Source organism: Condylostylus longicornis, unplaced genomic scaffold (genome assembly GCF_029603195.1).
Source record: "Condylostylus longicornis isolate FDR11 unplaced genomic scaffold, ASM2960319v2 ptg000107l, whole genome shotgun sequence".
In the NCBI taxonomy this organism is placed as follows: domain Eukaryota; kingdom Metazoa; phylum Arthropoda; class Insecta; order Diptera; family Dolichopodidae; genus Condylostylus; species Condylostylus longicornis.
This window is the reverse complement of record NW_026578075.1, coordinates 779,408-923,586: the sequence shown is the minus strand read 5'-3', so window position 1 is coordinate 923,586 and position 144,179 is coordinate 779,408. Positions and strand designations below refer to the sequence as shown.

General features: G+C 23.2%; 8 protein-coding genes across 8 annotated transcripts; 3 read left to right on the top strand and 5 right to left on the bottom strand.

Moving 5' to 3' along the window:
* Positions 1-43,983: 43,983 nt before the first annotated feature.
* On the bottom strand, positions 43,984-94,066 carry LOC129614247 (serine/threonine-protein kinase haspin homolog). Its single transcript, XM_055528738.1, has 6 exons — positions 94,053-94,066; positions 68,456-68,551; positions 47,253-48,412; positions 46,968-47,171; positions 45,532-45,824; positions 43,984-45,342 (listed from the first exon to the last, which is right to left on the bottom strand). The coding sequence occupies exons 2-6, from the start codon at positions 68,475-68,477 to the stop codon at positions 45,144-45,146; spliced, it is 1,878 nt and encodes a 625-aa protein (XP_055384713.1). The 5' UTR covers positions 68,478-68,551; positions 94,053-94,066; the 3' UTR covers positions 43,984-45,143.
* On the bottom strand, positions 92,399-104,074 carry LOC129614405 (uncharacterized). Its single transcript, XM_055528992.1, has 3 exons — positions 103,790-104,074; positions 103,123-103,322; positions 92,399-92,455 (listed from the first exon to the last, which is right to left on the bottom strand). The coding sequence occupies exons 1-3, from the start codon at positions 103,923-103,925 to the stop codon at positions 92,399-92,401; spliced, it is 393 nt and encodes a 130-aa protein (XP_055384967.1). The 5' UTR covers positions 103,926-104,074.
* Positions 104,075-104,694: 620 nt separating this feature from the next.
* On the bottom strand, positions 104,695-111,142 carry LOC129614404 (putative uncharacterized protein DDB_G0282133). Its single transcript, XM_055528991.1, has 4 exons — positions 110,897-111,142; positions 110,133-110,830; positions 104,761-107,728; positions 104,695-104,704 (listed from the first exon to the last, which is right to left on the bottom strand). The coding sequence occupies exons 1-4, from the start codon at positions 111,127-111,129 to the stop codon at positions 104,695-104,697; spliced, it is 3,909 nt and encodes a 1,302-aa protein (XP_055384966.1). The 5' UTR covers positions 111,130-111,142.
* LOC129614249 (cytochrome c oxidase subunit 5B, mitochondrial-like) lies at positions 108,402-109,065 on the bottom strand. The gene has a single exon (XM_055528739.1). It carries the CDS (start codon positions 108,907-108,909, stop codon positions 108,547-108,549), a length of 363 nt encoding a protein of 120 aa, XP_055384714.1. The 5' UTR covers positions 108,910-109,065; the 3' UTR covers positions 108,402-108,546.
* A 3,537-nt stretch (positions 111,143-114,679) lies between the features above and the next one.
* On the top strand, positions 114,680-116,816 carry LOC129614388 (uncharacterized). The gene is made up of 5 exons (XM_055528962.1): positions 114,680-114,741; positions 115,111-115,141; positions 115,214-115,281; positions 115,337-115,541; positions 115,608-116,816. The coding sequence occupies exons 2-5, from the start codon at positions 115,115-115,117 to the stop codon at positions 116,649-116,651; spliced, it is 1,344 nt and encodes a 447-aa protein (XP_055384937.1). The 5' UTR covers positions 114,680-114,741; positions 115,111-115,114; the 3' UTR covers positions 116,652-116,816.
* A 915-nt stretch (positions 116,817-117,731) lies between these two features.
* LOC129614339 (conserved oligomeric Golgi complex subunit 7) lies at positions 117,732-120,612 on the top strand. Its single transcript, XM_055528898.1, has 8 exons — positions 117,732-117,871; positions 117,948-118,046; positions 118,133-118,819; positions 118,874-119,084; positions 119,141-119,412; positions 119,468-119,986; positions 120,047-120,281; positions 120,344-120,612. Exons 1-8 carry the CDS (start codon positions 117,869-117,871, stop codon positions 120,514-120,516), a joined length of 2,199 nt encoding a protein of 732 aa, XP_055384873.1. The 5' UTR covers positions 117,732-117,868; the 3' UTR covers positions 120,517-120,612.
* A 565-nt stretch (positions 120,613-121,177) lies between these two features.
* LOC129614273 (U4/U6 small nuclear ribonucleoprotein Prp4) lies at positions 121,178-123,151 on the top strand. Its single transcript, XM_055528802.1, has 5 exons — positions 121,178-121,492; positions 121,555-122,466; positions 122,533-122,680; positions 122,742-122,870; positions 122,928-123,151. The coding sequence occupies exons 1-5, from the start codon at positions 121,257-121,259 to the stop codon at positions 123,072-123,074; spliced, it is 1,572 nt and encodes a 523-aa protein (XP_055384777.1). The 5' UTR covers positions 121,178-121,256; the 3' UTR covers positions 123,075-123,151.
* LOC129614272 (titin homolog) lies at positions 123,152-125,698 on the bottom strand. The gene is made up of 3 exons (XM_055528801.1): positions 124,838-125,698; positions 124,615-124,779; positions 123,152-124,512 (listed from the first exon to the last, which is right to left on the bottom strand). The coding sequence occupies exons 1-3, from the start codon at positions 125,597-125,599 to the stop codon at positions 123,244-123,246; spliced, it is 2,196 nt and encodes a 731-aa protein (XP_055384776.1). The 5' UTR covers positions 125,600-125,698; the 3' UTR covers positions 123,152-123,243.
* Between the last annotated feature and the right edge of the window lie 18,481 nt (positions 125,699-144,179).

Here is a 144,179-nt window from a genome sequence, read left to right as displayed (position 1 = left end):
TCATGAGGAATGAATATAGATTATAAATTTAAATTTTCAGAAAACTGTTGCTACACATATATGCTTTCTGTCTGATTGTTAGGTTACCGAAACTTCCCGAAGGAAGCACTTGATTCGATTTAGCACACTGATTGAGTACAGTCTCTCAGCCTCTATTTAAAACAACCTGATTTTCAACGATCGCTTTCGTGTTCCAGTGATTTAAAAATATTAGCAAATTTATTTGAAATTCCTGGTTTTCCATAATACGCTTAAAAAACTAATTGGGACTTTAATTTTATATTAAAACACCACAAATGAACTTTTATATAAAGGTAATGTTAAAATGCATTGCAACATCATGTCCGTATATTCAAACAATAATCCTTAATAAAACCTTATAATCCCTTTTATTGTTTTTTGTTTTGTGTTGTTTTTCCTCCTTTTTATCTTTGGGTTTTTTTGACAGTGGATTATTGATTTAATAAGATTCAATGATTTAACATTGTTAGTTGCTCATATAAATAATATTATGATATTATAACAACACTCTATAATATACTAGATATTATAACACTATCTATTACAAGATTATTTAACAAGTGTTTCATATAAAATAGAGCATAAAAAAAAGGACATCTATTAAAATATCCACTATAACTGTTGAAGTGATTGAAATTTAAAAGGTATATATATATCGTATTTTTTGTTACATTTTTATGATAGCATGCGGTTTCATCCAAGTATATGGAGAACAATAAAATATATACACACACTTTTGATGAACATATACACAAATTTTAATTAAAATTTACTAATATAATATTGAATCATTTGATAAAGAATATGTAAGAATATCTAATTTACAAGGATAATAAACACATCATAAAATCTTTAATTCCTTTAAATCTTTAATACAATATAATTATAGAATTAAATTTCTTTATATTCAAAGTCTAAAAGTGTGTGGTCAATCGATTCTTAAAAGTTAATACTTAAGCACCTTAATAATACCAATTATTGATAAATTATATAACACATACTTATATTAATCATATGCCAATATTATTCTTGTATATATAAATGTAATCGTATAATATAATAATGGTTAAGAAATTAGTTATTTTAGCCTTTTGAGTCTTTAAGCTATATATTATTATATAGAGTCTGAATAGTTATAAAATATCATTATTATATTCGAATTTCATTAATAATATTTGAATAATTAGTTAATTATTATAATACATGAATATAGAATATAATATTATGTTTTGCATAATTATAAAAACAAAGAACGTGTCTAACATTAGTCAAAGTAATTTAGTCAAGTCAAAAAATCAATTTATTTACAAATATTAGAAAAAAAATATTTTTATATTTACATTGTAAAGCAAGGAAGAGGCTGGTATATAAATGGCGTATTATAGCACCATTAATTCACTAGCTTAAATAGCCATCTCTGAAATCATTAATGTTTGAGTTAAGAAATGCAGAATTTTAATTTACAAACGATACTTTGCAGTTGAGTTGGACATTAATACTAAATCTTAAATAAAAATTACTGAATTATATACTTTAAAATTATATTATATAGCTGCATGACGGAACTCAAAATTATTAATATTTTCAAATTAAATTAAATACCATATTCTAATTTGTATACACGGTTAAAATAAATTACATGTATGGTAAATATAATTCAAGACTTTAATATTCTTAATTATAAAATGAAATTAAAATAAATTATATTTTACAAGACTATTTAAATTTAGTATATAACACTTATACATTACAAGATTTTAATTCAAAATCCTTATATCGTAATTGCATATAACATGAATTTTAAATTAAAAAGAAATTATTTAAACACATCTGCATGATTTTCATATAAAATATAATTGGATAATTATTTTTAGATTTTAATTTTTTCATAATTTCAAATTTTAAAATTAAAAATTTTTACATAAAAATAATAGATTCATAGACTAACTATATTTATTGCTAATATCGTATATAATTAAAAATTATCATATTTTCCTTATAATTTCAATAATTACAAAATATACAAGTATTGTGCCAAATTATATTTGATATTTTGGCACGTATGGTATTATAATAATAATTATATAATAAGAAAATAAATTTTTCATAATCAATTAAGATTATGCATACATAGTACATAATATTACTATTTATTATTTTCCAATATTAAGAAATTTTATTTCATGATTCTCATTATTGAAACAATGATTTAACAATATAATTATATTTCAAATATTATTGTATATTCATAAAATATATAATAATAATGTAACAATTGTTCTTAATTATATGATGAAATTAATTTTTAAGATATTTATATATAATCAATTCCGAAAATAAGAAAAATTTTCTAATTTTTGAAAATATTTTTTAATATTTTAAAATATAGCTATAAATTTAATAGTTTTCATCATACGTTGGTATATCCAGCATATTTTTACGTGTTATAAGGATTTAGAAAAAAATTTTTATTAATAAATTACTATATATAATGGATTTACTATAGGATACCGATGTAAATAAGAATTCAAAAATTTTAGCATAAAAACAATTTGTGTTCAATCCCTAATAATTTTATATTATGACGATAATTGATAATGGCTTAACTCTGAATTAAACAAAAATTTCAAAAAAGAGGGTACTGTATTAGCATATTTCGATTGTATTGTGAATTTAAAAATTTTGTATCATCTAACTCTATCATAATTATTTGATAAGCCTTAACGAAATATTTGAAATATAATCAAATGTAAGATTTTGTAACCCATATATTATAAGTGGTTCTGTTAGAAATTATGTTGTTAGAAATTTGTTTAATTAAAATCAAATTGTTGAGTAACAGCCGAATACTTTTATTTATATAAATAATAAAGTAAATAAATTTTATATGACAGGAAACTGTTTTCACAATTACTGTGATGTTACATGTTAGAAGGATGTTAGATTTTACTCAATTTTGAGAGTTATAATATAAAGAATACTTATAAAGAGCTATATGCAAGATAATTTTTCTAATTATTGGCTTTTCCACATTTGATCATCTATTTCCTATTGTAATTTATATTTGTAATCAAAATGAAGTTTAATAATAACTTTTTATTTTGCTCATATTTACGATAGTACTATAGGAGACAAGAAACAAATCAATATTTTAATGTATAAATATCTTTAGTGTTAATATCCTTTTTATTTAATTTTAATAAATACGTAGATATTATTGTGATATTTTTGTATATATATAAAATATTTTTGTATAAATAAACAGATTTAATATGTAAATTAACTATATATATCATATATACAAAATTTTTTTTGTTATTCAATTCAATAATTGAAAAATTTATAATATCATAATAAGGTAGTATAAAAGAAAATTTATACTTCATTTTTTCAATTCAAATACTCTAGTATATATACATATATATCTAGACATATGAATATATCACATAATATAAAAAAATTTTTTTATTATTTGAAAATATTTATCACTTAAGTATATATATATACGAGTATGTATAAATACATCCTTTTATGTACATAATACGATAATATATGAACGAGTACTTTAGCACTTTAGTACTTAAATGTTTAGACAATAATTATTTAATAAAATTATATTAAGATTATTATTCCTTTTTATCCTTTCATCATTATTATAATATAATACAATTTCGTATTTTAAGATATTTCCAATAATTATGTGTCTGTATACAATATATATGATATATATTATGTTATATATATATGTGTTGGAAAAATATATGAGGAATTATTATAGCGTAAATTATATGATATAAAATGTAATTAGATTAAGTAAATATTATATAATAATTTTATGTTATATTATATAAAAATTATATTGTATATGGGACATAATTAATTAGAAAATATCTGCATTTTATATACATATTCACACATTTTGTATATATAAATTTTGTATTAGAAAATTTGGACTTTATAATTTTTACATTATACAATTTGTGTCATAAAATTTATATAAATTAAAATACTGTAATTATTTAAAATTTGCACTATAGTTTTCTGCACTATACACTTAGAATTCGGAAATTTGAGTTTCAAAAACGCAAACTACATTATTATTGTTTTGACATATAAGTTCATAAGTTTCTTCTCACAATTTATATTAAACTACATCCTAGCTTTCTTTTAATGAAGACAATAATATTTTATATATCATGCAATTAATTTTTATATCATGCAATAATATTTTGTTTATCATCTTTTGTAACCTATTTTGTAAACAAAATTTTATTATAATCGTATCAACCCGTCTAATGTTTGAAGGAGATGCCTGAATCTCCTACTTTGTTCCACCCTGTAAGTGAAATACATAATGTAAAGATTTGTATATATTTAGTATACTATACAAATGTGTTTATTGATCGATATATGTATGTGTATGAAAAATAATAATTATAATTGAGAGACATGATTGAGAATTTTTAATTTAAAATAATAATTTCACCAATTTTTTTTTCTCTTCATAAAAATGTGAAAGAAATTATTTTAAAAATAATTTTGATTTAAATTAAAATTTACAGTATAATATATATATATATATATATATATATATATATATATATATATATATATAATATATATATAAGATATATATATTATATAGAATAATTATGCATATATATATATATATATGCATACTTATTCTATATAGTTCATGTGATATACATACATCTATATATGTATATATATATTTCTATATATACTATATATTATATATAATTATATATATAATATATAACATATATATATAATATATATATATATATATATAATATATATATTATATAGAATAATTATGCATATATATATATATAAATATATATATATATATATATATATATGCATACTTATTCTATATAGTTCATGTGAGTAAGCAAGTCTATAGATTACTTATAAATGAGCCAATATCCAAGACTTAACAATATATTTTGAAAATTTCCCAAATAGGTGCCTGTATCTTCTTATATAATAAGGATTAATTAATATTATATGGAATCATATTATATATCTTTTGTCATTGTATGCATAGATAATACTGTAACAAACTAATAAAAACAATAATACTGTTATACATATATAATACAAATTTGAAATTATTGCAATTTTTGTAATAATGTCATTCAAAATTAAAATTTTTAATTTCTTTTCTATAAAAAATTATACAGACAGATTTTATTAATTTAAATAATAAAATATTTAATAATACAATTAATTTATTTTATCTTAAAATAAAATAATAAAATGATTTCATATTTTAATATTAATATAATAGGATAATATTATCGAATTATTATTATGGGCCAATGATCTAATATAAATTTTTACAATAATCTTTATGAACTTAAAAGATTGGAAGAAAATTAAGATGTTTCAATCCAAATATTCCGTTTTGAACGTTTTGTATTTCCGTTTTAGAGCTTCTATTTCACTCCTAATTTCACCAAACCACTCGACTGCTTTAAAAAACTTAATAAACTACTACACACCTAAATAAAAGAAAATTGGAGAAGATTAGTAATGCTTGCTTATCTCTTGCTTATACTAGTGAAAAATAAATTCTGAATTTTCAATGTTTACATTTATAAACTCGTTCATTAGAGTAATAACTCTTGTATAACAGAATTGCCACCAGATTTTCTTTATTAGTTTTTCTCTCTTTTGTTGTAAATTTTAATTAGCACAATAAAATCATTTTCTTTGATACAAAAGCCGAATAAGCAGTTTAGCGCCTGCTTTAAAATGCATCTTGCAATTTAGTTATATTAGAAAACTGTTATATTTATCAATTGCAAAATTAACACTCAAGCATGCAAACACAAAAACATTTACTATGCGTTTATAAATATCAAATACAAATATAATTTAAAGCTCAATCAAAACTCAATATTCATTATTATAGTTTTAATTCAATATTTTTTTGATAATCACAGACTTTTATACCAGTAGTCTTATTATGCCTTTTAAACCCTAAACAAGACCCTGTAAAAATATTAAATTTTATAGTTTCGATTCGAAATAATTAATTTACATCAAATCAAATCACAATACACAAGTTAATAAGGTCTACTAAAAATGTCGCATATTATCGTTTCCTTCAATTGACGCACCAAATATAAGTATAAATGAAAATAAATTCATTACTAGAGAATTAGTTCATAATCAATATCATTTAGCTGCTATTTTTTGTATAATAATTAAATGAATTCATTTATGTAAAATTTTTTTTGAGTAAAATGGAAAAATTAGATTTATTCTATACGCAATTCAATCAAAAAATAAAACTAAATTGAATATAGTTTAACCTTCGAATACCATTAACACTATAAAATTTTTTTCAAATTTAATAATAATTTTATTTAATTTTGTATAAAATTAAGGGGGCACTGTTTTTATTCACAAAAATTTAATAATATTTTCGTATAAACCTTTATTTATTATTTTCATAATTTTAACACACAAAATATGTTTTTTAAAATTTAGGCAGCTACTAGCTATACGAGTATACACAAAAAAAAAACATTTCAAGTGCTTTTAAAATTAATTTAAAAAGACCCTTAGCAATATACTGAAAACTTATTTATTAATTGAAATGATTTGTTCAAGTACAGTGAAAATTTTTATTTAAAACATTTAATTTTAAAATTTAGTAGTAATAATTTTTTATATTGAAATCAATGTATGTATACATATATTTTTTTAATTAATTAGTTAAAGTGGCTGGTATAACAGGTCTATCACTACTCCCAATGAACACAAATGTACCGTTTTGTTACTACTCTGATTTTTTTTTTACTTTCATAGAATACTTGATTTAGAATCACTTACCATGTTCCAAACATACATAATTCAAATTTTTACTCTCTTAGGATGAGAAGAAACTGACTGAGCATCATATACTCGTATAAATACTCGTATAACAAATAATAATGATTTTCTCTAAATCAGTGAATATATGAACTAACTAAACTATTATAAAATTTTTGTATAACACATTGAGAAATAATTTTATTATAGGAACATATACATAATTCCCATATAATAAAATTGGATTCAGAATTTTTAGCACTTTTCCAAAATATTTTTTGAAAAAAGTGCTTATTAGTTTCACTCTCTCCGTCCGTCCGTCCGTCCGTGGACACTTTTTTCGTTTACAAAACTTCTACACCCTTGAAGATAGAAAGCTGAAATTTAATACATACATAGATCTTCACTAGAAACTTATACCCCCCCCCCCCCCAAAACCCAAGAAATGGCCTTTTAACCTATTTGTTGCAATGAAACCATAAGCATTTTTGAAATATTTCAAACGCAGAAAGGCAGTGGCTTGCTTCCCCTAGCGTGGTATACTATAGTTAAACTTTAGAAAAACAAAATGGCCGTTCAAATTTACCGTTATCTAAAGTCCTTTCTTTTCAATTTTTTGATCTCTTTTTTCTTTTGGACCCCAGCCTTTAGAACTTTGAAATTTTAGGGGCTTTTACACATTAATAAATAGTTCATTTCGTTAGAAGAAAATTTTTTTCCATCTCTACCTCCTCTCAAGTTATCGCCTCTTGAAATTCGTAAAATTTGAATTTTTGACACCTTATATTTCCGAAACCGCAAGCTTTTTCAAATTTTTAAAAACGCAAAAAGCTAACGGTAAATTCCATGAAATTAAAAAATATAATTATTTTTCTTAACTCACACAATTAACCCTTAAAATTGAGCATTATGTTAACCTCTTTTTATATTAATTTTTGCTTTATTTCAAAGACTGCATATATGCGTCATCCTAAATATATGCAATCCTAGAAATAGTTTTGTATATGAATGAAAATAATTTTAATAGTGTGATAGGTACACATAGACTGTATTTAAGAGCAGAATTTTCACTTGTTGAAGGGAAAAGTGCTACAATACAAACCATTCGTGTGACCCAACTTTATTATTTTTTTTTCCGCATTTTCCAATAAAGACGAATTCTTTTACGATTTTAATTAAAATTTTCAAAATATTTTTTAATTATAATTCAGTCCGTTGAACTTTATTGAATTAAAATGAAATTAATCGAATTATAATTTTTTTTTTATATTATTCGCACAATTTAAATTTAAAATTTTCATTGACAATAATTTCCAAGTTCCTTTATACATATATGAATTTAAATTTTACAAAATTTATTAATATTTTATCACTTTCATTTTTTATTTTCATATTACATGACCATCTATTATAATCTTGTATACATACATATTAACTTACATTATTATATGTCAATTATGATAATTTAAATTCAACATTACATACATGACATATAAAATATATTAAATTCCCTTATGACGACAAAATTTCATAATAAGAACATTATTATCCTTACATATTCCTTTATCCAATTCAATGCATACTATTATACGAGTATTATATTATTATATATACACATGCATATATAATTAGAATAGAAATATAAAGCATTAAATAGGTGTAAATAATTTATTCATGAAGGTGTAAATTAAGTTATGCATAAATTTATTTAATTTTTTGTTTTTATTTTTTTGTATGTTTTATGTGAAATTTTGGAATAATATAATTTAGTATAGATAATAATAATATTAGTTCTATATAAGATATTTTTAGTTTTTAGCTGTATGTAAATATGTATATATGGTAATGGAAAACTATATACATTATTTCACATATTTAAATTGGACAATTTAAATAGTTTAAGTGTTAAAATTTGTATACGTGTTGTGAATTCTTAATTAATCTTCCTGTATATTATAATGCGAAAATACTGATATATTAAATAAGTATATAGTTAGTTTAGAAATCAATCGTTATCTAATTTTATTGCAAAAGTTATGGTATGAGAGTTGTTATGATTCACTATATTTGATAATACAATAAATACGAATTCAATTAACATAAAATCATTTCAAATATAATAGTAAAATGAAATTTTCAACAATCAAAGCTTAATTCAAAATCTCAATTATAAAAGTTAATACCTTCACGCCGAGAAGAAAGAGTTTAAATCATAATAATCTTAAATTTTTCAATAAATTTGTAATAAACTAATTTGAGCTTCGGTAATAATACCTGATAATCAATTATCATAACTATATCTTTCTGAAAAAATACCACCATTCAAGAGAATTTATGGTAATTTCTTAAATTTTTTTTTTTTGTAATTTCGACAATTTAGACTTCTTATAAATAGTGTGATAATTGAATCAATGTGATCGGAAACAAGTTATGATTTAGAATCATTATAATCGATTATCCACACGATGATCATATGAGCACCATGTGGATGTAAAGTAAATGCCAATCATATTTTCCAAGCATTTCCAAGTTTTACGCCATATTTGCAGTATTTTGCAGCTAATATCTAATATTTATTACATCTTATTTCGAGCTTAAAAGATTTCGAGTTTCAATTGGAAAATTAACAATTGGAAAATAAACAACAAATTTTCTGAACTATTTTCCCTATAGACTAGGATAATCATTTTACATTTGAATTATATTTTAAATTCTTATACACTATTCGTATTCAAAATCTATATGAATGCAAATAAGGGACATGACCTTCTTATAAAAACATAAAGAACACTAATACTCTTAATTTAATAACATAAAATACAATAATAATTTTTATTATACAAAATTTTTAAAGAAATTCACCATAGCTATTAAAAAATCAAATGCAAATCAAAAGAGAAATTTAAAATCAACTCTGTACACTCATAGAAAACTTGAATATTTTGGTGTTCTTTATTCTCAGTGTATGTATTAAACAAAAAAAATATTTTCTTAAGAAAATTAAACTTTGAATCTTATTATTATCCTTTCATTATTCTTAAAACTAATTAAAACAACATAAAAACGAAAATAGAAAAACAAATAAATACGAACAAAATACTTAAACAAATACATACAAATAAACATAAAATATATTTCACACATACATACATGGAGAATAATAATAATTTATTCACAAAGTTACCATAAATTCAGATTTATCATCTTGTATTTATGTCAAAGGATTAAGAAAAATATATAAGGAAAATAAAAAAGGAAAATACAAAAAAAAAAAAAAAATTGAAGATTATCGCTTTGTTTTTAAGGAAGAGAAAGAAAAAGATTAAATTCAAATGTAAGACGAAAATTTTAATCCTTTTTTTTTTGTTAGTGTTTTTTTAAGAAAATAGCATCGAGATCGTATAACAATATCCTTGATAGGATTTATTCTGTCTTCATAATATAAAGGAAATATTTTTTTATTATATTATTTTTTTTTTCAATTTTTTATTTTTTTTTTCAAATAAAATAATTTTTAATTATAAAAAATCAGAAAAAGAATTTTTAAATTGAAAACATTCAAATGACAAATTTACCAACTATATTTTACCTATCCTAATTATTTTGTGTAAACACGCACTGATCTGATTTATAATGAACAGAAAAGGATTAAAATTTTATAATTTCAATGTTAGCCTCGTAATTCATGGAATTATATTAACTTTGACTTATGAATTGTGCGTAAGTGACTTGACTTGACTTAATTCTTGACTTAACAGTAATACGGTGTTAATACTCAATACAGTTATTACTTATATAGTAGCTTAAGTAAGGTGAGTCAATCAATTCGTGAATTAATTAAATATAAAAAATTTGTAATTACTTGAATCTCGAGAATCGCTTTTACCAATTCAATTTTCAAACAACATAATTAAAAATATTCTAAATTGAATTCTTGTATATCAATGAACAATTCAATTTTGTAATAGAATATTCAAATTTAAACTAGATTCGACTGTAATCACGTATAGATTCTATTAAAAACACATCCGTATTTTTCATGAATAAATTAATGTGTGAATAAAAGAAATTCATTTGAATTTAATAAGAAAGGATTTCCTCGCAAAGAAATAAAAAAAAACAAAAACAAAATGACAGTAAATATTACTACAAGTCTTTAAAAATTCAAATAAATTTTACTCGCAATTAACTTTTAATTTGTAAAAATAATTAAAAAAATAAATTTCAATTTTATTATTTAATTCTACATACACTATACTTGTATATGAATGTATATGTGAAATCTCAAAGAACTTAATTGTTTTAATGTTAATATTTTATTGTTAAAATTCAAATAAAAAATAATTTGAACTTAAAAAACAATCTAGAGTAAGAGTATCGGGAAATAGGAAGTATATGGGAATGTTATACTCATAAAAACAATTTAGTAAGCAGAAATTTTCAGCATTAAAAATATTTTTTCCTTACTAATATTGAGAACATTCCACCTGACATCTTAACCCTGTTCTACTTTTTGCTATTTACGTGACTCGACCCTAATGGTAGAACTATTTTTGTTTAATTCTGACCATAAAGATTTTCACCAAGTGTTTGTGGGGCATTCGGGTCATCTTGAACCCTGTAAATTCTACTCCAAGCTGATTCTAGCGATATTATTGGCGGGTTTTCCTAGAGTGTGTTTGATCTATTTCCACTTTCTTCTTCTTATTTGTCTATATACTATGATAGGTTATTCGGCTATTATTATCCAAAGATCTTCGTTGCTTATTTATGTTTGAATAATCGAGACATTGTATTCTGAGGTATCTATTGATGAATATTTGCAATTTCTGGACGATGGATTTTGAAGTAAAAAAATAATTAAAGAAAAATGTCTTTACTGGAACGCAGTTATTTAATTTTTCAAACAACTACTATTAAATATTAATTCTCAACTACTTGCATATACTATATATTACAAAATATTTGCAAATTAGTTACCTAGAAAATTTTAAGAAATACTTTATTACCAACTTTACTAAATTTTCGTTTTTTTTTTTGTATTTTTTTACAGATGACAAGGAATTCAGTCTTCCAAAATAGAACAATGCTATTAATTCTCATATAATGATCGTCAATTGAACTGCCTTTGGATTTTACACTTTAAAAAAATTAAACATTGTACCTTAATTGTTTTCAAAAATAGATATAAATAAAATTAATAAAAAGAAAACTAAAAATCGAAAGTATTTATTTATTTTTACCCTTGTCGCCAATTAAGAAGCCTCTTGATTTAAAATTAACAATTTCTTGTATTCCATTTAATAGAAACTCGGCGAAAAGGTGGTCCGTACAACTGGTATCTAGTATCACATCTTTATTAATTAAATCTCTTTAAATTCTGAAAGCAATAGTGTGACAATAGTTTTGATATTTATGAGTACAAGTCGTGATCCTTGAATTGTCTACTGATATAATATTTCTAATGCAATAACAAATAAGGATTCGTAGCATTCTATAAAATATTTCTGTAATGGATTGTGGTAAATGGTCAGCTATATTATAAGGTAGTTTGAAATTTTTGAGAGTATTGTAAACAACTTTTCTAGAGAAACCTTTTCAACTGTTACCGGTCAATGCATATTTTTATATACCAATAATCATTTCAACTCCAAAACATTATGTCATTGTGTTTTCTCAAGTGCTCAGTTTCTTGTCGTATTTCTTGTACTAAATTCAAGTAAAACAATCAAATTGAACATAAAATTCATACACCTTACCTTTATTTATTTTTAAATCCATATTATTTAATGAACTTATCCAACAGGATTATGTACAAATTCGTTATAGCTTACAATTAAGTTTAATAACAATATGCATTTACACCTTATACGACACCAATACGACAAATTTTTTTTTTTCGAAAATAAAATAAAATTCGTACTTTTCTTTACGAACACCTTTATAACCCTAATAAAATTTTCTTATGTTCTCTTCATTATTTAGTGATATTGAAAAAAGAAAAGTAAGGATTTAAGAATACTCGAATATCAAATATTTTTTTCTTCTAATTTTTTTTATTTGTAACCTCAACAATTTCAAGATTAAGACAATATTGCGCAAAAAGAAAAAAAGAAAAACCAATCTATTATTATTGAAAAAAATGGAAAAATCGCATCAAAAGATCAAAAATCCAGCAAAATAACAGAGGGAGCAAAGTTGAAATTTTTATATGTTCCATGGATTAAGAGTCATACCAAAATATTTTCAATTGATATGTCATCAAAATGTTAAAAAAGATCATGAACTAAATGAAATCTTTGTAAATGTTCAACCAAAAGTCAAAACATCCAAATTTATTTCGCAAACAAGCAAACAAACAAACAAACATATTGAATGTGTACGTTTTTATCCTGTTATTCTCATTTCTTTTTCTTTTCTTTTTTATTACTAACCAACCTCTATAAAGATGTCCTTAATATGATAAGAAATAAAAGCGAGAAAAGAATCGGAAAAAAAAAAAATATTAATGTTTCTAACACAATGCGGTAACGCAATAAATGTGTCAAAATGTTTGGTGAGAGGCAACCTTCAAGGGCATCCTAAAACATACAAATTGGGAATAAATTAAAAATGCAACCGTATATAAGGGAGAAAAAAAATAAAATATAAATATCGCAGATAAAACCCGACCATTTGAATTATTATTGGTATTAACCAAATAAAAACTAAAGGTAAGAAGAAAAAGATTTGTTGATTATTTGCTTTGCAGGTGAAATCGAAAATCTATAAATTATATATTTTTTTTTTGGTTCTTTGTACACCAATTGAGATTTTCAGCGATAAATTTGTGCGTTCATTCGTTAATGATTTGGAAAGGTCTGAATATTAGTAGTTATTTATTAACACCAAGTGTGAAGTGGATGAAAAAATTTATTAAATAATTTAAGGTTTAATTGAATAAGAAACATAATTTGAATGGTTTTGAAGTTGTGTCACTGCTGTATATGTAGTATTTGTTAGAACACAAGAGTGAAAAATATTTTAATTGGTTGGATTGTCTTCGATTGCTCGTACAGATGAATAATGTAAGGTTTAATGCTGATTATGAAGGTTTAATCGATTGAAAAAAAAGCCAGTGACCGAATTTCCAGAAAAATTGGAGTAGCAAACAGCTTTAGATCGAAATTAAGAAAAACTGAGAATTTTCATAATTATTTTAATTACAATATTACAAAGCATAATTAACTACTATAATTAGCAACTTAATTATTCCAAAATTTATTAAAGAAAGACAAGCCTTTCGTAATAGATGAATATAACAAACAAACAAATCAGAATTTTTTAATAATTAATTTAAAATTTTGTGCTCCCATAATGAGCTCCAATTCACTGCTCTTACTGCACATCTTTTATGCTTTTATCAGATCAGATGCTCTGGTTCGAGAATTTAAAAACATTATATGATAGTCCTCTCCATATTGTTTATTGAGATATTATTAAAGGTTGATATCATTGATTGAAAACTTAAAGTGATTCACTTAGATGCCTTCTTGGATTCTATTTTTATAATTTGTAGTAAGATAAATGAATTCAATAAAAATTTTGGCAAAAATTCCAAAACTAAGGAAATAAAATTAGAAAAGTCAAAAAAGTACAAAAGGCACATTGCACAAATTAATATCCACTTGCAATATTTTATATCCAACTTTTGTATAATAAATCTTTTAGGACCTATTATACCATAATATAAGGGCATTAATTTTAAAAAACTTTTATTGACTTAAATTATATGAAGAAATGTTTTTTTTTTTTTTTTTTGGTTCCTATCACATTCAAATGTTGCATATTTTATTTAAATTTTAATTTACTATAATTATTTACAAAACGGATGAAATTTTTAATTTTTTTTTCCCCCATTTTTAATTCAATTTTCACCGAGAAAACAAAAAAAAAAAAACATAAAAAATTAATCCAAGTACTCCAAAATTTTATTAATTTTATCTTCATTGCACACAATACTCTCTTTTTACACAAACATCTAAAAAAAAAAAAAAATTCACTCAGTGTTTTTAATAAAAGAAAAAAAATAAATCTCATTTTCTTTTTTTTTTTTTTTTCCTTAATTAATGAGACCTAAATGAGTTTTTTGAACTGTACAGGAAATCGTTTCCCTCTCCCCTTAAAAAAAAAAAGCTCTCACACAACAAAAAAATTTCCTGTTTTTTTTTTTTTCACAAACGCTTTTTCATTATAAAAATTTACCGTCTATACGCAGAGTATATGAAAAAATAATAATAATGAAAATTAAAATAAAAAAAAAAAAAACAAACTCTTCACCCATAAAGCTAATTGACTATAATTTATGACCTTATGTCACCATATGTGTATACCATAAGTACATACATATGTACATATATGAAAATGATTCCACAATGAATTTAGTCTATGTAGGCATGTATGCAATATACATACATAGTTTCATTACTAAAAAAAAAAAAATTCCCTCACTGGCTCTATAATTTGAGGAGTCCAATAATGTGTTATATAAAAAGTCCACTTTCGTCCGCTGGTTGTTAATTAAATAATTTTTAGGTATTTTTTTTTTGTCCTTCTTTTATTATTTTGTATTTTCGTTTTGTGTAAATTAATTTCATTAAATATGTAATGCTTTTACACTAATGGAAGTTCCTAATTGGACCCTCTTTTTGGTCTATATATATACATTTTTTTTTATTTGAATTTTATGTGTATATGTGCTCATTTTGAATATTTTTATACTAAAAGCCTTTTAATGCATTCATTAAAATGTTAAAATACATACATACTATACTCGTATGTACATATGTGGAATTAATATGCAATCAAAAAAAAAAAAAATTTTTTTTTTTTGCCACATTTTCTTTTGTTTTATTAAGAAAATATTAAAGAAGAAAGCAAAGAAAAATTTAAAGTTAGAATGTCCTTTTTTAAGATAGTATATACTGAAGCTAGGAGCTTATAGGGAATTGTTGTAGAATATTTTCGTAGTCTCAAAAGAATATTTTGCCTTTGATATTTTCAATGTTAATTTAAGATATTTAATTTTACTTTCATAAAAGATGAGACACAACATCAACAGTGTGTAATCCTAGAAATTTTTGATTCTCGTATGGCAACCTGTAGGCTAGCTCCTGTTGAGCATTTGATTGATGTAATTTTTCATTTTTAATTATAAAAAGCTCTATTTTTATTAAAGTAGGCTAAAAATAAAAATACAACAACATCTAGGAGCGACTTCTAAAAAACCCTATATTAGAGCCGAAATATAGGTTATGTTCTAGGTTATGTTCTAATTTTTTTTCCAAAATATTGATTCAACTTTAAGAACTTAGTATTACATATGGCAGTTACGAGAATACAAAGAACTATGTTCAAAAATTTTAAACTGTTATAAACGAATCGATAAAATTACATCGTCCCTATAAGTAATTGTTTATGTTTAATACATAAGTACTTAGTCCATAATATGTGTAATGAGAAAAAGAAAATTCATATTTTTCCTCATTAAGAAACCGAAAAAAAAAAAAATTAAAGTTACACTATTAGCAGCATCTGCAATTTGAAACTTATAAGAAACAAAACAAAAAACCAAAAACTATTTTTTCTCTTTTAACATTAAAAATTTTTTATATACACACATATACATAGTGTATCCGTATACATATTATGTATACATTAACATTTTATTAATTATTATTTAAGACTACAATTTTAATGAAGAGAAACATTAACAAAAAGGAATTTAACATTTTAAGCATGTGAAACGTAAATAGCAAACAACGATATTGATTCAAAGTATGCTAATGAAAATAAAAAAAAACATTTTCTCTTTGCTCCTCTCCTCTTCTCTTAGAATTAAGAAGAATCATTAAAATATTTAATTTTAAGAGAAAGAGAAATCAATGATTTTTATTTTAATAACGATATGATCACATTTCAAAAATATTTTTTATCAAAACAAATATTTTTTTTCGGTTCATATTTAAATTTAGCCTTAGGTTGTTGTAGTCGAGCTAAAATTGATCTCAGTATGAAGTTAACAATATTGCAATACATATTTTATACTTTAATAACATCCTTAGTTGATGTTTTAAGAAATAAACAGTATGTTTTTATGCATATCGATGCATTAAAGGGGCCAGAGATCAATTTCATATTGTCCGTCCGCTTGTGTGGACTACTCACGTCTCCTACTAAGAGCAAAACATGGCATTCTGCTTGAGGCGGAATCGATTCGAGCTACAAAAAGATGCTATCATGCAAAAGTTATTTTTTCATCTTACTCAAGGAAGTTTTCTCTGAAGATGTTGAGGGTGAATCGAAATCGATTTGATGCTGTTAAGATGGATTTCCATTCAATGTCCGGACAAATTTAACTAATCAAAAGATTTTAATGTTATCAAACGCAATATAATGTTTTCTAATTGTGTGCAAATGCTCTTTTCCGTTCACTATGTTCTACACTAAATATCATTTACATAAACTGGGTTACTGACTACCGCTCATATATATTTTATATATGTCTTTTCTGCTATGGTGGGCAGGAGGCACAGAATGGTTTAGTGGGAATTTTCTTGGTATGAAAGAACTCACGCTTGTTTCCTTTTGGGATATCTCCCCATATTTTCTTTTGTGACCGGAATAATATAGGCAAGAAATAGGAAAACGTCAATAAGCAATGACAGATTAAGATGGTCGGTAATCCTTTGCACATATCTCTCTTCAGAAATCTAGTTCAATACAATCTAATTCATTCAAATAGAATGAGACCTTTCCCAAACAAGATCTCTATTATCTGTTTATATTTCGAAATCGTTTGTAATTGTTAAATGAAAGAGTTTCGAGTCTCTTCTATTAAAGTCGATTTCTTTTTATACTACTGCATTGTTTGTTCTAATAACTGGAAATTATATACAGTGAAGTGTTATTTAATAAATTTTTTTTGCAAATTTTACAAATTTTGCAAAATGGCTTTGTTGTGAGCCTCAACATAATTAAACATTAATATTACATTGTAAATAAACGTGTAATTAATATAGAAATTTTTGATTTAATAATTCTAATTTCACATATACGAGTAATATACCAGATTTCTTAGAAATTAGAATCAAAAACAAGAATATCAAATAGCGTCTATATATGAATGCAAGAAAACTCTATGTAAAATTAAAAATAAATACAAAGGTAAGTATATATTTTAAGATATTTAATATTTCAATAATTAATACTGAAAATAGACTAGGACACAATAATAAAATCTTCAAATTACTTCTAAACTACCCATAATATCTTATATAAATACGCAGTGGAATCTATACCATAAATGAATTTATTTATTTGCGGTTCACAAATTTATTATAAAGATTCATTTATAGAAATCTCATGAATTCATATTTTTGAGGGAAACGTACAAGTACTTGTCATAAGCATTAAATTATTTTTAGTATTAAATGCAATTTTTATTTTAAAATTTATTTAAAATTGCTTGTCTGCGACGAATTTTCAAGAAAAAGGGAGGGAATAAAACAAAATCAAGGTGATTCATTTTTTCCCCCAAATTAATTTAAATTTGCAACCAACTTATCTTACCCCCTTCTGGATAATAAGAATTAATCATATTTAAGAAAAAGTTTGGCAACACTTACGAGTCTAAGAGTATTTAGCTGCTTTTTTTTTACTGTTTTGTATTTTATATTCGAAAAAAAAAACAGCCAAATTATCCTTGAATGAATTCTTTAGCATTTTTCTTTTCGCTCTTTTCATTCTGGGATTTTTGCTCTTTTTACTTTATTTTAACCTTAAATGAAGCTAATGAGGATTCTCCTCTTAAAGAGAAGAAAACAAAAAAAAAATTTAAAATAATTTGTTATCATAATAAAAAGGCAAAACAAAAAAAAAAAACAACAAAAACTCATGCATCCTTAAGTTCCCAGAAAACAGCACTTTATTCTCTTATTAACGCTAAATAATGTTGTTGGAAAATATGAGCACTCATTTAACAAACTAATGACGAAAAATTTTTTCTTTTCTTTTTTCGAGGGTGGCTTTTTAAGACATTTAAGAGGTGAGTGAAGCAAGGATGAGGAAAAGAATCATTTCAAGTTATATATGATATGACACTCAAGATGAACATTTAAAATTAATTTAATATTTCTGCTTCAAAAACTATATAGTGCCAAGATTAAAGATTAAAAATGGTTTCTTGTATATAATGCAAGAAGAAGTATTGAATGTGAGATCTTTTAAATTAATCTAACATTATTCTTAAATTTAACTTAGCGATTAAAATAATTTTATGTTCATTTAATTCAGAATATTTCAGGAATATATTGGCTCGCTCTTTTGAAAAGTTTTTAAAATCACGTATTTAATTAATTGTTAATTTTAAATAACCAAGTCTTGGATATCGGAACCGAAAACTTTTCTTCTTATTTAATAATATTTTTTTAAGAATTTTGAACTAAAAATTTTGAATTATGTGATTTTTCCTAGTAATTTGATTCACAATATGAATCGCGTATAAAATAATTCTCTTACACCTTTTACGCCATAGTTCATGTATAAAAAATTGCAGTATTTATATAATTGATAGATAGTCGACAAAAACCGCGACATTTAATAAATTATTTAAATATTATTTTCAACAGTTTGTTTGTAACCAAACATTAAATTTATTTTAAATATCATTTTGGGGTTTAAATTTTTTTTTTTTCAAATTCAAATATTAAAATTTTAAATTCATAGTTGTAATTGGCAAAAAACAAAAAGATAATCTCTAATATTTTTCATAAAATAACTCTTAATTCTAATTAGAATTGTCAGAAAATATAATATGCATATAATAAAATAAATTTTTATTGAATTCATAAATAATTAATTACGATCTCTAACGATTTGATAACAAAAAACCAGAGGAAATAAAATTTATTATTATAGCATCTATAATTACTGAGGTCTACTTTAAAGTTTTTGCTCGGAAAATCCATTATTTATTGGTCAACATAGCCTAATTGTTAATTTTTAGGCTAATCTCATTGTTCTTCGACATCATTTTCTAAAAAGAAGAAATTCATGCAATTTATACCATTTTAGAATGAAGTAGAACTTGGGAATTTTGATTTCCATTATAACTGAAACCAGGTATATATTCTACACAATGCACATTACTTATAATGTATTACATTACTTTAAAGCTATTTGGAAGCATTACGAACGGATAACACAAAATACCCCCGTAGCCCAAAATTTTATGATGAGTATTTTTATTATAAATTAAATTTATTCATATTGTACACATTATTTCATTGTAACTAAATGCAAAATAATTTAATATAATTCAAATAAAAGCAAAAACAAATATTAATAAAATTTAATATTTTTATAAAAATTTCTAACCCATTAATTTATTATTTATAATTTATAATACATGAACGACCATCGGCAATAATTCAAGTTAAAATTTCTTAACACTAATTCTATTTGATAGAATATTTTATACATAATTAAATTATTTTAAAAATTTTATTGTACATACGTAATTTAAGCATAAGAACACCTTCTCTTATTCATATACTCTAAGAGATTTATGTTAATTAATTTGTATTTCATTATTATAATTATTGAAGTGTGCTAATTGTAACATTTAATTTAATTGTTAAAAATATTTTATTCTTATAATCATGTATAATTATTTTTAATAATGTGTTAAATTTATAATTAATTTAATACATTTAAATGTATTGTTAAAAAATAAAATTAAAAAAATTAAGTTCCTTAAAGACCTATAATTCAAATCGTACATTGTTAAGATTTAATTGACTTGCAATTTTTATAGAATCGAAATGCAATATCAAAAGTTCATGTTTTAAATAAATAATTTAATTTTAAATTATATTTTTGGTACAATATTAAATTTTAGCTGAACAGTATATTTAATTCACATCCATCTACCTTGGTACCAAAATTTCAGAGTAAGAGTTGAATTGTGCAGTAGTTGTTTTGTAGAACTTATACTAGTACAATTACACATTTTATTTAAACAACGTATATTTCAAAATCAATAGCAAAATATTAACTATTTGTCATTTTAATAAGTTTAATAAATATTATTAAAAAAACAATAAGTATTTTATATTCAACCGAAACCATATTTAAATTTATAAATAATCCTTAAAAATCCTGTAAGAATTATCATTTACTTACTTACTCTCTTTATTTATTTATATTCAATTTAATAAAAATAAAATAAAAACATTATTTGCATTTCAAATATTAAAAAAAAAAAAAGAATATTTTTGACTTCTATAAAAAAAATCCTTGTATTTAAGATTTGCAAGATTTTTATTTTTTCTTGCATTTGTTTTTATTTTTTTTTTAATATAATATTCAGAGATTTTATAAAATCTTTTCAACAAAATATTCAAAATTTGTATATATGTATTTTATTTATCTACTTACTCTAATTTTAATATTACCATGATCCTTTCCAATTGAATTTCTAATTTTGAGTGATTGTAACTTTTACAAAATTGCATTTTATTTGCTTTATAGTTATATTTATAATTTATAATTTATTATTTTGAACCTAACACCAAATAATAATAATTTAACATGAAAAGAATTATTGAAAGTAATTATTTGTATAAGACTCTACAAATTTATATGTATATATACATTCTTTAAGAATACAAGGGGATTGTAGTTTATATCTAAAATATAGGATTCTTTAATACAACATATAAAATTATCTCATTCTCATTTAAATGTAGAGTTGATATGTCGGAACAAACTGAACTTATTAAATGCCTCGAATCATATACAATCTTTTAATAAATTAATTTAAGCCTTAAACATTCCATTACTGGCTTCGATTCATTGCCATATTATTTGAAATTTCAATTATACTTATGGTTTCTAAAATTTTCCAATTTATTTTGAGTTTTGATTTTTAATTTTATAAAATGTGCAATTATTCAAACAAATATTTATCATAGTAATTTGAAAATAGTAGTCTTAATCAAGTAATTTAAAATTTAACAAGTTTTCGAAATTATTTTCGAACATATTCAAAATTAGATCATTACTAATTCAAATAACTTAACATACATAACGAAATATATGTGTAGTATGTGCAGTTAATATAATGTATATAGTTAATGGTTCGGAACATTGTATTATGTAGAAGTTTTTTAAAATTTTATTATAAAAAATCAATAATTTAATCTTCATTGTTTTTAATTCTTATATTTTTAAATATTATATAATATATAAATATAATAAATCAGATTATATATACTAATTTAATTCCTTTTAATACTTTTAAGACATAAATCAACCTTATAAACTTATAATTGAATCATAAATCAGTAAGTATACTTTGTAGAACAATACCAAAATTTACTTTGTATATATTAGATATATGTAAGTATATAGAAAAATCATAAAATATACTAGATATACTTATATTGCGTATTTACATTGTATATATATATATATCTACACTTTTAAAATATTAACAAAATAAAAATATTGCAATCTGTATATCAATTTTTCATAATACAACACCAGCCCAATGCTACCACACTCTCTTCCCCATCCACAAAATTTCCTAAAATTCGCGGAAGCTTTTTAAATTTTTCAACAATTTTATGAACATTTTCCATACTACATATATAAACGTATATATAATATGTATGCATACCAATGTATACTATGTATATACTTGTATTATTTATGAGTGCATTGTAAATTTTATGCATAAATATTTATATAACATTAACAAAATTAAATTTTGGAAAAGAAAAAAGAGGAAAAACAGCGAAAGAAAAAATTTAAAGTTTATTTAGCTATTCAAGTATTTTGTCCTTTATTTTAGATTTTCTTTTTTTTTTTTTAAACAGCAGAAAAACAAATATAATATGAAAATTATTTTTGAATCCTTCAGTCAAGATCTCTGTTTTTAAAAAACAAAAGTTTCAAGGACTTGTATGTATATAAATATAGTGTTATTATTATTAAATATATATAAAACGTTACACACAATATAATAGTTATGCATTTGTGAGTATAACACATTATATAATATAATATATATTATGTATATGCGTTTGTATATATAATACTAATATATTCATAATTTAAAATTCTCTTTATTATAAAAAGATTTGATTTCACTTTGAAATTTATGAATAACTTTCTGGACATTTATAATTAATTTTTCAGAACAAAAAAAAAAAAATATATAAAATTTTTAATTCTAATTTAAAATTTAAAGTATATAAAGAAGAAAAACGGAAAAAATCCCTTTTTATGTTTTCTTCTTTTCCTACTTTGTTTTTCGTTTTTTTGTTTTTTGGTATAGACGTGAAATTTGCATTATGCAGAAACTAATTATGAAAAAGTATTATAAATTTAATATTTGGTTTACAATAGTATAGCGGAAATATAATAAGTATAAAAAATATAAATTCTCAAATTAAATATTGATTATTATGTAATTTTGTTTAAAATTTAATAAATTTTGAAATTATTAAATTTTTCTCAAACTGACACTCATTAAACTGATATAAAATGAAAACTAATGTGAGTAAGTACGTAAATTTTAGTTAAAATGTGTTCGCACTCTTCAATTCAACTCCACAAAATTCCTGGTCTCCACAAATTCTTCAAATTATTTATTGAAAAAAAATCATCAGGAGAAATTTTATAAATTATCCAGGTATTATTATTTTCAGTACTTCGATTTCAGTGTTAATTCAAAAATTTGGAATGAAGGCATAAATTTTTGTCTTTAAAGCACTTCAGGAAAATCACTATATTTGGCAAGAATCAGATGAGAGTTCTCATCGGTATTTTTACGGGGCATTGTAAGCTCAGGTGTTACCTTAGGAGGCTGGACCTAGAAAGTGAAGATGTTAGCTAATTTTTCGGGCAGGACGAAGAGCCGAAAATTCATTTACACTTTCTCAGCTAATTTTGCAAATTGCCTTGTTTTTAAGTATGCGCATCCTTCCAAAGCGATTTACTTGAAATTGTTAAAATATTAATCAAAAATATTTTGATTAATAAAAAAAACAATCTTATATTTTTATATTTAATAAAAAATTTAGCTTAAATATACACTTGAACAGCAAAAACTTGCAACGTAACTCATGCAATCCCGCATTCATTATAACACATGACATTTCCTAAACAAACATAAAATTTATATATATGGTCGCAAAACTATTAAATATGTTTAAATAAATGAAGGCTATTTCATTATTTAAAAATATTCATAATCACAATGAAAATTCAGCTATGTGATTTTAATAAATCTTGTTAATAAATGAATTATTTTGGAAAAAATCTTTATTTATATCCTAAAATTGTTCAACTCAACTGTATATACTCACTATATAACATTTTTATATATACTTCTTTTATTTTTATATGAATTTATATAAAATTGTTTTGTTGATGAAAATGCAAAAATTTTACAAAATTTAAAATTTATGACATTATAAAGAAGATAGCATTCAACTGAATTATGAATGATTTATGCACAGTTCATATAACACACATTATATATATGTATAACAAAAATGAAAAACTTTTTAGATTATAATAATACAACCATAATATTACAAGCTATACTTACATAATAATATTATATAATCATAATAATATATAAATAATGCATAAATTTTAAAATATCAGCTAATAATATTTTATAAATGGAAAATTATAAATGTATGTACACAACCCGGATATTTGATAACAAATCTTGAAGAATTACTACTATTATATACAATAGTATAATAAATATATATATATATATATATAGATATTATACTCGTATCTGACAATGTTTATATGAAATAGAAAATTTTATGCAATTCAAATTCTATAAAGCCTTATAAGCATTGTAATCTAAAAAATCATGTATTATATAATAATTTTGAATATATGTATACTAGGTATACTACTTTTTTTTTGTGGTATTCAAAATTTTAAATTTGAAATTTAAGCTATTTTAATATCAAAAATTGAATGTTGTGGTTTAGAAAAATTTTAAAGATAAAGCAAATAAATTATTTTGGATTTATTTATTCATTTTTTTTTTTTAATGTTTCGATTTTGGAATTTCATCTATATGTATGTAGTTTCGGTATTATATATTTATTTAAATAATTTTTTGCAAATTTTTGAAACACTAATTTTAAAATTAAAGAATGTTGTATTAAGTGTGGAGTGAAAAATTTGCTAGAAATCAATTCCAAACCGAAATCAAAGGTATTAAAAAAATTTTCTTAATTTCTCTAGAATTTTTATTGAATTTTTAAAGAAATGAAAGCGAACATTTTTTAACAGATTGCATTTGCATTATAATAAGCTACTCATTACATAATCCTGTACAGAAAAATTCTAGAGAATTTTAAAAATTTCAATTACTCTTAATATTTTTAAAAAATAAATTAAATTTTGCGATCTTAGAGTCTTTGAAATCTCCAATAAATTAATGAAAGTCAAATTATTAAAATTTATTTTTTTTTTTAGTTTAAAATTATTAAGTTAGAATTTGAAAATGAGAATTTGATTAAAAAATTGTCAAAACTTAATACAAAATTTGTTTAATTAAAAAAGTGGGAAGCAATTACTAAATTATAAGCAAATTGGGAATATTTTTGATTTGAAAATTTTTTTTTTTGTAAAATTGAGGATAAACTTCTTCTTCAAATTTCATTTGTGTATGGCTATTCCTTCTAATTCCATTAGCTCTTCCTTCAAATTTCACGTTTATAAAATTATACGATAACTGAAAATCTTTAAATATAAAAATTGTTTTTTTTTTAATCTTCCAATTCTAATCTTCCAATTATACGAACAAACGACAGAAATTTCAAAATTTTGTACTAAAAAATAAACGAATTTTGTACTAAAAATTTTTTTTTTTATACGTTAAAATTTTTAACAATTTTTTATTTAAAGAATTTCTTATAAAAATCAAATTAAATTAAAAAAAACAAAAAAAAACTTGTATAACATTATTTTTGTTAAAAAATTTTTCCATTACCATTTTTTCACACTTTTTCACTTAACAAACTCAATATGAGAATTTTATTCAATTTTATAAGTGTGTATTATTTATAAAACAAAAATATAAAAGAAAAATATTTACTAAAAATAGAAAAATTATTTTTTTCCCCCTCTTTAACAAAAAAAAAATGCTTTAAACTTACTACAGGATTCTTACATATTTTATTTTTTTTATTTTTTGTATAACACTATTTGTGTACTTACAACTAATATATAATAAAATTTACAAATTCACTTCACTTATTACATTATTCCCTCTTTGTATACAAATACACATTCATATAACAATATTTATTGTATAACACTATGCAACTATTGTATAACATTATGTAAAAATATTCGCTAATAATTTCATAATAGTTATACATACATATAAAACAGAATTTAAATTGAAAATATTATTGAAATAGAAAATCCTTAACATCATCTGAAGGATTAGTAATAATTTTAAAATACTACACTAGTATACAATACTATACGATGTGTGTATTTTACGAGTATGTATAGAAATACCTAAAAACAATTAAAACAAAAACAAATCATATATACATATATATATACCTACTTGAGTAACACACTCTTCAATGTTCAAAATGTTCGAAAATATTTAAAAAGTGTGAAAAGTTCATTTATAAAATAAAGTTATTGTATAATAATTATTTCAAATACAGTTTGCATTGAATCGATTAATATGATGAATTAAGTGTAAAATATGTTACTACAATGTATATGTATAATGTATTCATGAATGTATGTAAATTTATGTAAATTGTAAAAGGTATATGTATTTTATTTGGATATTGTGAATATGAATTGTTGATAATACGGTTGTATGTATATTATTTTGTATGTATAACAGTGAAAATATTATTATTATTAAGTTATTGATATTTAATTGTAAAATCATGTTATACATAATGTTCGCTAAAATTTATATATTATGCGGTACTTATATCCGAGTTACTATTCACACACATATGCATATGTATGTAGTTTTGAAAATTCTTCATACAAATAATATTAATCATTTGATATTTGAAGGATTTTCAATTAAAAATCAAAAATATTATGAGTGTATATAAGTAAATTTGAATAATAATGGAAAAAATTAACTTTTTAAAGAATAATATTAATTCATATACAATGATAAATCTGACTGACATCAACTCTAACTAATATTGAAAATGTTGAATTTCCGGAAATTTTACTCGAAATAATGTGAAAACTTTATTTCACACAAAATGCCTTTAACAGAAGTTTAACAGAATTTTAACGATTCCTTATAATTAATTCAGAAAATATTGAAATTTAATTTTCATAAATATTGAAACAAAATTTATATATATACGGTATTCATACAAAAGTACACGTCAAACTTTAGAATTTTTGGGAAATATTTTTTAGCATGAAAAATGGTCTAGTCATATTTTACGGTAAGTAAATATTTTATTAAATATTTTAACTTACTTAAAGCAAGATAACATTTTCATTAACATTTTTAACTCTTTTATGAATATACGATCGCATTAGTAATAATAAAAAAAAAAACACTAATATGAGCCACAGGCCATGTTGGAATAATAGGTAACATTCATGTAGATAATATAGTCAGGTCGACTATTAAGACCACTTTTTACACATTTATCCCAAGCAATAAGAAATTATTTGAAGAAATGACTTCAAAAAAATTTACAAACGGTCTAAAAAATAAAAAATCAGTGAATAAGTTACAGTCACATATAGGACATAAGCTCATAGGATAAGGGAGGCGCTGGGGGTCTTTTCTTGAATTCATCAGGAGGCTTGGGCTCTTGTGTTGTAGGACATGCCCCACACACATGGTGGACAAAAAATAAATACTTCGTTAGACTACGACTAGGTCATATTTGAATGACTCATTCATTATTTATAGAACAAAAAGGGCTCAACGTCTGTGAAAATTTTTCATATATTCACCCATATCAATCGATAAAATTCTTACAGGATGCCAGTTATCCTTTTTCTCTTTTATTCAATCCAATTTTTTAGTTTTAATTTTTGTCAATTGCTTTCATTCCCATATAATTTAAGAAAAAAAAAACTTACTTTACTTTATCTCAATTTACTTTATTCAATCTGGGATCAAAAATTACCCCACAAATGGTCAGTTCATGTGAATTGAAAAATACAATACCAGTTAAGGGTTAATAAAATCTGTTGAATGTTCACTTAACCACAGCCAATCAGTTTACAAGTTTTATAATTTATTTCCTTAACCCTTTACAAATTATTTTAAAATAAACGGTAAAGTTTATATTTTTTTATATAAAAAAAACACACACACAAACATTATTTTAATATTTTTTGTTTAACAAATTTTTGACTTTAAAATATTTGAATAGATTTCTCTTAACAAAAGCCTTTGTAAACAGAAATAAAAATACAAGGAAAAATTGAAATGAAAAAAAAATCCACCAAAACAAAAAAAAGGGAAATGATTAAAACTTCAACTTAACTGATTTCCTCTAATATCCTTTCAAAAAATATATTTTCACTTGTTAAACTACATATACACACATACATCTATAACATAGTTTTTTTTTTATTCATATCCAATATTATGATGATGATGATGATGATAATGATGACGATGTTACTTTTAGGTCCAAAATAAAATCATATAAATTTCATAAGTTGGCCAAAGCTATAAAAGAGTTTTTTTTTTTATGCTGTTATTATGATCATAAAGAGATTAATTTCTGACATCATTTTCTTATACACACACATAGACATAATATTATGCGAATATAGAAGTAAGTAATTCACTGTACCATATTATAAATAAGAGTTAAAAAGAAAATTTACAAAACGAAAAAAACAATATATATATATATATATATATATATATATATATATATGGGGATCGAAATAGCCTCAAGGATATTTTTACTGCATGATATGGAGGAAGTTAAAAACAAAAAATGATTAATGAACCAAAAAATCATAATATTTTCCTTTTTTTTTCTCTCTCTGTGTTTTTAGTGGCAATCACATATGTATACTTACTTGTAGTAGTATATATAACCTAAAAAGTACTTAAGTAAAATATTTTATACAGCAACAGTGGCAATAATATAAGTTATACGGCTCATGTTGCTCTTCATATCATGTGTGTACTTTAAGCGTATACATATAAAAAGTAAACATTGGACACCATATGTGAAAATTTTATATAGTTTGTTCATAGATATTATAGGATTAATATGCATGATGGTTTAATGTAGTCTTTTAAATTTTAAGTTTGGAATATCCAAATCTCAGTATTTAATAGTATATATATATATTTGTAAAATATTACCATGATAAATTATTAAGAATAAAGAGAAAAAAAAATATATTTGATTATCTTTAATCTTTCATGCGAATTATGTAATGTCAGCTGAAAATATAGTGATCATAATCTATGTATATAGATCATAAACTATGGTATTTTATTTTCATGTTATTTTTTTTTTTAAAATACATTCAGATTATTATGATATATACGAATATGCCTATGCAGATTAACAAAATTATACTGTTTCAGTGCAATAGTTTCAACAAACAGTGTTTAAGAAATCACCATAACAGCCCGTTTGTTAGCTGTTAACAGATAATTATACCATTTGGAAATAAAATACAAGTTTTGTAGTACATAAGTCTGACCCCATCAGTTTTAAATATATATGTAAATAAAGTTTAAGTTCTTTCATTTTTTATAATTTAGATAATCGGCAGCTGATATCTGAGGTATTTAGTTTCAAACCTGTTAAATCACCCATTTAAATCCTGTTTATATTATTATATTAATTTTTAATAAATTCATTAGATGTATTAAGAACGTATTATCAAAAATATTTTATTATAATAAATAATACACATCTGCACATACTGAAAAATGCAACGAGCAGTGTTGTAAAATAACTATTGTAGAGAAATACGACCATTTTTTTAAAAGTTCATTTTGCATTTTAAAGCAAAAAATTAAAATAATTAAAATTAAAAAACAAAATGAGTAAGTTGCCTATTATAAAAACTTTCAAAACCACAACCAAATTTTATGAGTTTTGTAAGTGAGTGGGCTTTTTATTACTTGAATGTTATATTTGAATATTGTAGGCTTTATATAGCTATCAGGTTTAATCAAATTATTCTTAAAGTTGCATGGCAGCCATTGTAAGACAGCCTTATACAATCACAACCACATTTTGTTGTTAAAATTTTATTTAATTGTCGACTTTCTTATTTAAAAAATTTAATAATTTTTAATATCAACAAAGAAGAGAAATAACTTTAATAATAAGCACTTTTTTTCAAAAAATTTTTGGAAAAATGCTAAAAAGCAGAGAAAGCTGATTATGAGAACAAATTTCAGTGTAGCGACATCTGGTAACAGAAAACAACAGCTCGCTTTTCAAAGTTAAATATTTACAATATATAAAACGGTAAGAAATAATTTGCCGTATAAAATTAGATGAACTTATTTGAATTTTAAAGAGAATTTCAATTTTAAAGAGAATATGGTATATGATGATTCATACTTGTAAATTTTTCAATTTAGAAACACTGTTATATAATATTAAATAAAATTTACAGTATTAATTGGTGAAAATTGCAACTATATATACATATAACAGCTTTAAAGTTTATAAATCAAAAATGTAAAAAGTTTTCTTTACATATATCATGAATAAATTATGGATGTAAGCATGTTTAAATGCCAATTGATCCAGAGAACCTCCAGAGAAAATTTTTCTTTTCATTTCTGATTCCGTTTTTTTTTTTGCTTTTTCGAATTTATGAATGGTTTATTTTTCAATTTTAAAGAGTACTCCACTAAGAGCATTTATTTATTCAGAAGTTAAGATGAATGATACTACAAAATTGGTCAAGTTTAATCATTGTAGAATTGTTTAGAGAAGGACGTTTAAAAATAAAAACAAAAAAAAAAACTGAATGGTATATATGAAATTTCTCTTTAAATATTCTTCAACAAAATTTTTGTTTTTCAGATTATGTAAATAGTGTTTACCATATTATTTTTCTCTGGTTTTTAAGTTTCCTTCAATATATATAAATTTTAAATAAAATATAGTATGGCAATATAGTGTAGTTTAATAAATTAAATTTTTAAAATATTTTTAAAATATTTTTTGATAATGTATAAAATTGATTTGGTTCTTGTAACAAAACTGATATGTTTTTAGTATTAAGGTATAATTATGATAGTTTAGATTATATATACGGGGAAGTTTTATTATAGTTTTTTGATAAATTTATTGTTGCGCCACAATGATTATAAACAATTTAATATCAAATGAAGAAGATGCGTCTGTGGCTCCTTTTACGTAACTCTTTATCAACTTTGAATTTTACAAACAATGTATCTTCAAACAATTTATCTTCAGACTTCAAATTTGATACTTAAATTATTAGGTACTTATTTTGTATTAAATTGCAATAAAGTGTACACTACATCTAAATATTCAAGTAGATTTAATTATTAAATTAATATTTACCTTTTATATATTTAAGATTGTTTAAGAGCAGTGGTTATGGCACCGGCCCTTTAACCGAAGGGTCTCGGGTTCAAACCTCGGTGGTCACTATAAAAATTATATTCAATATTATATAACTTAATATGCAATACTTATAAATATTATACAAGTAATTATACCTGAATATACCTGAATATAGGAATATTTTCTTAAATTTTATTGAAAATGTGCACAGAAATTTATCATACTCGATCTAATTGGAGAAGAAATCTTCTTGTACAATAATCTATAAAAGAAATGTCTAGATTAAATTAAATGTTATTGTGATATTGGCATAATATTAAATAAATAACTGAACTAAATCATTTTTCGTCCTGCCATAATACCTTAAAGAAATTCTTTATAATATAAGAAGGGAACAAATTCAGAATAATTTTTCATTGATCTTAATGAAGTTTTTTGCTTTTAATGTGATTTTTAATATTTGTCTTTGTCACTCACTGCTGGAAGAGTACTCCTCTCAAATTTTTCAAAAATTAAATTTTTAAAAAAATTTTATTAGAATTTTTAATATTCTTTTGTACAGTACCTATACCTTAATTTCTTTTTCTTAAAATGTTAAAAATCAAAAACGTGAATAACATTCTATGAATTTGAATAATGCAACACAAAAAATCAAATATTAAATTTAATACGAATTGTAAAATTTACGAGTATTTCAAGGAAGATATGAAAAATCTGGAAAAAGCAAAAAATATGAGAAAATTTTTCAATATTGTATAGAAAGGATCTTTGTTATGGATAATACTACAAAATTTTAAATAATTGCTTGTTTATTACAAAAGAGAATGTTATAAGTACTCAACATGGATACAATATATAAACTATCAATTTTACATCCTCTGGAACTACATGAACAGTCTAATCTATACTAACTATTAATTTTCAATTTATCTATAATATTTATTGTAATTAAATAATATAAGAGCTTTAGACATTTTACTAATATTAAAATTTATTACATTCATTTGAAAAAATTTATATAATATTTTTTTTTTTTTGTGTACAAGTAAAGGGTGGGATATAATATCAAAGCTATTTACAATATTATACGTACTTTAATCGTGGATGTATGTATGTACATGTACGGTACAAGTAACTGCTAGAATAAATTAAAATTATCTATATATTATACATTAAACTGACAATCAAATAATAATTTATTGGTAAAAAGAATAATTTCCCATTTTTTTTTTCTTTACTGTTAAATATTTAACACACACAATATAATCATCATTGAATTTCCTATAAATATGCAAAAACAAAAAAAAACTTTTATATATGTATTATATAATGTTTTGTAAGATAAGAGATCAATAATATAAATAACATAAAAAAATCTTTAATTTCTTAATAACATAAAAAAAAAAAACTGATTTTAAGCCTTTTTCATGTACATACTTATATTACCCAAAAGCTTTATATTGGAAAAATAAAATTCTTTAATAACTCCCTATGCCTATATAGTCAACAACAGAAAATATTTTTTTTTGATAAATTGCCGACATATTTTGATTTTCGTTTTATAATGTTGACTAGATTGTTAATTTATAAATCATAAAGTCGATTTATATATCATTTAATTTAAAATAAATTCAATAATAAAAAAATATAAATTTTTCAAATATTGAATTCGATTACAGATAGATGGGAGGCAGAGCTGTTAGTCAAATCATTGTTTCATAATAATAGCCCATAATACTAGAGGAAAATTATGGTCAAACCTACCTATAACTAAAACACCAAATTTTATAAGAACGTTTGAATTGTTAGCTCATTTAATTTAAATATTATAACAAATTCGGACCACTTACCGAAACACATATTTCGTTAAGCAGCAGCAAATGATGAAACACATATTTTGTTATATATACTGGCGATCTGATAATATCCTTAAAATACTCTATATCTCGACTCGACTACATAATATAATATAAATAAATCCCAAAGTTATTTAAAAAATCAAAAATTATCAATCCATTCTAATATATTTGATTTTCTATTCTACTGCTCACTATTTTTTTTCTTTTCTTTTTTTTGACTCCTTAAAATTTTCAGGTCATATAAAATATTGCTAGAACCCTAATAATCCTTCTTTTCTTATTCTGATTTTTTTTTTCACATTTCTGATTTTTTTTTTAATTTGGTTTTTTTTTTTATTATTATTTTTGTATACGTTTTATATATAGAAAATAAATTGGTTTCCATATTTCTATTCAAACACAATACAATAATGAAATTCTGGTATATTTTCTTTTCAAATTTTTCATATACATATGTATAACAGAAATTCAATATTATATATAGGTTGATACTAGTTGAAAATAAAAAAAAAAGAAATTAATAAAAAAAAAAATCAAGAGAAAAACTAGAATAAAAATTAAAACAAAAAAAAATATCCTTTCATTTTTTTTTTTTTTTTGCTACTGTTTATTTTTTCTTTTTTCACATATTATGAATTTTTGTTTTGTTTTTTTTTTCATTTTACTTGTTATACAAAAATACATTGTCCTGTTTATGCACACATAATAAATCTGTGACCTCATATTTTAGTTATAAACAATGAATATACACCGGAAACAATGCAGTTCAGGATTATACAAAAATAACAAAAAAAAAAAACAAAAACAAAATGATAAAAATAAAATCAGAAAAAAAAATAAATTTTTGGGCAACAAAGGAAGAAAGATTCCTCTTCTTTTTTTTTTTAATTCTACGAAACTTGCATATATTTGTATATACATCCATATAAATATATATGTAAATAGTGAGTATTAATAAATCGATCGCTATATATATACATAAGTCGTATATACCCTCTTTGTTACGATTTTCTCTAATTCAGTATAAGGATTGAAAAATTTTCGACCTGATTTTTCTACATTGTTAAAAATATCATACACACTTGAATATACATTTGTATATTTATATATTGTATATAATTTTTTTTTTTGTATAAAGCTGCATTACTGTAACAATTTTTGTTCTCTACAATCTATATACCTTCTAGGTACATTTATATTCTTAGTATATATATATATATAAACTATAATATTGTAGTCTATACAAAACCAATAACTTAGTCTTATATAAAATTTGATATATACGCTTATTTATACATATATACTAAAAATTTAGAAGAAGAACAAAAATTTATAAACTTTAACAGAAAACAATATATAGTAACAACAAAAGCAATATAGTCGGAAATTCATATATGAAACTACAAAACAAGACTATTTTGAATTTTGAATTTCAAACTACACTAAAAAAAAAATTAAAAATTTAAGTAAGAAGGGTTGTAATTATAATTTTGTATATATAGATATGAGAGTATGAGGAAGTTACAGCATAGCAAAAAAATAAAAACTAAGTAGTTATCAATACATAAGCTTTTCATATAGTGTAACTAAAAATCTAACAAGAAAAATAACAGAAAAGCAAAAACGAAAAAAAAATTTGAAACGAGATTTTCATTTACAATTTACATTGCATAATATCATTTTTACAATAACATGTACATAAGTGTGTAGCATAAAAGAAAATTGTTTTTTTTTTGCCCCCTCTACACTAAATTTATATGAAAAGAATTTCGCTTACTTAGTTACATATAAAAATTTATACGTGTATAATTACAAAAACAAGGTTTTCTAAAGGTTGCAAAATAAACTTATAACTCTATTTAATGCTCGCATACTCTATAAACTATTATATACTTATAATATTTTACAAAATATACATATACATGTACGCATAAATAAAATATTAACACAATGTAATAGTAGAGATGATCTTTGAAACTCATATTTGTAATATTCAAATAGATTTTGAAATGGGTTTGGTAAAAAAATTGGTCTAATTTTCAGTGAAAAATAGTGTATTTAATTGAAACCATGGAAATTATACAGGAAAAAAGCAGGGAAATAACAGGATAATCGCATGAAATGAGTTGAACTTGAGTTAAAACTTTAATTTTGAATAGCAGTTTATAAGTTGCAGAAAAAAAACTGTAGCATTTTCAAGAATTTTAAAGAGAATTGAGAAAGTTATGTATTTAGGGGGATTAAGTATAATGAGTTATGCTTCTTAAACATGAGATCTTCAATAAAGCTATGTTAGAATCTGTAAATTCAATTAAGTTACTCTAAAAAATATTAAAGTTTTTAATTGAGGCAAGAAAATAAATTAGAATAGAAATTAAATTCTAATATTAGGTAGGTATGTGTTCGAATTCTTGACATGTGTTAATGCTTGAAATTCAGGTGTTCAAATTAATTTTAATAATTAATTTTAACTTATGCACAAATACGACTATTTATGAAAACTAGCTAAATCTAATTTATTCTTAAATATTTTACTTGTAACACAATACAATTAAATAGCAAATTATTTATTGTCGCCTAAACGTAGGCAATTTTTTTTTTTTTTTAAATTTTCAAAAAACAAACCCTACAGTTGCATACGCTCTTAATATGTAATTTCTATAGGTAAATAAATTTTTTATTATGAAAGTGAATAACATGGTGTTGTTCTATAAATTTATATATTATTTGTGTATATGTAAGAGGATGATATGGAAAATAGTGCGTCTAAAATTAAACAAAAAAATGTCATTTCATTCTTCTTTTTTTTTCTCTCTTTTATTTTTTTTTGTCCTTTCATTATTCATTTTGTTTCTGTTTCCTTTCTATCCTGCTATTTATCTCTTGTTTATATGAAGACGATATACTGATGATAATTTCCCATACACTTTCATTTTATTCAGTGTACATAGATATTATATGTAATATATGTGCGTACATACATATAGAATTTATGAAGACAATTTTATTTGAATATACAAAAATATCCGGAAATTTTCTAATTCACATAGTGATTTTTATCTAACTTGACAACATGAGTTTATTATTGCAAATTTCCCGTCTTTTGTTCTTTTAGTTCTACTACTACTTACTACATATATATACATATATTATGAGTGTTTTATATTTTTGTATTTACAATTTTTTTTGTTTTTTTTTGCATTTGTGTATTGTTTATTTGTTTGATGTTTGTTAGTTTCATGTTTCGGTTTAATATATATATTTATAGTTATAAAAGTACATTCATATATATTTTGTAGAGAAGATAAAAGTGTTGTAATAGATGTATATGTAGAGTATTTTATACATTTGTTGCTTTTTATTTCACTCATAAATATATTAGGTAACATTTTTAATTGGTTTTCCACTTGGAATGTTATAACAAAATAAAGGACGAATTCGCTCCAAGGTTTTTCACGAAGAACCACACTATTACAAATTTTTATATTGTATATACATAGATGATGTGAACTTGCAGCCGTGTACAATACCGTAAATTTTAAATTTATTTCAGATAATCAATATTCAAAGCCTTTATTCCAATCCTTTAATAGTCTTACGATAGTCAAATTTTTAATAAATTTAAAATTTTTATAATTTCCATAAGAATTAAATTCTAAAAAAATTTTTATAATTCATTTTCAATATCCTTTAAATTGGCTTATGTAACTTGAAAAATTTCTTGTTTTCTTTAATCATATTTTTGTAATATTTTACAAATTTCTGTAATAAACACAATATATAGAAACAAAGTTAGTGCCAATGTCTAGAAGACGAATTAAAATTTTCATTTTCATGTATCGCATGTAAAATTTTTTCTCTTTCATTTATTTTTATGTTTTTTATTTTTTTCTTTTTTGAATATTCTTTTGGAATAGCATTAAAAATGAAATTTTTATGTTATTTTAAAATTTACATTTTCTAATAGGAAATGATCTTGCTCTCATTTCATTGTTTTTTCATATAAGAATGCATATATATACTTATATATATATATATATATATATATAAGAACTGAAAACATATAAAATGTTGAGGTAAAATTCTGTTTTTATTGATAAAAGAACATTGAATAAAAATGTATTGAATATCATAATTAAAAAATGAATGTCTAGAATGATTTGGTTATAAAAATGTGAAAAATTAAAACAAAAAAAATAATATTCGTAAAATTTTAAATACATTCTTTATTGTAAAACTAATATCATTTTCAAATTGAAATGCAAATTAAATTATTTTCACTCATCAGACGAATCAGACGAATTGGTTCGGACAAGCATCCTGCAGATTAATATTGTACGATAGAGCCAAACCAATCATCATTTAGACACGCAAAATGCAACTATCAAATTACGTAGCAAAATCGTTATCATTTATTGAGGAAGCAGGAAAAGGAAATTATGGAAAGCTGGTATAAGAATTAGGGTTTATTAGTATGAGAGGCACGGAAAAAAAAAATGAAGAACAAAAAAAAAAATTGCAAATTAAAAACCCGGTTTTGAGTTGCAATACTACTGATATCTAACCCATAATTAAATATAATTTAAATTACTAGAAAATATAGACATAAACCAAACAATGCGAAACGAAGAAAACTCCTTTGAATAAACTCGATCTTAGAAATATCAATAGAACGGTAAGGCGGCAAAATCTGATACTGACAAAAAAATCAAAAGTTTCTACAGAAAATAACTTCAAAATTTAATGCTATAATTTTTTTTTATTTAATTGTTCTCTATATTAAATTTATTGTTCTCTATATTGTTCTCTTGTTTATCTATATTAAAATACTTTGATTAATAATTCAATTATCTTACCTTGAAATTTAATAATAGTCAAGGCAATATAATTCGTACATCATTTCATGTTTTTCAAAAAATCAAAGCTTAATGCTTTGGGATGCATAACACTCTAGCATACAATATATCCACCTAATATCCCTAATTCAGGAATTTATTATTTAAAACATAAGTTGCAAATAATTCACAAAATATTCTAAATTTTAAAAATTAAATTTTTCATTTTAATTAATTTATATAAAAGTTGTTTCTTTTGAACAAAAATTCACATTTCTTACAAACGAAAAAAACAAAAGAATTCCACTTGAATACCGTAATATTTCGATTTTAAATTCCATCTTCTTATTCAAAACAATATAATTATAACCATTATACTCATATAATATAGTTAGACATACACAATATATATTATATACGATTTTATATCGATTTAAATTCAACTAAAGTATTGAAATTTGTTTCTATAATGAAATTTCAACAAATAAATCACTTCTAAAATAAACCAATAATTTTATTGCACACAATACAAGTTACACATACATACATATATAAAAAGTTTTAAATTTTTTTCAATAAATTTTCTAAACAAATTATTTTTCTTTATTGTTTCGAAAAAAAACAAAAACACGTGCTTTACATATTATACAAATAATATATGTGAAACGTTCGAAACAAGTGTGAGATAAAAAAAAAAATAAAGAAAATTGTAAAAACTTTTACAAATTCTTTGATCCTTGAAAATAAAAACAAATTGAAATTCATTAATAAGTTGTGTAAAATTTATTTACGTCCACGTGATAGCCAATAATTTAGAGTAGAAAATTTGTTATTAAACACAATTGGAATTTATATATTGAAAAATCGAAGTTCGATCTGCGATTAAGCAAATAAATTGATGATGTAATTATAAACATATAGACATATGGAAGTATACACGATTGCTTTATACAAGCATTTGGTTGTATAACAAAATAAACATCACTTAGCCAACAAACGTGGCTAACAAGTAGCTATAATTTAAAATCGCCATCATTTATAGATAGAAAGAGAAGGGAAAACAGAAGGAAATTATAATATTCCTTGTATTTATTTAATATTAATAGATAAATTAAAAATTAAACAGCCAAAACCAAACGTATATACAACTATTGTACGGTGAGTTATTAGAAAATGTCACATAAATTTAAAATAAATTTAACAAAATCAATGCTATTGTCTGGCCTTAAACACACCTTCTTACTTATATTCGCACAAAAAACAGGTGAATACAATCCACGCAAAATATACGCCACCAGCTCATGTATCCTATACTTCATACTATGACGCGGAACATTTGTAAGAATTTTGTCTCAATAAAACCGGGGCAACCATATTACCTACCACAAGTTGATGAATGAAAATTGTTTCGGAAACATGATAATTTTTTTCTGATTTCCGATTCCGGCAAACTCTCATGATAATTTTTACTTTCACACTTAGAATAAGTGTTACAATTCAAATCCATTTAAAATCAAACTCAATTAATTATCTTGATCTCAACTGAGTTGCTGTTAATCGTTTCTCGTTCACTTCAACATTAAATTATTTTTAATTACAATGCATAATAATATAAATAACAATTGAGATGCTAATGTTTGTTGCGTGTATGTTTATACGGTTAGACGGTTTATTTAAGAAAAACTAAAACAAACCCTCAATCGTTTTTAATAAAAATAGCAAAACAAAATTTGTCTGAAAAATCTTGTGTTCATTTTTATTGTTTTTTTTATTTTTTTGGTTTCCCTACAGCTTTTCTTTTCTTTTTAATACGTTAAACGTGAGAATTTGTTTTATTTTCGAAAACAAAAACAAAATCCCGTGTATTGAACTTATCCTGCGATTTACCTTAAAATTAATTAATATGATTGTGTTTTCAAGGATATTTTCTTTGTTTTATGTTGTTCTATTTTAGGTTGTATTTTATCAAATTTTTTCTAGTTGCTATAGATGCTTATTTTAGAAGTGATTAACATATCTGATTTAAACATTTATTGGTACTTAGAGAAAACTTTCTACATTAATCAAAAAATGCAAGAAATATTTTTAGAATATGTGTAAATGTAATATTTTTACTATCACAATCCATTTTTAAAAGCAGTACAAACGCAAGTATAAATAAAGTTTGGTCAAACCAATGGTTTGTATTATAGCACTTTTCCCTTCAACAAGGGAAAATTCTGCTTTTAAATACAGTCTATGTATACCTATCATACTATTAAAATTATTTTCATTCATATACAAAACTATTGCTAGGATTGCATATATTTAGGATGACGCATATATGCAGTCTTTGAAATAAAGCAAAAATTAATATAAAAAGGGGTTAACATAATGCTCGATTTTAAAGGTTAATTGTGTGAGATAAGAAAAATAATTATTTTTTTTAATTTCACGGAATTTACCGTTAGCTTTTTGTGTTTATAGAAATTTGAAAAAGCTTGCGGTTTCGGAAATATAAGGTGTCAAAAATTCAAATTTTACAAATTTCAGGAGGCGATAACTTGTGAGGGGGTGGAGATGGAAAAAAATCTTCTTCTAATGAAATGAACTATTTATTAATTTCTAAAAGCCCCTAAAATTTAAAGCTTCTACAAGCTGGGGTCTAGAAGAAAAACGACATCAAAAATTTGGAAAAAAAAGACCTTAGATAACGGTAAATTTGAACGGCCATTTTGTTTTTCTAAAATTTAACCATAGTATACCGCGCTAGGGGAAGCAAGCCGCTGCCTTTATGCGTTTGCAAAATTTTAAAAATGCTTATGGTTTCATTGCAACAAATAGTTAAAAAAGGCCATTTTTAGGGTTTTGGGGGGGTATAACTTCTAGAGGGGGGGAGATAGGTAAAAATTTTGTTCTACGGAAATAAGTTTCTAGTAAAGATCTATGTACGTACAATTCAGCTTTCTATCTTCAAGGGTGTAAAAGTTTTGTAAACAGACACACGGACAGACGGACGGACGGACGGACGGACGGTCGGACGGACGGACGGACGGAGAGAGTGAAACTAATAAGCACTTTTTTTCAAAAAATTTTTGGAAAAGTGATAAAAAAATTAAATTTGAATCGAGACTCTTTTTTTGATATCGCGTTTTTTTTTTTTTTTTGATTTTCTTGGCATTACCCGTGTTTATACGACGATTTTTGCCTTAATGGTTGATTTCAATTTTCAGATTGACTTTCTTATGTTCTATAAAATACCTTTTCGATTGCCTTAAGTAACTCAGCAATGCATTTTTAATTAAATGATTGTTTTTCTGATTTATTACCCATTATATGAATTTAAAAAAAATTCATATTAAAATAGTATTAAATTTTTTATAAAATAGCTGCATTCAATAACTAAAGAATTCTTAATGTATTTCGGCAATATCATTTAAAAATTATTAATAAAAATCCTCTAATATTCAATGAAAACACTTTTAATTGAATAGAATTTAGCAATTAATGCAATAATTTATAACATCGTTAAAATTGCATACATACATGCACAAAATATTGCGGAGGATATGCCCATTATAGATTAACGCAAAAGAATAATAAAAGTGTACAAATGTACGTACTCAATAGTATCCACGATTACAAACTTATTTGTAAGTATATACCTACATATGTATATACACATTCAAATGCATAAGTACATTTAAACCAATTATACAACAACAAAAAAAAACAAAGGAAAATTCCAAAAACTAATTTTATAAAATTTTATGATTTTTAGTAGAAAATGGGATGGTTTAAATAATATTAGCTATATCATTAACTTTTTAATCTCCTCATTACCAAATTAATTCCCTTGTACACTCAGCAGTATTAGAATTAAAATTCATTATTTTATTTTGTGCAACAATATTGCTCCTAACCGTGTGTGCAAACACATATACAGCAACAGTCATAGTAGCCCATAGTAGAATATGTATTTTAAATATAAACGTATTTTGTAATTTTAAATAGCGTAATATGACCTTTAAATATTATTAATTTTTTAGAAAGTTAATTTAAGTAAAATTTAATATAAAATACAGAAACAGTTCATTTGATGTTAAAAAAAATATATTACGTATGCTACTCTTATATGTACATATGTATGTATAAATGTACCTGGCTAAAATAAATTTGCTCTTCTGTTTGCTTTTTTAACGGTGAGAAATGAAACTACAATTCGGGTTAAGCTTAGAAATAAATCTAAAACCACTGTTTTACAGGCAGCCAAGTTTTGCCAATTTCGGAAAAATTGCTTCGGACAATATGTTAAAAATTGCCCGAATTGAAATAACATATTTTCTGAATGTGCTGCTTCTGATTCTACAAATAAGGTTATGAAAATCCTTGTATGTTTTTTTATTCAACCAAAATACGAAAATATACACATAGTATGAAATTATGCATGTGGTGGCAAAATTTTGAAACTCGTTCTTTGAAATTTTATAAAATATTGCAATAGATGGCTTTTATACTCATTTTAGACACTCACGAACTAAAAAAATGCTCATATTACCAAATATGTATACCCGTAACACAATACAATTTTAACTCAAATATAAGTAAAAAAACAGAAATAAGGATATTCAGTCAGGATTGTCGTTTAAGAAAGTTTTGAAGACATAAAATGATTTTTTGAATAAAATACTTGTTTCAAATCGATTTTCATATTAAAAATAAAACAAAAATTTAATAGAGCATACGAAAAAGATTAACGTAAATATAGGAAAATACGTAGTTAATAAAAATAGTTCTAGGTTTCTAAAAAGGACCAAATGCAAGCGGATACCAAGAACGAGTTATGTAAGCAACTTTATAGTTACAAAGTGAGCATAGCTTGGCTTCTTTTGGTCAACATTTTATTTAAAGCAATTTATATACTTTTCAGAGTTAACTTCCCAAACAAAACTAAATGAAACCGAAAGATTTATAAGTCTACATTGTAAAATCACTAATTACATCACATTGATCTTAATAAAAACATCTTCGTTTAGGTTTAGTGTGTCATAATTTTAGTAATTTAATTACTACTTATTAGATTCCCGTTTTATCTAATTCTATTTGTTGTCTTTTTCATCTAGAACAAAATGACTAAATAGTGACTGAATTTTTTATATTTTTGGAATACAAAAAAAAATAAATTTCAATTTTATTATACGAATAAATACATTTTATATGCATAATTATTTTACTTTCTTTTTATTCGATGAAGAAAAAGAGCCCTTTCAACCAGTGAATTACTCTAAATTTCTTTGTTATTCCATTTATTACTAAAGTATCTACTAGGGTTTTCAAAATTTTTATAACTTTTTTTTATATTTTAATTTTTTTGAAAGTTAGATCAGTTATAAAGTAAAGTTTATGAAAAACTTTGGATCTTTCTCTGAATATAAAGAAATTATTAATAATAATCACAAATAAAAAACTAATTTATTGTTTTCTTGAATTTAATATTGTATTTTTTAATAATCTTATCCAATAATAATTTTTCTTGTTTACATTTCTTTTTAAACCATTTACTATTAAAGAATTTTTTAATTCTTAATTCTTTAACAAGTTTTTGCATCAAATTTGAATAAAAATAAAAGAATGATGAAAATTTAAATTTGATTTCAATTTTTACATAATTATTTGAAATTTTATTTAATTCTAAATTTTTATCAATAAAATCAACATAAAACAAATTATTATTTAACAAAATATTTTTCTTATTTTTAAGATTATTATTATTATTTTTATTATTTTTTGTATAATAATTATAAAAAGTATCAATATTCTTTTTATAGATTTTTTTTATGCAAAAATTTTTTGTCAATACTTCTTTATATAATTTACGGATATTGTAATAATTCAAGCAATCATTTATATATTTATTATATCTTTTACCATTATAATTAAATTTCAATTCTTTAGCATTAATTTTAATTGAACTTAGTCTATTCAATTGACACAAATAACAAACATCATATTCCCTTTCATTTCCATTATTATTTTTACTACGGTTATCATTTTTGTGATTAGAAATGTTATTATAATTTTTAAGGTAATTTTTTCTATTTTTTATATATTTTAGAAAAATTCTATACTGAATTTCATCCATAATTAAAGGTTGTTTGAAAAAGAAATGCAATTAAATTGAATAGATTAATATTTTTATTGTGGAAGTTATAAGAAATAAATGAAAGCATTACAAAAAATTTACTGGTAAAAGTTTATAACTTTTATAAATTGTATTGAAAGGAATAATATTTAATAGAAAATATATTTTTCAAAATAAAGTTGGTTTTTTTTTTATTTCACAAAAATTATATTGTTTTAATACGCTTAAATAAAATATATATATATATATGCACACAAATTAATAATATTTTTCAATTTAAATTATTTTTAATTTGTTTTTAATATGATTTTTTAAAATCATATAGAAAATATTGCAAAGTAATTAAAAAAGATATTTTTTTTTTGTATTAAACAGAAAACAAAAGTTATACGCTATAAAAATAAATAATATTGAAAATCTTAGAAAATTATTATAAAATTGAAAGAAAATTTTAAAATATTAATAATATCAAAATTAGACACAAAATAAATAAAGAGTTATTAGAATTTGTTATTTATAATAATTGTTAATTTCTCTTTATAAATTTTTTTTGCTTTCGCTTCAATTTTTGTATTAGAGAGAAAAATTAATCAAAAATATGATTTAAATATGTATATATATATATGTATGTTTGTTTTTATGTATATATGTATTAAATAAATTCTAAAATGTTATTTTAAATGTAGGACATTAATTATTAGATATAATATAGGAAATCAATTATTTTTTTTTTTTTAATTTTTAGTTACATAAGTTCTTTTCAAATCGTTATATAATGTCATAATAATAATATATGGTTTGTATATGCTTTAATTAATAAATTTTAATCGTCGAATGATTCAACGTAATCTGAGGCACTATTATAGTTCAAAAGCTCATCACGCAATTTCATCATTGTTTGTATAGCTGAACGATGTTTTTTAGTTTTACTATAACGGTATCTAGCACCACTTATCATTTTATCAATTGTATAATGCAACCATAGTATATTTGTATAGGGTTCATAATTTTCCCACTGGTTACTAAAAAGAAAAAGAAAGAAATTAATGAAAATTTTTATTAATATTATTATTGTGTATAAATATTTGCATTATAACAATTTAAAATAAAAATTAGTTCATATACTATTTAAGACATAAAGGGGATTAAGCTCAACATATTTTAAAGTAATAAGAAAAATATAACTTTAATATTTTTTAAAAAGTACTTACTCTAAACGTTTTTGCATCAAACGATATATTTCGAATTGATAATCACCATGTGCTGAAAACAAATCACCAGCTGTTAAATCGTTATAAAGGCAACAGCCTTCAAATATCATGCGCGATAACGTATAATCGATTATTGTTGCTTTAACACCATGTGTTGGTATTTTATAATCTTTGCCGTCTAGTTTAAAATGGATTTCCTTTTGGTCAGTAGACTGTAGTAAGATATTACCCCAATGTAAATCACGGTGTTCAAATTTAAATTTTTCTTCAGCAACTGCTAAACTTAAAGCAACCTAAATTATTATAGCAAAAATATGTATTAATATAAAAATATTGATAATAAATTATTTTTTATAATTTTCAATTTCTGTTGTAACAATACATTAAATTTATAACTTAAAAAATACTTAATTAAAAACGAAAATAAATTAAGAAAATTAATATAATCCGAAAATTTAAAAAAACAAAAAGAACAAAAATACTATACAAACCAAAGTATGGGCCAAACTGATGAATTTAATTTAATTAATAGATGAGTGAAAATCTAGTCATGAGAACAAATTTTTGTTCAAGCAAAAAACAACCATGCACCAGAAATTTCACCGCACCTATCAATTTAAATTATAAAAAATAAAACAGCAAAATTAAAACTGATAAAATAGATTTTCATCTAGCACGTCCTACTTACGGTACTATTAACTGTTTTTTTTTTCTTAGTATGTATTAATTCCCGAATGGTATTATTCTGATCTTCTTAATTCTGTGATTTTATAAAAAAAAAACAAATCAGTTGAAACTTTTTAAATTCTATTTTGTCTTAGATGTTTAATCTTATGTCCGTGGAACAATAAATTTTACATTGTAAAATCAAAAATCATAATGTATGGGAACATAACAAATTGTAAAAGCGATATTTTAAATTCATTAAGAAGGATTTAAAATATTTTTTTTCGCTTTTGTTCCCAATTTTTTTTAAAGAGTTTGTCACAATATCATAACATACAATATGGTAAGAATAAGATATTACTGAAATAAATTTTGATTTCAAAAACGAAATGGCAAACGATTTCAATCTAATTTCAAGCGGATTTCCTTGAGTTACAAAAAAATATATTATAAAAATAACTAAAATGAATATAAACTTTAATTAAAAATATTGAAATTAATTAAAATATATAAAAACTAAAATAATTAAGCAACAAAAACAAACAAAAAGAAACTTTCTCATTGGATGAGTGTAAATCTAGTCATAGTTTATTTAAAAAATATATGCACTAGAGATGCACCCACCCAATGAATTAAGTTTAAACGAAAAACCTTAAAAATAAAATATAATTTGAAAATAATATATATATATAATTAAACAAAAAATAACTTAAATCTAAACTATACTAAAAAAATAAAAAAAAAAGAAGTTTCTTCATAAATAATTTTACCTGTAAAAATGCAGAATAAGATTGCAAAGCGTTTTGAAATTTAAATGCTTCTAAATCTTCTCCAGCATTAGCTAATTCTAATACAATATACAATTGATCGTCTGGAAATACTTCTGGATGATCGTTTTCTGTACCATGATTATCCCGATATAATTCCCACAATTCAATTAAATGATCTGGATAACATCCCTGGACACAATGAACCTAAAAAGGGAAAATAAAACATTATTTAATTAAAAATATTCTATTAAATGAATTTTAACATTAATGTTATGTTAAACATACATTTTTTACTTCAACGAAACCACTTGTCATAGATAATTTATCATTTCTAAGTCGGCTTAATTCTTCAGCGATAATTATTTCAGGTAATATTTGCTCAAAATTCTTTTGTACTTCACCATTAATTTCAATTTGTCCTTCAATTGGTATTATTTTCAATACAATAACTTCACCATTTTCATTTTTATTCATAAAAACTTCACCATAAACACCTTCACCAATTTTACGACAATGACGTAATGAAGATTCAGAATAAAGTGTTGAAAAATCAAATGGATCAGTTTGTTGACAACGTCTTAATACGATATCACGTGGACTTAATTGAGCACGGAGACTAACATCAAGTGTGGGACAGTAGATAATTTGGTTTTCATCATTATTAAATGATTTAGCGAATCCAGAATATTTATCATGAAATGATTTATTTTTTCTATCAGTGTTACCGTTAAAATGATCAACTGCTGTTGCACCAGATAATTTAGTTGCTTCCTTAATAAAATTATCGACAAGAAATCTTTGTTCTTGTTGATAATTAAAATCAACTTCAATAAAACTTGAACGTCTTCGACGATTTGACGGATGGCCAAGTATTGAAATAGATTGTCGATTACCTGATATTGGTAATGACAATTGATGTTGATATCTTGATAATCTTTGTTGTTGTTGATAATTTGTTTCTGGTCCTGTTGTTGTACGGCTTTGTACATAAAATGATTTTTGAATCTCATCAGATTTTTGTTTGTAGCTCTTACTATTGTTGTTATTTTTGGCTTTATTTGTTGTTTTTCGATCATTGAAGTATTCAACGTCTCCGTCTGATGGATTATATTCAGAATCGTCGTCAATATGAAGTTCGTCTTCTTCTTCCTCTCCTTCAGTTTCTTCAACAATTTCTGGATATTGTATTGAAGATTGTGGCGGCTTTTGTTTTTGCCGTTGCAATGACTTTTCAGTGAAATTTTGTTGCAATTGAGGATTCGTTTGCAAATTTTGTTTTGATAATTGCTGCAGTAATTGCTTTTCTTGAATACATGGAGCTGCTGTTTCTGCTCTTCCGATTGATGATGGAGATGATGATTTTGATTGTTTTTCAAAAGTGTTGAATAACGAACACGATGTATGTATAATAGGCGCTTCGTCATCGGTTGGCTCCAACAACAATGCTTAAATTTAAAAAAAAAGCAGAAAAAAAAATATAATTAATTAAAAAATTAATATTAAATTATTTATAGAAAAACTACCGTAAATAAATTTACTAAATGAGAATAAAAAATTTGATGAGAAAACCGCAAAACGTATCTTATATAAAATAAATTCAAAATTATAACAAAATTATTTACATTTGAAATTTTATTTTGCTTTAATTCATTAAAAAAAAAAAAAGTGTATGCTTTGCATATTAAACCGGGATAAAAAAGAATATTCAGCAAAATTGTTATGCATACATAACATATGCAAATATGAGCACATTTATGCATATAATTATGTACATACATATGTACATATGTATATTACAGCTCTTCACACAATCGCATTATTATTTAACAATTAAGTAGCGGTTACGGTCGAGGTAATCGGAACTACAAACAAAAAAATGTTCACAAAAACTTTTACATACGTTTGTAAAAAAAGAAAAAAAAAAATTTGATTTGTTGAGCTAAAAGTGCGAATGCTTCTCTGAATATTTATGTATAGATTAAAAAAAAATTTGTAAAAATTTTGAAATTTTACATGAAATTTATGAATTGTCTGTTTTAACTGTACAAATTTTTAGGTATAAGAAAATCGGACTTATGATTCTACATAACAAAGTAGATTAATGCTCTAAAAATTTTCAATCAAGTTTTATTTCAACTAAATCAGTTCTTCGAACTAAAGAAAGTAGATTTGATGTTTAGAAACACATGGTTATCTTACTGTGGGTACTAATACTAATCAACTTTGCCGTTAATCCAGTATAGATTTAATCTTCTTAGTAAAGTGGTACTGAAAAATAATAAAAGATTTTGTAATACGAACATGTTACGGTTTCGATAGTATATAATATAGTAACTGGTCTATAATTCTGTAATGTTTATCTAGTTAGAAACAAAATATTAATTTACTGATGCATAAACATTAAATTAATTTTTCGTTACATTACCCAACCCTACAATAACATTAACATAAAATAATTTGTACTTTTTTTTTTTATAATAACGTTAGTACAATAATATAACAATAGTTATTAGAAGAAAACGTGAACTCAAGGTAAAAGGTAGGTAAACTTTTAAACACCTTTTTCTCATTTAACAAAAAGAAATGTATATATGCATGTATTTTCTTCCTTCTCTTGGGTGGTATGTTTTTAATAATGATATACATATGTACATAAATGTGGTGATTTTAAATGTAATATAATGCACACTAAACAGATGGAAATAAGATTTTATGCAATTTTAATAAATTTTAATAATTTATTATTTTTGAATCCTTCGAAATTTTCATTGTGAGAAAAAAAAATATTATTTCCTTTTTTATTATTTCAATTATGTATACCACACATTTTTGGTTAAAATTTGTTTGTGAAAAATAATATAATTTTAAAGGGTGAAGAAAATAGGGAACCTTATACACAAAATTACTCTTAATTTGAGTGACATTTTCTTGTATGCAAATGCAATTTTTAAGTACATTGTATATGCAATCTTACAATAATTACATGAAAAAATAACAATAAGTTTGAAATTACAAAACGAACAGAAATAGAACAAACAGAAACAGGGTGAAAAATGTTCAATTCTAGAAGAAAAATTAAAGGAATGAGGTCAAAGATTATGAGGTCAGTGTGTGGCAAAATTAAAAATGTGAATAAGGCTGCGTTTCTTCTGTAAGAAACAAATATAGCTTAAATAAAGTTTGGAAGTTCTTAGAAAATCTAGTTCTTAGAAAAAATTTTTTCCTAGAAAATCAAAGGTTTATTTTTCGCTAATCAAAGTTTGAGAATTTTTCTAAAACCAATTTAATTGCGAAAATTTCGACACTGAATTCCAAAATTAGGTATAAAATTTTCAGCCATTTTTTATTTTAATTTATTGTTATCAAAACAAGTTTTTTCAACTTCAAAACCACGGAACTATGTAATTAGATGATATCTAATATGAATCAAGAGTATATTGACATTTTATTTAATTGAATTAATCGAAAATGTATTCCTAGCTGCCATAATATTTGTATATATGTATATTATATGTACATATTTTATTATATACATCATCATATGTAACTATATTAATTTTTATTTACTGTGCAAAGTAGTTTGAAAACGAATATGCATTAGTATTAAGTATGTTACATAGAATATGTATAATTTAAAACTTTTAATACTAATATATTTATAGAGCTTAGAGAGTAAGTATAAGAAGATAGAAATATTAACTAAAATAGAAAATAAAATCTATTTTTTTTTTCTTTATAATTTTCTTTGTTTGAAAATTCTTCCATTCCAAACGAAAATAGCGAAAAAAATACACATGTATGTACATACATATACACTTAATATATATAAAGAAATTTTCCTCAATAATATTGATGGCGCCATTAAAAAGATGGTCGGGCAGCTTTTCTATTTTTTTTTATTTGTTATGGTGTTTAGTACCGGAGCCAGGAATAGTTAATTTTTTTTATTTTTACTTTTTAAGTAAGTTAAAGCGATTAGGATTATTATTTAAAACAAAGAGAGTTTACATTACGATCAAAAATAAAGAATCTATACAATAGTAATGAAGTAAAATCTAATTTAAATTAAGATTCTCGAATTACATATACTAGCATGCTGCTGTGCTTCATTAAATTTCTAATGATAATACAAACATATACATATATGTAAGTGTAATGTGAAAAATTGGCTTAAACAAGCTGGAAAAAAGGAAGTATGTAAAATATAAGTAGTTTTATAAAACCATTTTATAATTTTTCACTTATAGTGTAATGATCAAATATATAGATAGTATTTGGTGAAGTTTTAAAATATTTATGCGAAAACTTGTGTCGATTTTGTTTTTGTTGTGTAAAATGTAGAAAAAATTAAAAAAAAAAATATGTATTGAATTATATGCGAGTCTATGTATGTATTTATTAAAACTAATAAATTTCCCGATTGTTAATAGGATTTTCATGTAATGCAAAGCGATATGCAAGCAATTTTGATGAAGAGAAATATATTTAGTCTTGTGGAAACGGTTCTAAAACAATTTTTTGTTTCAGCCCGAATCAAGATCTACACTATAATAACAAACAACTCATATATTTTCAGATATACTATGATATCTCGATATTTGACTAGTTGTTGCACATGTAGATTCCGCTTTTTACATAGTAAATCGTATTGTAAATTCATATACAAACCAGGATGTCATCAAAGCTATTTTTAAATGTATGTTAGATTTAGTAAGGAATATTTAAGTTCCGATCAAATTAATTAATGTAAGATTTGGTAAATATTTTAATGCAGACAATGGTAAATATTTGCAGGCAATGGTAAATATTTGCAGGCAATGTAGCAAATATTAAGACGGAATAAAAATGTTATATGGAAATGAAATATTAACAAAAACTTTAATACACACTGTGTCCACTGTACAAAATATAATTGGCATTCATTTTATATGATGCCTTAATTCACATAAAATAAAATAATTTTCTAGTAATTTTTTACTTATACCATATTTTAAAAATTGCTCATATAAACTTTTAGTCTTTCATACATATATTAAGAATAGATTTAATCTTTTTAATATTTCGACTACATTTAAAATTTTTCCATTTTGAACAATTAACTTTTTTTCTTATTCTATTAAAAGTGATGATGACTTTTTGTAATACAAAAGAAATTATTTATCTACATAATATCATTCAAGATAAATGTGTGTACCATACTCGTATTATGAGAATATTTTAAAATTTTAGGGGAAATGATATAACAAATAAATATTTTGTGTTGAATTGAAGAATGAATATTTAAAGTAGGACCCATTGTTTAACTTAAAAACCAACTATTTTAAGTATAAGTAAAATAATTTTACATACATACATATATGTATATGATACGGATTCTGAATTTTTCTATCAATTTATAAAGATTTTTAATATTACATTATATTCAAATATAAATTATAAAAAAACAGTGAAAAAAAAATTCTAAAATTAGAAATTTAAATTAAAAATACGAAAATTTCTCAACCAGAAATTGAAATTAACGATTATCTACTCATTAGTTATGTATATAAGTATATATGTATATATAATAAAATATATGAATAATTTAATGATAAAAATTCATATATGTATACATGTACATACTTACATAATATGTAATAGATTTTTTTTTTATAAATTTTAAACAATGAGAAATTTTTTTTCCATTTTTTTGCCTTTTGGTTTTTTTTTTAATTTTAATCCTAAAACTCTAAATATTTGACGTAATTAGATCTTTTCTTTTTTTTTTTATACTTTTACACAAGTTATTTACATAATATGGATTTAAATTTTATTTGGAATGGTATAATAAATTTGATTTTTCATTTGTTAGGGTACCAAAAAGAGAAATTCCTTATAAAATGTCCAAAGAAATGAAAAATTACAAAAATTTATTACAATCATCAAAATAAATAAAGTTCGTTTTAACAAAAACTATTAGAAATTTTCTCATTCAAGAATAATTAGCCTGCATGATTTTCAGATTAACAATCCTTCAGCAGCTTCACTTAAGTAATTATAAAATTTTAATATAGATTAATTAATTTTTTGCTTTCTTTCTATTTTTTAATACATTTAAATTTGAGCTTGAAAGAAATTTTTTTCATAGCATCTTTATTGTAACACAGAAAAGTATATTAATTTAAAAACTACGAAAATTGACCCAAAAAAATAGTTCTTGTTTGATATGCGGCTTAATTAAAATTCAATTTTTGAAATACAATAATCCTCCACAAAAAATTACCTCGGTATAGAAAAGTTCACTTAAGTCTTTCTAAAAGTAAGTTTTTTTTTGTAAATCACTCAATGTTGAAAAATTAATTTTTCTTATATAAAAATTAAGTATGAACGTCGCTTTAAGTAATTTCATTAAAAGTCGTGAATTTGTCGTTTCAAAAAGGGCTTTGACCGAGGTATTACTGTAATTGCTTTTTTTGCCATCCATTATTTTTATTTCCTTATTAAATTGCTTTAATATGGGAAGCAATTTTATCTTAAGAAATCTTATTATATTATTCGTACGAATATTCGGTATTATATTTTCCAGTTGGCCGGTCCAAATTAATTTTTTTTTTTTGTTTAATTTTATTTTTTTCTCAACAAATTTCCATTTTCTTTTTTTACCATGATTTTAATAATATATGTATATATAAGTATAAAAGACCATACTTGTGGGGTATGTGGCTAACACGTACATCTGTATGCTAATTAAAAAGGAATTACTATTTTACACACTTAATATTACACACTATATTTATTGTTTATATACATTCCATATCATATGTATATATGTATATATATATATACATACAGTTAAATATTTACATATTTTTAATTTTAATTTATTCTATTATTAAAATATAAATTAAAGTGATGGAAAACTACGAAACTTTCTCATTTCATTTAGAAAATTTTTATTTTTTTTTTGTTTTTTTTTTATTATAATTTTCTCTGTGTTACTTGTGTTTTGTTTTTTTAGTAAAATATTCCTGGTTTTTATATGGTATGTACATACAAATTGTATATAAAAAAATAATATAGACGAATATATGTAAGCATGTGAAAAAAATATGTAAGTTTGAATATTTTAATATCGTTATACTTGTATAACATTTAAAAGAAATTAGAAAATCAAAAAAGAAAACAACAACAGAAAAAAACCAATGTTTAAAAGCAAATCATTGTAACTGATCTCTTTTTTTTTTTCTTTCTTTAATAGAAGCCATAGAGCGAAACAATAGTATAATGTCTGTTAAAAATAATTAAAAAAAAAAAAAAGAATTAAAAATCAACGAAAAAAAAAAATTTAAAAACTATTTTTTTTTGTGGACTATTTTCTCTTTTTTTTGTACCATTATACCATTTTTATTTACATTGGTGTAAAATGCGAACCATGTACATCTAGTATTTATTATTTATTCAATATGGAAAACATGAAAAAAATTATTTTTACAAGCATATAAAATTCGACTATGTAATTTGGTTATAGACTTAATGATTTCTCAAAAAAAAAAAATATTCAAAAATTTCAACTACACCATAAAATGCGAACACAGAAATGAAATTTGTACCAATTTTGCCAATCTTATAACGAAAATATGTAAGTAGTGTAAAAAAAATGTACAAGTTTTGTGTATAAATGGGTTCAAAAACAAAAACCACCCATAATACTACAACAAAAATGAAAAAAAAAAAATCCATTCTTCGAGTTATCTAACCATATTGCAATTATTTTAAAACAAACACACTAGGTAATCAGAAAAAAAAAAAAAAAACAAAAATCTTTGTAAGCATATTTTTATGTACCAAGTCAAAATGTAAAAATTGACGACACGTAAAATAACATCGGTTTTGTACATTTGATTTTTTTTTTTTTTTTTTTGAAAAAAATATTGTATGGGTACAGATACCTATGAATGATTTCGATATAAGATAAGATAACAGTCAAGATTATATTATAAAAAATTTATCAAGATCAAACTGAATGTTTCTGTAATTGAGTTTTGATTGAGAAACTGAAATTTGAGATTTATTGAAATTTTTTTTTTTTAATTTTTTATGATTTTTATGGTCCTTTTTTTTTTTTTGATTTGATTATTTTTCTTATGTCATGAAAATGGCCGAAATATTAATGTAATAAATGATTGATTTAATTGAACGATTTCTTGAATATAGATCACATGAAAATCAAATATTTAAATTAATTGCTTTTGTTTGCCACCAGCAAAATCTGAATTTCGTAAATAAATTTAATGGAGAAAAATTTTAAGAAACTTAAGGCAATATGTGAGGAAATGTAATGAAACTAGTGTATGCAGTTAATTTCAATAAATTTTAAAATTTATTTTTTAAAATTTAATATAAATTTTATTTTGATTAATGAAAGAGTCTAAAAAATTGTATAATTATTTCGAAATTTTCTGTTAAGCATATTTTGTAGAAATAATAAATTGAAATCGTAAAATTAAATAATGTAAGTGCATATTTTTATTTTTTATTATTTTTTTTTTTTTTGAATTCTTGTATAAATTCTGATTTAAAATGTCTATTCCAGATTACTTTTATATCGGATTTAGTCACTTTATTGAGTATCAAATTTTTTCCACTTACGAGTATTCCATCTACTTATGTATTTGCGTCTATACTATACTAGTTATGCCATATTTAGACTTTCCGGTCCTTTCTAGACTAGGAATACCAATATGTAATACAAAAGAAGTCAAATTTTAAAATTTTAAAATATAAGAAATTTTAGCATATAAAATAAAATGTCTAATAACGGTTAAAAATAAAACTTTTCCGCAAAATTTAGAGAATTCGAATTTTTTGATTTAGCATGATTACGAAAAATATAGGCATGTTAGGTAGTAATGCATATTTCGATCATTATATTTTGATACTAAAATTTTTTAATTCAATTTATAACCACAATAATTATTTGTATGTACATTTGTATGTAAATTTTTTTTGAATAAATTCAAATATACTTATGTGTAGATATTTACAGAGCATGTAATTTAAAAATTTTCATTTTTTCCTTTTTAAAATTTTTTATAATCAGATTTTGAATATTTTAATTATAAAAATTATATACTTAAAGAAATGTAACTAAAAATCGTAAGGCAAGCAAATATATTATACTTTTTTATTATTAAAATAAAGGAAAATTTACAGGAAAAACTGAAACGAAAATAAAATTAAAATATAAAGAAAATAAAAAAAACAGCTTTTAAACAAAAGAATATTAAAAAAAATTTAATGGATAGTCATACGTACATACATACATACAATGTGTATCAAATTTGTATAGAATACAAACATACGCATGAACATATAGCAGATTAATCTAAATATATTTGGAAAGCAAAAAATTAAATACACTAGAGAGAGAGAGAGGAAAAAAAAAACAAGGAAAAGTACAAAATAATAGTAAAATAATAATAATAAAAAAAAATATTATAAAAGCAGTTAATATGAAACAGGTGAATGATTTTATACACCTGCTGTTGTATATATACAGAAAATAAATAAGTAGGTATATGAATAATTTATACACACCTAACATATTTATTTCTGCACTACTTTATTTCATTAAATATACAAGTATAAAGATAATAAAAGTACATTGGTAAGTATAAGGACAGAAAGAGATAGAAAAATTCAAACGAACAGTCTAAATTTTGAGAATTTTTCTGTTTTCTTTTTTCTTTTCTCATTAATTTTAACACAATGATTAGACATGAGATTTGGGTTTTTGTTTCTTATAGTTGATTTTCGGTTTTTCGTTTTATTACACTTTATATACTCTTGCCTTCACATTACCGATCCATGCATAAATATTTGCCTTTTTATATAAACATGTACATATACATACAAATTTACTGTTCATTTTTTCAAAAAATTTATTTAAATTTTGCGCCAATTTTTTTTTTTTTTTTAAATGATGAATAATTTTGCTTGTTTTTGTGTTTGTTATATATTTTTTTTTAAAATATGGCAGCATTTCCTAACAGTATATTTAGCATATGCGCTTTTTGTTATAGTTTTAATTATTAACAACAAATTTAAAAAAAAAAAGATATAAGGTGTTTCTTTTGTTTTTGAGGTAAAAAAAAACGCTCGATATTAATTTACCTTCAAAAAAAAATTTATTATAAAACGGTGAAATTAGAAACGTTACAAAAAAGATAATTTCCTTGAATTTATGTATGTAAATACATAACATACATACTTGGATGTTTTTGTTTTAGATCGAAGTACAAACACAATTCCACATATTTTGCACTTTTTTTTAAGAAAATGTAAGTTTTTGTTGTAATATAAACAAAATATACCTACATACCTGTAATATACATAAGTATGTACATATAATGTTAACAGTTAAGCTGGGTTTGGACACTAAAATTTTTTAACCAAGCATTAAACAGTATTTTCTTCAATTAATTTTTATTTCAAATCAAAAAAAATTTCTACTAAAATAATGATAAATATAAAAAAATTAAAAACCACTAAAATTTTTAAGTTTTCCAGACTCATACTTAAAAATTTTTGCATATTCTTATAAAACCATTTAAGTAATATCGTATAAAACCATTTAAGTAATATAATATCGTAGTATGTATGCATAATATGCATAAATAGATCTAACGTGTCTAAGAAATTGCACTACAGCAGATCATATTTTGCGCTGCATGTAAATATGGAATAATTATAAATTTCTAATATTTATTTAAAAAAATCAATTTCTAGTAATTCCATAGTGTGTCCTCCAAATAACAATATGTTACAATTAATCTGATTAAATGTTTTATATTCATAGTATTAAGACTATCATTTTTTAAACCTGCAGACATAGAAAATAACTATACGTTGTCAATGTACGTTATAAAAAACTTAATATTATAAATTAATATTTTATAAAAAAACAATAAATTTCTAGATATTTAAAGTATAGGTATATATAATTGTTCTAGATTTCTAAATTTTTTCAATTTCATATTGTAAAAAAAAAAGTGTCAATTATTAATAAAATGTTCTCTTATCACAATTAAATTCAAAGTTCGAAAAAAAAAATCATATACATATATACGCTTATATTATGTACGTTAGTTTAAAAGTAAATTGAAATTATTTACTTATTTAAAAAAAAATATATAAAAAATAAGATCTACCTTGACACAATTATTATTAGAAGTTTTTTAATTTATTTTATTTTTATTTTATTAATTACAAGTATGTATGTATATTTACTTTTTATTTTAATTATAATAAATTTATTAAGAAATTTAAGGACAAATTTAAATATTCTTTAAATTCTATGATGTTTAATCGCAATAGCTACACAATAATTTAGTTCGGTTTACTTTTATACGAACACATGCTTGCATATTTAACACATAAGTAAAATATTTAACAACATAAATAGTAGGAACCTCATTGAAATTAAATTTAACATAATCAATAATTGAATATTTTAATAAATAAAAAAAAAAAACTTAAAATATAAAATTAATTTAAGTTCTAAATTTTATATTTGATTTTTTCTTTTTAGAAATTCCAAAAATCGCTTGAAATACAAGGACCTTTTATTTAATTTTCAAATTGCAAATACTATTAATGTATTGAATGGTTTGCGCCTTTGCTAAATTTTTTATGATTGAACACTATAAAGGATTTTCCTATAAGTACTTATACAATAAATTTTCAAGAGATTTTTCCTTTGAAATTCAATATAGATTATTATTATATTTTCATAATATTTTCTATATTTTATTATTTTTTTTCACAAAACAAGCATTAATTGTTTAATAAAAACAACTAGCTTTTATGTTGGAAAATCTTTCATGTGCATAGTTTAATAATCAACAATACACACACATATTCATCACAGAAAAAAAAACTTGAAAATCAATCATTCAGAATATTTCAATTTTAAATTTATATTTAATTTCTAATGATAATAATTAATAAGAATAATTAGAAATCAATAACAAATCTATTTCTGATTTAAAAAATTCTTATAAAATATTTTTGCAATTATATGTATATACAAAATGATATTAATGATTATGTAAAATTACAAAGAATAAAAATTAGCATTCATTCATAATGTTTGAAAATTTTTGCCATCGTACTAATTATTAGAGCAATAGCTCAATATAGCATAGGTTAACACATTTTCAAAGAAGATTCTGGGAAACAGTACTCCAATAAAATTAATGCTATACTCTCAATTCATTTATTTTGTACTTTATATAAAATATGTTGCTACATTTAAAATCTTAATTTTTATAAATGCAGAGGTATATAATAATAAAGTATACAAACATATATGTACTTAAGAACTACAAGTTCTTAAACAATAACAATAGAATATTTACATACTCGTATATCAAAAATAAGAATTCGGTTTAATTTATAATATACTTGATTTTCAACATTATGAGCATTCGCGGAGAAAATATTTAATGATATTAAATGATCATATAAAATAAAAATAAAATTATAGAAAATTAAATGGGAGATAAAGACGAAAAAAGTGTAGACAGACAGAATTAATTTAATTTTTTTAATACTCGTAGAATATCTTCGTCTGTTACAAATTTCAGATCAATAGATCTTGAATTGAGCAAACAATAAATTTGATTTCAAATTATGTCAAAAATAAATTTTAAATTAAAATTAAAGGCTTTGCTAAAACAAAATGGAATTTTAGAAAAATATTGAAAGTAGTTATTATTTAAAAGATCGCTTCATGAAGAAGAAAATTTCAAACATAATTTTCAATACCATTCTACTGAAAACCATACATGCGTCTTAATAAAATTGTAATTTGAATGAGTGCTAATAAAAGTCAATTTTTTTAAATTTTTTAATAGGCATACCATGTAATTTCTCATTTTTTCTTTTAAATCATTATAGAGAAAAATGAAAATGTGTAATTATAATTTTAATTTTTTTTTCATCTAAATTATGAGTGTCGCTTTTTCGCTTATCAATTAAAAAATAGTTCGCTCTTTTATTTTATTTTTTATTTTCTTTTAGTGTTCATGTTTTTTTTTTAATGTTATTTCCGATTCGACTCGTTCAAAAAATAAGCGTAAAACGCGATCAAATCGAAAATTTATATGTAAATTATATAAATTCATATATATATGTACGTCTCTTTTCGCTTATATTTACATATATATGTATACATTAATAAACATATGCATAATATGATAATTATGATAGTAAAAGTAATAATAGTAATAATAGAGGGAAACGCAATAGGAAAAACGAGTGTAAAATGCGCAACAAATTTAAAAGTAAACATATATTTAAATATATTTATATACAAATCATATGCATATACACAATATATAAATTTATATATCTAATATCTATTCATAATTTAAATATTTTAAGAAAGCGCAAAAAATCAAACAAAAACATCATAAAAATAAAAAAAAAAAAACAGATAAAGAACTAAAGGTTTATTTTCAATTTAATTGATGTAAATTCAAAATGGAATATATGTATACATATTTACATATATATAAGTATGTATGTATATGACTTATATTGTTTATGAATGTACACTGTACATACAGCAAGTCTATAATTATTTAAAACATTGAACTTTAATAAAGAATAATTGAACTTAGTATATTTTTAAACGGACTCCCTAAATTAAATTTGAAATAAAAAAAAATTTATACAGTAATCCAGAAATTTCTTAACAATTTTTTTAATAGGTCGAGGTTTTGCGTCCATGTACATACATGTTTGCCATGTGAGCTCAGTTGCTTTTCTAATAGCATTTCTTTAATGTCTGCAACCTTGAAAGTACCCTTGAGGTATACGTTTCGTACCTTGTCTAATTTCATCACATCTGCGAACCACCTTAACATTCTTATTTCGTCGCCAAGTAGCTTTTGTTCATGTCGCTCAGCACTCCGTTCCATACATAACAGCTGGTCTGACCGCTGTTTTGTTAATTTTGCCCGATTTAATAAAAAGCGAATATGTGATATTTTACTGTGAAAGATTGCTTAACTTACATAATATAATGTTGTAAGCCTTTTAATTTCCTCTCAATATTAATTAAATGACATAAATTGTTTTTTATAACGGGCCGATATTCTATACTTAGTTCAATACAAATCTTCGAACATTGCGAAAAATTAGAAACAAAAAATTATTAATTATAGAAAAATATAAAAGTTAAATACATACACATAAAAAATGAGCCAATTTGCAAAATGAAATTTTCTAAAAAAAACTTAAAATACAAAAATAATAAATTAATATAAAAAAACAAAAAGCAAAGAAAAACCAGTTGTTTTACACACAAAAATAACATTGAAAATATTTCCAAGGCAATTTTATTATTGTTTTTTTTTTTCTATATTATTATTCATTATATAGGTAGGTATAGGTACATTATAGGTACTTATAAATTTATTATTATTTATATATAAAAAAAAAATTCTTTCACTGTTGTTATATGATATTATATCAATAATATCATAATCAGTCATATAATATTTGCCGGTTAAAAGTCATTGGCATTTTCAAGTATAAAAAAATAGATAGAAAAAAGTTCATTTAAGTTTTACCTGTGAAATATACCCACATTCATGCATATATACATAAATATTAATTTTCGTTTTATTGTGTTTGCATGTACATATATATACATATAAATTTGATATTTAAATAAATTAAAGCAAATTATTATGAATATGAATAAATTTGTTTGTATTTTTATTTAATTCTAATATTTTTATGAAAATTGCATTCTCCGAATATTATGAGTAAATTGAAAGCCCATACAAAATTAACCAAAGCAAATAGATATACATACGTAGAAGCATATATTTATATTTGAATCGAATCAGCAAAAATAAGCTTATATTTTAAAGCGAATGAATTATGTAATCGCAGTAATTTGGACATACATAGATTATAGGTATGTACATAGCATTACAAAAAATAGTTAATATTGCAAAAAAAAAAAATTTTTAATTTTAAAAACTATAAAGGAAAATTTTATAAAAAATTGTTTTCGGAATTTAATTCAAGTTAACATTGATTATTTTTAATTATATTCTATAATGTATATGTTTTTATATTCAAATTGCCTTCATGGTATAAATTTTCCATATTATGGTTTGCGAATCTCTAAGAATCTATTAACAGTTCCGAATAAAAAATTATTTAAATTTTCATTTAATTTTTGCATAGTAGCTGAATTTTAATTGTTATGTTTTCAAATTTTACGAATTGAATTTGTAAGTTTTTGTAAGAAATTCTTAAAGTTCATATTGAATTTTTATACAATAACATTTATTTAGTAAATGCGGTCATTTGATCGCCAATAATTATTATTGTAGCAAATTGGCAAACATAACGAATGTCATAATTATTTCTGTTTATACATAAAGTATGTATGCATATTGGAATTTTTGGCTAAATAAAATTAATTATCAAAAATGTCATATTCAAATGTGTCACATATTTACCATTATAATTATTTTAAAAAATTTTTATGTCGCAATGCTGTGTTATTTATACAGAAATTTTTGAATATTAAAAGAAAATTTATTCAAAACACAAAAAAAATTTTTTATATCTTACTCATTTAATTTCTGAAATATTGAAATATCAAAGTATGTAAATACTTAAGTACACGTTATGCTATCGTAGTTATGCAATTATAATATGTATGTATGTGTATGTATGTAAATATATGTATATAATAATACTTATGCATGTCATAAAAGGACAATGAAATTTATTACTTTCAGAGTACCCAAATACTTTTTAAGAATTAAAAAAAAAATTTTTTTTTTTTGGAACAATTAAATTATATTTTTAAAAAATTGGCACATTATTCTGTTCTTGCATAATATAACGGTCATCTACACATGTATCATAAACCGTATAGGAAAATATACATTTGTACATATCACATAAGTATGTATATATGTAAGAATATACAATATTTTTTCATTTAACTTAATGTCCAAAATAAAATTTATGTTTTCATATTGTCCACTATCATTTTTGTTTATAATTTTACATACAAATATGTACATACATACATACATAAGTATATACCCCATATTAATATTATCTTTTTAATTCAGTTCCAAATTCAGCTTCAAAAAATTATACCACATTTTGGATCATAAAAAAAAAAATAAAACAAAGTTCACATGAAATAATTTTATTTTTTGTGTTCATATTATGTTGATTTTGCATTTATTTTGGAAATTTGCCATTATCGTTTCCTATTTCTCATGGTACACAAAATGTTTATTTTTATTATAATATTTTATATGTAAGTATAAAAACTGTTTATTCATTCGCGTCTTATACTTTTTATTTGATTTTATTATTAAACGCAGTTAAAAAACAAAAATTTATTGTTTCTTTACTTTATCGTTTAGTATATATGTATGTATGTATTTACACATGCTATTTTTTCATTATACATACATATGTATATAGTCACTTAATAATATAATAAATATTCAACTACACTAGCTTACATACTATGTACATACATACTTATGTACGTACTTATAATTTATTTAATAAAATATCTATGCATGTATATACATATGTAGCTTTGTACAATTAAAATGTAAATATTTTTTATTTGGCATGCACGATATGAAATATTTATGGGAAAATAGTAATTTGGGGCGTGCCAGTTAATATTACAGATACATCGGCTATAAATTAATTTTTACATCTACATACATATGTACACTTAATTGTGACTATGTTACTGGCAATATTTTTCATACATAGCTATGCTGCTTGAGGAAGAACTGAAATTAATTTGATTTTTCTTGTACATTCAGATGATCAATAAAGATCGAAGTTTTTCAATAAAATATATTCAACATCAAAACATACATACATACATATTCACAAAGGTATTGCCGAATTGTTAATTTTGATAATTTCATAATATTCCTGTTTTTAATGCAATATAAAACTAAAATTATTAGGGTTCCCAAAACTATTTTTCTGAGTTTACGAGATTTAAAAACTGTTTGTGGTTGCATTACAATAAATATTCAAAAAATGACATTTTTAAGACTTTAAGGCTATAATTTTTACTGAAGGGAGGTAGGTGAAAATTTTCTTTTACAGAAATAAGTTTTTACCAAAGATCTATTTATGTATAAAATTTCAGCTTTATTTCTCAAAGGGCGTGAAAGTTTTGTAAACAGGCACACGGACAGACGAAAGCACAAGCAGACGTACGGATGGATAGATTCAAACTAAGAAGCACTTTTCTTACTAAGAAAAGTTGTGACCCAAAAATATGACTTACTTTCTTAAAAATGAAGCAAGTCAAGTATTGTGCCGGTAACATATAAGGCAAGAATTTCGCAGCTAGTGTTATATGTTTTGTGTCTATATTTAAAATAATATAGCTGATAACATTTTTTATTGTATTGAATGAAATTCACAAAGATTGATGGTGCAGATTCATTTCAAATGAATTAATTATAATTTTTATTTTTTTTTTATTTATTTTTAAGAAAATTTTTCTATTATTCATTATTGTCTTATGAAGATTTTGAGACATGTGTTCGAAAATTTCAAACAAACAGAAATATGCGATACATACATATACATAATGTACGTAAATGTGGTTATGAATTTCACCTAATTAAAATAAATTAACATCAAGAATTTCGATTTGGGAACATTTATTTGTGTTCAAAAAATTTTTTGTGCTCGTTATGATATAATAATAAATAATGATGTACATAATGTGTATTAAGTGCTGAAGAATTTCAAATATGTAAAAATGTAGAATGCACATACATAACTTCGAACATCTGATATGATTACATAGAATGGGATTTGTAAGATTATTACATTGAAAGTACAAAAATTGAGTTAATGAAAATTTCTAAATTTAATAATTACGAAAAAAAATTTAGGAGATTCACTAATCGGGAAGAATCGCAGACCTTGCATACCAATATTCGAAATAGAGACCTAACATTCTTGTTTCGTGCTCTTTAACTGCTCTATATATATTACGATATTAAAACACTATACGTATTACGACCAAAATATAAAAACACAGGTATTATTAAATTGTAATCTTTGTATTTTTATATAAATGTAAGTATACTAACATAAAAAAATTAATTTGATAATGAAATATCAAACTACAAAACATATGCCATTTGTTAAACGTGATTTCATGATTTTTATATAAAATTGATTATAATTTAAAAGTACATACAAATGTAAATAAATATACAATTTCAAAATTGAAACGTAAGTATAAAAATATAAAAAAAAAAGCAATTTTTACCGTACATATCAGCTAACTTTGAAAAGTATTGTATAGTTAGTTGATTTTTCCTGGTATTCGAATAAATTTTTGCGCACAATTTTATTTATTTTTTTTTAACAAATTAATTAACTACCTAATATAAATGATAAGAGTTTTTTGTATAAATTATTTTTTTAAAACTTATAAAATATTTTTACCGTAAAAATTTTGATCTCACCAATACTTTTTTCAAATTAAGATTTCAATAACACTATAACAAATTTTTTTTTTGATCAATGACAATGTCATATAATACGATCAAAATTAGATTAACATGTCATTTATATTATAGGTTTTCCTTAAATATACGTCAGTAATAAGTTTTAGAGAAAACGATATTAAAACTTTGTTTCATTTTTATATTATTTTATATTATTTAAACTATAAAATTTAATCATATTGTTTCAACAATGAATATACGCGTGATCGATTTCAACTTGAAAATAGCGTGTACCATGTTCAATATCGACATTTTTTGATCAAATTTTGCATATATATATATCAAAAACTGCATTAACTTTATGCAAAGCGTCTTCCCCATTATTACATTAATATTACATTAATGCAGAAATTTTGAAAAAGAATGTAGTGCAATATTGTTTATAAAAATGTTCTGAATGCGCAGGAAATCTCGATACTTTTTATAAGTTTTCGGAGTACAGAACTACAAAATGGTAGTGTATTTAATTAGTTTTATATTTTTTCTTGGAAAAGGCAGCTTATGTGATGGCACTAAATTTTTCGGTGGAAACGCACTTTTCTATAAAAGGGAAATGAAAATAAACTATGTCTACTTGTGTGTTTCGGGTAAAATCTATTGTAAAAACCAAATTTCAGAAAAACAAAATTTCCGGAAAAACTATATTAAATCTAAAATTTTTACGATAAGAATATTAAGTTGAACAATTTCTTCAATTTCAGTTTAAATGCAGCAACAACAAAATTTTTTATTTCTTATTAGTGATATTTCTTTGGAACTTATCACATAGCACCAACATATTCAAATTCAAAACTTAGATACGTTGGGCAAAAAAATTTTCGAGAAATAACAAAAATGTGAAAGCACAGCGCTATTTTTTTTTTTTGTGCATTTTAATATCGTATACATATACATATATACTAAACAGTTAGCAGATCATCTCCTTTTACCCCCACTACCTTTGTAATTTCATATGGAAATTTTGTTTTTCACTATAATATTATAAAATGTGAACGTAACTGATTGCATGTGAATGACATAGAATTAATTTCCAATTAATCACAATAAATGTATTTAAGTATATATTTATGTATGGACGTATGTATGTATGTGTATATAAAAGTGCATTCATTATAATATTTATAAGGCAATAAATTGACAGAAAAAAGGTATAGTAGTTGCCATATTTTTGCCATATTTAAAAAAATCTGTCTAGCTTTTTAAAATTTGGTAATTTTTTTTCAAAAGAAAAAAAAATTGCCAATCGATATTTTTGGTTTTTTTTTGTTAAGTTTTTTCCACTAAATTTATTACAACATTTTGGATGAAACGAACAAAAACCTAATATTCATCTATAGCTCTTGTTGTTAATACCTTATATGTATATACATTTTGTTATTTCTTTTTTTCTGTGCATTTCTCCAACTTCTGAGAAAATTTAAATTTGAATTTGTGCTTGAAGAATTAAAAAGCAAAAAGCAAAAATTGCTTCATAAAAATGAAAACAACAAAACAAAAATAGAGAAAAAAAATTTCTACACTACAATAATCCAAATGAATTAATCATTTCTCTATCAAAATGTTTTTTTTTTTTTAGAAATTTAGAGGAAATCGTGAAAAGTTTTTTTTTTTTTGCACAAAAAATTCAAATTGAAGAGATAGTAAATTTAAATAAAAAAAAAAATAAATTGAGGTCATGATAAATATACAAAGATTCGTTTATATATACAAGTATATACAAGTACATAATATATAGTCTTATGTATACACAATTAAAGCGTGTATATTGAAACAAAGAAATAAGATATTTAGCAACATCATCGCGATTTCAAAATTATTTTACTCTACTAACTTATACATGTATATTAAAAATATAGTCATAGTTTAAGAAAAATAAACTGAAATAAGTACAATTTACATGTATAAGGAGTAGGAGTTTATGGAGAAAAAGAAAATATAATTTGATTGAATGAACAATAATAAAAATTTAATATTTAATTTCAATGAAAATAAAAATAATTGCAAAACATTTCAAAAAGGATTCAATATTTTGTGCTTTAATAACACTTTTATAATAAAATAAATGTGTATATGTATGGTATTTCGAAATTATTGAATTGACACCTTTAAGTTTTTAAATCAGATACAAAATGCAAAAAAAAAAAATTAATTTAAGTAATATTGTTGAGTAGTGCACCTACTACTCGAGACTCCTGAATATTATCGTAAAATACAATTTAAAGTGGAAAAATTTATTACAATTCCGTGAGAAGTAGGTTGGACCTGGAAAGCGGAGACACTTGCTGATTTTTTGGAGAGTACGGGGAGGCCTAAATATACCTTTAAGTTTAATGTGAAACTCTTGCTCATATATAGGAGAAGAGAAATACTAGGGGGCTTTGCTCTGACGTCGGCCGAGTTGTGTTCTTCTGGACCCTCACAAGGTGCTCGAGTTCATCATGAAGGTAGCTTGCAAGCGTGTAATGTAAGACATGCCATGCACTTAAAATCCAGAGAGGGGGGAGGGGGAGGAGGTTGTCGCAATAGATTCTTAAACGCGTGTCACTGTTACCCCAATTGTACAAATCTACAACCGTTTTGAAACATGGCATTCATATCAAAACTTTGAATTAATAATTCAAAAAATCTAGATATAGTTACATATACAAAAATTTAAGCTTACTCGTATAATACCAAAATCCGTCCAGAAATATATATTTTCATTCTCACCTATTCATATTCTTGTAATTTAAAATATACGATATTCTTATAATGAAATTAATGAATCATGAATAATTTATTAAATTTTTATTCTATTTATAAAAAATTTCTAATTAAATTTAATTAAATTTATAAAATAAATTATTATTTATAAGTTTATATGTATATATAATGTAATATATAAATATTTACCTTTTTCTTCAACAAGATGCATACACGAGTAAAAAATATCTCTTATTATTTCAATTATAGTAAAGTTAAAAATGTTTTAAATAGAAGTTATATTTAGAGAAAAAAAAAATTGTGTTCTATTTTTTATCAAATTTATTATAAATCAACTTTTCTATTTATTAATTTTATTTGTTGTTTTTGAAGAAAAAAAAAATCCTTTTTTTTCTATTTGTGTTTTCTACACTATTTAAATACAAGTATATATATGAGTTTATATATCAATAATTAAATTATATATATACGACTCCTTTGGTTTATTTCTTTGTTATATATACGTATAGTACACACTAGATTTTATTAGTTTTAATTTTTATTTGTAAATGTTAATTTTAGTTTTTTAAACTTTTTATTTTGCAAAGAAAAAAAATTATAAAAATTTATTTCACTTTAATTTAAAGAATAACTTTTTTTTTTTTTGTTATAAATGTATATTAAATTTCAAAGTTAATATTACTATTGTATACACAATTACGTTATAATATACTTAAATTGTTTATATATATATATATTTTAGTATTATATTAAAAAAACAAAAAATCAAAACTTAAAAAAGTATAACAATAGTTCTTTGTCTCTCCTTTTATAGTTTCTTGTGTTTCTATATATACGAAAAAAGAAAAACAAAATAATAAGAAATTTATATATTTTCACATATAAATTTTCATGACATAAAAATGGAGTATATATATATATATATAGATACATACATACAAAATTGTAAAATTGATTTAAAAAATTCTTTGCGTTTCTTGTTTTTAAGTGAAAAGAGCAGAGTCTATTACACGTGACACCATCATTTTCATGTAACCTTTTCAAAAAAAAAAAGTTTTAAAAGGTTTACACGATTTTATATACAAATTTCAAGCACGTTTATCATAATGAATGATTAAATACTATAATTAATAATAATCATTTTAAAAAAATAATAAAAATTTTTTTTTTGTAATAAGTTGAACACATTGTATAGCTTCTGTATACATCACCTATAAATGGTGATAAAATAAAAAGCGTGTATTTTAAATCAATAGTATAAAAATCAATTGAGTTATTGAGGGATTCTTTTCTTCCCACCTAACATAGTTTATAGGAAAATTATATACGCTCATATTAATCAATTTTAATTTTAATTATAAAAATAAGTATAAGCGAGTTTGAATGCGTTAATATTATTATATATGGGTAAATTCGGGAATTAATTAATGCGGGTTATACACATTTACATTTGTATATATATATATCAAAATTTAACGGCAATATTATATAAATAGTGTTATACATATAACAAATACTTTTAAAATCCCTTTTTCCTAATTTAGAGTAGCCCTTCTGAAATTCAAATAGCTATTATACATCCCACATATTTATTATATTAATTAAAACTGTTGTATCATATTATTTGTGAAACAAAAGTGGCATGTCTTATACGTACATTAAATCGAGTTTTTAAAAATATTTGACATCAGTTACACGTACTTATTAGGGCTACTCTTGTAACTAAAAAACAATGAAATTTATATTTTTTTTTAATTTAGTTTTTAAATTATGTTCGAAGGTGCTAATGTTCTGTTATACTACTGTTCCGAAGTATGAATTTATTCAAACTACTTGCATAAATTTTTATACAATCTTTATAAGATTTTTCTTTTAAAATAATTTAAAATTTATGTTTTTTATTTTTATTTTTGAAAATTTTAAGGCAATAGCTAATGAATCGGCTACCTTTTTCTATTATAGTAGAGATGAATAAAAAACTATTTTAGTGATCTTGTTTTACACAATAATAATTATTTATAAAACTTGTGTCAAATACCGAAAAAAAATATATACATATATTCTTATATTATGTAGCTATGGGATCAAAATTAATTTGATTAAATTTGACTTGTTAACATGAGTTTCTTTGTAAACGTGCGTGTAAAAATGCTAATGTAACAACAGAGTTTTTTCTCTAAATGAAACAAGAAAATAGTTTTTTTGTTTTCTTTAATAGTGTCATTGAATTTATATACTTTTATAGCGAAGAGTCAGTCTAAAGGTTAATTATAGCATAAAAATGAGTATTTGATGTATAAAATTATCAATTATTTTAAAATAAAGAAGACTCTGCAAAAAAAAAGGAAAAAAGAAGCAAAAAACTTCTTTACCATCTTGATTTTATAAAACTGAGACTTTTTTTTAAAGAAATTGGAAACAAAGAAAGAAAATTTTTTTAAACTCATACATTTAAAAAAAAAAAAAAGTGGTAAAAAGAATGAAAAAGGTGAAAATCCAAAGAATTTTTCTTAAACCAGTTTTCTTTTTTATACGAGTATTTTCTTCTTTTTTCGCTATTATATTTATGTATGTTTGTATCTATATACCAGTAGTTATTATAAGTTTTATATACTTAAGATATATTTATATATATATATGTATATTTACGGGTATATATCTATATTATATTCAAAACTTCTTTTTTTCTCATAAAAAAAAAGTCTTAATTTTTTTTCTAATTTTTTTTTTTTTATTTTTGATCATTATAACAAACTTGAATAAAGTTATAAATCCACCAACAACGAAGTCTATGTACAAAATATAAAAAGAAAAATATATGTGTATATGATATATAATATATATATAATTTTTATATATGCTTATATATATAAACTATAGATTAGAATACAAAAAGAAATAAAAATTAATGGTAAGTATTATTCATATAAATATATATTTTTACCTATATGTATATATAATGAATATGTATGTATGTACAAAAAATTTTATTTAGAATTTAATATAATTAAAGTCGAGTTTTGAACCCGAAATGATCATGATATAAAATATGTACAAACATATATACGTACGAGTATATTGTACACTTATAACCAAAAATCTTCTAACAACATTAAATTAAATAAATTTGTAAATTTTTGTATTATAGTGCCATAATATAAACTAATATATGAGAATGTCATAAGATTTTCAATTCAATAAAATATTTTATTCAATTTTTAATTATTATAATTTTCCTAATTATATAAAGTATTTTGGGGAATTTAGAATATAAAATTTAATGTGCGATTGTCACAATTAGTGACAATCATGCCTTATAATTAATAATGCCTTATACATGCCTTATAATTAATTACCTTATAATTCTTAGTTATATTTTGAAAAATTGAGGTGATAATACTTATATTCTTTTGGAGAGATCACAGCAAAATTTTAATAAAACCCTCAAGAAATAAAACTTAATTTTAAGAGTTTAATAACACTAAAATTTTAATTTAATTAGCAAAACCCAAAAAAAAAAAATTAAACTTCTTATTTTAATTTCTATTAGTTGTAAATAAATTAAAGTAAAACAATAAAAACAATTGACTAGAAAATTTTTCTAAATTCTATAAATTAATATTATGTGATCAAAAAATTTCTAACAGTACTGCATAGATATATAATTTAATAAGTATAATAAAGATTTTTTTTTCACTATTTTGCAGTTTAGTTTTCTGGATGTACACAAAAACCACTATAACAACAACAATAAACGGCGAAAGAAAATAAAACGGCGTTCAACTCTCTTTTTTTTCATGAGATGAAAGTCCAGTTTTCTATATTTTCTATTTATTACATTTATACATGCATAAGTACTTTATATCTTATATTCTTGAAAAGTTGTAAGCCTACACTTTTTTTTATATATTTTACATATATAGGGTGTATATACATATATGAACATAAACCATATTATTATTCGTTTATGTACAATTGTTTTTTTTTTTATTATTTACTTTTCCTTTACTTATTTTAGAAAAAAAAAAATAGAATCTTTATATCAAATGCAATTGTACATACTATTTCTTATTTTTTTTTATACAATTACAAGTAGTTCTTGTACATATTTATGTATGTATGAATTTTTGTTTCTTTATTACAATTTACAAGCATATTTTTTTTTTTTATTATTTTTTGCTTTCATCTGATTCATTTTATAGATTCATTCTCATCAACTTTTGAATTTAATGTTGAATTCGTTTTATCTTTTGAAAATTTTCTAAGAAATTCAATGCTATTGTCTTATTATATACACATATAGATACATAGGCTTTTTCTATTATAAATATGTAATGGCTATATGTAAGTATATCTATAAGTTCTTTTAACTATGAATTTGTTGAAAAAACATTATGAATAGCGAAAAAAGCGAAGCTTCTCAATCTAGTTATATTTTTTTTTATTTATTAATCTTATATTTTGCATATTCCTTATATTTCTTTAGTATTCAAAAAAAAAATTACAACAATATTTTGAATAATGAACAGTAAAAAAAAATTACATAGAGAATTATTACTTTAAGATTCTGTATATGTATAACCATATACATGAGTACATACCTAAAAAAAAAAAAAAAAAATCTTTTATTTTTTTCTCAAAGACGAGTGGGTATCCACCTCTGTAAGTACTTTTAAGAAAATTGTTTTGCGGTCAAAAATATTATAATGGTTAGTTTAATTCTATTTTATTTGTTGAATTACCAAAAAAAAAAAAAAATAAATTTTATGTATAGATATAGGTATGTAAAGTACATCCTCAAAGTAAACGTTGTTTGTATTTAACAAATTATATGAATTCGATACCTAGATAAATTGTGTCAGATCAATACTTTTGTTATATATTCAAAGTTTATTCATATAGTTTTGTAATAGCATAGCATTGAATAATAAGTTATGTATGTATATATAGAAAAATTATATTTCATAAATATCATTTCTAAAATATCAACAAATTATTTTTTCTATTTTCATATTGCTAATTTAAAAAAATTCAAACGCAAATATGAAATTATAAAAACCTAATCAATATTAAGTACATAAGTAAGTTCCAAACTATTATATTAAATTAATATCGTAAAATAAATGATAATTTCAAATTGATATTATAGAATATGATTATATTTTAAAAATCATAAAGATATAATTAATATCAGTTAATAGTGTTAATGAGTAAATTTGTATTCTATATATATATATGATATATTTGTATACATGATATTTCCATTAAATTAAATGGTTAAATCAAAAATGATATATGTACATACATATGTACATATTATAAAATATTTTTAATATCAATTTAAATATCAGTTTAATTTTAATAATAATATAAGTATTAAATTGCAAAATTCACTTTAACTATATACAATAAGTTAATATATTTATTATTTCTTTTTTGAGTATTACTTGCTTGCCTAATAAAATTTGAATACATTATTCTAAATAATGTGAAAATTAAATATATAAAAATTAGTCATACTTTTAATATGTATAACATATTACAGTTTTTAATTGATTTTTCGTGTTATCAAGAAAATTTAAACAATTTATAAATTTTTGTACAGATATAAAATTTAAAATAATTTACTTCATATTAAATGTAATTACAAAAAAAAACAAATTAATTTAAGTCATATACAAAAATTTCAATTGATAATATATAAAAGGTGAGATTTACATTATATACATATACTTAATGTGTGAATTTTTCATTGTATAATGTAATTAAAATTTTTGTTTTAAATTATTGAAAAATTTTTGTGAATCATCAAATTTTTTTTTAATTGGATCACTAAAGTGAACAAAACATCCGGTATATTTCGCGAAATCTTTTCATGTTTTGAATAATATTAAACATTATGCGTTACCAAATGCGTTATAGGGATATTTTATGCTTATTCAATATTAAATTTTATTTCAATATATTATACATCCAATTTTATTAATATTGAAATATTTTGTTAGGAATAACATGTTTTCATTTTTAGCATTAGTTTCACTCTGTCCGTCCGTCCGTCCGTCCGTCCGTCCGTCCGTGGACACTTTTTTTGTTTACAAAACTTCTACACCCTTGAAGATAGAAAGCTGAAATTTTATATGTACATAGATCTTTACTAGAAACTTACTTCCGTAGAACAAAATTTTTACCTTTCTCCCCCCCTCTAGAAGTTATACCCCCCCAAAACCCTAAAAATGGCCTTTTTTAACTATTTGTTGCAATGAAACCATAAGCATTTTTGAAATTTTGCAAACGCAGAAAGGCAGCGGCTTGCTTTCCCTAGCGCGGTATGCTACAGTTAAACTTTAAAAAAACAAAATGGCCGCTCAAATTTACCGTTATCTAAAGTCCTTTTTTTCCAAATTTTTGATGTCGTTTTTCTTCTAGATCCCAGCCTGTAGAAGATTGAAATTTTAGAGACTTTTAGACATTAACAAATAGTTCATTTCGTTAGAAGAAAATTTTTTTCCATCTCCACCCCCTCTCAAGTTATTGTCCCTTGAAATTTGTAAAATTTGAATTTTTGACACCTTATATTTCCGAAATCGCACGTTTTTTCAAATTTCTATAAACGCAAAAAGCTAACGGTAAATTCCATGACATTAAAAAATATAATTATTTTCCTTAACTCACACAATTAACCCTTAAAATCGAGCATTATGTTAACCCCTTTTTATATTAATTTTTGCTTTATTTCAAAGACTGCATAAATCGTTCATCCTAAAAATATGCAATCCTAGAAAGAGTTTTGTATATGAATGAAAATAATTTTAATAGTGTGATAGGTATACATAAACTGTATTTAAAAGCAGAATTTTCACTTGTTGAAGGGAAAAGTGCTACAATACAAACCATTGGTTTGACCCAACTTTATTATAAAACAAAAACTCTTATATATGAAATATGTATAAGAAATTATAAAACAAAGGTAATGCACATATGCACGTATGTATACTTGAGCACATACTAAATATTTTCCTTTTTATTTTTTTATAGTTTGCTATGTAAGCAAAAATAAATAATTTTAAAATAAATCTTTATTTAAGTATGTATCTGCGTATACCTTATATTGTTCAAATGAACTTGAAATATAAATGACGCAAAAATAAATATTGCATTTATTACATGATTTTGAAATTACATTCTCTGGCTCCCTCTCTCTTTCTTAAATATAGTACTTATTCCTTATATTGTTCTTAATTTATTTAATTTTTTTTATTATATATTGTATATAATATAATCGTAATATTGCAACCACAGAACAATATTCCTATATGGTATATATAAATAATTAAAAAAAAAAAGTACTTGTTCTTTTATATTTTAAATTATTACAATATATTTAAATGAATTATAGAACAATTTTACAATATTGTAAAAAAAAAATCAATTTTATTACACAATCAAAATTATAAAATTGAAAATTATTGTTATACATTTCACAAGAAATTATAAAATCAATAAAATTCAAAAGTTATAGAGAAAACAAATTAAAAAACATTCCGAATCTGTTTGAATTTAATATTGTATATTTGTAATAAAATTTTTATTAATATTAATCACAAAATAGCATATACGAAGAAATAAATCGAATTTTTAATAAAAAAATAAATCGAAAATAATAATTTTCCCTTAAAATATAATAAATTCTTTAACAATCTACATTTAGGGGTGTCATACAAATATTGAGATCATAATACACATATACATATATTTTATTTCATGCCTAAGATAAATAAAATATAAATACAATGATAATGAAAATTAATTTAGACATGATCTAAACTTAAAGTATTTTTAATTATTATTAAATATATACTGAACAATTTATAAGTATATTTGTAGAAAATAATAAAAATAGAAAATGTTGGCATTGCATGTTAAATGGAAAAAAAAAAGAAAATATTAAGAATATTGAAATTATATTTTCTTGAACTAGGTAGCGAATAGATAATGAATTGAAAAACATTTTTTTTTTTTTTGGAAATTAATAATAATGAAACAAAAAATTAATGAAACAAAACGTATATACATACACGTAAAATAAACAAAAACGTGGAAAATGACATAAAAATAATAAGAAAATAAAAAACTGATATCGCATAAATTTTATTTATTTTTACTATTAAAAGTGACGCATCATCATAATAGCATTCACTATCTATATCATACCGCCATCACACCATCTATACTTGCTTACTACATATACATACGTATATGAAAATATCATACTATGTTATCATGAAAAACATAACATTGAGTATGGTATAAAATTTTATAAATAAAAAAAAATTAATTTTTTTTTTAATAAAATCAGCAAGCGTCATTTTGCACACATATAAGCAAAATTATTTTTTTTTTTGATTATTTTTTTTTTTTTTTTTTAGAAATTTCGCAAGCAAATATTTATATTTAATAATACATTTTTGTATATTGGTATCAACAAAAAATTTGAAGAAACGTATCATATAATTTCTCAAATATTATGTTGTTGATATAGCTTTTGGGGTGGTCAGCTCTCATAATTTTAAATATTGAAAATTTGGTCAATTTTCAATAGAAAATATTTTAAATCGAAGACTTAGCAATATATCATTGCATATTATATATATATATGCATACATAGCAACACAAGGTGTTTCGCATAAGATGGTAAATAATTTCAAGGATGATTTTTTGATCAACTTCTAGCAAAAAATCGTATAGGTGTGAGAAGACGGTCTGCATATATACTCAGTTTTCGAGCTACAGCCTGTTGAAGAAAAAGAAACCTGATTTTTCTTGAGTTAATAAATAAGACATAAAATAACAATTGGGAGTTTGTCTGAACATCCTGTATACATATATTTAATTAAGATATAAAATTATTTGCATATAATTAGGCTATTTTAAATCTTATTAGTGTTAGATAATATTGAATAATTTAGGTACATATGCCTCGTGTTTGACATTATAAAAGTTAATTTAAATAATCAAAATAGAACTAAAGTGGGGTGATAATTTATTTTTGACTTTCGGTTGACTGTATAAATCTTAAAAACTATTTTCAAATATTTTTTTTATTTAGGGAAATTTATCTGGACCATTTTTTTTGTTATTTTGCAATTAATTTTGAGAAAAATAAATTTATTCTGTTTATAAAAATTGTTTAGCTTGTTTTAAAAAATTTGAAATTACAGCAAATACATACAAAGATATTGACACCTACATTAAATGCGTATATGCATATGTATATGTGCCTACTTAAAAAATTCATAAGAACCATAATAATAAACGGAAAGTCAAGATATAAGTTGCAGTTCTCGTTTTTCTTATAAAATATAAACCAACCATGTAGAAATGCATGTATGTATGTGCATACATACTCATATGAATTTTTTATATCAAAAACTTTTTGTTTGAGAACCCACGAAAAACGAATAAAATTCTTTTTTTCTGCAGCACTCATTTCTTATTTTTCTTAATTTTCTGTCTTAAAATTATATACGTATATACCTATGTATCTACGTATATTTCTGACATTATATTTATGCAAAAGGAAAAGAAAAAATTTTTGTCGAAAAAAAAAATAAGATAAATTTAGAATACCTTAACCTTGATGGTACTTTTAATTTTTATGCTAGTTTCTTTTATTGCATACACACAGTGTATATGTATATGTGTTTATAAATCTAATAATATTTTAAAAAGATATACGTATAGGTACATGTGTACACACAATATGTACGTATAAATATGTACCTATAAGAAATTTAGTAAAGCATTCTTTTGCTCATATCTTAAATGAGTACAAGAATGTATGCATTTTATATTTTTCCCTTTACTCATCTTTTGTAGGTCTTCTTGTTTTTTTTTTCTTGAAATTTTGTATGCACACACATAAAAGAATGAACGGAAAAACAAAAAAACAAAATTAATTTGTATTAAATATTTTATGAATTTTCAAATCTAGAGGGCAAGACAAGCATTTGTAAAAATATTTTATATTTTTTTTCCCTTTTCGAAAACAAAAAATGTATCTTAAAATTAAATTTGAAAGCAGAAAATATACACATACATATGTACATATATTATGTATAGAGAACAAATTAAAATTTTGAAGGGCAAATTCGTCGTTTAATTTAATGTGAAAAAAAAATTAATGGAAAAAAGATGATGAAAAAAGGATAGTTATATATACTCATATTTCTTGTAATGATTATATTATGATGAAAGGAAAAGAGATGGAATATATAAGAAACGTTTTTGTATAACATGAAATTTAACGAGTGTATATGTGTGTTCATTATATGTTTAACGCATAAAAAACCAAAATTTTAAATTTATAATGGAATGGAATAGTTGAAACAAGGGTGCTCAACGAAGGATATCATCTAAATATGTACATATAATGTAATTTATTGCAAAGATACAAGTTTTTCTTTTCTTCTTTTATAAATCTATGATTTCAATACACACATTTGTATGTATTATATTGTAAATGTTTGAATGCAAAATGATTGTATGTATTATTTTATTATACCATGGGCTTAATGCATATGATGAACGAAATTAAAAAAAAATTATTGCATTAAATATTATGGTATTTATTAGGTCATTAAAATCGACCTAAAAATAAATCGAAAAATTAAATTCCATAAATTTAAAACTATAGAAGCTTTAAAATAAAAAGAAAGTTGAAAGATTTTTAAAAAATTTAATATTTTCAGTTAGTGTTTTTAATTACCGCATATTTTCTTAAAATATTAATTTTAAAAATGAAAGAATTACCAATATAAAATTCGTCGTACGAAACGCAACAACATTAAGAAATAATTGTTATGAATTTAAATACGAATTCACATTATTTTAACACTATATAATGAAATATATATATGTATAATATTACGTGGAATATATTTAATTAAAATGAAATATTACTCATACTACGAGTAGCACATAATAAGTAAATATAATATTAATATAGGAAATAATATTATGCAATATATTTTTATAATCTTTAATCACCTTAAGTTATTTTTCCTTTATATGAGGAAAATCGTTATAACTGCTCTTGAAATATTAATAACATTCTGTATTAATAAGTCTGTATAAAATTTATTTATATTCATTAATGTAATAAATGTAAATCAATCCTGTATTAAAATAACAATTAAATTTTTTTGCAAAAATCTAGATTTAAGGTGATTAAAGAATGGGCTTCATTATGGATAAATGTGTGAATTAAAAATTCTAATAGACTAATTTAGCAAAGGCTTGCTATGTAAAGTAGTACAAAGAAAAAAATTTGAATTAATATGTATAGAAATATTTAATCAATAATATGTAACATTATTGAAAATGTATGTATATGTGTAATTGTTTTTCGCAAATTTTTCCATTCACAATTTAAAATTAATTTATAAAGCATTTTGTATATATTTAGAATAATATACATTTGGTAATATATTTGTGCATATATGTATCTAGAAATTGATTCTCGTAATAAAAATTATTCAATTCTTTTAGCGTTTATCTTCGGAAATATAAAACGAAAATTAAAAGAACTAGGTATGTGTATCGTATCTCTTCTTCTATAAAAACTAATTGTTAGGTTATATTTTTCATTATACTAACTATATTTACACTAAATGTTTTCTTTATTGATTATTTACCCTATAAAGTTTTTTGAATATTCACGACAATTCGATGGAATATGAAAGGAAAAATACGCGGGGTTTAAAATATTTTTTTTTTGTCATATTATCGATTTTCGATATTTGCTTTTCAACCCTCTTTCATACAATTTTCTTATGACTTTTTATAGATTTTATGTGTAATATTTTCTGTTATTTTCCAAAACACAAATTTTAAAATAAATAAATATTTAAATAAGTTATTATTATTGTTTATTATATTTATTTAATGATAAATATTATACAAATACAAAAATAAAAAGAGATAAAAGAAAATAAATGAAAAATAAAAGAACTATTTAATTATACTCTAATATAATTGATCGGGCTTTTTAATATTTTACAGATTAATGTTATTTTTTATTATCAATTATTATTTTACTGATTGTTCATATAATAAAATAATAGTTTAATAAAGTCTAAACTTTTTGTGTATAAAAGAGATCGGAAACGATATATATACTTTAAATTAATATCGTATATGAGTAACTATGTCTATGCAAATGTAAGCTTAACATTTGAATAGATAGAATAAATATTTAAGAGAACTCTGAAATGACTCATAATTTCAGGTGAATTTTCCGTATAAATAAAATTTTTAAATTAAAAACATAACATTTCTTAAAAATATAACAAAAAACTTTCACACGAAAAATAAATTAAATTAATTTTTTTTTTATTTTGTTTCTCAAAATAAAAATTTCCTGTATTTTATTGTTTATTTACCAAAACGTAATATTATTAATTATCAAGAAAATTTTCAATGAATCATTAATATCTGTTTAACAATATTATATTTTACATATTGTTATGTCAGCAACATATATTATTTAATATATATAAATGTTTGCATGTACGTATTATATATGTACATTATTCTGATTATATTTGGTGTGATTATTAATTTAATTATACAATATCGCGGAACATGTGTCTATAGGCACCTACATATGTGCAATATACATACATATATATATATATATATATATATATATATATATATATATTTATTTACGTACCTACATATATATCTACATATTTATTATTTAATTGTAATTATACAACAAATATTATTTGACTGGTTTGTTGTTATACAAAAAATTAATTATAATTTCAAATATAACAAAAAAAAAATAACAGATTTGTTGAATAAAAATGTTTATACTGACGTAAAAAATCAGTGACGAACGAATGTTATGTAAATAAAAGTAGCGAATGTTATATGGAAAAAAATTAAAACACACATACATAAGTACAGTACACTTTAATGAATTTTAACATATACTTTACGTCCACTGGTCTATTGTATATAGCTAGCACAGTTAAACATAAAAGTACTAATCCCGCCTTTCTAAAATTCAAATCGCTAAAAGCTCTATATATACCAGTATTATTTAAATTTCAAAATACATTTCTTTGGAACTTAAGACTTTGTCAAATTTCTATTTGAACATAGTGCCATCAAAAAATATTAATTTAAACAAGCCAATTAACTCTATTTCAGTATTATGTTTATATTAATTTTTATTTTTGATCCTCCTAAAAGTATGCAATTTTTTAAATTGTTAAAAAAAAAATTTCCCCTTGTTTAAAGGATACATCCGTGTTACTCTATAAATTAATACGACCCGAATTCGTCATTATATCGTATTTCTTTACATTATATCGTATTTGGAACAATTTGGAATTTAAATGAATTTTTTAAGTTTTTACGTTGACTAAAATAAAAATTAATAATCTGATCTAAAATAAAATTAATATCGAATATTAACCATATAAATTTGCATAGTTAATTATTATTTATTTTTAAAATGTCAAATCATAAAAACAACAGTGTTTGTTATCGACCTTTTTTTTTAGTTATAGATTATGTTGTGACTGTAAAATATAATATAAATTAATGTGTAGTGGATAAATATACACCTACATACGTACATTTGTAATCAAATTATAATATAACTACAAATTATAATTTTTTATACTATATTAAATAAATGGTGAACATTATAAATCATATCAATTCAGGTTAATAGGAACATTATAATATAAACTTTTTTTATCGTAAATATTTTGAACTTTTTTAATTCAATTGAAAAAGGGAAGAAAATTGCTCACAATAACAGTTCTAATATTTAATTTATTATACTTAATATTTTCTCTTTACAAGAAGTGTATGTACATAATATATTAAAATTAATTTTATGAGAAACTTATTTTCTTAATTAAATTGTAATATGTAAGTGTGTGTATATACATATCTCAATACATATATATATATATGACTATATAAATTATAATAGTAAAATGAAAAAGTTTAAATGAAATCACGACGCCAAATACCAACATAATAGACCACATATCACAAAAAATAAGAGAATTTATACTACATATAATATCGTATTGAATATTAAGAAAATATCAGTATGTAAGTATAAAGTGTTGAATGTATATACATATACATGTTTTTTTTGGGCGCCATTTTGTTTATTTTATGAAAATAACAAAAATTTCTATACACATAGTCGCAACATATAGTGTTTTCGTTTGTTGCTTTTTTCATATATCTTTTGATATATTTTTCTTATTTTCGTTTCGTTTTTTTTTTTTATTTTACCTTTTTTCCACATAAATAATAAATATAAAGTGAATTTCGCAGATACTTCATATATTAGGTAAGTAAAGGTATATATTTATTTTTGAGCTACATTTAAAATATTGTATAAGGTTATGGAAAATTTAATTTAATTTTTTAAATAAAACTACCTAAACTCTGAAATCTTTGCCTGAAGATATAAAATATATAATTTGTATACTATGCTTAGTTGTTTAATGTCTACAAAGTAGAGGAATTAAATCGTATATATATATGGTTAAATTCTAAATATACTATGTAAATTCAAAATGTCAAAATGATGCTTCAGTTTGATTAAATTTTATAACTCTCTCTGTTGCGAGAAATGTCAAAATTTGTATTCAAATCATATTTTTCCTGTTCACGGTGTATTTTTCTTTGTTCAACTAGCTCTTCGGTAATGATGAGCTCTAGCAAATTGGACTAACAATGTGAATTTGAAAGAATATCAAACATAAATTTTACATGTTATTTATTCAAATTTTGTTATTTTATGTACGAGTTTACTTTTGAATTTGAACAGAAAACTGATATTTTCACAAATAAACATACTGCGATTACGAAAAATTTTTAATAAACTTATTATTAGTAAATAGAATGTTGTTATTATTTTATAATAAATATATACAATAAAAGTATTTCTACTCATAATAATAATTTACGGCACTCTTTTTTATGTCATTTAATGGGAACCAAATCAAATGAAATTGAACTTTGTATTTTCAAATGTTTACTTGTATAAAACAACAATGTACATGATGAACGCATGACTACATAATTTTTATTTAATAAACTAGTAAATATCTAAAAAACTGAAAAATTAGAAAATCATGTATAGAATAACGTCTCGCTTGTATAAATTCTTGTATTTAAAAAATATTATTACAGAAAATATAAATAAATGATAAAAAAAATTTAAATAGTGCAGTTTGCTTTTTAAATTTTTCAACATTTGATTTAATTATTTGACATTAGAATAATAAAAATTAATCAAATATAATTGAATTGATCAAAATATCTGAACTTTCCTACCTTTGTTAACTTAAGTATTAAATTTTTTTTTTTTGACAGTAGAAAATTGATGTCTACAATAATTTTCAATTTTTTCCATATCAATATTTTTATGCATACATACACATACAATTTATTCTAAATTAAAAACAGTATATAATAATTAAGTATCTTATTGTATAGTTATATATTAATATAATATACTTATATTTAAGAAAATAACGCGCAATTTACACTGTAAAAGCAAACAAAAATAAATTGACAGTTAACAGTAATGTCAAAAAGGAAAATGTCATAACATAGGAATATTATAAAATATATATCTATTTATATATTTACATATGAACGTGTGTAATATATGTGATTGTAAATAATTATTCAAATCAATCAAATAAACTTAATGCAATTATAAATATATGAGAAAATAGTATGCATGAAATGAAAAATGAAATTTGAAAAATATTCTGAAGCAAGTATTATTTAAATTTTTGTAAAAAATTAAATTATTGAAATGCGTATTTGATATTTTTGCTTAATTTTAAATTTTGTTATAAAAAAAAAATTTTGATACTTTAATCAGAAAAAAATTATTAATTTTCAATATATGTATGTGTAAAAAATTTTCGTTTGTATTAGTAGATATTGTCGTTATATTACAGTTTTTTTTTCTAGTTTTTGTATTCCCTTGGTCTTGTCAAAGGTCAAACTAATATTATACATAAAGTACTTGTATATGTATATGAAATGAATTTCATTTATTTTATTTGTTACCCACTAATTTTTTATTATATACTTAATTTTTTTTTTCGTTTATTAAATTAAATATTTATTATATACTCATTTTATTTATGAAATAATATTAAATTACAATAGAAGTTCATATATACTAAGAAATTATACTTTTATAATAATAAGAAAAAAAAAATACTCATACATGAATTTTATTTAATATACACGCGAATATTATTATAATAATTAAATAGGTAAAATATTATTAAGAAAAATTTTTTTTATATAACCCACAACTGAAAAGAAATTAAAAAGAATAAGTATAATATAATTTCTTTATATCTTAAAGCGTGTATATAGATACGAACGAACGTATAATATAATTAAATGTTGTAACATGAGAAATTCATACAGATAATAAAATATTTAAGTACATAATATATATAAAATTATATATATATATATATATGCACACATTTACCGTACAATATATATAAAAGAGATACATTGTATTGGAAAACTTTCTATAATATATTATTATAATTTTTAATTAATACAGCTATAATATAACATACATAAGAGTTCTCATATAAAAACTTGATATAACTGAGAGAAAAAAATGTAAAAAAAAAAAAAAATTTTTTTTTCTTAATTCGAACACGTCATATTTTTGCCGCTAGCATAAGTCAAACAAAGCTAAAAAGCGTTTCTTTTTTTTTCTTCTTCTTATGAACAAATTTAAAAAAAAATATATACATATATTATTATATATAAAAATTTCTCCTTTCTATTAACAAGTATGTGTGTACATTATAATATGTATGTATTTTCTTTCAAAATTTTGACAAGCCATTTTTGACATTTTAAAACATAATTTTTTTACATAAGTGTCAAAAATTTAAATGAATTTCTTCATATTTTTTTTGTTGCTTTCATGTTTTCTAAGTTTCTAAGATAAAATACCTATATTTTTAGAGAACATACAATTAAAAAAATTAGTTATATATATATATATATATATATGTATATTTTAATTACATATATGTAACTAATCGGACACTATATAATTTTCCATCTAATTAATAATGAGAAGACCTGTTAGAATTTATAAATATATATTAAGTATATATATGTATATTTACACATTAACTTTTCATATAAATTTATATGTTATGTAGTACATATAGGTTTTTGGTGGATTTAAAAAATGTTTACTCAGAATTTTTTTTTTAAGTTTGAAATCCAATTAAATTTATAATAGATATACATATAATTTATTCATTTAATTTAATATATATATAACCTTTTCATACATATATATAACAAATATATTTTCTAATTATAAAATTAAAAATTACCTTTTTCTTATATATATAAAATTCTCTATTTTCTTTATATTTCTTTTTCAAACGTAATTTATATATAAAACACTTTTTAATTATTTAAAAAAAAAAATTTTTTTTATAAAACGAAACAAAATTAAATTTGTAAAAATGTTGTTTTTTTTTTATAAATTTTTGATGAAAATAAAAAAAAAATTGAATTAAAATAAAATTTTTATAATAAAATCAAGGATAAAATAAGAGAAAAGTAATTAAATAAAAAAAAAAAACAAGAGAACCCAAAATGAAATAAAAAAAAAATAAAATTAAAATAAAAAAAAATTAAATTGAAAAAATTTTTTTAATTTTTTTTTATTTTTATCTCTTTGGATGCCTCTAAATTAAATTTTCGAGTAATTTTTTTTTTCTGTGTAATTTTTTTTTTGTAAAAAAAACTGTGATTTTATTTTAAATTAAAACTTTTTTTATTATTTTGTGTTTTCTGGGAAAAATTTATTTTATTATTTTATTTTTTTTTTTTCGAAATTCCTTTGAATATTGCGATTAATTTTTTTCTTTCTTTTATTTTTTTATTTTTTCCGCTTTTATGTATTTTTTCCCCGTTTCCAAATTTTTTTTTCTTGTTATAAAATTTATTGAACTTTGATTTTTAATTTTTATTTAATTTGTGTAACTTTTTTTTTAATTTTTAATTAATATTTTTACTTTAATTAAAATATTTGATTAAAAAAAAATTTTTTCCAATATTTAATTTAAAAAAAATTTCTTTTTTTTTTTTTAATAATTACACGCAAAACCCAAGCCAAAAAATTTTTTTTTTTATACGAACGAAAATAACGCTTTTGACGCTACTGCTATAATGCCAAAACGAAATGAAAATCAAGTTTTTGAGATGGAAAAAAAAAGAAAAAAAAAAAACAAATTTCTTGACTTTTTTTTTTTATTGTGTTGGTTTTCTTTTCTTTGCCTATGTATAGGTGAGAATGCAATGGTGTAAAGAGAAGTTGAGGATAGTACATCAAATCGAAATAAATTTGATTAAGAACAATCTCTTAAAGCAAAATATTAAATATAAAATGGTCTGAAGAGTTTCTGACATAGACAGTTTTTTACAAATAGAAAACATTATATTGATACAAGCAACTTTATTCGAAAAATAACAAATGTATTTATGTTATATTAAAATCTCATTCACTCTTTATGCATTGTCAATTTCAATATAAGTATGTTAGTCTTTCAACAAATGTTACATTACATTGAATAGCTAAAAAAAAATGAATGATGGTTCATTCACCCACAAAAATATCAAAAGAGAACAATGGGATGTCCAGACGGCGCAATATTTTTTATTAATATCACGGAGTTCCAAACTTTACAATAAAAAATTTTTTTTTAAATATTCGATCTCCGGGATTTTAATATTCGAAATAATATACCATACATTTTTTACTCACACATATAAATCGAATATCATTCGATTTCAAACAACATAAATACATATATTTTAATTTGTTCACAAACACTTAAAAAAAACATTTATTCAATATATAAGCATTTATTTAAAACAAGGACGCTAATAAAAATATGAATGAGATAAAAAGAGAAAACAATATATTTAAGTTGACATATCTTAAGATAAAGAAAAACGTTTACAAGTTCATAAAATTTTTTTTTTTTTAATGTTCATTATATATATATTTAAAAATTTGTTTTTCTTTTTTCGCTGTAATTATAATTATATGTCGTACATATTATTATATACAAAACTATATGCCCAAATTATAATGAACGAAGAAATAACATCTCGTATAGTGTATAAAATTATGACATTACAAAAAAATCTAGATCGGGACATTGTTTTTTGCGCTCTCATTTTAAAAACTTTGATAGTTTATTATCATGCTGAAATTTATTTTAAAATCCCTGCCCAATTATATTAAAAGTAATATTTCTATCATATTTTGTTCGCTATCATATCGCTTACTTAAAAATTTTACAACTACACACACACAGTTTAGAATTTTGTCCCGCAATTATGCAAGGACTTGTTATAATTCAAAAACTTATTCAACTAAAGTCTCTTTATATTACTTTTTCTTCTCTCAATGTCCAGATCTATTTTGTATTTTATAAAAGCAAAAAAACGTGTGTATGTATACATTTCTTTGATAAGAGTAATTTGAGAACAGTTTTTATTCTCACGAACACTTTTGATGTGTATGAGTGTTTATTTAAATATGTATATACATCTACATAATGTAAGTATATGCATAAGTTTTTTCATTTCTGCTTGAAAGCAAAAATTGCTGCCAAATTTTTGTATGAGGTAGAGTTTTTAATTTGATATTTTCAAAAAAAAAAAAATTATACTCGTTTGTTACGAAAAACAACATTATTTTTAAAAATGTATTTAATATAACCCTTTGTATGTAAATATTAAATGTCAATTTTTGACGAAGCTCATGTGCTATCAAAATCAAATGATATTCTTAAAACCTGTCAGAAAAATGTGCAGTATGACATGTGACGCTAAAATAATTGCGAAAATTTTTATAGTTAAAATGTATCACGCATTCATGTATAATGTATTATTAACGTATAAAATACTTACATATATGTATGTCATATTTTTTTTTGAAAAAAAATTAAATGAAATAGTCGTATGAACTTATAATTGTGCGTTGTATAAAAATGAATACAGTCATAATACGTAGCATATAGACAGTTTTTTTTAGAGTCTTCAGGCAAAAAAATCTGTCACTATAAATTGAGCATCGTTAATTTTAACTAAAATAAATTTTGTTGACATAATATTACCTCAATTTTGAAATTTTATTATATATTATAAATTTGATTAATATTTTTCTGAAATAAAAATTTCATTACCGAATAATTATTATTCAGTACAGTAGTATCAGAAAACTATTTGTTTAATTATATAGTAATTTAAAAATTTAATATACGCGCTAATAACTGTCAGAATAGCGCGTTAATATAATTTAAAACGAAACTTTTGTCATAAGATACATTTACAAACATTTGAACATAAACATATAATTAAATTGCAAAAAAAAAAAATTTTTTTTTCTTTTCTATTTTAGAAATCGCATCGACAAACTTTTTGTCTTTATTTCTATGTTGTGTTTTACTATTATTTTTATATTAAAGTAGTTTTCTTTTTCCTTTATGTAATAAAATGAAATCACGGAAAAATTGCTATAAACAAAGGAACAAAGAAAATATATTGGAATTTCTAAAAAAAAAAAAAAAACTATTATATTTATGTATATATGTATACGTATATATATATGAATATATATTGGAATATATGAAGGTAAATGTATGGGAACAAAAAATATATGTTTGTATCCCGATATATAATATTATGCTTGCATAGAATCAACAAAAATCAACATAAAATAGTGTAACTATACATTCATAGATGGAACATTATAAATGTAGTATGCACATGTATATTTTTATACTAAAGCAATTGTAACAAGGTAATATCAGTTATAAAAGAAAATTTCATGAAAAAAAAAAACAGAAACTAAAACAGCAAAACACAAATGTAACAACGAAGAAAAACTTGATGGTGAACTTGTGGATCAAAGGAAATATGGAAGGATTATAAATGACTTAAAAGAAAAAAAAAGAAATACAAATACATGCAAAAACACATACATATCTACTTTGGTAGACTATACCTACATACATATTATAATATAAAAAAAAAACGATTGCAGATAGTAAAATTGAATGGGACAACTATCAGTTAATTGACATTATTATAGAATATGATCTTCATACCACTAAGCTTTTGGAAAAATTTCATTTTAATTTGTGCATTATGTACATATATAACACACATTTAATAATTTCATTAAAAAAATAATTTTAAAAACGATTTTAAATAATAAATATTAAAAATGAAGATCGAATCGTTAGGTTAAATTATTTAAATTTGAAACAAAAATTTAAATTTGCCTAAAAGTATGCAAAAAAAGTACGTGTCAAAAAATATACTTTTAAAATTGTCTTAAATGATTTTCTAAATATATATTACAAATACTTGATAAAAATTAATAATTGCCTTATTGTTGTAGACCGTTTCATAGTATGTCAAAGTTTTGACGAACATATTAATCATGTCATTCGTTTGATTTTGCAAATAACAATCATTTGCAATTAAACAATTTTCGCAAGTAACATTTTAAAAATTATTTCAATAAAGCGGAAAATTAAATATTTCAAAATTAAAATGTTTTCTTCATTATTCATTTTATCACATAACATACTATAAAAATCTTTTATGCATCAACCTTTAAAGAAATACAAAAAAAAAAAAAAACTAAAATAAAAATGAGTTGCTTTGGCAACTTACATTATATTGGAATTTATGAAGCGTATGTTATGCCCCATTGGAATTCATGATTAACGTCAGATGCACTCATTCAATATACTGAGAAACGGGCCATATTATTAACGCGAAGATAAATTTATAATACCTAACTCATCAAACAAAATATGTACAGCTACACAAAAAAATGAAAAAAAAAATATGATAATATTGGTATATTGTTGCTATTGGTAACTAACTGGTATATCCATGTTGTTTTCAAAGATCTTATAAGGGATCTTTTTTATGCCATGCTATTTTAACTTTTTATAATTGTATACGTTTTCTTCTTCTCTAATTAGATTTTGGTTTTCTAATTTGTTGTTTATAGTGTTTCGCATCCAAGCTCTTAACTATTAGAAAAATAATGTTTGCCATCTTTTCTTTTCATTTATAATATATATATACACGAGTATATATATCTATTTTTTTTTGTATTTTGATTATCTTATAGCAAATAAATTTTTTTTTATTTGTTTACTATAGCATAAAAATATATTTATTTATATATGATTATTTTGAATCAAATATTGGTTTTTATTATATAAAAGATCGTTAGAACAAAAGAATATTTACTACATTATATTATTATGCATGTTTTCTGTTATATTTTCATGTATATATGTATATATAACACAAAAAATTGCATAAAATCTCTCTATTATTTTACAACCTTTAACTATTTATTGTTATATTATTATATTGAATTAGATTGTTTCTCCAAAAAAGGTTTTGCAGTATATACTACATTTTTAGTATAATGTTTTATGTTTACAAGCCTTGATATTGTCTTTTTTATTAAATTTATTGAAAAACTATAACAATATATATATATACATACAAGTATATGTAGGTATATAGAAAAATAATGCTATTGTTTCAATATTTTTTTGATATATTTGGTCGTTTTGAACATTTGAAGAACATTGAACTTTAAGAAAACTACATAATAATATTGCTAAATTTAATATAATAATACTAAATTTTAATGTTAAAATTATATATTTTTCTAATGGTTTTAAATATATTTCATTATACCTAAGACAATATTTTGAGATATTTGCAAGTATAATATAAAAATATATGACTTTGAAGGGTGAAAAATACTTGAAGCAAAACTCTAATTTTAAACAAGCAATATACAAATGATAATCAGACTAATCTTGACTAGAATAATTTTGCAATTGACTATGCCAGCAAAACAATTCGTTATACTCAATTAGTCGCATCATTTGATCACTTGATCAATTAGTCGCATCGATTTTCTATCACCTCAAGTGGTACGACTAAAAGAATATAAGTGAATGTATAGCTACATAATTTTTATTTAAAAAAAATAAGTTTGGTTTTTAATCCATAGTAAAAAATTATATTTTAACTTAAAACTATTATAATGGAAATAACGAAAAAAAATTTCTATTCAAAAAACAATAAAGTATACTTCTAATTTTTAATGATAATTAATTAAGAAGAAACTAAAACTATTAGGATTTTTCTACATTTAAATAAATCACAAATCAGAAATCAAAATATTTGTGAATTTGTGAACAAAGAAAAATAAATAAAAGGCAAAAATTCTGTAATATCATCAGTGTAAAAAACAATAAAGGCAAATTAAATCAAATTAAAAAAATATAAAAAAAAAAAATCACTAATTAATTCGCAGACTGATTGTAATAATCTTGAATCCAAAAATAGTTTTTTATAATAAAAAAAAATTTACAATAACAAAAATCTTTTTTTTTTTTTAAACTATAAAATTTATTGCTTTATTAAATGCGGCTAAGACACATTTAGAATAGTTTTTCTCAGTTTGTAAAATTAAGACAATCTTAGTAGGTGATTGAAACTGCTGTAATTTTTGAATACACGTTATAACCAACTTGTTATTCCATAGTTATTGACATTAAATTACTTAACAATAATAAGGATTTTCCGTTGTCGGATTTGTTACTATATAAATTAAACGTGTTCATTAAAAAAGAAAAATCACTAAATTCGAGAAATGTTTCCAAGAAAATTTTAAATGATTTTTATCAACATTGCTAGAGCCATACATATATATTTCATTTAATTAATTTTATATATTGTATTAAAATAAATATTAATATTTTTTTTTTTCAGGAGGAACGCGAAAACCCGGCGTTCACCACCTACATACATCTGATGTGCGGATTTTACAAAAGAATAGAAATATAGAAGGACTACCGAACATTCAAGCTCCACAGACCAATAAGGATTTAAACATGAGTAAAGCTCAAGACAAAGAAAGTGATGATCAGAATGCTAACATACACAAAAGGATTAGCCAACTGGAACAGCTCTGTGTGGCTTTGAAAAGCGAGGTTCTTCAACTGAGGGCTGAAAATGAGAAGCTAAAGAAGCATACGCAAATTACAAACAATAAGTCTAATGTGGGCAGTCATAAAGAAAAAGATGCTGCACCACGAGAAAAGCAGGTGAGGTCAGTCTTGGACGCCTACTCAACAGATGAGGAGGAACTCGCCAGAGAAACGGATTGGATCCTAAAGCAAAAGAGGTCCAGTAAAAAAAGAAAAGCGGAATCATCTCCGGAAGTGGTTCAGGTGATGACCAACGCTGAGAAAGCGGATGTTCCTGATTGTAAAAGTCGAGGCAATGTCACGAAAAACTCTAGGCCGCCTCCAGTAGTCGTAAGTAATGTGGTTGACTACAATAAAATAGAGTCAACATTAAAAAATAAGGACATCAATTATAAGGTGAAAATGATGAACAACAATCAATTTAAGCTTATTGTAAATTCCGAAATGGACTACAGGAATCTTACCAGGGCCATGAATGGATCTGGACTAGAATGGCATACCTATAAGAACAAGCAGGCCAGACCAATAAAAGTCATGGTAAGAAATCTTCACCCCAGTTGTAAACCGGAAGACATAAAAGAAGACCTAAGCTCTAGGGGTTACAAGATCTTAGAAAATATTAATATAAAACTTGTAAAATAAAGATATAAAAACAAAATTTCAAAATAAATATGTTGAAGTAATCAAAAAGTTTTATGGTTGAAATTAGATAGAAAATGCAATTAGATTTGTTAAATAATTTTTAAGAAATTCTTGATTATTGCAAAAATAATTCAGGTTCTTGACATCGAACAATATTTCAATCACATAATTTCGATTTCATTAAATTAATATACATACATATATTCATATATGTACGTACAAGTTTATACAATTTTTTATAAATAACAGGAAAGAAAAGAAATTAAAGCAAATTATAGCTTTTGTTTTTCAAATTCCCAAAAAAAAAAAAATCTATTAGTTGACATCTCTTATAGTAGGTTCATTAAACATACATAAACATTTATTTCATTTTACAATAATCTGGTTTCTTCGGAAGTAGAATAAGTGGCCGTAATTTAATTCAAATCTTTCAAAAAAAACAAAAACTAATTTCAAAATTTAATGCGAAGACTTTTTTTTTTCATATATTCTTGAATATTATAATCAAATTAATAAATTTTATTTAAGTATTTTTCTCTTCTATAATGAATGAAAAAACTGAAATCCCCAAAATATTAAGAATTTATTTAAATAAATATTTTGCCATATGTAGAAAGTCATAGTAATGAACTATACGCAAGTAACAATTTATATACAATAATAACGATTTCCTTAATTAAATTAGTCATAATTAATTTTCTTTTATGAATACTCGTATAACTATGATTTTTTTTTTTTGGTTTTTTTAACCCATAGTACTATGACCTATGATTTTTTGTTTTCTTTCATTTTATGATTTTCTAATATCATTATAATGAAACAAGTTTCTCCAAACACGAACACAAAAAAAAAATTATAACTTTAAATTTTTCTAACATTTTTTAAGAAATTCTTTAATCAGAATCTCTTCTTCATCAGCAGCAACAAACAGTGGTTCAATTACATCAAAATTACAAAAAAAAATATTATAGAAGTAGAAAAAAAAATGAGAAGAAAAAACAAATTAAAACAGTATGTATATGGGTTGGAATAAAAAACAAAAATTAAAGTGAGGTGAAATAAGGTAAGATAGGTAATTTAATACACAATATAACATAGAAATCATCATTAATTTTAACCCGAAAATTAAGAAAAAAATTTTTTTTTTTTTAAATAACAACACAAATTCAGAATTAACCCACTAGGTTATTATACGTTCAACAGGTATATGTAGTAGCTATAAACGTGAAGAATTGAATACGTTGTTCAGCATTGTTTAACATGTCAACAATTATGAAACTTTCAGTTCAATGTGAATATTTTTGTTTTTTTTTTAAAGAAAATTGAAAAAAAAATCAAATTCAATTAAATGAGAAATGAAATACGCCTTAATCTACAGAAATTTAGTTTGGAAATCGTATTGGCCTAAGTCGTAAGAGTTCAGCTGCATATAACTACGAAAAATACACATAATTCTTCTTTAATAACAAATTTATATAGGGAAACAATTTACAAACAATCAAAACTGACCAATAAAGTCATAAATAATCATACAAAAAAAAAACACAAAATATTTGAAATACGAGTATTCGTAAAAATTTTCATTTAGACTGAATTTTATTTTGTATAATGTACTAAAAACAAAAATTACTAAATATTGTGTGACTAAAATTGATTAAAAATTGTCGGTAATCACAATTATATATCAGCTCCTGCGCTCTATAAACTTTTTTTGGAACAAAGAGAAACAATCAACTCTGAACAATCACACTCAATTCGTTAACATGAGAAATCTTAAAAAAGTACATTTTATAACAATGTTTCCAAAATTATTTAATTGTTTACCAGCATTTAAGAATTTTCATTTTTCTCATTTTTAGCTCTACTTCGTTGTATATATTAAAAGAAAAATTATTAAAAGCAATTATAATCTAGTTAAATTTTGTAATTGGTACACACGAGGTAACAATTGGTACACAAGAGGTTAATCAACTTTTAGGCAAAAAAAGAAAAAAACAATAAAAATTATTTTAAGAAAATCTACGGAAACTTAATTTTCAAAAAACAAAAAATTGGTGGTGACTTTTTTTTTTTATTACTATTGTTCTATGTTCATGCATAGGGCCACAAAAATCCAAAAAAAAAAAATTGTTATTTTTAAATTTTACTTTAAATAAGGCAAAAATAAAAAAAAAAAACAAAGAAAAAAGTTGATTCACTTATATTCACTTGTGAATTATTTTTGCCAAATCTTATACAATTTTTATTATATACATATATACTCGTATACAAGCACATACAATAATAAATATAAATACAACAACATATTACATGCTTGTTGTTTGAATATGGCGGGATTTTGAACTCCAAGCTCTTCTTGATACATGAAATTGTATATTATCTCAAAAATAATATTCTTTTTTTTCTTCCTCTTTTTTAAAAAAATATAAAATAATAATAATATATGTACGAGAATATAAACCGTCATATAAAAGAATAGATAGAGAACATTTTCTTTGAAATTAAACTAATAAAACAAATTAAAAATAAAAAGAAAAAGAGAAAAGAAATGTAAAGAGTTGAGCGCAAAATACAGAAAAAAAAAATTGACTTTTCTCACCTTTTACCACCATATATAATAATAATAAAAGCATAACGTACCATAACCAAAAAGGTACCAAAAAGTAAGAAAATAACTTTTTTTTTTTTATTTTTCTTCTCTGGTTCTTTTTTTTTGAATTAACGTTTGAATTCAAACTCAACAACAACAAGTATTCTAAAACATAATTGTAAATTGACCGGCAGTTAATAAAAAAAAAAAATATGTATATGTAAGTATGTTTGTACATAAATACAATATTATTTATATTGTGTGTGTTTATGTAAATATAAAGAAACTATACATGTGCGCAAGGGTGTTGTGCTACAATGAACTGAATCATGCTGTGACAACAGTAACTGTTATGCCTAAGATATCAATTTCTATGTAGGTATTCTGTAAGAAACAATTTATGGTCATATGAGTTGATTACATCTGGTATATAAAAGTCTACGTGAATTTGCAACAAACTAGCAACTACATATATAGAAATCTTCAGTCTATATAGAATGCAGATCTTTATTCGAGACTCATCTACAAATTTCACCTTATGCACTTTTATTAAGTGCATTACCACATGTTTTCCAAAAAAAAAAAATAAAATATTTTTTAATATATTCCAAAATTAAAGCCTTTCACATAGCACTTACATTTAAAAACAGCAATTTCAGCTGAATCACCCAGTATACTATACAAGTTTAATATATTAAGAGCAAAAACTGAAAAAAATTAAAAAAAAATGTTTTTGTTTTAAGCCATTTTTAATTTTTTTTGTTTTTTGCTCTTTGCTCGCTTTCTTGCTTTCTTATAGTTAGTTACTTTTGCCTGCTCGCTTACTTGCCTCACATTTTATTATTATTATATTTTTCTTTTTAGTTTTTTTTTTTTTTTTTGCTTTTTTCGTTCTTCACCTTAAGAAACTTTGGCTATTACTCTGTTAGTAGGCTTGAGCATGACTTGATTTTACCTGAGAATTACATTTTGGTATTGTGTTAAGTCATGAGAGCAAGAAGAAGAATTTCAGTTTTTTTTTTGTACCAACAAGCAAAGAGAAGAATGAAAATATTTTTTTTTTCTTTTTTTGACTTCAGAAAACCAAAGGAAATTATTTTATAAGCAGGTGAATGAACGCAAAATTCTACAGTCTTTTTTTTTTCTTTGGTTTCGTTGAACATTTTAGAAAAAAAAAATGTTTGATTTTGATGGTATGAGATGAAGTTAGAAAATAAAGTATAAGATGAAATTAGAAAATTTTGAATTCGATCTCAGTAATTACTAAAAAGGAAACGGCTAAAACAAAAAAAAAAAACACATTTGATTCGAATACCGGCTTACCTGATATTTTGCAGAGATAAAATATTTACGTTCAATGATTTTTTTTGATTGGATTTTGATGAGCAGCTAGCTTGTGAATATAAAATTTCTAAAATAATTGAATTAATTATAGAAGCATTTAGTTGGTTATTATTAATTGCTTTTATTGAAAAATATATAATTTAATTGATTTGAGTAACGCCATAATAAGAGTTTATTACCTATATTTAATACAAATCGAATGCAAAAAATATAATTTTTGAAATATTCGGAATTCGGCTTTCAACCTTGAATTCGAAAACATTATTTAAATTCGTAATACTTTCTCTAACACATTTATATAATTTATACCTGATACAAAGATTGACAGTAGGTTTTTGAAGTGTCTTTCAAAGTTGAACAACCAACTAACAATTATGAGAGCAACCATTTCTTATAATTATTAATAAATCAAAAAATTAACATGAATTATTTAATGAAAATTAGAACACATGTGTATACAGATATTAAAATTTATATTATGAAATTTAGGAGAAAAGAAATTTAGGAGTTTAATACAAAAAAAAATATTATTTTAAAAAAATTATATTTGAAGACTAATTGCTAATAAAAATTAACAACGCATCAGCATCACGTATTAATAAAATGTACAATACTTAAAAAGATATGGTCACGTCTAATATTAATTAAATTCTACTTTATTGAATCCTTCATTTCTTTTTTTCAATTAAATGAATAGAACATCTAATATTTTTTTCTTCTCTTCGAATATACATGTGGTAATTATTTTTCATTTGTTGCAATTTTAAATTTAAATTTTTTTAGGCATGAACTCTAATAATCCAGAATCAAAATTGGAAATTTTTCTATTATATACATTTATTTCTACACTCTTGAAAATTAAAATAAAAATTGCATTAAATTTGAAAATAAAGTTATAAAGTAGTTAAGGGAGGAGGGATAACAGTCAAAAGTTCATCGTTTTTTTAGGTATTGTCCGACCCAGAGCAACATACAATAACCCAGTATATTATAGGTCATTGAAAAATATATTATTTAAGTAACTTAGCCTTTTAGTATTTAATCAGACACTAAAATGGAAATTTGCTGATTTTATCAACTACCTCGATCTTTCTATCCCCTAATTCTTAAATTACATTTGCATAACAATTTTATTGAATATCATGATCAGCTTCTACATACATATATACAAACGTATATACTTATAAATTTTTATTAAATAACGAAATAGAGGCAATTTTTTTTTTTTGTAATTTATATTTTGTAGATATTTTATAAAAAAAAAAATTCTATCGATTCATAGTTTTACCATTTTTTCACGAATTTTTTAATTTTTTTTGTTTTTTAAAACTCATTGCTTTTATTATTTTCAAATTAAAAGAAATTCTAGAAAAGGAAAACCGAAAAAAAAAAAGAAATTAAAACCAAATTTCTGAAAAATGTATGTAAGTATATATAAAGGGAAAAAAACAAGTACTTACATACATAAATAACATATAGAAGATGAGAATAAAATAGAAATAAGAAAAAATACAAAAAAAAAAAATTCTAATTACATATATAAATATTCTGACAAAAAATCATCATCACCATCAACTTCAAACAATATTAATCCGACATTAATTCTATTTATTACAAAGAAATATATTATAATATTGCATATATATATATACATACTTGTATAACAATATCAAATATAAGTATAAGTTTAGATGAAGATATAAATAATATTTCGAAAAAAAAAAATATAAAAGTAACGCTAGCTACAAGAGCTATAGTAACAAAAATAATAGCAATAATAGTTACTTATATAAAATGTTAAATGGTAAAAAAAAAAAAAAAACCATTATAAACTTAAAATACATCATCATTTTAGCAAGCCATCTTTCTCTAACTTCCTTTCATTACATTTTTTTTTTTTTGTAATTCTTTATTTTTACATATTTTCTTTAAAGAATCTTTCTTGTCTTCCTTATTTTATTTTTTTTTTTATATAAATTGAATATACACACATTTATACATACATACATACTTGTGCATATTACAATTTACATACACCATTCCATATACATATACAATTAATGTATGTACTTATTTTTTTTTTAACTATCTTCCTTCTTTGAACATTTATTTTTTTCTTAAATGAATTTAAATCTCACCTGCTTTATAGATGAACTAAAATATACACTGACATTAATAAAGGTGAATTTATATATATGTACACAAAATGTATATGTATGTATATAAAATGTATATAAAATGTGTATGTGTTTATATGATGAAAACAAACTAAATCTAAAATAGGAGCATGTTAAGTGTATTTTATAAGTACTAGAGACATGAATAAACTTAACATATATAAAATACGAATATACATTCAAACATTTAGGTTTTTAAAGGTACGGGTACATACAACAAAATTCAAGATCATTTTCTGTATACCTACAAAATTATTTTCTTAACGTTCGTAAGTTCAATTTTTTCTTCTTATTATTCTTATTTTGTTCCTTCGATTAAATTTAATTTTTTACTTCAAGAATCGAATACTTCTTCGGTTTTTTTTTTTTTGTAAAAGGGCGAATGAAGCCAGAAAACAAGAAAAAAAAAATGAGAAAAAATCACAAAAGTCATTTTTTTTCCAATTTCAAACTAAGACCATCATCATTATTTCTTTTTTTTTATTTTATTCTTAAGTTTTTTTTTTCTTTATTTTGCTAACTGTTAAAGTTACCATAGTGTTCAAAAATTTCTCAAAATTTTTCTGATAAATTAGATGATTATCTGATTTTCCTGATAATTCTGATAAAATTTTTCTCTTAAAAATTTTGTTTTGTTATAAAAGTAGAGGCTTGCAGCACATTTTTACTAATTGGGGTACATCATATTTGTCGACCAACTAACCGATCAAGAAGCAAGAATCATTCAATCAGGAGTTGAGCAAAAGTAATTATATTAGGTAAAATAGGTATTTAAGTTGAAATCTGATAATAAAGAACAGATGTATGCCTCGATCGGCTACAACAACTTTGGCAAAATAATGTTTTTGATAACAATTTAATGAGAATTTTGCATATACAAAAGTATACATATACGTAAATAAATTTGAGGTCAATTTTTTATTTAAATATTTTAATTATAATTATTCATAATTTTATTTCAACAATAGGATAACAGATGGCTATATAGTTTTAAATAACAATATATGAGCACCGAATTCTCACGATTAGAGAAATAATTTTAAGAAAATTTTTAATAATAATTTGGAAAAAAACGTACAAACATTAGAAAATTATAGTGTACCTCTAAAATTTCATCTCAAAATTATTCGAAAAATATTAAAATTTTTAGAAAGTTAAGTAATTAAAATGTGAGTTGTTTAAATAAAGTGTGCTTATAAATTTATTAAGAAAGAAGATACTAACCTAGAAAAATAATATAATAAAAATTAACGAGAATTAAGAATTTATGATACCTTTAAGACGAATAATGCAAAAATCGAACGCATTTTATTAGTTTGGCGTAGATCATTAAATATACAAAAATAAATTGAGGTAACACAAAAAAAGTTAACAAATAAGAAGGGCAATACGTCATTTATTCACATGTATAAACATTTTTTCGATAACATTATAAATGCAAATGAAAATAAGGTTGAAAAACGTACCGCTCCGATTGATTATGTCGTTCTATTAGAAGATTTTTTTTGTACAACTATCAAAAAACAGAATACATAGACTACAAAATTTAAAAAATTTAAGATCTTAAATCTTAAAAGAACATTAAAATTTTCAATATTAAAAAATCATTGTTTAGTAAATAACGCTAATTTTTAGAATCTATACAATTGGTAACTCTATTTGATTAAAATGATGTTCAATTTTCTGATCCTAACACAATTTTTGTATTCGTATTTTCAGATACAATCCTATGTATGATGTATATTCTAGCATTATATATATATATATATGTATTTTATGTGCACGGATGTGTATGTGCTTAAATGTAAAGTTCATTTTTTTTTTTGTACCATTGATTTATTTTACCCTTTTTATTTATTTTTTTTTTTTTGTTTCTTTAAAGATACGCTAACTTCCACGTTTTAAGTCATACCTGTTGGTATATTTTCCAATTTTTCTCTTTTATTTTCTCGTTTTACGTGATCTATTTTATTTTCTAGTTTTTTATTATTTTTTTTTTTTTTGGATTTTTATTCGAATAATTTCTGATCGTCATCATTTGCAGCGTGATTTCTTTTTCTAAATTTTTATTTTATTTTATAATTTTTTTTTTTTTGTATTTTTTCGCTTCTCTTATTAGAATTTGATTTTGTTATATAAAAACGAATAAGAAGAATCTTTAGTATCAGCTCTATTTCTGTTCTTTGATTCTTTTTTGAATCTACATCAGAGTAAAATTAATGATTTCAAAATATATATACATACATGTATATATATATATATATATATATATATGTATATTCACGTAAGTAAAAACTCTTATGTTATTTTAGAATTAGCAAAAAAAAAAATAGATTTTTTTTCTTACTTTCTTTTTCTCCATATTTTATACAAGAATAGATGTTACACCAAAAAAAAAACACAAAGACCATGAGTTCAAATAAGATCGTTGTTTTTTTTTTTTGTTATAATATAAAAATCAAAATAAGTATTAGAATTTAAAAGGGAAGACAATTTATTCTTGCGAAAGAGTGGGAGGATAAAAATATCTAGAAGAGATTTAGCAGTAGAAAAAATAATACCAAAAAGAATAAGAAGGAAGTCAAGCAGTTTACAATATCACCGTAATACCATTTTAAAGAAATTTAAGTTAAAAATTTATTTTATATGAATCTTCTTTATTTTTTTTTTTTGTCTTGCTTTTATCTAATTTCAATAGTGATTTATATTATTTTATTTTATGGATATTGTTAGATATATTTAAAACTTTTTTAAAAAAAAAATATATATACATATATTGTCATTAAAGATTGCAATGGGAAAATTTTTCTATTTTAGAATTATTTGCATATATAAGACGACTTTTTATATTTTGACCTTTAATATTGAAATTTTAACCTTTTAATTCTTACATAAATATATATAATAAAATCAGATCATGGTAAATTTGTCATTATTAGTAGAATTTCTCATGATAACTTCAATAAGAAAATTAGAATTTTAATGGTAACTATAAAGGAACTTAATTGGACAATCATTCGGAATGAAGCAAAACGAATGATTAAAAAATTAATTCAAGCTCTATTTTGCAATAACATCAATTAAAATTTAAAAAAAAAATCCTTGTAATTTTAGACATAAAAATTGAAGAATAAACTTAATCATACAAATATCTTGTAAAATATTATAGAAAATATTTTTAATTATAATAACTGAAATGAACTGGTAATAAAATATTGCATTATTTTTAAATATTACATATTTCAACTTATATTTTACAATATCACTTTTATAATATGTATACAATTAATTATAAAAGCGATATCTTTAAATTGAATTCGATTTTTTAAACCTAATTTATATTAACAAGAAATTTCAGTCAATGATCAAATATATCACCCTAATATTTAAACAATCTACATATATAAAAACATTTTCTTCATCCCATCCCATTAAAATTATATTTTGAAAATCTAAAAGAAAACAAAATCCGGCAAAAAACGCATAATCTTACAAAATGTATTTTTAAAGTACAATATCTAATTGGAAGGTTATACATAATATATTTTTATATAATGCTGGTATTATTAAGATATTAAAATTAAAAAATTGTTATAAATGAATTAAAGAATTTCAATTGATTATATTGGAAAAATAATTTCAATAATACGGGCGATAAATACATAGTTCATATATATATAAAAAAAACGAAACAAATTATTTTATATTTTACAATAAAATACAATAACAAAATTTACAAAAAAAAAATAAATTTGACTTACTTTTTCTTAAAATAGGTAATTGATGCCCTTGTGATACATTGAAATTATTGATTTTATTTCCTCTCTTTGATAGATTACATTCAGATTAATTAACCGAAAAGAACAAAAATTTAAAATTATAAAATTTGATATTTAATTAAAAAATTCTTTATTATAATTAAATTCTACTTACGATAGACGAATTTCTTAATGTTGTTTCATTAATTTCTGTCGTTAAGTTAATCGATTTGGATGCATCTAATGATAAAGTTTGATTTTGAGCTAAAACTTTTGAATTATTGTTTTTTTTATTTAAAATTTCCACATTTTTGCTCATTTGAAATTGATGCTCCTTCAATTCGATCTTTTCTCTTTCATTAGAATTTCCTTTACCTATGTAAACGTATTTTTTTTTTATTATTTTTTTATATTTTTGTTATTTTTGTAACTAATGTTTTAGTAAAAATTAAATTGTTTAAATAAATAATAAATAAAATTTTATATAAATTAAATTTACTATTGTCAAATTGAAATTAATTTCAAAAACATATGTAAGATTTTTTTCTCACAAAAATTCGACAATTATCGAAATTCGAAAATTATCAAATTCAGGTTTATAACAATACCTTCATTATCTTCAATTAAAAAATTGAAATTTCAGAGTTAAAGCAAAAATAGATATGTATAAACTTTAATTCAAGGATAAAATGAAATAGATTACTTTTCGGAAATAGATTACTTTACTTTTTTGTTTTAAAAATGAAGGATATTACGAATTTGGCAATATGCATAATTAGAATTTTCGTTTTAAAATGTATTTGTAAAAAATTAATAAATCTGAGAAAACCTTACGTACATACCTGATAATGATATTGAATTTTTTTTCCATGCACATAAACTTCTTCTCCATTTACCAGGTGGTAGTATAATTTGAACCTTAGAGTCGTTTATTGTACGTTCATTATCACCGTTATGATTTGATATATCATTGGTCATGTCAACTTCTTCATATAATGTTTGATATATTAAAGATTTTTTATGTATAGAATTATGATTTGATTTTTTATCATTAATTAAACTTCTATGGGTTACATGATTTGTTAAATTAACTAGTGTACCACGTTTTGGTAATGACTGATGCCGTAATCCCAATGTGGGTGGACGTGAAAATGTTTTTATTTCATAATTTTCAATATTTTTTATAAATTCATCACGATCAAATGCTATATCTACAACTGAATCATCTTTAGTTAAATTCAATTGTACTGTATTATTAGAATTAGTAACTGAAATACATTTAGAATCTTCTACATTTAATGATTTATTAACTTGAATTTCTGAATTTTTATTAGAATCCATTTCAATAAATTCTTCTGAATTTCCTAATATAAATAATTGTGATGGTTTATTATTGATTTGTGAAGAATTTTTCTGTTTTATTGATTCGCGTTGAGTTATTGTTTCGGATATTCTTTTCATATCAGAAGTCTGTAAAATATTATTATTTAATGGTTCATAGTTTGAGTGTAACGAATTTTTTATTACACTGTTTTGCTTATATTTTTCTTTTTTAATTGAAACTTTACATTTTCTAAGCGTTGGAAATTTTTTATTTTCTTCTCTTTCTTTGGATATCTCCAAGAAATCTGATAATTGTTTTTCATCGGCAGAATTTTTTTCAATTGAATTTCTTGATGTTGTAATACATTCAATTTTCTTGTCTCTTTTTAAAGCAATTTTGTTTTGTTTTCTTTTGAGAAGTTTTCTAGGAGTATCTTTTGGATTATTTTTTAATTTCGTTTCAGAAGTAATTGACCTTTGAATATCTGACCTTTTCACTTTGTCTAAGGATCGGACTTTTGAATTAGCTAAACATTTTCGTAATTTTAAACTTCTATGTCTTACTTTGCGATATTGAAGAACTTCAGGACTAACATAAACAATTGTTTCATTATAATGCATGGATTTTTCTCGATTTTCATTTAATTTTTCTGCTATTAATTCATCTGAAACATTTTGTACTTTTGTGATTTCTACATAATTTTTAGTTTTAATTTTATTAGTCTTAAATTTTGAGGTGTCGCACGCCGGTTTGCTGGGAGACTCTTCTTTCGAATTATCAACTTTTAAAGAACGTAATTTTAATCTTGTTGTCCGAATATTTTTTCTCAATGACTTCCTATTTTGATCTGATATGTTCATAGATTCATTATTCAAATTTTTTTGTGAACCCGTTTCTTGGTTAGTATTTCCAATAGAATATTTTTTCTGCCTTGAATTTCGCCTTTCATGAATATTAGATCTCTTTTCATTTTTATCTACTTCTGAAGGTTTTATCTTCTTTTTGTTTTGTGATTTTACATTAGATAAACTTTTATCTAAATTATGCAAATTGGCTGATATTGGATTGTTCATCTTATCTAAAGGTTGTAAGTTATTTTCTTTTTGATTTTCTATAAGACTAAAGGTTTTTCGACTGTTATTTCCGACTTTTGAAATACGTGGGGTTCTACAAATAGATTTTCTTCTCATATTATGATTTTTTAATGAACGGGCTCTTAATCTTGTCATTCGGACATTTTTTCCAAAAGATTTTCTATTTTGATTTAAGTTGTTAAGAGAATTTTTTGAATTCGTTATTTTTGCGTTGCATTCTGTGGTCAAATCAATTATTGAACTTTCTTCTTCTTGATTTGGTGTTGGTTTTTGATTTTGGTGTTGTGCTTCATTAGGTGGCGCTGTCTCAATTGTTTTTGTATTCTTTTCCTTATTTCGAATTTTCGATTCCGGCTTACAAAAGCTTTCATCTGAATTTTGTAATTTTTCATCTCCCACCACAATTTGGATTTTTCCGCTTTGTGCTACATTTTCCACAATATTGAACGATGTCTCCCCGAGAGATTGGTTTTTGGATTCTTCTTCCGGTTCCGAAACTATATCCATTATTGAACTTCTTTCTTTCGATTGTATAAGATCAGATTTTTGATTCATTTTTGCATTATTTTTTAAAGAAAATTTTTGTCTTGGAGCGCGTTTTTCGTTTACATCAGACTTTTCATTGTTTTGGGCTGGTCCAATAAATTTTGAATTTTTACGTCCTTCATTTTGAGTTCCCAATTTTCTATCATCTAAATTTTTTGAATTAAATAATTTCTTATGGTTTGTATCGTCTAAAACTAATTTTTTATTTTCGCCTTGAATTTGCACATTATATTGAGATTTTCGTTTATTAGAATAGAGCTCTGCAATATTGCTAGTCGTTCTTTTGACACAGCTTTTCTTAATTTTTTCAACATTCAATGAGCGCGATCGTAATAATTTTTTATTTGAAACTGACGATTGTTTTTTCTTTGTTTTTAAAGATCTGTTAATGCTACTTGTAGAAGCTGAAAGTTTGGATATATTTTTGTCATCTATCGAAATATTTTCCACACCTTTATCATCTGGCAGAGAATTTAACATTTCATTATCGAATTTTGATATATTCCGCTTTTTATTGGAATTATGTCGCCTCGTTTCAATTCTTCTTTCGTCATACTTTGTGTCATAAGAGTTTTCTGTTGCACTCACATTTGCAGAGGTGGACGAAGTTATTTGAGGGGGTACGATTTGAATGTTCTGAATTATTACAGGTCTATTACATTCATGATTTGAATTTAAATTCGTTATACTTTTTGATGGCATCAAATGTAACTCAATTTCATTCGCAAATTTTTCTACCTGCTGATCTTCCGAAATATTATCAGCAACACTCATTATGACATCAGATGTTGGGCCAGGATCGCCTGGAACTTCATTTGATTTATTTACATTCACACAAGCCGATGTTGAGTCTCGTGCACTATTTTCATATGAGCTTCCTGTTGAAGCAATTTCATTACTATTAAAAAAAGTTGCAGAGCAAATTAAAGATTTTCTCAATGGAAGAAAATTATTTGTCAACGGAGTAGGCAAACTTCTATTATATTGAGTAACAGAATCTTTTGTAGAGTTTTTTTCCATATTTTCACTTCCTTTTAAAAAATTTGAGCTTTCTCCAATAAAATTAGCATTCCTAATTGTATTAGTTGAATTACTTCGAGCTAGCCCATTCACATTTTTTATTTTCTCTACAGGAAGACTTCTTCTTCTTACTTCATTATTAATTGCAAGGCAATTTTGTAAAAATTTCAACTTATTTATAAATACATTGTTTTCAAAAACGTTAACATTTCTTTTATTTGATTCAGTATTTGAATTCTTATCAATTGCAATATCATCTGAAATTTTAAAATTATCGAATGAGTTTACGACTTTATCAGGATTAGATAGGTTTTCCTCAGTAGTTTGTATTGAATTTAATTGTGAATTGCTATTTTGACTGTTGGATATTAAGTTATCTAAACTTTTTTCTATACTATTGAATTTTTCACAAATATCTGCTGTCGGTATTTCAGCATTTTCTAAAATTGAATTATAAGTATGTTCAATTATTTGTAAACTTTGGCTTATTAATTCATTATTTTGGTCTGAGTTTAAGTCTTCTAAAATAGATAGATTATTGCAATGATCTTCAAATTCCCATACAGTTTTTCCTATTTTAGTTAAGGATTTTTCTAAAACAAATTCTACTTCTTTTCTAGCGGTAGCATTTGCACTTTCATTTAAAGACCTTAGAGATTTTTCTACATTTTCCTCTGTGTCGTTCAGGCTAATTAATGAAATTTGGACACCATTCAAATTTGTTACTGATTTATTCGTACATTTATAAGAATTGGGTTTAGATTTATTAGGTAAATTATTGTTAACTTTTTTTGTTGCTGAAAATAAAAAATGATTTAATTATTTCAAATTTTAATTATTTTAGGATCTACACATCATGTGCAAATAGTTAGTACATATGTTAAATTAATTCTGTTATCCTCTTAATTCGAATGTAGGTATTATAATATGTTTAAATAGAGGGTGATCAAAATATATATACAGAATTTAGATCATTTTCCGTAGGGTCTATCAAGTTTAGATTTCAATTATGTGCATTAACAAGTATCAATATTACCTACCCATATATATGGTAAACTATTGCTCTTATCGAAAATTTGAATTATCTTTGTAGATATGGTTATAGTCACATATATACCTACATACATATGTGTATCAACAAAGCTAGCTAAATGCACAAGAAACTTCCCTTGCAATTTTTCTTAAAGGGAAATGTAAGTACCTACATATGTTGGTTGTTGCCTACAGAAATACTGTTCTTACGTGCGATTTTATGCATGCGTTTATGTGTGTATATATGTATGTACAAAGATTATATATATACAAATTGATAGATAAAATTTTAAAAATTTAGAAAGAAAAAAAGAATATATGAGAAAGTAATTGTGACCTCAACTAACCTCTGAAATAATTTTCAATATAAATTCTTTATTTTCTTAGCATATTTTTCTTTTTTCTAAGTTTTATTATGGAATATTAAAATGCTCCAAAAACAAATCTACATATTTTTATTTCAACTTTTTCGCTTCAATATTTAATTTATTTCGTCTCTCAAGTTTTAAGTTTTTATTTTATAATTATGACTCTTGACATTTTCTACAAATGTTGAATTTAATAAACACTAACAAAATATTTTTTATACAGGTGCCTTTTCAACTAATTTGAACCAATGGCCACATTCACAGCGTTTTGGTGTTCCTTTAGATAACCACATCCACTGTACATATGTTTGATCCTCTTCACATATACATCCAACCAAACGTGCATCAAAAGCTGATGGAATTAAATTTGGACTGTCTTTGGAACCAGCACCCCTTTTGAATACCTTCATATCAAATGGATTATCATTACCAGCTTGTTTTGCCAAAAGTTCACGTTTTTCAATGCCAGTTGCATGTTCAATGGGGTCGTTCATCATTTTGCAGGTTCTAATAGCAGTGTATGATGTAACATTTTTTCTAGATAATCCACTTAAAACTCGTCCACATAATGATGCCATTTTGTTATTTTTGTATTTTATATAAAGATAATGTGTACACTTTGTAGTTAATTTAAAATCCTTTCAGGATTTTGAGAAACGAAAATTTCATAAAATTCCACCAAGCGATTATAAGATTTTTGAAGTGAAAACTTTTGAAGTTTCTCCCTTAAAACATTGACAACCATGGGTACGCATGCATAAGGAATTTAGTTAAAAATTTTACCATTAGATAGCGCAAAAAGAAAATAAACATAAAAGTCAAAATTTTACAAAATACTCTAGTGTTATTTTTTGGAAACTATTGTAATCATAAAATTTCGTATTTCAAGACTCAGTTGCAAATATTGAGTTTCACATTGCAATAATACGGTTATTAAATCTAAATAACTTATAAATTAATTACTGGATTTGGCTTAATCATAAATTTAAATACAGTATTAATAAATTATAGAACTCAACGTCTGTTAATGGCAACAGATAATAAATTAAATTATGATTATAATATCTAGTTCCAACCTACCTGAATTGATACCTACTAGAATAAATTAAAATTAATGAAAAGAGCTAAGAATTTCTGATGTTATAAAAAATTCAAAAATCATAGAAATTAAATAAATTACGCGTAGATTAATTAATTGATTTTATAAAGAAATTTCGACACTTGTAAATTTTATAAAATTTGTCCAAATTTCCAAGATAGCTGCTGAGCACTTGGCTTTCATTTGTATAATGGTGATAAGTTCTGCATTATGTACTTATTTTTATGAAATAAATCAAGTTTTATTCAAAAATCTCTAGGTTTTAATGATTTAATTACAAAAATTCTTTAACAAACTTGAACTAAAGCTCCCACAGACCTTGCTTCAAACTTAAAATAAATCACCCTCGTTTGAAACTTGTTAACATATTAAAGTAGACTTATAATACAATCGTATTCCTAGACCTATACCTCTTGTATTATTAGCTACACCTACTTATATTGTAAGTTACACACTTATAAAAACCGTCCCTACACATTTATGTTCTATTATTATTTTGCACAAAATCAAGATTAATGTATTTTAAAATTTGAGGCATATACGGTATTTGTATAATATTTATAGTAAGTTTACAAGGTTTCATTATGAACCATCTTACCTCTGCAAACTCTGAATTTTAAAACTTTTATTTCAGTTTGTTAGTTGAAAATTTATATTTGAAAACTATAATAGGATTAATAGACAAAAATAAAACTTACTTACCCTTATCAAAATCACAATGTCTTAGAAGCTTATCACAGTTATCTACAGAGATTTCACCTAAATTTTCAATATGATTTTCTTCATTTGATATTTGTTTTTGAATATTCCTTTTATTTGATTTTTCGTTGTTTTTATCTTCTTCATTTCCTATCACATTCAAAATAGATCGTTTTGCTTTACTTCTTCTTTTATTTAATTCTGATAAATCTATTCTAAAATCATTTTTCCAAATTCGTTTCTTCTCACTACTTGTAATTGTTTTAAGTAATAATTCATCATATTGGAGTGATGGTGAATCTTCTTTTTGAATTGGTGAAATCGTATGCATAAATAATGAATCATTTTTATTTAATTGTGTTTTAGTTGATCTCAAATTTCGTCTTTTATTACATTGTCTGCCCATTTTATTATTTAATGGTGTTGAAGATATTGTTGATTTTTTAACATGATTAATTAATCTGTTCCTATTTCCCCTATTATTCTTATTCATAATATCGTCAAATCGTTTTAAAAATGATTTCCTTTTAAAAATTGGTGTCTTATTTAAAAATGAATTGCTATCGTTTTGATTTCGTTTTGTATTTGAATTTGGGTCAACATTAATTTTATCAGATGATTCATTTGAATTATTTACACTACTATCTAAATTGTAAGATAATCTTACATTTTTCTTAATGATATTATTTTTCCTTAATGGACTGAAATTATGAATTTTGATTTATTTTATTGTATAGTTGCTGCAATTTTGAAAAATTGTATAATACCTTCTTGTATCTATGAAACGATCAAAAGAATCTTTCCAAATGCTATCGTCTAACGTCTTATTTTTTACAATCATTATCAGGCTATCATCTTCAGCATCATTATGATTTCGAAACTTTTTAGTTTCCACAATTGTTTTTAACTTATCCTTCCTTGTTTTGGTGTCTTTATCCTGTTTTACATTAGTAGATTTTTTACGTTTACCCACATATTGTCTCAATTTCATCTCTGGCATTTTAAGTTAAATTTATCAAAATATAAAACTATTTCTGTACAAAATATATATACTACTGCTTTTTAAATTTCTAAAATAAATATGCGTCTCAAATAAATCTGAATATTTCAATAAAATAATTAAAAAATAAAAATGCGTCTTTTTTCTGCTTCCAATCAGCAAACAAAATAATAATTTTGATTTGTCAAATCGTTTTGTTTTGAAATATTTCGGTGCTGCCATTATACATTTTTAAATTATAGTATATTAATAATATTTAAAAATAATATCTTACACAAGATGGCTCTGTAACTAGTTAAAAACTCCTATACTGTCAACAACTACTAAAACACAATGTACAGGGACATCTGTGTCACTATTTTATTTATTTTAAAAACTGCTTTGCTTTAACCATTATAAAGTGCTTCACATAAAAAACTTTCCTGGTGAAATGAACTATTTAGGTCTACAGGAAAAAAGATACAATATCGAATTTTTGAAAGATATTTCAAGTCAAAATGATAAATATAGGAAAAAATTGCAAATTTATCAAATATGTTTAGATATCTAAAAACTCGCATAGATTTTGGTACAAATTTCATTGAAGGATAGTGGATTAACTTACGGGCGTTATCTCAGCAAAAAAGCTTAGAAAAGTGATCCAAGATTATTCCCAAACCTCCAATACAATGTCTTTTCATAATGTTGCTTAATTTATCGCCTTTTACCAATTCTTTTACGAATCCATCTCATTGCTTGTAATTTATTTTTCAGCCTACCACGCGGTCTATTGCTCTCCAAATTTTTTCCGGTTTCCTGTTAGTAAGCTAGTTTTAAACTAAGTTTTACGTTAATTGTAAATATGATTAATTAAAAATGTAATAAGTTTAAAAAAAAATAAAACTCGTTGTTTATGCTTTTTGTTTATTTATTACTACTGAAGGTTTTCGTATTTTTGCAGCGCATTATATAATATTTCTATTATTTTGATTTTAAGATTTAGTTCGTCTGCTTCGTTAATCTGTAAAAAAAATGTTATATCAATACAAGTTTCTTTAAAATAATATTTATTCTGTAGTATACATACATTAGTACACAAATCTAACATAGCTTGAAAAAAAGTCTGCCATCCACGCATTCGGCTTTCGGTGCTTTCAACTTCTGTTAGCGGTAAGAGCACTGATGATGAGGGAACTGGTGGCTGGACCACTGGCGGTGGGATCGTTCGTGGTGGAACCGCCAGCAGTGGGACCACTCGCGGTGGGACTACTGGCAGTTGGACCACTGGCGATGGGACGGCTGAAGTTGATCGCGATGCACTTTGTTATGTATAAATATATAAAATTATTTATTTTCGAAATATTGAAGAAATTCTAAACTTACTTGAGGCTCGGGTCATCATTAATTTTACCAGATGATTCATTTGGATTTTTTACTCTACTTTTTAAATTACAAGATAATCTTACATTTTCCTTAATGGTATTATTAATAAACCTTAATAAACCTTAATAAACCGAAATTATGGATTTTGATTTATTTTATTGAATTGGAATTTTGAAAAATTACCTTCTTGTATTTAATGAACGATTTTGAATCTTTTTAGTTTTCATAATTGTTTTTAAATTGTCCTTCCTTGTTTCGGTGTCTTTAATCTGTTTTACATTAGTAGATTTTTTACCTTTACCTATATAATGCTTCCATTTCATCTTTAGCTTAACTTAAATTTCTTATCAAAATAATTATTCCAGATTGTTTTTTTTAATTTTTATATTTGAATAATTGCGTCTTTTTTCTGCTTCCAATTAGCCAGCAAACAAAATATTAATTTTGATTTGTAAAATCGTTTTGTTTCGAAATAGTTCAGTGCTGCCTTTATACATTTCAAAGTTATAATACATACATATATAATTCATATTTAAAAATATTATCTGACACGAGATGGCTATGTATTATATTAAGCATTTTTAGAACTTCTATATTGTCAACAACTACTAAAATCGAATGATAGATGTCTCTGTATTATTATTTTATTTTTATATTATTGACTTTAATAATTGCTTTACTATCATGATAATAATATAGCGAATAAATAGTGTATCACATAAAAATCATGTAGGATGAAATCAGTCGCATTCATACACTTGGTCCGTTTGAGTCGCATACACTTCGTCGAGTCGGTTGCGGCACAAGCAAAATGCACGTAAACTACCCAATTTGCATTGGAAAAACACCCCTTACGGCAATAATGTGCACATTCCAAGAGTAACAACCTCTTTTAAAAATAAGGCCATTTTCATACAAAAAAAATAAAGTTATTAAATTTAAATAATTTAATTATAAAATTTAAATTAAAAAAAAGGAATCTAAACAAAAAATAAATTCAATTTTATACAAATCACTTGCTTTTTCGTCAATATTATCACATATTTATTTTTCATTTCGTTTTCCCCCAAAAATTTTTTTTCCACCTTCGTAGACCCTAGCAGATCTTCAGGCACCCCTGGTGGACAACATGGACCTCTTTTGGAAGCACTGTTCCATACCTACTCCTTGAATCATATAAGTAATAGAATTTTTACAAGGATCTAAATGTTTTTTTTTTGTTTAAGTTTCTTTTCTTCTTTAAAAGCAAAACAAAATAAAAATAACGACAATAATGAACTTTGAAAAAATACATACATACATAGGTTATGTGAGTCACATTTATACATAGTTTTTGATAAATTAAATTGAATTACATGCAGAGTTGCCAAATTGTGGGAAATTTCCTATTTTAAGAGAATATTGAAGCCTCGATGGGAAATATGCCAAAAAACGTGGGAAATCTTTTCATTTTATTATATTTTTTTTTTTATTTCAGTTTCTCTTTTTACTTTTGACCAAATGCATCTTTTACTTTTGATGAAAAATAAAAAATCCTATTATTTATTTTGAAGTTCTTAAACTGATGTAGCTTTACTTATATTTGAAAATATCTGTTGTAAGTTATCATTATTTAGTTATGCAATTGAAAAAATTATCAAATACGTATTTTATTTAAGTACAATGAGTGTAGATGTATGGGTGTAGGTAAAAACTTCCTTAAAGGGTATTTATATGTGAAAAATAAGGTTTGGTAGGGGGAAAAAATGGCAATTTTTCAACTAAATGTGGTAATTTTAGCAAAAAACAGTTGGTAACACTGCTTATACGCATATTTGATTTATTTATGTCTTATGAATTTATTCTCTCATTTAAAGCATGTGTTTAATTTACTCAGTTTAAATATTTCTCTATTTTCGACTAAAGAAAAAAACAAAAACACTACCCCTTTTTCGGTTTATGCCTTCAAGCAGAAAGTGTCATCTTTTAAAATTTAAATGATATTAATTTATTAAACGAAGAAATAGGTTTGACAGAAATTTAAAAAAAAAAAATTATAAAAGTTTTTGAAAAAGAAAAAATATATAGAATTTGCCAATATAGAAAACTATTAAACAGTTAATAACAAAAAACTATAAAATTAGAGAGTTAAAAACAATTTTTTTAATAAAAAACAAAAAAACTATTAAAATTATAAAAAGAACACAATAAACAATATTTTTCAGTTTATTCACACAAAAACTTATTTTTTTAGTACAATATTAATAAAAGGTAAGTAATATTAGCATTTACTATTTATTTTTTTATAAATTTTTTAAATAGTGCGTAATACAGCAATCTCACCTTTCCCGTATAAAATCACCACGATCTAAATAAGTCTCTGAGATTCTAATACCATTTTCTCCTCGTTAAAAGATTTAAACTTTTTAAAATTTTTTTTTTGTAAAAATGAGTCTCCTGAAAATTCACAATGAGGATTTAATTTTCTTTACAAAAATGAGATATTAAATCGTTTCACTTATTTAATTGTAAATTTTCGGTCCCAAAAACGATTTTAAGTGAGGTATTACACTATTTTAAAAATCTAATATTTTTATATTTTAAATTTAAATCTAATCGAATTATGTTTATTTCCTTCAGAATAATGACATCAAATTCCAGTTCTAAAAGTGTAAGTATATTTCTTTACTTCTTTTATGTTCAATAATAACTTCTTTTAAATATTTAAAATATATTTTTTTAGTTTAACAAGTTAACCACTAAAGGCCGGCGGATTATTCAACACGAACAATTTGAGTTCATATTTAAAAGGTACGAGTTGTAGTATTATGTTCTGTATCAAGATAATGCAAATTTTATTTTTTAGACACAACATTTTCTACGATACATATAAATGCAGATCTTTCCACAAAGAAAAATGCCCTGCATTTATAAACGTTTTTAAAAATGGAAGAATAGACAAAGGAGCCGAGCATAATCACGATAGCCCTAGCATGGATAATGCGGTGGTTGAAGAAGCAATAAATAAAATGAAAAATGGTATTATACTTTCGTCGACCACCACAAGTTCTGTAAGTTATACTAAACGGCATATTATAATATAATAATATTGAAAACAATTTTTTTCTTATTGTCAGGTGATTAGGGATGTGATATTTGAAATGCCGTTAGAGGAGATGTCTCGTCTTCCGTCAGAAGAAAGTTTAAAACAAACTCTAAGGCGGCACTTCAACAAATATTATAAAAAAAATTCTTCCGGCATGCCTGAAGATCTCGTAGAACATATGTTGTATGATTCAGGTATGTCAGAAGAAAACAGGGTACTTATTTTTGGACATAAAGAGATGGGTGCCGCCTTAGAGTCATCCGATATTTGGATGGCTGAAGGGATTTATACTGCTACACCTACACCGTTTTACCAGTTGTATGTGCTGCACTTTGTAAAAAATGGTGCAGCACATGCGGCAGTTTTCGGCCTGCTAACTGGTAAGACGGTTGAAATGTACACCAAATTTCTTCAAGTAACAAAAGAAAAATTTAACATTAGTAATAGAAGTCGGGTTGTATTAGTAAATTTCGAGAGCGCGGCAATCAATGCTTTTCAAGCCGTTTTCCCAGAAAGCCGATTACTGGGTTGCTTTTTCCATTTTAAACAAGCAATTATAAAATCTCTTCAAAGATACGCTTTGAAAACAAAATACGAAAAAGACCCTCAATTTCGCAAAAACATTAAATTGTTCTTTGCATTATCAATGCTGCCTCTAGATGACGTCAAAAAGGGATATGAGGCAGTTTCCAAAGAAATTGCAGGGCAAGTTGCCTGCAAAAGGTTCGTAAAGTATTTTCATGAAACGTTTATGTCTGGTGGTCTTTTTCCTCCAAGTTTTTGGAATCATAGACAATCAGTTTTAGAAGGAATTCCAAAAGCTACAAATTTCATTGAAGGGTGGCATAATGGATTAACTTATAGTTTTGGTTTGCGAAAGCGGCCTCTTTTTCAATTCCTAGTGACCCTGCACAAAGAAATGGAGTATACGCGAACAAAATTCCATAATCCATCACCACCTTCAAATAAGAAAAAGCTCATTTTAGCAAAAAAGCTGAAAAAAATGATCCAAGCTTATGATCCCCAAACCTCCAATACAATGTTTTTTCTTAAAGCTGTCACCTACGTTGTTTAATTAATCCCTTTTTACTTAATTCCCATTGCTTGTAATTCACTTATTTTCCATTTTCATCCAGTAAACGGTTCGCTGCTCTCGAAATTTATTAATATAGTCCGTAAGTAAGTAAGCCAGTTTCAAGCTTGTGAATATTTTTTATTGTATAGTATGTAGTTAGTTTTAAATTTGTGTAAATATAATTTATCGTATAGATTAGGATTACGTTAGTTGTAATTATAATTAACTATACACAAATTTTAAAAAATAACTCATTTTTTTATGCTTTTTGTTTATTATTTATTATTACTAAGGGTTTTTGTATTTTTCCAGGGCATTTGCTAATAATTCTAGTGTTTTAATTTTTTACAATTAGTTCGTTTGTTTCGTTAATTTGTAAAAATAATGTTATATCAATACAAGTTTCTTTAAAACAATATTTATTCTGATTTAAAAAAATTCTAACATATACGCTTTCGGCTTTCGGTGCGTTCAACTGCTGCTAGTGGTGAGAGCACTGATTATGAAAGAACTGGTGGCCGGACCATTCTCAGTGGGACCACTAGTTGTATTTTATTGTATAAAATTGTTTTATTGTATAGCTGTTGTAATTTTGAAAAATTAACGATTTTCGAATATTTTAGTTTCCACAATTGTTTTTAAATTGTCCTCCTTGTTTTGGTGTCTTTAATCTGTTTAGCTTTGGTACATTTTTTACCTGTATCTACATAATGCTTCAATTTCATCTCTAGCTTAACTTAAATTTATTATCAAAATATAATTATATTTCTATAAAAAATAAATATTTTAGATTGCTTTTTTATTATCTATTTTAAATAATTGCGTGTTTTTTCTGCTTCCAATCAGCCAGCAAACAAAATAAATAATTTTGATTTGTCAAATCGTTTTGTTTTAAAATAGTTCAGTGCTGTCATTATATATTTTGAAATTATGAATTATATAAATAATATCTAAAGATTTTATCTGACACTAGATGGCTACGTGTTATGTTAATAATTTTTAGAACTTCTATACTGTCAACAACTACTTAAATACAATGACAGATATCTATGTTTATTTTATTTACTTTGAAAATTGCTTTGCTGTCACAAAAAAGGTTCTTAAAGTGCAGTCCATCGAGTCCATCACATAAAAATCATTCCGGATGAAATAAATTACTCAGGTTTTTAGGAAAAAAGATACAATTTCAAATATTTGAAAAAATATTTCAAGACAAAATGGTAAATATAGGAAAAAATTGCAAATTTATTGAATGTGCTAAAATATCAAAGATTATCGCATAAATTTTGATTTCAGGATTATTCAATGTTTGAAGCCTTTGCAGATGACAACTTTGATATGTTCGAATGGGTTGATTCAATGTATAGGAATTCGGATAAGAGAGATGATAAAGAAGTAGGTAACTAACTGCCTTATGTAATTTTGGTATAAAATTTTAAAAATGATCTAGAAATTTAATTAAATTCATGATATTACTTAAGGAATTCTTAGATGATTTAATTGAAAAATTAGAATCATATTCGGAGGAAATAAATGCTTCACTTGAAGAGTCAGCAAATCAAATTATAAATGAAATGCCACAAATGATTAAAGATACAAATAATTTAAAAATTGAAGTGAAAAATTTAAAAAAGCAAATTAATGAACTTGTCGCAAATTTAGAAGTCCCAGTACAAAATAACGTTTGTATAGAAGAATTAAAGAAATTAGATGAAACAATACAAAAATTACAAGCAACAAAAGAAGGGTTAGAAGAATCTGATGGCTGGGGAAAACTATTAACTGAACTTGAAGAGTTATTTGAAAAGAATGATTTATTTAAAATTAGTGAAAAATTAAGTAGCTTGCAGAAATCATTACAAGCACAAGAGAAATTACCCGGTCAAAATGAAAGAGAATCCCAAGTTGAAGGTTTTAAAAATCGATTGGAGGCATTAGCTAGTCCAGCAATTGTTCAATCATTTTCAACTGGTGATATTGAACAATCAAGAAAATTTGTTGATATATTTAAAAAAATGGATCGTATGTCACAATTATTACAATATTATAGAACAGTACAGAAAACAACTTTGCAGCAACATTGGAATGAAATTTTGGGTTTGTCAGTGAATTCCAGTAGATTTATGAATGATTTTTATGAATTTCTTGCAGAAAGTTATCAAAAACAAGTTTGTATTTATTTTTTTTTCGAATCTACTTTTCTCAACAAAATTTTTTTGCAGTTTAAATGGGTTAGTCAAGTATTCGAAATTGATGGATACGATCAACCGTTACTTATATTAACTGAAATTTTACCGGAATTACAACCAACTAGAGAAACTACGGTATTAGAAGCTTTAAAGCAATCCAATGATAAACTAGAAGTTCTTAAAGAATTATCAAATGCAAATATTCATTTTGGTGTTCTATTAAAAAATCATTTTGAAAACACTTGTAAAAACATTAGTCTAAATTTATAATTGTAATATTAACTTATTGAATATTTTTAGATAATCCAGAATTTATTCAACAAGAAACTCTATCACGTGCAATATTTGATTATTTTAATACATTTATAATTCAATATTCTTCAATGGAACAAACTTATTTATCACAATTATTGAATTCCTTAAATCAAACTCATCAAACGATACCTGCTGAAACTATTCGATCTTTAGGTAATGCTAATAAAAAAATATTTGAATGGGCTGATGATGCTGTTAAACGTTGTGAAAGCATCACCCAAAATTGTGCAATATGTCCTTTAACAAATGTTTTAACTGTAAGGTTTTTCGTGTAAATTGTTTGTAAATCTTACAGAAATATTTTTCTTTCAGTCTATTTTCAAAAATTTTGTACAGAAATACAAAAGAGCTCAACAGCAATTAGCTGCACATAGAACTGTTGAACAAAATTGGTCTTTGTTACAAAATTGCATATCATTATTACAAAATTTTGGTGAATTTTGTGTTGCTCTTCAAAAATTTGAATCTTCACTGGAGGATAAAATTTTACAAACTTATGATATACATAAAAATTCTCCCAAAAATATATTTGGTTATCGTTTATTAGAGAAACGTTATGTGAATGAATTGAAAAAGATGAATGAAAAAATAAAAACTGGAAAAGAAAATATTTTGGTTGAAAGTGATGGTTATTTTATATTATTCGATAATGTCTTTGAAGCTATTAAACCAGTATCTGATGATATTCATGATACAACATTATCTATTGTTTTCACACCTATTGAAATTCAAATGCGAAATATTCATCCAGATGAAACAACAGGTGGTGTATCAACAGGTTCAATTGATTTACCCGATTATAGTTTTTCTCCACAAGAATTTATAACTCAAGTAAGAAGTACCGTGTTATTTCTAAAAAGAAAAGAAACTTATATCAATCAAATCTTTTAGGTTGGACAGTATTTATTAACTCTTCCTCAACACTTGGAACCATTACTGTTGTCTCCTACTGCTGCACTTAAATTTTCATTAGAAATATGTGATAAAAGATATCACGAGAACATTCCAAGCGCAGATATTCTTTTAGCATTGGTTGTTGAAGAATGTTGTGTTTTATATCAAAATCAAATTCTTCAAATGAAATCTGTGAATAATAAAGCAGCCAAACAGATTGCTATTGATATTGGTATAAGAAATATTTGATAAAAATTTTAATTACTTATTAAATCTAAATTTTATAATTTTAAGAATATCTTGGTAATGTATTAGAAGAATTGGGTTCTAATACTACGTCGCAACTGCAGCAGATTGCTTTATTGTTAAGAGCTTCACCAGAAAATTATTTATCTACTAGTTCAGGATGTGAACCAAGATTGGTAACGGCAATCAGACAAATGAGGCATATAGTTTCTACAGAATAAAAGTAATTTTATATCAAGCATAACTTTTGTTATTGAATATGTTTGGGTATTAAAAAAAATAATTATTTAATAAACATAGTTTGTATTTAAGAAACACATGTTTCATGAAATTGTCCACATTGGCATTATTTATTTTTGTATATGGGATACAAAACTATTAAGATTCTCATTATAATTGTGATCTGTTAAAATTTACAAAATTATGCTCGAGAGTTCTAATTCATTCAATTCTTCAATTCTATATGTTAAAATATTTCCATTATGACCGATTTCAGCTTCTTTGTTATTATTGTTCAAAAATGAACTTCTTCAATATTCATTTTAAAATTTGCATCTTGATCATTTTTAGATTTATCTCAATTTTTGGTAGATATCCATTTTTTAAGGTTTAAATAGTCTGGAATTGGATAAAGTAAAAGTTCTTACAATATTTCAAAATTTGTTTGTTTAATAAATGGTATTTTCAAATTTTGACATAAATATTAGTCTTTGTATGTACATAATGTCGCTAACGCTTCTGCACTTTCTGCGTTTTAAGGTTTAAGAAATTATTTTTTTACGTTAACACGGCTTAAAATATTTTGACAATAATGTCAAAAGTAATTAACGTCAATTTTTTAAAACTGACATAACCTTAAAAACGTTTTAAAATTGTAAACAATCAACAAAGAACAAACAAAATAATTAGAATATTTTTTTTTTTATTTTTTTTTTGTAATAAATCTTTAATTAAAAAAAAAATGTCTGATGATGAAGAGCTACAATACATGAAAAGAAATAAAACAATCCATTATGGATCGTTGGAAGAGAGTGAAAGGAAAAAACAAGCTTTAGAAAATATTGATTCTGATGATGATTTTGGCCCTCCAGAAGCGAAAAAGCCAATGTTAGCAGCAAATATTCCGGCTTCACTAAATACAACTACTATTGGAAATGTTCAAGTTTCGAACGATTATTTTGACATAGAAAATGAGATGTAGGTTTTATTTTGTTTTATTTTTTATTATGCAATTTAAATATATTTTTATTAAATTTTAGATCAAAAGATAAGCAAGCTTTATTAGAAGAGTTCGAACGGAAAAAACGTGCACGTCAAATTAATGTCAGTACTGATGATAATGAAGTTAAGAAAAACCTTCGGCAGTTAAATGAACCAATTTGTTTTTTTGGTGAGGGTCCTGCCGAACGCAGACGACGTTTAAAGGACTTATTAGCCAGTTTGGGTGAAAATGCTATAAAACAAAAGCAACATGAAGAAGAAGAAAGAAAGCAATTACAAAAAGAACAAGAAACAACTTGGTATCACGAAGGACCAGACGCATTAAGATTAGCTAGGCTATGGATAGCAGATTATTCATTGCCAAGAGCAAAAAATAGACTAGAATTAGCGAAACAGCAAGCTGAATTACCAGCTGCAACCAAAGCTGGTCGTATGGTGGAACTGCAAAAAAGAATACAATCTTTAGTTCCATTATGCAGTCAAGTTGGTGATACAAGACCAGTTAGTGATTGCACATTTAGTGACGATTCAAAATTATTATTAACCTCAAGTTGGAGTGGATTATGTAAATTATGGTCCGTACCTGAATGTAAAGAGTTACAAGTATTGCGAGGTCATGTGGCTTATGTGGGCGGTGTTTGCTTTCGACCTGGTGTTTATTTTGATGAAAAAAATGAATGTTCTATGGCTAGTGGTGGTCATGATGGTGCTGTGAAATTATGGTCATACGGAAGTGAAGAATCTATAGCGGATATAACTGGTCATATGCCGTCTAGAGTTTCAAAAGTAAAATTTCATCCTTCTGGTAGATTTCTGGCAACTGCCTGCTATGATTCTTCATGGCGCTTATGGGATTTACATCAAAAACAAGAAGTTTTACATCAAGAAGGTCATGCGAAGTCAGTTCATTGTTTAGCATTTCAGTGCGATGGTAGTGTTATTGTTACAGGGTAATAATATTAAAATAAATTAAAAAATAAATGGATAATTGCTGAAATATTATATTCTAATTTTAGTGGATTAGATGCATTTGGTAGAGTTTGGGATTTAAGAACTGGTAGGTGCATTATGTTTCTGGAAGGTCATTTAGGAAATATATACGGTGTTGACTTCTCTCCAAACGGTTATCATATTGTTACCGGTAGTTGTGATAACACTTGTAAGGTAAGTTACCCTTTGCCTTGTAAAACATACATATATGTAGTTAATACTATAATATATTTAGATTTGGGATCTGAGAAAACGACAACATGTTTATACTATACCTGCACATACAAATTTAATATCGGATGTTAAATATCAAAAAGATGGTGGAAACTTTCTTGTTACAGGAAGCTACGATAATACAACAAAAGTAAATTAAATAGATCTCGCTTTTTTTTGCTTTATCAACGTATGTTAAATATTTTAGTTGTGGTCCAATAAAACGTGGCAACCTCTGAAAACGCTGCAAGGTCATGATGGTAAGGTAATGGCTGTAGACATATCACCGAATTCACAATATATTGTTACAACGTCTTATGATAGAACGCTTAAATTATGGGCACCAGAAAACTAACATTAAAACTCTGTCTTAAATATTAAAAATGCCAAAATAAAGTTAAACAAAAGAACGTGTTAAAAATAAAATTTTAAAACTTTATTCATACTTGAATATACAAATAATTATTTAACAATGATCGTCTTATGATTCTATTCGCAATTAAATTTACTCAAATTTGTTTAATTTATAAAGAATCAACTTTAATTTTCTTTGATGGAGAGCCAAATGTATTTTTATTTGATTTTTCCTTTATCATTTTTGTTAAAACATCATTTATCGATTCATTTAAACTTATTTTACGTTTTCTAGATTTTTTTTTGCTAATCTCTTTTGTGTTCTTATCATTGTTTGCTTGAATTATTAATGGACTACAAAGTTCTTGACTCGATTTCATTTCTTTGAGCTTGTTTTCCATAGAACTTTTTAAAATTTCTGCCATTGAGTTTTCCAAACTATTTTTTTTCTCTTTTTTCTGTAATTTATTTTTTTTCGTAGATTTACTCACATCGTTCAATAGATTTGTCTTTGTTACTGAAATTTCTAATCCAAAATTGCTACTTTCTGATTCACTAAGTTTTTTCCTCTTTGATTTCTCTAAAATTTCTTTAAACGCCTCGTTAAAACTAGTATCTGATGCTGATTTAACCGAAGATTTATCACTACGCTCAGGAATTTCCTTTTGGGTTGAATATGCAGGTGACAATTCTACTATTTTGCGTTGTAGTATAGTATTAGCCAAAACAGCATTCATTTCTTGAGTTAAACTTATTTTACGTTCTTTTTTTCTTTTTGAAACCGTATTGACATTTTGGTTTGAAGGAATAGAGTTTTCTAAATGTTCATTAAATAGATCTTCACTTTCATAACCATTCATTTTGATTGGAGTTTCGACTTCAGTCTTGATTTCCGATTTTACTTGCTGATTTTTTTTAACTGGCGTTGTAGATTCAATCTTAAAGGAATTGGTTTTATCATTGCTTTCTTGGTAAATTGATTGAATGAACTTTTCATCGTCAGATTCATATTCTCTTTTGATACTAGTATGCGCAATATGTTCTTTATGCGAAATTGTATGAAGAGGAAATTCATTTTGATTGTCTGAATCAGTACTGTCGTCTAAATTAATTAGAGGTTTCTTTTCGGTATTAGGTACAAGATCAGCGGAATCTTCTTTTACACTTTTTATTTCATTCAGTACATTATTTTTATCACCTTCTACATCCGATGAACTGGTATAAGCGGTCCCAATCCCGTTAATTTTAGTGACAGGTTTTTCAATATTTTGAATTTTGTTTTGTGTATTTTTATTGTCTTTATAAGAATACTCATTGTCGGATTCTGAAGATGAGTCACTTGTCTTATTGTGTTTTTTTTGTTCCCCCGATACGAGTTTAGAATTGACAACATCTGCTTCATCTTTTTCATAGTGATCCGATTTTATGTTTTGGCTTTCCTAAAAACAAATTTCAGATATAAATCTATTGTTTTGAATTACAAAAATTTGTGCATTTAAACAAAAATTATAAAAATATCCTGTAAAAATTGAACATCTTACTTTTTGTTTCAAAATATTAGATGAAGTAATATTTTTTCCATCACTTTCAGATGATGAACTATTTGAAGCATCTTCAAACCTAACAGTTTTTTTCGAATCATGTTTGGGAGAATTATTTTGCTTCGCAGTAATATCGGAACTAAATGATTCAGAGTTTAATTTTTTCTAAAAAGCACAAAAATTTTACCAAATTTATTATTTTATGATTAACATAATTACATACTCGCTTTTTTGGTTCTTTAAGTTTCCTTGCTTCCTCTTCATTTAGGTAGGAAAGTTCAGAAAAAACAATTTCCTCATTTTCGCTGTCTGCAAGTATTTCACAAGCACTTTTTTTTTCTTTTTTCACTTTCTTTTGATTAGGTTTTTTGAATAAACTATTTTCATTATCTTCGATTTCTTCATTACTATCATCATCTGCAAACTTGATAGAATTTTTAGCTTTTTTAATAGATACTTCCTTAGCCATAAGTTCACCTTCAATATATGGCATTGTATTTTGTAAATCAAAATTTTTAATTCGAAATTCTATTTCAGAATTCAATGCTATTGACGATTTATTTACAGTATCCGACAATCGTATTGGTACACTGAAAACCCTGTAAATTATTACACCTATTTGTCGTTGTGATATATGTTTGACTAATCCTTGAACAACAGAACCAACTTTTGGTTGGAACACGTAGCAATCAGCTTGTATATTTATGTGAATAAATGAATCATCAAATCTTATTGCTCCAATATCACCTAAAACTTTAATATTTCTAATATCCAATATAATTCCATCTAAATCCGTATCATATGATCCGATTTTTTTCTCTGATATTAATTTTAATAAAGTAGCTTTAAAAGATGTCAAACCATACGGTGGAAAGTTTAAATGCAATCTTTTATTTATTTTTTTAACACATGAATTTTTTGATTTTGTGTAATTTTCTAATTCAGCTGCTGTGTAACGGATGAAATCTTTTATTCTTCGTACCATTTTAAATCAAATATACTAATGGTGAGTTTAAATATATGTACAGAATAATTGAAAATATCTACTTAAAAATATAACTTCATAAAAATTTATACTGGTCCAGTCGCACGTGTATAAGAAAAAGTTAAAATGAAATTAATCTAAACAAAAATAAAGAAACGTCAGAAGAAACATCTTGAAGTTTCAAATAATGTCGTTTTTGTCTTATTAAAAGTTTCGTAAAGTTCAGAAGCGCCATCTATTGCAAAATCTTACAGATTTAAAGATTAAAAATATTAACGAACAATATTAATTTTGTTTGAAAAATTATTGAAATTTTTCAGAAAAGTTTACATTCAAAACGAAATTTTTATATGGGCAGTGTATAGAACAGGGTTGTGTTTATGCCGTGTCATATTTCATTAGTGTTTCTGTTGGGACAATGTTTCTTTTATTTTTCACTTATTTCCTGCAACAGTGATATACCTCAAGAAATAAAGTTTTTGAGTTATTTAAACAGAATAAGCGCTTAAACAATTTTTTGCGCAAAAACATTTTTTTTGTTTTGCTCAAAAATTTTTCTCTGTAATGAGAAAAATATTATATCATTTTAATCTTAATTATTGCTCTTAAATTTTTAAATTATTCAAATGGTAAATTTTGATTATGTCAGTGTTGTAGCAAATTTGCGATATTGTACCTGAGTACATACATGTTCATTTTTCAGAAACGCTATTGCCGAAACGTATGTAGCTTGAGATTACAAAAAATCAGCCGTATTTGTGTCAGCCATGTTATGTATGTAGGGTTAGGATAAATATGGAAGAAGTTTCAATTTTTGAATTTTACTACTCCAATTTAAACAAAGTGCAAATTTTAGAACTAAATTATGAATTTATATTATAAGCTAAGCACTATATGAGATAATTTGTAATAGTGACATAAATTTATTCGAATAATTAAAAAGAAAATATGAAACATGCATATGTATGTACATGTGTTCCTAATCTTGAGGTAAATTCCGGGAGCGAAAGAATTAAAAATTGAACAATATAATTATGAAAAAAGATGTCACAGATTATTTGATTATCAGCATTTCCCAATCACAATTTTTGTAGAAATACAAGTTTAAAAGCATTGCTACTGCGGTTATAATTTGCATCAGCTGTGAAAATGATTTCAACCTTAGATTAACCTTTATGGCAAGAGCAGTTAAATTAATCTGTGTTCCTATGTATACGCATACTGTTTACTGAAACTAAATATTTTACTGAAACTAATTGAAGGAAGACTACAGTAATTTAAGTTTTTTAAGGAAGACTACAATTTTTTTTTAAGTTTTTGTATACACATTACAGGAATTTCGGGATTACAGGTTAAGTATCTACCTAAGTATATACAAAAATGTATAGAAAGAAGGCGATTTTAAGAACTTGTCTTGGTTTTAGTTAATGACGCACTGTGCTTTCGGAAATTTAAACTGGGTACAAATATTTTTAGATTGTGTTTCTTAAAAAATATGCGTATGTATGTGTATCTCATGTGTATATTTTTCTTATAATGGATTTTGTTTCAATAAGTTAAACATAAAAGGAGAAAATTTTTTTAGGAATTCGTTTTTTTTCTCGTCTCAATGCTTAATTGGAAGGATGAATTCCAACTATAATCTTAATATAATGTATTAATTCCTATTTCGCTTAATTGTAAGTACATACATATGTACACGTATAAAAATGTGTTTTTTTTTTACAGTATGTAGAACTTATAACGTATCTTATCAAATTTTTTCAACCTAATTCTTATGTTATGTATGCTGAATGATATTGCCATTTGAACCGCAAAGTATTAAGTTGGTTTCTTTAAAAAGGAAATAATAAAAACTGAATGAGGAGAGCAGTGAAATAAAAAAAAAAGTCAAAGAAACTGCATTCAAATTTCGCCCTTAAAACAAAAATAAAATGGAAGGGGAAACGGAACAGGAATAGAAAACTAAGGAAAACTGAGTATGTATCGTACCGTACTTCAAACTTTTGAAATATTTAAAAGAAAATTAATCCTTAGTGAGAAGAGATAATAAAATTTTAGTATTTTTATTACTAATTTTGTTGCTGTTAAAATTTTTTTTTACATTTTGGGGATCAACTAAAATTCCCCTAAAGCGAATTTATGTAAATTGTTTTTACTTTTTCATATATTTTTGGTTTACTTTGAAAAAAAAAATTCCTTTTTTTATTTTATTTTGTTTTTATTGTAAAATTTTCTCTAAACTTACGATTGGTTTCAATCATTATGTTTGTTATTATTTTATTTTATTTACTTTTTGTTTCACAATATAATTTTCTTTTTTGGTTTTGTCAAACATATTCAAGGTGTAGTGAAATAAGATCGACTGAAATTTGTACTATAACTATTTGACTATGGTGATTAAAATTCAAAATCATTTTGAAAATTTTCGTTAGTCAACCAAAAAAATAAGTAATAATTACTTTAAACATTGGAATTTGAATCAACAATTAAAAGATATTGAACGAAATTTATTTATTTTTTTAATTGGTATTGTGTAGTGTCCTACGCTAACTTTATTAATTTCAGTACTATACTACTGAACAAGCTCAGGCGCTAAAGACGCTAAATACATGATTGGTTAACTAAATGGGTTGAGTGATCTGATAAGTTATAGTGCGCTTATAAACAAATCGCAAGATTCTAAATTTTTAATTGGCTCAAACTTTAACTATCCCATTTAAAATTAGAATACTGAAAGAATATTGGAGAATTATTTTACTGCAAATTTTTGAACTTATATCTTAATTATGCGCCTAACTTCTTTTGATATTGTTCCGTTTGTTTGTATGTGGTATTGAAAATTTTGTCATCTTCGTGACAAATATATTGTTTTCTTCTTTTATGAATTTTTATAACCGTATACAAAATATTACAAACTTTTTATTACTGAATTTCATGAAGTTCCTTCAAGGATACATTTACTTTTTTTTATTTTAACACTCATTACAATATCGAATCACAAAAAAAGAAAATTCCTTTGGTTTTATTTTAATTTCAAGGTTTTATATTTCTTTTGTTTCGAAAAAATATGTAAAAAAATTTAAGAAAATGATGAAAAGTTTAGAGGTGGTGTCCTTTTTCAAAATAAACACAACAAACAATATGTAACGGTTATATTATGTAAATAAATGATTGTGATTTTTCTTTCCAGTTTTTTTTTGGTAATTTTTTTTTTCTATATCAAATTTTTGTTTTTATCAAGTTGGAAATTGTAGCATACTTGTAATTACAGAGATGGAGTATAGTGGAGACCAAGAATGTATGAATACCTTTATAATCGTGTATGCGAGAACGGAAATGAAAAATTTTGTCACTGTTGTGCGTGTCTTCTTGATTAAACTCATTTAAAGATAATATAATGAAACAAGGATAAGAAAACTTTTATTTATTTTTTTTATTATTGTTTTTGGTTTTCCTCTTGTGTTATAGTGTTTTCTCTTCTCAATTCACTTGACATAAATAAAGTTATTTCAAATGAAAGAAATAAAATGAAAAATTAAAACAAGAAAAAAAGAACAAGATTTTGAAGAAATTGCTGATTGTCTAGTGGTTAAGAATATAAAATTAAAATAAGAGAATTAAGAGGAATGCAATAATTTTAGTTATTAAAAGTTTAGGAATTTAGTTAAAAGCCACTTAATATCTGTTATTTTTTAATTCAAATATAGCAAAGAGAAAATAGTTTTATTTTGGTAGTTAGTTCTACACATGGGTTTTCCTCAGTTAATCATTACTACATCATACTTCTACGATATACAAGGGAATCTCATATTCTGCATTAGATAACTCGGTACTTATAATTTAAAAACTACATTGTTTATAATATAATTTATTGATTATAATGACTATAATATAATTTTTTGAAATAACAAATAACAATTTTTTTTATTTATTTAAGAAAAGCAATTTGGTCGACGAATCACAAAAGTTTTCACGCTCAATAAGGAATCACAATACAAGGAATATTTAACAAAATCGGGTTAAGAGTCTAAGTTCCGTTTCTATAAAATAAATTTTATATATGTATGTATGTATATAATATCAAGAATATTCTTGCATTAATAATTTTTTTTTTTAATATTTTTACTTTTGAGCTTTCAAATCTCTTTAAAAATTCTTATTTATTTTCTTTTAATTTTTTTTTTTTTTTATAAATCCTCAGATGAATTTAAAATTCAAAGGCAAGAAGTGTAGAAAAATAATGTTTTATTAATAGGACTACAGAGGATCAGCATAAAATTTAGATCGCTTAATATACTTGCGTATTCTAAAAGAAAACAATTTAAGAACAATGTTTAAAAGAGAAAAAAAAAATGGTGAGTTGGTTGTGATGATTATAATGATGATGATGAAGATATTTAAATAATTTTATGTTTCATAATATAATAAAGTTATTCTTTTTAATAAAATTAAAAATATGAAAATAATATTGCGCGTTATTATTGTAAATTCAAGAGGAAAAATGAATGAAAGGAATTACAAAAATAAAACAATATTTTAAACTTTTAATATAAATTTTCTGTTTTCCTAAAGAATAATATGAATAAAATTTTGAAATATTTAAGTTTTTATTTTGTATATATTAGGCATTTCTTTCTAATTTTTGTAATAGTAAATATAAAATTAAAACTCTTAATCAATTTTAAATCAATTTTAGTTCGAAATTAAATGAAATTATTAGTCATTAACTGGGAATTATACTCGTAGAAGGAAGAAAAGAAGCTCTTTGTTAAAATCTCACAGCACCACGTCGATATTAGTCAACAATTAATTGGAAAAACTTATCTTTTTGATTAAAATCTTCAATAACGTTTCGTATATAAATAATACGTATATGTAGGTAATATGTTCTTTAAGATTTGCTCTAAATTTAAACAATAAATTTGAATTATTTGCAAGTCTACATTGTTGGTCACCCATACAATACTACATAAATTATTCTGAACTTTTAAATTATTTATTTGTACATTTATATACCTACATGTTTTGTATAACTATGTGTAGGCAAAATATTTATACAAAATTTTCTTGTAAATTTCAAAAATAACTTTTTAATTATTTATACTTTCCTCCAATTTAATCAAGAAAAAACAATATTTTCACCTTTCACAAGAATTTAATAATAAATTTATCAACACCTTTTTATTTTCTTTACCTTTATATAATAATATCAAGGATTTATATATAATAAAAATAAAAATATAGAAAAAAAAGGGGCCAATCAAAGAAACTTATAGAATATTAATTAACAAAATTTTTTAGTCCAATAGAAAATATCAAATCAGCCGCAGTATAGTCAACCTTCAAAGTTTTTTCAAGAAACATTGAAACAAAATTACAATTTAAAAAAAAAAAGAAATTTTTTTAGAAGTGAAGAAATTTTTTTAATAAATAATGTGAAATGAATTTCAATCGAAAAGATTGTGTTTTATACACAAAAAACAAAAAAAAAAATTAAAATAATTTTTCTAAAAATTTACTTAGGATCTAAATTTTTCTTTTTTTTTTGGAAATCGATACTTTGCTTTGCTTGCCTATTGAAAAGGACAAAATTTTCTTAATTTAACTTTTCGGACTTTTTTCTTTTAGTTTCTTTCATATCAGAAAATAAAAAATAGCAAGAAAAATTCATATTATGTATAGATCTATGCAAATAAATGAATCTCTAAATGAAACATTGAATATTGCTACCAATATATAAATATTTTGTAGGGAAATAATCGAAAATTATAGATGACCAATTATTGTGCAAGGATATTAAACACTTTATTTTTTTTTTTTAATTTTGAATACTTTAATTTTTACATATTTAAAATACTTTTGTGATAATATATTTTATATAAATCAAATTTATTGATAAACAGTTTAATTAAATCTTGAAAATTATTAGAATTGATCATTTCTCTAACTTGTAATTTTAGAAATTAAATTTATAAATTTAATAATATTTATATATAGCTAGTTTTCTTAGTACATGCATAATATATTAAAAAAATATGGACATTATATGTGCATTTAGATTACTGCTAAAACTATATGTTAGTAGACATTATAATTTATTATATAATTTTACGTATACTTATATTGCATGGACTGGCTATTAATTATATTAAAAAATATTTTTAATAAATAATGTCTATTTTTACTTAATATGTATCTGTATGTATATAATATTATATTGACAAGAAAAACAAATTGCAAATATATTTAGCAAACACAAGTCTATATCGTCAGGTTCAGCAAAATTTCTAAACCAAATAAGTTTAACCTTTACAATAATTGCAGAAAAGCATTTAATTTGATAATTTCTTTATTGAAATTTCAAATAAAAAAAATTTTTATACAGTTATTTCTAAAAATATTAGTATACTATAAAAATAGAAGTCTTTTTTTTTTAAAGTAAATTAAAAAAGGCTCTTATTTGGGAATAGGTAAGAAAAATTTACCTATTTTTTGGTTAATAAGACGCATATATACTGTTTTCAAAATTTCTTCGCTGTTTAATATTTTATTCTTATATACTTCTTTTTTATTATTTTTTCAATTTTAAGCCGGAGAGCTGTTCTCTTCCTGTAAATGTAAGAGGAAGAAATATTTTTGTACGGAAATTTTTTTCATCTTTCCTTGAAATTAAAGTCATATCATAAGAAAATTTCATCAATTACAGCTTATAAGCAAAAGTATGGTTTACTACCGTATTATTGATATTTTGAAGTCAGAGCGTTTTAGAATATTCATTGTCGACGATTGAGAGAAAAATTATTTACAATTACATTAACACGTGTATACTGAAACGCAAGAAGCTAAAAAAAAATGTGGGTGCACATACATATTTGACTGGTATAAAATGTTTAAACTTGAAAAAATCGAATGAAATTTTTTTTATGTAGTACACTTATGAAGATATAAAAAAAAATCACGTCGTTTAATCATTAATTAACTAAATATTTGTATTTAACTATTATTTTCTTTCTTTGGTATTTGTATAATTATACATACATATGTATATATTAGCATAACATATTCTTATTGCCTTTGGCATTCATTTTTATTTCGTTTTTTGTTATTTTTGCAACGATCTCATAATGTACGTACCATATCTAATTTGAAATAAGAATAGAATAATAGGTACGTGTAGATAGGAAGGATGCTCGATGTACATGGAAAATTCAGCAAGAAAATTCATTACGTATAATATGTGTCTAAATGTGTATAACTCATATAACTATATACAATTATAATAATAATACGAATAATAAAATGGTATATAAGTGAATGAAAAGTAGTAGAAGTATGTATATCTACATTGGTAGTAATTTTAATAATAAAATAAAAACTTTTCTAGTAAAAAAATGAAAGATATATAGAAGATGTTTTTGTTTTTATGATTTTGCAAATTTATCCAATCAAAGCGAACAAGGGTTTGAAAGAATATGTATAACTTGTTTGAAAAACAAAAAAGATAGAAAGTTTTTTTAAAAACACAATTGTTAAACCCCATGGTTGGCTGAGAGGCACATTTCCCTTTAACAATTTAGGATTAGATCTAGTTGGAAATCATCTCTTGTTGAAATCTTCTCTTTTTGCCATATAAATATATTTTGTATAATTTCTAGGAGAAGTAATATTAATAGAATATAATAGTGTAATACTAATGTTAAACATCAACTTTATTGCTAATTAATTTACTTGAGATATGGGGGTATAATTTTATGTAAAAGGACGATTCCTCTAACAATTTTGTTCTTATAGAAGTCAGATAGAGCGTGTAGTCACGAAGAAATAAGGATTAATGGCTTGATATTAATTTTAGTTGCCGCGTTGGGAAAATTACTTCCAAAGTTAGATGGCCTACATAGGTTTATCGCAGAAATGTTATTTAAGAAGATCTTTGTACGTTTACAGAAGTTGCAAACTGGTATTTTGTAAACAGGAATTTTCATCACCTTGAAGAACAATATCTTGGTGCAGAGGGGGAATACGAAAAAATTTTATTTAAAAGAAATAATACCTATTTTTTGGGGGTCTATTTTGTTATTTTGTTATATGTATTATTAAAAATTTTATAATTTTATTCTTATATTAATATTTATTTTTGTCACTCATATCACTTATTTAAGAAATTAGTTTATATTTTTTAATATGTGATGAGATATTTTTGAATGAAGGAAGGAAGAGGATAGAATTAGAGATAGACAAATATTGTCTTTAACTGTTCTTTCCCTTTTTTTCTTAATTTAACATCCAGAATAATAATTCATTATCAAAATGATGCTAGTAGCTAAACGATTTTTTTTTTCTTTTATTATCTTTTATAGTCTCTTTTTCTGCTTTCATGTTCTAGTTTAATATGTTTTTCCGTTAGCGGAAAATTTATTATCTAGTGTAAAATTATAAAGTTATCCTTGTTCAGAAGTCTTATCGCATAATATACTAATATTTCGATCATGTTTATGAAACATATTGTTATATGTGCAGAGAGTATATTAATACTAGTATAAAATATATTTTTTGATAAAATATTGTACACTATATAATGGAAATTATTTGCGGTGATGTCATCATCATATGTTTCCTGAAAAAATATATAAAAGAAAACTTTAAAACAAGTATACAGTGGAAAGATGAAAGATTTTAACAGTTAAATACATAGTTAAAATAAATTTATAATAAAGAACATGCAACTACGAGTATAACATATTTGTACTTAGTGAATTTGTGTATATGCTTCTATATATGAAGAATGTGTATATGCGTATGTTTAGTATTTTAATATATGTATTATAACAATAATATTTTAGAAATGTATTTTATGTATAATGTGTACCTTACATATTATATAATTTAATAAAGATATACGAAAGATATACTGATATATAATCTTATATTCTTCTATAATAGAAACCTTAAGGGTAAAAATTAAAATTAGGTCATTATACTTCTAAACTACTTTTATATTGTAATAATAATAATAAAATACATTAATATTTATAATATTTGTAATGAACACTTATGTAATTTCAAAGTCATATCCTTATATATTATAATATAGATAGAAGATTCGTCTAATGTATACGAGTAATTGTATAATGTGTGTTAATGTATACGTACATTTTGATATTATATGTAAATGGGAAATGTTATGAAAAAAGTTAAATAGTCACCCTTTTTTTTTGGTATTTTTTTTGGTTTAATTTTAAGTGTACGTTATCCTTTTTTGTGTTTTCATCTTTTATTATGCTTATCGTGTTTATACATATGTATATACAAGAATTTATATATTGTAGATTATTGACGTGTTAAGTTTTTCTTAAAATTTAAATTTAAAAAAAAAGAAAGTTTAAAAAAGAATTTTTTAGTTTAATATCATCTTTTTAATTCACTTTCTCGGAGTCTTTCAGTACAATAAATCTGTTCAGATAGCGGCATCTGTTCACAAGCCTGTTCAGGTTGTGGCGCAAGGTAATTTTATTTTAAAAAATTTTAATACAAAATGAAATATTATAAAACATTTTAATTGATTGTATATACTCGTATAACAAATTTATTTCAGAAAATTATAGAGAAACATGCTGCACAATAGAAGAAGAATAAATAAAATAAAAGAATTTATCACACATATTTTTATATTTCCATTTGCCCAGAATGCTTGAGTACATAATTAATTTTTTTATATGATGAACATCATGTTTAAGACGACGGGAATTTTTCGACAAGCTCCATAACTCCAAGCCGTTATTTCCCTTAATTTAAGCTATTGAAATTATTTATAATATAAATTTTGTATCATATCTTTTTACATTATAAAAATTTACATTTATTTGATATTGAAATCTTAATTTTAAATTTTATTAGAGCTCGAGAAAATAATTTGAAAATATGTTTTTTTGTTAAGGCACAAAAAATATGTTTTCCCTTAAATAGTTTTAGTTCATATAATAATAATATAAAACTGTCTTAAGTGTATTTATGAAGAAATGTATACATATATAAACTAATTAGGAAATAAGTTGAAAACAAGGAAATTAACCCACAAAGTCCTATTAAAGATTATTTTAAATAAAAATTTCTTATTATACGATTTTTGTTTTAATACAAATGTAAATTTTAAATAATTGTTCTTTTAAAATAAAAAAAAATGTTTGTTTTGTTGTTATTTTCATTATTAAGTTAAATTAAAATTTATATATAGCTTATGTGTGTATAGCTTATGGCAAACTCTATACATATATATAATATTTTCACTTATATAAAAATAATTATAATATAATAATAATAATAACAATAACATTTTAAAATACAAAAGTTTTGTTTTTTTAAATATAGGCGGTTTTTCAAGGGAAAAAATTTGTTTTTATTTTTTTGGTGAAAATTCTACATTATACATATTATAAAATTGTTAAAATAATATTTTGTATTTATTTTTATTCTTCTAATAGTTCTAAAATTGTTTAATTTACTTAAATAACTTTTTGTTTTTACTTTTTTGAGAATACGTACAGAATTTTTTAATAGTTATTATTTTGAAGACAAAAAAAAAGAAGAGTAAAACCTAGAAAATAGCAGTGATTTCTTATATTACGAGTATTACGATATTATATGAGATAATATATATATGAGATTGTATAATGCATAAACTTTCTTTATCTAGTTTTTAAAAACTTAAATTCAAAATTATGAACTTATTTTATAAAATAACTTGAAAATTACTCTTAATATTTAAATAAAATTCTAAAATTTTAAATCAGGTATTTAAATAGTGTATTCTCAATTTTTACATAAATTTTGTTTAATTATGTTAATTATAAGATTCATATATATGTACATTTATTTATGTATATAAGATATTCTAAATTTAAACGTTGATATTATTGACTTGCAGAAATGTTATTTAAGAAGATCTTTGTACGTTTACAGAAGTTGCAAACTGGTATTTTGTAAACAGGAATTTTCATCACAGATTCTGCCCATATAATGACAGATAATGAATATGATAATATGTTGTAGCAAAAATATTTTTGGAGATATTTAAGAAGGAATACTAGTCATATGACATTTATAATATACGAGTAAACCGGAAATTTTGCTTAAAGAATAAGAAAATTGTTAATTTTAAATGCAATAAAAAATATATTTTAGCCTGTTGAAAAATATTTGTTTGTGTAAGAGACAGTATAGTGTTAAAGAATTATAGAGTGGAATTATGGTGAGAAAGAACTATTTGCATATCACATAGGAATTATCTTACAATTATTATAAAATACCTAATACACACTAATACACATTATATCAACAGTACTTATATAGAGCAATTTATAATCCCAAAACTTTAATACAATTTTTTTTTTTTTTGAAACTAATGTATTAACAAACATAATATTTGTCCTTCAAATTAAAGTATTTTATACGATTTTCAAAAAAAATTTAAAAATTTAAATTAGTAAATTTTTTCACATGCTAAATGTCTAATAAAAATGTTTACATACATATATGAGATTCATTCAATGTTTGCACCATTTAATATTTTAAATTATTAAAAATTTCAAGGTTATTATAAATTAAAAAAAAAAATCTTAAATACTCGTATTATATAATGTTATTTAATATTTTATTTCCAGTTTTAATAAGATTAAGGATTTTGTGTAGATATACATATGTACATGTGTACATACGAACGACAACGATATGGTATTTAATATAATTATTACATAAATAATTTTTTAAATTAAATTTAAAACGGCCTAACCACAAGTACATTCAGACTCTTTATATATACTCTTATAATTAATAATTAAAATTCAAGTGATATGTTAGAAAAAAAAAACATATATATTTTAATATTAACACTGTTGTTTTTTAAACGCATTAATTTTTTATAAGGATTTTTACTCTAAAACAATTTTAATGATTTAGAATAAAATATATATAAATACTAATGTATAATAATATATTATATACACAATAATGTGTATAATTGCTTGAAGGTCATCATATGTCGCACATTATTAAATTTTAATAGTATTAAAATGTGATTAGATTTTTATATTGTATACAGGGTGTACTAGATGTATTAACACAATTAATTCGTGCGTATATATAGTATTACAGAGTGCACGAAAAGCTCATATATTTGAATGTAAAATATTTAAATACAAATGAATTTTAATATGATTAGAGTTATCAGGAAGTGATTAATTGTTATTACTCATATATTTGTGTAATTGTTGTAATTGATGTCCTTTGAGCTTTGAGTTTTATTGTATATGAATGAATAATGAGATATGCGGATACCCAAGCAAATTATATTTCGAAAAATTTAATAATTATAGCATCCACTTTAATGATATGAGTATACTATTGCAATAAATATATTTAAAAATATTATAATATTAACAATATATGATTAATTTGGTCGCATTCAAAATTTTAGAGACAAAGGTGTAGGATTAGAGACAAAGGTGTTTAAAATGAAGCTCATTCATTTTTACATTTTTTGTGCTTATCAAGTATACTTAAATATTATTTCAATGAATAATCTCTTTAATATTTTTCTACTTTCTAATTTTGGATTATTAATACTAAACATGCTGTGTGAGCATTGTCTTATAAGTACATTTTATATATAGCAGAAGTTGCACTTTCATACTTATCCTAACGTGTATATATAAATATTATTACTATAGTATTATACCCTTACGTATTTTATATGTTTTAATTTCAACAATATAAACAAGGAAAACATTAACACACATTAAAAAAAAAACATATAATAATAGTCATAATATTCATAATATTTAAAATAACAATGTTTTCTTCAACATTTGGTGGGTTTAAGAAAAAAATTTTTTCCGAAAGGAAAATAAAGAAAATATATGTATATATAGACATTAATATATATAGCGGAAAAACTCAATTTCCTACTTTTTTGTTATATATTTTCGAAAAAGATAAATTTCGACTTTTAAAAGTAGATATAGTTTGTATTCTTTGTTTTCTCTACTACTCTTACAAAATTTAAAAATAATTTCTTGAATATTTTTTAATGGTTTTCTTAAGACTTCATATTTTTATTTCTTGGTGATGCTTTTGTGTTTATTTCGTTGGTATTCTCATAATCATTAAACATAGTATATAATAATAATAATAATGTTGCAGGAAAAATGTAATAAAATCAGTAAATTATAGAATGGTGTGCGGTTGAACAAAAAAAAAATAGTAATTTGCAGTAGTATTACATAATAAGAATTGCAATTATTTTGAGTATACAATACAATGTATTAATTACATAAAAATTAGAGCATAATAAAGCCATTGATGATAAAGAATATTTAAAGAACAAATTTTAATGAAATGTACATTTTGAATATTTTAAAATATGAGTAACATAGAGAGAATTAAATTGCCCCTGATAATTTTTTCTAATAATTTATTTTTTATTTGATAAAACGTTTAAGAAAAAATTTGTGAAATAATCCATATTTTCCACTTTTTTTTTTTCTATTTAATCACAAAGTATTGAACCGTATAAATGTTTAAATATCCTTTTCATTTTACTTTACAATAATAAATTATCCTTTATTTCATGCGTATTTAAAAATGCAAATACAATTTTAAACAATTCTACTTTAACCATATTGTATGATTTTAATAATACATTTTGTAGTAAAATTTAAGAAAAAATTATGCAAGAAAAAAATTTTTTTCGTCCTTTTTATTTTTATTCAGTGTTTTTTTTTTTCAAACGCTGTGCATAGATGCGGATATGGTTCTATATTCTTGTACAGTATCTCATTATTGAGTATCCTTGTATATATACATTTTAAATGTATATTTGAAACAATAATTTTTAAAATAATAGCTACTTGTATTCTTATTTTTATTCTCTCTAAAATTTCTTTTAAAAGAAATTTCGGATATAGTCAAACAGTAAAAAAAAACTTATAAGAAAACTTTGCTAATGACATCAATAAAACTGCGTGAAAACATAAAGCGGATTTTAAAGAAAAAAAAAAAGAATATTGAAGTGAAAAATTTAAAGAAAAAACTATGGAGGAAAAAAAATATTTATGACTCTTTTTTCATATATAGTTTAAATGAAGCTATAAAAATTATAAAGTATGAATTTATTTTAAGTTTTAAGTTTAAATTTCTAAGCTCCATTTTGTATTTTGCTATGTTTTATGACCTTATCATTTTTATGAAAAAATTTGAGTCTAGATATTTTCATTTCAGCATTTTGTTAGTAATACTAATTTTGTTGACTATCTTTAATTTTGAATTGATTTAAACAAATTTGCCGTTTTGCTATCACTGAGTACGCTCAATACCACTATGACATTGAGCGTACGATCACGTACAGGTAGCCATCCAATTCACTTTACGAATTTATCTGAATCCTCGATATTGATCTTAGATATATTGTTCAACCATGTCACACTTACTTCGCCTCACGTGACCAGTCATGCTCGAGTTTTATTAGTCATTGTGTAAACTAGGTGAGTAACAGATCTGTAATTGTTTGAATATTGTATATTGTATTTAAAATCTTGAATAAGTATTTACATATATTTAAATTTGGTTTGATCTATTCTTCTGGAAAACAAATTCGAATTTGAATATAAAATAGTGATTAAGTGTTTAAAAAAAAACTTTCTGAGTTTTGTGTTCTTATTTAAAATATTAATTATGAAAATAATAATTATTGCAAGTTATCTTTCATGTGTAATATATGTGTTCAATATTGTTTTATTCAAAATTTTATTTCTGAATAAAATTCTGTGGAGTCCTTGGACTTTATAAATATGAACGAAAATAAATGTGATAAAAAATATAAAAATATGAGTTATATATAGAGAAAATACATATATAGGAACATTCTAATAATATTCTTGTATGTTTTTTGATTATTTTAAGAATCTGAAAGAAATATTGACACTGACTAATATAGGTTATGAATAATTTTTATATATGGCTTTTTCTATTTCGAAAATAAAATAGAGTACAATAAAATACAAACACATAAAATGTAGATATTTTGATAATATGGTGCAAAATTTGGTATTTTGCACCATATTCTATATTTTCGCAGTTCAAGTGCTATACAAGTCGCCGAAGAGAGCTACTGAAATCGTTATACATATATATTATAAACCATTTTTATTTATTAATTAATTTCAAGAGAAAGGACTCACAGTAGTTTTTTTTATGTAAGCTGTTCCTTAAATTCAACAACTTTTACTATCTTTTTTAATAATATTCCTATATAGTGTTACATTGTCGTACATAACCTGCGACGAATATTAATATTATTAAAATTTATAATTTATTTGAAATCATAATATTTTTCTATAAAGCATAATATTTCTTTCAGCTTTTTTGTTTAATTTTAATAAAACATTAAAATTTAAAAACTTTAAACTATTTGTGAAGTTCATGAACACAAAAAATGATATTATATTCACTTTTTAGGTTAGCTGAAAAATTTTTCAACAAATAATAATAACAATGAAAACAATAATCAAGGAAAATAGAAAAAAAAATAAAAAATAAAATTACGAAAATTTCATTTTTCTAAATTTTATCCGGAACCAAAAATATTTTTAAATTTTTTTTTCTTTTTTGTTTTTTTCAGTAAATATTCGCTTTTGTCTTAATGAACTTATTGTCACACAATGGACGAGACAGGAAGAAACGAAGGGTATATATTATATTTAAAGAAAATAATCGTATCAAAAAAAAGGGTAAAGGATAATGGACTGTAAGCAAATAATTTGTAATATTATATTTGTAAATATTTGTGTATACGAGTACATTATGTATCTGTATGTAAATAGATTATTTTTATAAAAATCATGCTAACGAATTTTAATGGTTAGAAAGGTAATAAATTTTTTAGTGAAATATTTTCTTTTCTAAAAAAAATTTTTTTTTTGGAATAACGGAAAGCTATGCGTATTTATATATATATATGTGCATGAAATTAAGATTCAAAAGAATTTATTATTTTTCTTTTCATTAATTTCTATATAAAAAAAGTTTTCGCGTTATATTAAATTCAGTTTGTATATTAATGATGATTTTTTTTAACATTATTGTTTTATTGGAATTGAATTTGGCAAACATATAATTCCGGTACTATACAAAGAAGATCTTACAAAAAGATATGAAACATGACAGTTTTTAAGTTTAGAAGTTTAGTTAGTAAATTAAAATTTTCGTTTCAGCAAATTATTCACAATTTCTGAAGTAGTCTAGTCAAAGCTACGGATTATGTATTCTGATCGAAATAAAATGTGAATACACTTTGTAAATTTCTGAATTTTTTGTCTATTGTTAAGATCGCATACGATGGTGGGAACTAAACATTATAGGCGACATAAAATACATGCCTGTCCCGTCCTGTTATAATCAAAAATTTCGTTTTCAGTCCAAAAATTATAATGCTCTTGTGTGATTTCTTATCATTCAATTTAACAGTAAATATCGCTCTTGTAGAATAATTTGTGTATATCTATATATTTAAATTATGTACATGTATACCTATATAAAAAAGTATGCTATAGAAAATTTAATATTCAAAAAATTTTTTTTGGTGTCTATTAACTTTTCCTTTTATTTGTTTCTTTCTTTTCTTTTGCTTTCAAATTGAAAATGAAAATCTTTGTAACAAAACAAAAAATATTTACAAAATTTATAAAAGTGAAATATTTATTAAACTTTGTAATATAGAAGGGAAAAATATAAAAAAGGCAAAAAAGAAAAAAATATAAAAATTTCATTAAAATAATTTTCAGATTGAATATGCGCGTTCACAAAAACAAAAAGATTTTGATGAGTTTTATTCGGATATTTAAACATTTTGCTATTAAATTACTAATTATTTTTTATATAAAAGATCTCTACTCTATATATATATAATTGTATATTTTGTAAATATTTTATTTTAAATAAATTATTAAATTTATTGAAACACTTTCTACTTGTATTTCTACTATATACCCACTATGTACACAAAGTATTATTTTTAGTTTTTGTTATTTTTTAGGTCATGAATAGCGTTTTATATATATATATATATGTATATGTATATATATATATATTTGTATTACTTAAAGGAAATTCGAAGTACGTAGTACGTAATTCTTTTTTTTTTTGATAAAAGAAAGTATGATGTTAAATAATCGTGATATTTTTGAATAGTTTAAAAGATCAAAAGAAAAAATTTTTGAATAAATTTTAATTATGCACCGATCAGAGTATATGTATAAAAATTTTAATCTTTTTAAAAGAGTTATACAAGTAATTTAATGCTTTTATTTTAAAATAATTTTTTACCCTTTTGTTTTATATTTATTAAGAACGTCTAATTAGTGATTGGGTTAAATTTTGAAATGAAGGAAAAATACGAGTATATTTTATTAATATTTTATATACTGAATAATACTAGCTGTAAGAATTATATCTAAGTTTGATTACGTTAAAATTACTTTGATAACTTGACAATTACTACAAATTTGTATAATATTTTGCCATTATTTGTTAAACAAGAAATCAATGAATTGAATTTTGGAATTGAAATAAAAAATTGGTGTATTGAATACAACTACGTACAATATGATGAAAATTACTTTGTAATATTGTGTTAATTATATTATCTCCAAATTTTTTACTGTTAACTACTTGCGTTAAAAATTTAAATCCTACATTAACAATTTAATAATCTTAGTATGTACATATATCCTTTTAATATACAATATGCTTAAAATTTACATAAGTGATAATCGTATATCATAATATAGTATTTAAATATATGTATATAACTGAATATATTGTGTTATATGGGTGTTTTGCAAAATTACCATTTTATTCATTTATGTTCCTGTACATAGAAAATAATGTTGCTTATCACTATTTTACTTATTCTTTATACAAGCAAAACAAAGAAAAAACGATTACACACTTTTCCACATATACACACTTTTTACATTGTTGTAATTTTTTTATGTTCTTTTAAGCGCTACATGTCAACAAATATATAGAAAAGACAATATTATTATATTATTATGTCACACATCATTTATAGTTATTAATATATTAGTTATGTAAACATTAAAATAGTTATAAATAGCTTTTATATCACTCATCATAACACATTTAACAGTCGCTCATTTAGTGGAAGTAATATGAAAGAATTCATGATGCACACTCTGTTATATTTTTATAATATATTATAGGGGTGGCCAAGTTTTTAAATAATTCGAGCCATTATTCAAAATTTTCCATTAAAAAGTTAAATCATTCAAAATTTCAAATTAAGAGTTATTTCCATAGTGAGACTAATACAAATTGTTTCCTTTAAAGTTCAATATCAACTGTTCCTTGCAACAAAAGTTTGCAAATTCAAAATCGGTGTGGAAGCCGATCGATTTTGAGACGATTTTTTCCTTCCGCTCTTTATCGTCATTTAAGAAATTTTCGGTAAGTCATATGTATATCTTTCTGAATTCGGACATAAATGAAGCTTGTTATAACCATTGCT

Bases quoted from the DNA above. Each gene is read 5' to 3' on its own strand.
- LOC129614247 (XM_055528738.1), bottom strand. From the start codon at position 68,477: ATGCATCTTGTTGAAGAAAAAG. The intron at 45,825-46,967 runs GTAAAATTATTT...ATAATAATTTAG, and splicing joins CTTATTCTGCATTTTTACAG to GTTGCTTTAAGTTTAGCAGT. The intron at 45,343-45,531 runs GTAAGTACTTTT...TTTTCTTTTTAG, and splicing joins TTGATGCAAAAACGTTTAGA to TAACCAGTGGGAAAATTATG.
- LOC129614405 (XM_055528992.1), bottom strand. From the start codon at position 103,925: ATGACCAATGATATATCAAATCATAACGGTGATAATGAACGTACAATA. The intron at 103,323-103,789 runs GTATGTACGTAA...ACGTTTACATAG, and splicing joins AAATTCAATATCATTATCAG to GTAAAGGAAATTCTAATGAA. The intron at 92,456-103,122 runs GTAAGTAGAATT...TCTCATTTTCAG, and splicing joins CATTAAGAAATTCGTCTATC to CCCTCAGTTGAAGAACCTCG.
- LOC129614249 (XM_055528739.1), bottom strand. From the start codon at position 108,909: ATGGCATCATTATGTGGACGAGTTTTAAGTGGATTATCTAGAAAAAAT.
- LOC129614404 (XM_055528991.1), bottom strand. From the start codon at position 111,129: ATGCCAGAGATGAAATTGAGACAATATGTGGGTAAACGTAAAAAATCT. The intron at 110,831-110,896 runs GTATTATACAAT...TCATAATTTCAG, and splicing joins CGTTTCATAGATACAAGAAG to TCCATTAAGGAAAAATAATA. The intron at 107,729-110,132 runs GTAAGTAAGTTT...TTTTATTTTCAG, and splicing joins ACATTGTGATTTTGATAAGG to CAACAAAAAAAGTTAACAAT.
- LOC129614388 (XM_055528962.1), top strand. From the start codon at position 115,115: ATGACATCAAATTCCAGTTCTAAAAGT. The intron at 115,142-115,213 runs GTAAGTATATTT...ATATTTTTTTAG, and splicing joins CAAATTCCAGTTCTAAAAGT to TTTAACAAGTTAACCACTAA. The intron at 115,282-115,336 runs GTACGAGTTGTA...TTTATTTTTTAG, and splicing joins TTTGAGTTCATATTTAAAAG to ACACAACATTTTCTACGATA.
- LOC129614339 (XM_055528898.1), top strand. The intron at 119,085-119,140 runs GTAAAAACATTA...GAATATTTTTAG, and splicing joins AAATCATTTTGAAAACACTT to ATAATCCAGAATTTATTCAA. The intron at 120,282-120,343 runs GTATAAGAAATA...TATAATTTTAAG, and splicing joins ACAGATTGCTATTGATATTG to AATATCTTGGTAATGTATTA.
- LOC129614273 (XM_055528802.1), top strand. From the start codon at position 121,257: ATGTCTGATGATGAAGAGCTACAATACATGAAAAGAAATAAAACAATC. The intron at 122,681-122,741 runs GTAAGTTACCCT...TAATATATTTAG, and splicing joins GTTGTGATAACACTTGTAAG to ATTTGGGATCTGAGAAAACG. The intron at 122,871-122,927 runs GTAAATTAAATA...TAAATATTTTAG, and splicing joins GCTACGATAATACAACAAAA to TTGTGGTCCAATAAAACGTG.
- LOC129614272 (XM_055528801.1), bottom strand. From the start codon at position 125,599: ATGGTACGAAGAATAAAAGATTTCATCCGTTACACAGCAGCTGAATTA. The intron at 124,780-124,837 runs GTATGTAATTAT...TGTGCTTTTTAG, and splicing joins TTAAAGAACCAAAAAAGCGA to AAAAAATTAAACTCTGAATC. The intron at 124,513-124,614 runs GTAAGATGTTCA...ATTTGTTTTTAG, and splicing joins CTAATATTTTGAAACAAAAA to GAAAGCCAAAACATAAAATC.